The sequence below is a fragment of the Elephas maximus genome, chromosome X, assembly GCF_024166365.1.
Source record: "Elephas maximus indicus isolate mEleMax1 chromosome X, mEleMax1 primary haplotype, whole genome shotgun sequence".
Taxonomy (NCBI): domain Eukaryota; kingdom Metazoa; phylum Chordata; class Mammalia; order Proboscidea; family Elephantidae; genus Elephas; species Elephas maximus.
The window spans coordinates 175,846,652-175,990,830 of record NC_064846.1 but is presented as its reverse complement, the minus strand read 5'-3'; positions in this window follow the sequence as shown (position 1 = coordinate 175,990,830).

Genomic DNA, 144,179 nt, shown 5'->3' with positions numbered 1-144,179 from the left:
AGAGAGGTGACAGTCGCAGGTATAGGGGTTAGGATTCCAACACATATTTTGGGAGAGAACACAATTCAGTCCATGACAGAAACTAATCAAACCTTCCATACTGGAAAAAAAAAAAAAAAAAAAGATTAGGCAGGATATTCGGGGCGGGGGAGGAAGAAATGCAGTTTAAGAGAAAAAACAACCAAGTCAGTTTCATGCTAAACTCTAGCCTCAGAAGAAAACCTCAGGGAATCCACCCAAGATATAAAAAACCAATAACCCATTGCTGTGTCGAGTTGATTCTGACTCATGGCAACCCTATAGGACACAGTAGAACTGCCCCACAGGGTTTCCAAGGAGCTCCTGGTAGATTGGAACTGCCAAACCTGCGGTTAGCAGCTTAGCTCTTGACCACTGTGCCACCAGCCAACATATATCAGGGATAAATACCACCACGCGTCTGTCAGTTTGTCCTACTGTGGTCGCTTGTGTGTTGTGATACTGGAAACTTCATCACCAATATTTCAAATGCCAGCAGGGTCACCCTTGGTGAACAGGCTTCAGCGGAGCTTCTAGACTAAAGAACTTCTACCATTTGACATCAAATATTTTCTTTCTTCTAAGTCCCCCGGATATAAGTTTTCAGCAGCACAATATGCTTGGAGACAACAAGACCAGTGATAAATTCCTATCCATTTCACACCTGTTCAAAAAGCCTTTTTTTGTCCTAAATTTTATGTTCTGAAGGACAGGTGGTTAATGCTGGCACCAATTTCTCTGAGCTGGTTTCTCCACAGTGTGGTTATCTGCAACTACAATCTGTCACAGCTCAAGAATTGTAAATGTCTTGTGGTGTGTTAATTTAGCCTGCACAGTCAGAAAAAATGGTCCTCTGTGGTTTTGTTAACAGATGTGATCCAGCTTTGGGAAGCGTCTACTGATCTATGAAGCTCAGTGTTTTGGACATCGATCCTCAGAAGCTGGATAACCTCGGTGCTCACAAGTCCTTCTTCATGTTGACATCAAGTCTTCCGCCAGCAAACAGGAGAAATTAGCTCTGCTTTCTGGCTATGTCCTCTTTCAATTTACAGCTGCTCGCCCATAAATTCAGCAATCCAGTCTTTGCCAATTATGCGTCTCTCTTTTTGCCTCCTATACTTTACAATAAGCTAGGAGTCTGAGATTACAATCTGTACTGCACTTTCTTAAAGCCTGCTATCTTACTTGTGTCCATTTTGTCTCCCAAATATCTCTCACAAACTCTTCATCATTGATGTACTCATCACAATGGTCTTCACCCATCATCTCCTTGTCTTCTAGTTAGATAGCTAGGTAGACAGATGGATAGATGATGGGTGGATGGATAGAAGGGTGGGTGGGTGAATGGGTGGGTGGGTAGGTGGATGGATGGATAGATAGAGAAAGAGAGACAGACAGACAGATAGACTGACATGTAGATGGATAGATGGATGAATACATGGGTGGGAGGATGGGTGGGTAGGTGGGTGGATGGATGAATGGATACATGGATGGATGAATGGATACATGGATGGATGGATGGATAGATGGATGGATGGATGGATGGATGGATGGATGGATGGATGGATGGATGGATGGATGGATGGATGGATGGATGGATGGATGGATGGATGGATGGATGGGTGGGTGGAATCATTTGGCATCATTTTGAAAACCGTCAGATGCTGAGGCAAGAGCGTGACCTCTCATTTCTAACAGTGGCTGTTGACGCCTGTACGGCTTGAAACCAGAGAAGAGAAAACGGTGGTAGAAGTGGTGAGTTTGACATTTGCAGTTAATCGTGATTAAATTCAGAGCCACTGAATATGGCTTTTTCAGTTGAGAGGGCAGATGGATGGATGGATGGATGAATGAAGAGATGATAGACAGACAGATAGACAGGCAGATAAATAGATAGAAAGACAGATGCTGTCCAGTAGACAGGAGGGTGAGAATGGCTGCACAACTCAAAGAATGTAATCAATGTCACTGAATTGTACATGTAGGAACTTGAATGGGTGTACATTTTGCTGTGTATGTTCTTGATAACAACAAAATAAGTAAAATAAAAGAAAAATTACCAGTAGGCATATTAAAACAAGTAAAACGAAAATGGGTGAAAATAACTTTAACATCTTTTATTTAACATGTTGTTAGGTGCTGTCCAGGCAGCTCTGATTCATAGCAACCCTATATGTAACAGGACGAAAGGATGCCCGGTCCTGCGCCATTCTCATAATTGTTGCTTTGGTTGAGCCCATTGTTGCAGCCACTGGGTCAATCCATCTCATTGAGGGTCTTCCTCTTTTTTGATGACCTTCTATTTACCAAGCATGATGTCCTTCTTCAGGGACTAATCCCTCCTGATTACATGTCCAAAATATGTGAGATGAAGTCTTGCCATCCTTGCTTCTAAGGAGCATTCTGGTTGTATTTCTTCCAAGGCAGATTTGTTCATTCTTCTGGCAGCCCATGGGATATTAAATATTCTTTGCCAATGCCATAATTCAAAAGCATCAATTCTTCTTCAGTCTTCCTTGTTCATTGTCCAGCTTTTGCATGCATATGAGGCGATTGAAAATACCATGGCTTGGGTCAGGTGCACCTTAGTCATTAAAGTGACATCTTTGCTATTTTACTAGGATAATAATTCAAATACGTCAATTCTTATTCGGTCACAGCCAGAAAAAAAAAAAAAAGGCTCATAAAAATCTATACCAAAACAATCCCTTGGATCGCTAAACAAATGTATTACCTTTGATCTCCAGAGAGTCATAAACTTAATGCAAAATGCCTCTTATAGATCAGAAAACCACTTAGAAGTCTCTCTCTTGAGAAAAAGTAACCCTTCTTATAAAGGAAGTCAGGTTTCAGCTCATCAGAACCCTTTGGCATCATTTTGAAAACTGTCAGACGCTGAGGCAAGAGCGTGACCTGTCATTTCTAACAGTGGCTGTTGATGCCTGTAGAGCTTGAAACCAGAGAAGAGAAAACGGTGGTAGAAGTGGTGAGTTTGACATTTGCAGTTAATTGTGATTAAATTCAGAGGCACTGAATATGGCTTTTTCAGTTGTGTTGTGTTGTGTTGTTGTTGTTGTTGTTAGGTGCCATCGAATTGGTTCCGGCTCATAGCAAGCTGACATACAACAGAACGAAACACTGCCCGGTCCTGTGCCATCCTCACGATGTTTTCAGTTGTGAAATGTCATAAATTACACTCATGTTTGCTTTTTAAGTCCCACGGATTAGTCTACATAATTTAGATAATTACACACTAAAATATGAGCAAGTTTAATGCATACGATGGTATCACAGGACAACTGCTATTAAACGTGTTGGGGAAATTTGTAAATATCTACTCCTATACTCGAGGGCAACAGTGGTTCAGAAGTGAAATTCTTGCTTTCCATGAGGGAGACCAGGGTTCCGTTCTCGGCCAGCGCATCTCATGGGCGGCCACCACCCATCTGCCAGTGGAAGCTTGTGTGTTGCTATGATGCTGAACAGGTTTTAATGACGCCTCCAGACTAAGATGGACTAGGAAGAAAGAGACCTGGTGACCTAGCTTCAAACGTTAGCCATTGGAAAACCCTACAGAGCACAGTTCTCCTCTGACACACATGGGGTCACCATGAGTAGGAAGAAAGTCCTAGTAATTAGCTTCTAAAAAATCCATGAAAACCCTATGGATCACAACAGAACATTGTCTGATTTAGTGCTGGAAGATGAGCCCCTTAGGTGGGAAGGCACTCAAAATACACAGTGACCACAACCATGGACTTGAGAATACCGGTGATTGTGAACATGGCTCAGGACCAGGCAGTGTTTCGTTCAGTGGTAGAATCTTGCCTTCCATGTGGGAGACCTGGGTTCAATTCCTGGCCAACGCTCTTCATACACGGCCACCACCAAACTGTCAATGAAGGCTTGCCTGTTGCTCTGATGCTGAATAGCTTTCTGCAGAGCTTCTGGACTAAGACAGACTAGGAAGAAAGGCCTGGAGGTCTACTTCCAAAAATCAGCCAATGAAAACCCTGTGGATCACAGCAGAACGTTGTCCTACATACTTGCTTTGGATGTGTCATCAGGAGGGACCAGTCCACAGAGGGGGACATCATGTCCGGTGAAAGAGGCCCAGCGAGGGCAAGGGAGACCCTTCGTGAGATGGATCACATAGTCACCACAACAATGGAGTCGAACATGCCAGCAATTGTGAGGATGACGCAGGGCCGGGCAACGTTTCCTTCTGTTTTACAAGGGGTTTGCCTGAGTAGGGGTCCATCCCAGGGCAGCCAACAGCAACAACAAAGTGGGGTCAAAGAGAAAGCAGTGGACAAGACAGGGGTGATACCTTAGTCATTCAAATCCTGGAACGTGAGAAAACACCTCTGAGTCTCAGTAGAATCACATGTGAAATGAGAAACAAGTGTCCATCTGCTCGGATGACTAAAGCAACAGACAACTATCACGTGTTTAGAACAGAGCTTGCACACGATAAAAACTCGGTGAAAGTGATGATGATGACCAGGATTACTCTGCCAGCCTCTGTTTAGTACGGTGAATACTAAAACCAGAGAACAAACTCTTTAATGAATATAGTTCCAAAAAATAAATCAATAAATGAGCAAGCTATTAGCACATAAAATCCCAAAGTGAATCAAACAAATAACGCTGTGTGACCAAGCCCATTTTACTTTTGGAACTCAAAAGAAGGTCATTGGTTGGCCAACCCGATAAAGAAGAAAATCCTATGGTTCCCAAAACAGATAGTAAAAAATAATTTAATGAAATTTAGCAGCTAATTTGCATGAGAATTCTGGGAAAAAACAGGAAAAGGGGGAAAAAAAGCCTTAATGGAATAAAGATAACTTTTTTTAAAAAAAAAGAATAAAAAGTACCGTTCTCAATAGGTAATTATTTCAGCTAAAATCAAGAAGTCGACAGAGACAGACTCTCTTCTTTTCTGGAGATGATAACAAACACAATAATATAAGACGATGAAGAGATTGTTATGGGAAATTTAAACCTTAATAAAATTATTTGATTTCCTGTTGAGAAGAGTTTAAATCTAAAAAACTTAAACCTTCGTATTTTTATTATTAATTCCTTTGTCAAGGTGTGATTGGATTAAAAAAACAAATGCAAATTTATAGTGTTTCCCTATAGAAAGACAGATATTTAGAAATGAAAATGGAAAAAAATACATTGTAACTATGAGGAAAATAAAATAGGCATAATTTAACAAGGAGCTACTTAGAAGAAATTGATAAAATCTTACTGAAGTTTACAAAATATCATACATATGACTACATATGTATAAGTATACATGTATGTTGTTGTTAGGTGCCCTTGTGTCAGTTCCCACTCATAGTGACCCCACGTACAACAGAACAAACCAATGCCCGGTCCTTCGCCATTCTCTCCATTGTTGCCACGTTTGAGCCCATTGTTGCAGTCACTGTGTCAATCCATCTCATGGAGGGTCTTCCTGTTTTTTGCTGACCTTCTACTTTACCAAGCATGATGTCCTTCTCCAGGGGCTGGTCCCTCCTGATAACATGTCTAAAGTATGGGAGACGAAGTCTTGCCATCCTTACTTCTAAGGAGCATTCTGACTGTACTTCTTCCAAGACAGATTTGTTTGTACTACTGGCAGTCCATGGTATATTCAATATTCTTCACCCACACCACAATTCAAAGGCATCAATTCTTCTTCAGTCTTCCTTATTCAATGTCCAGCTTTCCCACGCATATGGAGCATTTGAACAGACCATGGCTGGGGTTAGACTCACCTTAGTCCTTAAAGTGACATCTATGCTTGGAAGTGTAGGTATGTAAAAAAAAAGTGTAGGTATGTAAGTATGTATAAACATAAACTCACTTTTCAATATCAAAAAAATATAATGGTCATCAAAATCCCAAGTTACTCTTCATGGCATAGAATTAACTCGAAGTTTATTGTGAAAGCTAAACACCTAAAAATAGCAAGGAAAAGTATCAAGAAGACTAAACTGAGGAAAAAATGCATACAGCCATTCATTTGAAAAAAGACATTTAAATTCACTATTAATAATTGTAATGTGCATCAAAATAATAAAAATGTCACCTTGTTGTGATCTTTTAAAATAACAGCAATGTGGATCTAGAGGAAATGACAATATTCTTACATTATTTTGGAAATGTATGCTTTTGGACCTAGCAGAAAAGAATTTGGCAACATCCCTTAAAAACTTAAAATACAGATAAATGTCTTGTCAGCAGTTTCGAGCCTGGAATTTACACTCAGATCGATAACTGCGTCCTTCCACATGTGAAATGCTGATCACATCCGTGGTGAGACAGGGCACGCCACTAAGACAAAAACACTAAACCAGCTGCCTTTGAGTTCATTCCTACTCATGGAGCCCCCCATGTGTATCAGGGTAGAACTGTGCTCCACAGAGATTTCAAAGGCTGGCTTTTCAGGAGCAGGTTGCCAGACCTTTCTTCTGAGTGCCTCTGGGTGGACTCAGACCTCCAACCTTTGGGTTAGCAGTGGAGGACGTTAACAGTTTAGATCACTCAGGGACTCCAAAAACCAGTTACCATTGAGTCAACTCTGACTCAGGGTGACCCCACGTGTGTCAGAGCAGAACGGTGCCTCAAAGGGATGGCTGATTTTTTGGAAGTAGATTGCCAGGCCTTTCTTCCGAGGTACCCTTTGATGAACTGAAACCTCCAAACTTTGAGTTAACAACAAAGAATCATGCCACAGAGTAAAAAAATATTTTTATTTATGAAAGAGGAGTGCTCACCCCAAATTCACCCAGGCATCTTTTTCCTGAGCCGACTGAAATGGAAATGGAAATAACATCAGCATTTTCATGCCTGGGATTGATGGCCAGGAAAATAAATATGTCCTTCTATATATGACACGTGTATCCTACATTATGGCAAGATTATGTACAACACCCAAACAAAATAAGCAAAAAAGAGTTGCTAAATTTTTTTTTTTTTTTTATAGATTCGGACTCATGGCCCCCTCCATGTGTGTCAGAGTAAAACTCTGCTCCATAGGGTTTTCAATGGCTGGTTTTTCAGAAGTAGATCTCCAGGCCTTTCTTCCGAGGTGCCAAGTTCACCCAGAAATCCTTTCCTTGGGCCCAATGAACCGGTATGTTTGTTGGCAGTGTTTTAGTAGGAATTAGACGTTGATCCTTGTTTACAGTCTGCATTTTGTGTCCACGTCGTCTCTCTGTGTGTTTGTATTCCATTCTTTTCCTTGGTGGTATTTATGTTCACATATCTTTTTGTACTAACTTATCCTGGTAAAGTTAGTAATATTCCTTGCACATATGTTTCATAGATTTTCCTTTTATTTTGTTTTCATTTGTAGTAACTGCTTCTAAATGGTACTTTGATCATTTCTTGGTTTTGGCAGGGATGTTGATATTGATGGTGCAATAATTTTTAGAAATTCTATGTGGGATACAATGACAGCAAGTCTGTATTTTCTAAGACAGTAGGGACTTATCCCAACAATGTATCATTAAATAATTTTCTCTTCTTCACTGGTTTCTACAAAATTTTGTCATAAAAAGATTTATTTATAATGGCAATCTTTTTCTGGATGGCTTATTCTATTCTACTGATCGATATGATTTAATAATGATAGATTTGTAGTGTATTTTGTTATGAGGTGGAAATAACTACTTAATCATATTTTTTCCCAGGGTTTGTTTTTTTTTTAATTGATCTTCACCTCTTGTGTTAGGAAACTTAGACACATTGTTACGTTATGTTAAAACAGAACCGTGCACATTTTGTGTGGAAATGGCTAAAACTCATATTTCCTGTTGGTAAGCATAGATTTTTATCTAACTTTAACCTTTCTTTCTTGGAACAACAACATTATTTCCTCATGAGAGGAAACGTCTGTGATTTTTAAATAAAAAGATTTTTCTCTGAAGTCTTATTAAATTCTCACTTTTTTTCACTTTTTCTTAATTAAGTGATATCAGTGTTCTGTTTTCTACTGACTTTCATTGATATATAGGCATTTTTATGACGTTTGCATATTTATCTTTTTCCCAGTGGTGTTGTAAGCCCCGGCGGCGCAAAGGTTAAGAACTCAGCTGCTAACTGGAAGGTCAGTGGTTCAAACCCACCCAGCAGCTCTGAGGTAGAAAGACCCGGAGATCTGCTTCTATAAAGATTTCAGCCAAGAAAATCTAGTCCACCTTTCAGCCAAATATTAAACAGATCTATGGAAACCCTGGTGGCCTAGTGGCTAAGAGTTCGGGCACTAACCAAAAGGTCAGCAGCTCAAATCACCAGGTACTCCTTGGAAACCCTATGGGGCATTCTACTCTGTCCGATAGCGTCGCTGTGAGTAGGAATTGACTGGACGTCAACATGTAATGTGTAATGTGTAATAAAATGAACAATAATGCCCATAGAAGCAGTGCAAGAAGTTTAAAGACTCATTGCATTAGGCAAATCTGCTGCAAAAGACCTCTTTAAAGTGTTAAAAAGCAAAGACGTCAATTTAAGGACTAAGGTGCACCTGAGCCAAGCCATGGTGTTTTCAAGCACCCATATGCATGTGAAAGCTGGATGATGAATAAGGTGACCAAAGAAGAATTGATGCCTTTGAATTATGGTGTTGGTGAAGAATATTGACTATACCATGGACTGCCAAAAGAAAGAACAAATCTGTCTTGGAAGAAGTACAACCAGAACGCTCCTTAGAAGCAAGGACGGTGAGACTGCACCTTACATACTTTGGACATGTTGTCAGGAGGGATCAGTCCCTGGAGAAGGGCATCATGTTTGGTAAAGTACAGGGTCACCATATAAGAGGAAGAACCTCAACCAGATGGACTGACGCAGTGGTTGTAACAATGGGCTTAAACAAAGCAATGATTGTGAGAATGGCACAGGACCAGGCAGTGTTTCGTTCTGGTAGGGTTGCTATGAATTGAAACCAACTCGATGGCACCTAACAACAACAACAACAATGTATACTGTTCAGTAAAGCTGATGGAACTGAAACTCTTGAGTTTTCACTGATTGATTGTGTACAAGTGCATCATTTATCCTTCTGGCATTTGGATTCATAATTTCTAAAATTGAATTGACTTATTATTTTGAGGCCATTCCAAGGATTGTTTTCAAGGCAGTCATTGATACACACAGGGACATATGTTCCCCCCCCCCACCTCCACCCAGGGAAAGGACCACAGGCTTTTTTTTTTTTTTTTCAGAGTCTCAAAGTCACATATGGCTTAGAAAAATAAAAATAAATAAATAAAGACAAAGAAGCATTGGTCTACCGGGTGATTCAACCGCAGCTCTCAGCTCTAACATTTTCTGATTCTGGTAAAATATGAAGGCTGTCATTTTGAATTTCATAAGTGAGACACTTAGATTTGAATTTTTCTTTATATATTTGGCTTCCAAAATGCGCAACTCTATTAAATTATTTTCATTCAGGAAGTTTTCTAAGTTGAAAAAAATTTTTTTTCTTAGTCCTTTGGAAAATAGAGCCCTGGTGGAGAAGTGGTTAAGAACTTGGCTGCTAACCAAATGGTGGGCGGTTTGAATCCACCAGCCAATCCTTGGAAATTCTATGGTGCAGTTCTACTCTGTCCTCTAAGGTCTCCATGAGTTGGAATCGACTCAACGGCAATGGGTTTTCTTTGGAAAATACTCCAAGGACATGCTCCCTTTCTATTCAAAAAGGGAAGCATACATGTAATTGCCTTTAGCCTACATAAATTCCCTTCTCTGGTTCATTTGTGGTTTGTTCATACTAATTGTTTATTCCTGAAAAAAAATAAATGTATCAGTCTTAAGCTACAAAGCATGACACGTCAATTCCTGATAACCTTAGACGCTGACTTGGAACAAACGGAAAGAGAATGATAACTTTCTTATTTAGTAATTGTGCATTTTCCCATATTTATCATAATGGAGTTCCCATTGCCCATTTGCCTTTCTATTCTATTTCCTTAATATTTTCACTCCAAAGGCAGAAGGGAACTGAAATGTAACCAGGGAGACGCCATCCATCTGCATAATGAAATAGTAGCTCAAAGCTATAACCAACGAATATGATTTCAAAAACCTATTTTACCCTCATAATAGAACCCAATAACAATGCTACATGCTTTTAGCTTGGGGAATGCTTATGGGTCTTTCTATGATGATGACTCATTTCTCTAAGCAGTGCTTTAGCAGTAAAAATCAAGCCTACTATTCTCACCAACAAGAGAATAGAGACAGCAGTCTCCACCGCAGTCTTTGAAATGCTACGATATTACCCATTTCTGCTCCAATAAGTTTAATTGGAGGATCCTCCTAGAATATACCAGAGAGTCAATAAATTCACCTTTTCTGAGAAAGAAGGGCCGGTTTTTGATGTCAACTTCAGTAAGACTTTGATTTCCCCCACAGTTCATGATGCCTTTATTACTAAATCTATATAGTTCAAAAGAGGCCTGGTGGCACAGTGGTTAAAAGCTTATCTGCTAACCGAAAAGTTAGAGGTTCAAACCCCCCAGCTGCTCTGCTAGAGAAAGACCTGGCCATCTGCTTTGGAAACTCTGTGGGGTAGTTCTACTCTGTTCTAGGTGCCCTGGTGGTGCAGTCGTTTAAGTGTTTGGCTGCTAGCCAGAAGATGGGCAATTTGAACCCACCAGCAGCTCTGTCCTATAGGGTCGCCATGGGTTGCAATCTACTCAACGGCAATGGATTTGCTTCCGTTTTTGGTTACATAGCTCAAGGTGGGATTGGATGGCTAACTATCTCATTTACTCCCACTTCTTCTACTTAATTGTTAACTAAGTGTATGCTAATCTGCCAATTAGGAAAGTCTTAATTACTTATACAAAAGAAAAAGGGGGGCTTATAACTTGTACTCAAACGTAAAATGTTGTCTCTTCGCTAAAACTCACTGAAAATTTTAATGTGAGCCATGCCATAATATCAAGACATGAATTATTATGGCAAATTTTACAGCCAAATACATTTTAAAGGATTCAAGAAAATTCTCCTTAAATGCTATTGTTTTTCTCCAGCAGGAATAGTACGGCAGTCAATGTTCAAAATTGCTTTCCTTTTTTTTTCCATAGAGTGAGACATTCTAATTTTACAATTATGAACAATCACTTTCCTAAGAGGCATTTTAGAAATTCCTCCAGGATGACTGTAGCTATGGCTTGTGGATGAAACATGCCCCATTTCACATGAAACATTAGCACAAAGTCATCCAGGTCTTTGGAGAATGTTACTTTTCCATGCAGTAGAGACCATGCATCCTCATCTTTGGGAAATACAAACACTAATGGGTTGAACATGTTGGCAGTGGTGGCTTAGTGGTAGAATCCTGGCCTTCCATGTGGGAGACCTGGGTTTGATTCCCGGCCAATACACCTCATGTGTAGCCACCACCCATCTGTCAGTGGAGGCTTGCATGTTACTGTGATGCTGGACAGGTTTCAGCAGAGCTTCCAGACTAAGATAGAGTAGGAAGAAAGGCCTGGCAGTCTCCTTCCAAAAATCAGCCAATGAAAACCTTGTAGATTGCAAGAGAACATTGTCTGATATGGTGCTGGAAGGTGAGACCCCTAGGTTGGAAGGGACTCGGAACACACAGTGGTCACAGCAATGGACTTCAGGGTACAAATAGTTGTGAAGATGGTGCAGGGCTGGGCACTGTTTTGTTCTGTTCTGCATAAATTTCAGCGGAGCTTCCTGACTAAGACTAACCCTAGAGATCTGCTTCATAAAATCAGCCAATGAGAACCCTCTGGATCACAACAGTCCAATCCAGGGCGGCCATGACTTGGGGACCAACACAACGGCAATAATAGATAGACTTCAACAGCAATTAGAATGAGCAGACTGACCCTACCTGGCTGAAATTTAGCATATTTCTGAGACAAAATGAACCTTTTCATCCGCTTCAAAGGAAAAGTTTCGATTCCTCACCCAGTTCATACGAATAAAATTAAAACAAATCCTCCTGAGTGAGGAATAAACTTTAAAATTTGAATTCTGAAATCAACAGTAAGCAAGCTACATGCATTTTTGTGCCGGAAACCATTACTGAACGCGTTATGCCTCAGCCTGGGCCAATAAATGCGAGAACCATCACCAGCTCTGACATGTAGCACGAGAGTTCTTCACATACTGTAATGGAATGAATCTCAGTGGGAAGGCAATTGCACTCTCGAAAGCACAGATCCAATTGATTTTCTCTGCATCTCGGCCCTGTCACGCCCTGAACAAATGCTGGGAGTCTCTGGTTGTGCTTGTTTTTGCCGTGGTATCTGAACTTTGTGGTATAAGCTTCATCGCTGCTTTGTTTAACATCGTTGAGAAGATATTGGCTTCTGGGGTATGGTAAATATAATTGCAATTGCTTGAGTTTCACTAATGACAGTAATTGAATGTCTGGTCCCTGGATGGCGAAAACAGTTAAATGATCAAGTACTAGCTGAAAGGTTGGCAGTTAGAACACACCCGGAGGTGCCTCAGAAGACAGGCTTGGCAATCTGCTTTCAAAAGGTCACAGCCTGGAAAATGCTATGGGACACAATTCTAGTCTGCACATCTGGGGTTGCCATGAGTCAGAACTGACATGAAGGCAGCTAACAACAGCAGGTGTTGCATAGGAAGAAATGTCTGGCCACCTCATTCCATAGATTGTTGCAGCTAGGTGCTAGTGAGTGGATTCAGACTCACAGAGACCTTATGCACAACAGAACAAAACATAGTCCAGTCCTGCACCGTCCTCATAACTGTTGTTATACTTGAGCCCATTGTTGCTGCCACTGTGTCAATCTGTCTTGTTGAGTCTTCCTCTTTTTTGCTGACCCTGTATTTTATCAAGCACGATGTCTTTCTCCAGGGGACAGTCCCTCCTGATAACGTGTCCAAAATACGCGAGATGAAGTCTTGCCATCCTCACTTCTAAGGAGCGTTCTGATTGTACTTCTTCCAAGACAGATTTGTTGGTTCTTCTGGCTGTCCCTGGTATATTCAATATTCTTCTCCAACACCGTAATTTAAAGGCATCAGTTTCAAAAATCAGCCAGCGAAAACCCTTTGGATCACAGCAGAACTTTGTCTGATGCAGTGCTGGAAATTGAGTCCCCTAGGTTGGAAGGCACTCAAAGTACACAGTAGCCGCAACAATGAGCTCGAGCAGAACAACAATTGTGAAGACAGAGCAGGACAGGGCAATGTTCTCTTCTATTGTAGATAAGGTAGCCGTGATCCAGAGCCATTTGGATGGCAACGAACAACAACAGGCATTGCTTCCAGACAGCTTTCACTCGCTTAGTTAAAAATTGAGTAAGAAAAATGTTATTACTATGTCCTTTACCAACTACCAATGTGGGGATAAAAATAGATCATGTCCCCCAGAGTAAGGCAATGAGTGAAGTTAAAAAACTAATCCTGAAATCATTCAATTTTTCATCAAATATGCACTGGATACTGACTACCAACCACAGTTCTTTTTACTAAAGATACAACCATAAAGAGGATAAAGATTCTTCTTTGTTGGAAATTTGGAGTCCCTGGGTGGTGCAAACCACTAAGGAGTTCAGCTGTTGACATGCAGCACAGTTCTACTCTGACACACATGGGGTCACCCACCAACAGTCGGAACTGATTTGACTAGCAACTTTTTAAATTTCTTTACACCCAGATACAGCCAAAGAGAATACTATGTGTCGTTATCATTCTTTCCCTTACTGCAAATTTCCAGAGCTAGACGGTTTCAGAACTTTAACAAAGCGCCCTGCCTCGTTCTGCGTGTTTGTTGGCTGAGAGAAGAGATTGCCTTCGTGTTCACTAGCTTGGCATGTTGTTTGTCCAGGAATAGGTTGTGAATGGTTACAATCACTCAATTTTCCTTCCCGCCTAAGTGAAAGTGATCCTTCCCCAAGAGCAATTTAGTCTTCAGAAACAGGTAATTAAACTTTCTGTGAGTTTTAGCTCCTTCAAAAGGAAATTCTAAACTAGAGTTTGAGGAGGGATTTATTAATGGCTAGTAGGCAATACTTGTTCATTTATTCTGGTAGATTAAGAAATTTCAGTGGCTTTTCCAATCTTAGCCCCAAGTTTACCTTGAGAAAAATCATGGAATTATAAGAAGTAATTTTTATGACCCATTTTTATGTTTTTGACTGAGTAAATATTAAAAAAAAAAAAAAAAACTTCAGAGGCCAGGTTAATTCTTGCCAACAGGTTTTAAAGTCTTTCAAATAAATGCTACATGCCTTTAATGTAGTTATCAAGTAGAAACACTGTTATACAAAATATCCACAAAATTAAATTCCATTTCATTTGCTGAGGGATTTGTACAGTTTCTTGGATCATATTCACAGATGCTTTCATAGACTTAGATTGTCTACATTTCTGCCAAAAACAAACACCCTTGAACTTAACACTTGATTAGTTTACTACCAAAGTAGAGAGGATTAGAATTTTAAGAGAAAAGTAAATACTAAAGTTGTGGCAAAGTATACAGTCAGTTCCCATCTGAATATCCCCTTGACAACAAATCTCTAGGTTGTGTATATATAATTTCCAATCCTCCCTGCAGCCCACCCGATCTGTTTTTTCTTGGAATGATAATTGCACATGCATTTAGATGTATGCATAAAGCGAAGAGTCAAATGTTGCCACAAAGTTGAAATGTAAACAATTTTTATACATGACAGAGTCACCACTGGGTAGACTTGAACTAATAACCCTTCGGTTAGCACCCGAGTGTGTTCGCAATTTGCACCACCCAGGGACTCTTGTAGCGTGTGTGGGCATGCCTACAGCTGTTGGAGACAGACAGACAGACAGACAGACAGATAGACAGACAAGGAGCAAAGAGAGGCAAACTTCAAGCCACTCAAAAATTCATAGGCACCTTATTCACGTGGAAGGAACTTCTGAATATGCAGAGAGGTTAAAATTAAAGATTTTAATTGAATTTAGCTTTGAAGACTTAAAAAAATTACACTTGTAGTCCGTGATTTTATTTTTAAAAATTAAGACATAACTGGATTGTGACTTCTATTGTATTATAAAATATCATCTATCTGCCTGCCTTCCTCCCTCCCTCCGTACCTACCTGTCATCTATAATCTATCTGTGATCTATAATCTACCTATCATCTATCTATTATATATCTATCTGTCATCTATAATCTATCTATCCCTCTATCTGTTATCTATAATCTGTCATGTATAAACTATCTGTCTGTCTATCATCTGTCTATCTATCTATCTGTCTGTCTATCTATTATCTATCTACTTACCTACCTATCTACCCATTCATCCATCCATCCTCCCACCTATCCACCTATCCATCTGTCTATCTGTCTGTCTGTCTGTCTGTCTATCCTTCCTAGTAACTAATTAAGCTTTGACAGAACCTCAGGCAACAGGTCTTAGAATCCCATCTTTCATAATGGGTGCAATGTGGCAAAGAGAAGTTAAACAACTTACCACAGATCACACAGCAAGGAAAAGCTAGGAAAGGTCAAAGCAGCAGCCATACTCTTAGCTCCTTCAACTAGGAAGGTCCATTTTAAATTTTCTTACATAACAAATGTGAATGTAGGGCAAATAGGGTTATCTCCTCATGATCCTCAAACTCCATGGTCCTCTCCAGCTTATGGTCCTCTCCATAATACATATCTATTATGTATCTATCTGTCATCTCTCTCTCTCTCTTTCTATCTACCCAACCACCCACCCACCCATCCATCCATCCATCCATCCATCCATCCATCCATCCATCCATCCATCCATCCATCCATCCATCCATCCATCCATTATCTATCACTCTATTTTCATTTATATATTATAGTTAAACATCAGTGTGCACCAGGGAAGAATTATACACTTTTAAACACAGCATGATTATATGTTTGGGAGTAATGTCTAATTTCCGACAGTTTGTGCCCAGAGAAAAAAGACAAAATGCTCACCCCTTTGTTAAATCTACAAAGTAAGAAGACTTCAGGGCCCAGAAGAGATTCAACCACAGTGCTGAGTAAGAAGAATGCCGACTCCTACGGAAAAGCTCGATTAAATAGACGTATTCATGCAGTGTCTCAGTTTGGAGCTGACATTTGATGGGGTCCAGGCTGGTATCCTGGAAACCCTGGTGGCACAGTGGTTAAGTGCTATGGCTGCTAACTGAAAGGTCGGCAGTTCAAATCCACCAGCCACTCCTTGGAAACTCTATGGGGTAGTTCTGCTCTGTACTAAAGGGTCGCTATGAGTCAGAATCAACTTGATGGCAACAGTTTAGGCCAGTATCCTAGAAAAGCTTGTTTAAGTTGCAGCAATCTTCCAAGTGGAGACTAAACATGCCAATCTCCTCATCCCTAAACTCTCTCCCAAGCTTCCTGTTCTGCTTTCAGAGCATCCTAAAGTTGAGGGAATGCTCTTTCTGCTGCACTCAAAGGCAGCGGTTTAATTTTATTTGCATTCGCTTAATCCTCACCTAATTGTCTATTTTAAGCTTCCATTACAACTCAGGCTTCATGTAAATTAAAAATTGATTTTAACCTCAATTTCACACCAGGTACTCTACTTCCTCGCTCTGGGACTATGCTGAATACTGCCAAAGTGGACTAGAATGGATTTTCTGTCATTTGTCATATTTTACTTTAATTCTTCATAACACTCTCACCAACACCAAATCCAGAAAGATGCTTATGCCTCCGTCTATCATTTTGCCTGGCAGTAATGACACCTAAGAAACATTCCCTTATCATTACAGTACCTTGACATCATACTTCTGGCAGGTTAATATTACTAAGCCAGTACCGTATTTCATATAAATAACGTGCACCTTCTACATTGACTTTCCAACCTCACCTTCCCCCCACCAGGTATTTTTGTAAGGGTGCTATGCTAAATTTTTAAGCACTTTTGTGAAAGTACCTCCAGGGGTGGGGTACTGTTGGCAAACCAACATAGAAGGCAGGCATTATTTGCACAAAATATAGTAATTTTGACTCCAGGAATCTTGTGGATTTTTTCTTATTTCTTTTCTAATTTCCCTATTTGTCCCTGGGCAACCATTAATCTGTTCTCTATCCCTATAGTTTTCTCATTTCAAGAATATTTTATAACTGATATTATACAGTATATGACATTTTGAAATTGAGATTTTTCACTCAGCTTTGTTGTTAACTGCTGTTGCGTTGGCTCCAACTCATGGTGACCCCATCTACAACAGAACAAAACGTTGCCTGGTCCTGCACCATCTTCATGGTCATTGACGTGTTTGAGCCCATTGTTGTGGCTACCGTGCCAATCCATCTCATGGAGGGTTTCCGTTGTTTTTGCTGACTCTCTATCTTACCAAAGACTATGTCCTTTTCTAGCGATTGGTCTTTCCTGATGCTGTGTCCAAGGTAAACGAGCTGAAGTCTCACCATCCTCACTTCTAAGGAGCATCCTGGTTGTGTTTCTTCTGAGGCTGATTTGTTTGTCCTTCCAGCAGTTCATCAACTCACCATGATCTCCCTGAAATCCTTCCAGGTTGTGATGTCTATCCTCCCAACCAGGGGTGCACTAACGTTTTCTATAGTGGGCCAGAGAGTAATATTTTACAAATAGTTGTTGTTGTGTGCTGTCGAGTCGATTTTGACTCACAGAGACCCTATAGGACAGAGTAGAGCTGCTGCATAGGGTTTCCAAGGAGCAGCTGGTGGATTTGAACTGCCAGCCTTTCAGTCAGCAGCTGTAGCTCTTAACCACTACACTACCAGGGCTCCATACAGACGGTAAGCAAAAACCAAACCCACTGCCGTTGAGTGGATTCCGACTCATAGCGACCCTATGGGACAGAGAAGAACTGCCCCATAGAGTTTCCAGGGAGCACCTGGCAGATTTGAACTGCCAACCTCTTGGTTATCAGCCATAGCACTTAACCACTACGCCACCAGGGTTTCCCATATCTGTAAAAGGAGCCCTGGGGGCTTAATGGGTAAGTGCTCAGCTGCTAACCAAAGGGCTGGAGGTTTTAACTCACCAGTGGCTCTGAGGGAAAAAAGACCTGGCGATCTGCTCAGGTAAAAATTACAGTTCAGGAAACCCAATGGGGAAGTTCTACTCTGTCATAGGGTGTTGCTGTGAGTTGGAATGGACTCAATGATACCTGCAAATGGCCAGATAGTGGGTACTTAGTGGGTCAGGTAGTTTCTGGACACAAGTGCTCAACTCTGCCATTGTACTACAAAAACTCCCGCAAGTAACGCACAAGTGAATGAAAGTGGCTGTGTGCCAATAAAACTTTATTTAAAACAAACAAAAGAAGTGGTGGTTTGCTGATTCTTCTGTTAGACTCATGCGTGTTTTATTTTATATTTCATTGAATAGGATTTTTTGGCATCCCATCATATGTGTTTATTTGTTTATTGCTTATCTTCCCCACTAGACCATTAGTTCCACGAGGGCAAGACTTTGTCTGCTGCCCCACCCAGTTCCGTGCTCATTACTGACACACAGTGGACATTGAATAACAATTTGTTACATGCGTAATTGAATTCAAAATTGAACAAATGAAACCCAAAAGCATGAGAAAGAACCAGGAATCACGGCAACACTCTGAGAGTTTGATTCAACATTCACGGTACCAGGATGCTGAAGAGAAACCACACCATTACAACAAAATGAGATTTTTGTTCCTCAGTCTATCTATAATTTTTTACAAAACCAATAAACCAAACTCATTGCCGTTGAGTTGATTCTGACTCATAGGCACCCTATAAGACAGAGTAGACTGCCCCATAGGGTTTCCAAGGCTGTAATCTCTAGGGAAGCAGATTGCCACATCTTTCTCCTTCAGCGTGGCTGGTGGATTCAAACTGTTGACCTTTCACTTAGCAGCCAAGGGCTTAATCACTGCACCACTAGGGCTTCTCTACTTTTTACAAAGATGTGGAATTATTCAATAAACCCTACCTTATTAAATAATTTTCTCTCTTCAATTATAATTTTCAAATTATAATTTTTCATAGTCCATAATTACTCTGAAAATATTCTGGACAATAAATAAAGAACACTGAAGAAGAATGGACGCATTTGAATGATGCCATTGGGAAGAGCATTGGATATACCATGGACTGCCAAAAGAATGAACAAGTCTGTCTTGGAAGAAGTACTACCAGAATGCTCCTTAGAAGCAAGGGTGGCAAGACTTCTCACATAGTTTAGACATGTTGTCAGGAGGGATCAGTCCCTGGAGAAGGACGTCCTGTTCATTAAAGTAGAGGGTCAGCGAAAAAGACAGAGACCCTCAATGAGATGGATTGACACAGTGGCTGCAACAATGGGCTCAAGCATAACAATGACCGTGAGCATGGCGCAGGACCAGGCAGTGTTTCATCCTGTTGTACATAGGATTGCTGTGAGTCAGACCAAACTCGACTGCACCTAACAGCAACAACCACAATCTTTAAGGACGCAGACTGCCAAATCTTTCTCTGGAGAAAAGGCTTGTAAGTTTGTATTGCCAACCTTTTGGTTAGCAGTCAAGTGCTCAACCACTGCGCCACCAAGGCTCCTTGTAGTAAATACACTGACATTAAATACCTGCTTACTCACAAGACAAAACAGTTACTTTTTTTTTTTTAATATGTCAAATGTCAGATGGGAAAATCCTCTCAGAATGACACCCGTTAACAAAGTGGCAATGCTCTTGCCATTGTGAGTAATATTCAAAAACTCAGCTCAGACCATAAAATGACTGAGTCGCTGCTAAGATAAATGCAATAAGACGGAATTAAATTAATCTTAAAATTTTACTCTGAAGGGAAAATAAGGCTGCATTAGAATAAATAGAAGTTGCACAGTTGGCAATCCCTGGTAAACAGGTGTAATTTATAATCTGTATCAAATGGTTTTTCTGGCATTTTTTAAAGTTCAAGGTTACAAGTGAGCCTCGACATAAGTATGACTAAATTTCCATTCTTTACAATCCGTGCTGTGATACAGCTGGCTCACTGCAATAGTCACCAACAGCAGGACAGGGCATTTCTACATAAGCAGGAAAGACAAAGTATTTTCTGTTTGTATATTAGGAGTCCCAGGGTTGCTATAAATCAGAATCAACTCCATGGCAACGAGTTTGTTTTTGGTTTGGGGTAGAACCAACTATTAAGTGCTCAGCTTCTAATTAAAAGGTTGGAAGTTCAAGTCCACCTGGAGGTGTGTCTGAAGATCAACTGGTAATCTACTTCCAAAATATCAGCCAGTGAAAACCCCACAAAGCACAGTAAGTTAGTCCAACTTTGAAACACAAGGGGGCTCCACCAGTTGTCATCAGCTTGACAGCCATTTTTATTTTTTAATTTGTATTTTATCTCAGAGTTTTCAATGACATATTCCAATGGAAACCCTGGTGGTGGAGTGGTTAAGTACTATGGCTGCTAACCAGAACGTTGGCGGTTGGAATCCACCAGGCGCCCCTTGGAAACTCTATGGGGCAGTTCTACTCTGTCCTATAGGGTCACTATGAGTTGGAATCGACTTGACGGTATCTGATTGAATCTTCAGAGCAGGTAGAAGATTTTATTAATTGTACTATTAGTAATACTACTGATAGTATTAGTAACAGTAGTATTAGAAACACTATTCATCACTGGTCTGCTAGTTTGTAGCACTGTGGTGCTTATGGGCTGTGATGCTAGAAGCTATGCCGCTATACATTCAAATGCCATCAGGGACACCCAGGATGGACAGGTTTCAGCAGAGTTTCCTGATTAAGACAGACTAGGAAGAAAGGCCTGGTGATTTAATTCTGAAAACGAGCAAGTGAAAACCCTGTGGATCACAACAGAACATTGTCCGATATAGTGCTGGAAGATGAGGCCCCTAGGTTGGAAGTCACTCAAAATACACAGCGGCCGCAATAATGGACTTGAGCGTACCAACGATCATGAAGATGGCCCAGGACTGGGTAGTGTTTCATTCTGTTGTACGTGGGGTTTCCATGAGTCAGAGCAGATTGGGTGGCAACTAACAGCAAAGACAATTACTACTATTTTATTGTAATTATTTCTAGATTCATGGACTGGACATTGAGAGTCTTGTTTGATGGTGCAGGGCATTCCCTTTGTTTAAGAGACACTGCGTCTGTGGCCACCTGAATAATGGCCCCCAAAGATATCCACTGACTACTTCCTGGAACCTATGAATGTACTACCTTACACAGCAAAGCGGTCTTTGCAAATCTGAGTAACTTAAGGGGCTTATGACAGGGAAATCACCCTGGATTATCTGGGTCCCTAAATGTAATCACAAGCCCAAGCCAAGTTTGGTGCCGTGGCGTCGATTCTGATTCATAGCAACCGTGTAGGACAGAGTAGAACTGACCCATTGGGTTTCCAAGGAGTGGCTGGTGGGTTTGAACTGCCGACCTTTTGTTTAGCAGCTGAATTCTTAACCACTGTGCCACTAATGTAATCATAGGGGTCGTTAAAAGTGGAAGAGGGAGCTGGAAAAGGAAGTCAGAGGGTGATATGAGAAGGACTCTGTTCACTATTGATGGCTTTCAAGAGGAAGATGAGGGTCACTTGCCAAGCAAAGCAGATGCTTCTAGAAGCTGGGAAGTGCCCTCTGCTTACAGTCAGCAAGGAAAAGGGGACGTCAATCCTACAAGAGCCAGGAACCAAATTTGGCAGCAGCCTGGATGAGCACGGAACCGGGCTCTCCCCCTGGAGTCTCCAGAGAGGAAACATTGATGTTAGCCTGTGCTCACCTGTGTTGGATTCCCAATGTATAGAATTATAAGATCATAAACGTCTGGTATGTTAAGCAATTAATGTGTCAGTTTGTCAAAAATTAACATCCAACCATTTCTTATGTTGGCAAAATTGTGGGGCTTTGGGAATCCTCACTGATTTATGATGGGAGTGTATATTTTGACTACTTTAATAAAAGCAAGTTTTCAATGTCTGTGAGGTTGATAGTGTGACAATCCTTAACCCTCTATTTCTACTTATACTCTATGCTCTGAGACAATCTAGTCTGTGCTCTTAACGAGAAGTGGGCAGGAATTTTTTTTTTGCAGCACTGCACATAAAACACAAAGAAATAAAGCCAGACCAAAACAGACAGGAGAGGGTTAAATTGTAGGATGTATTAAAACCTGTTGCCTTCAAGTTGATTCCAACTCGCAGAGTAGAGCTGCCCCATAGGGAAACCTTGGTGGCATAGTGGTTAAGAGCTACAGCTGCTAACCTAAAGGTCCCCAGTTGGAATCCACCGGGTGCTCCATGGAAACTCTATGGGGCAGTTCTACTCTGTCCTATAGGGTCACTAGGAGTCAGAATTGACTTGACGGAAATGGGTTTGGTTTTTTTTGGGGGGGGGTTAATCTTTACTGGAGCAGATTGCCAAGTCTTTCTCCTGGGGAGTGGCTGGTAAGTTGGACACACCAACCTTTTGGTTAGCAGCCAGTCACTTAACCACTGTACTGCCAGGGCTCCTTGTATGATGTATTAAAACCTAAACCTGTTGCCGTCGAGTCAATGTATTACCATCAGACAATACTGAATAAATTTTTTAAAAGATATAAGCTATACTTATATCTTTTTTATATATGAATCTACATGAATATATCTCAAAAAATAATTGAGTTGGAGAATTATATATTTCTTGTTGTTGTCACTTGCCATTGAGTTGACTCCTACTCAGTGCAACCCCATGTATATCAGAGTTGAACTGCTCCATAGGGTTTTCAATGGCTGTGGCTTTCAGAGGACATTGCCAGGCCTTTCTTCCAAGGCACCTCTGGGTAGGTTTGAACCACAGCTCTTTCAGATAGTAGTAAAATGCTTAACCATTATGCCACCCAGGGACGCCGTTCTATTCCTAACCACAAACAAATAAAAAATGCTGTCGAGTCGATTCTGACTCGCAGCGACCCTATAGGACAGAGTAGAACTGTCCCATAGGGTTTCCAAGAAGTGCCTGGTGGATTTGAACCCCCAACCTTTTGCTTAAGAGCCGTAGCTCTTAATCACTACACCAGCAGGGTTTCCATATGCATAATATATATTATTTATAAATTTAAAAATAATAGTCTACTTTTTTTTTAATGGATACGTAGGCATTTAGTAAAATCAGAAAAGTACTGGATCATGTAACTTTGTTAGTGACTGTTTCCATGAGGGATGAGATAAAAGCAGTTCTTGGGAAAATTCAAAGGAAATATTGTTTTATTGTAAAAACTTAGACAAAATAAGCAGCCTCAACATAGTAAAATGTCAAATATTCTTGTTAAAGACATTCTGTTTCTGTTAAGGATTGAAATGTGCCCAACCAAAAAACATACATTGAAATCCTAACCCCTGTACCTGTGACTAAGGGCCCTGGTGGCATAGCGGTTAAGTGCTTGGCTGCTAACCAAAAGGTCAGCAGTTCGAACCCACCAGCTGCACTGTGGGAGAAAGATGTGGCAGTGTGCTTCTATAAAGATGACAGCCTTGGAAACCCTATGGGGTAGTTCTACTCTGTCTTCTAGGATTTCTATGAGTTGGAATTAGCTCAATGGTAAATGGGTTTGGTAATGGGTACCTGTGAATAAGATGCTGTTTGGAAAGAAGGGTTTTTCTTTTGCGGTGTTAAGGGGATCATGCTGGAGTAAGGTGGGTTCTAAACCTAATCCCTTCTGAGTGGTGTCTTGTATAAAGGGAAAACAGACAGGGGGACACACATAGGAAAAGACAGACTTCATCTGAAAGGCAAGTACACACCAAGGAATACCAATGAGCATCCCTCGTCTAGATTTGCTGCCTTGATTTGTGACTTCTAGCCTCCAAAACCGTGAGACAATAGACTCCTGTTTTTTAAACCTAGTTATTTGTGCTATTTTCGATATGGCTCTCTAGGAAATTAAGAGAATTTCTCTGATAACTTTGTTAGATGTTAGAGATACACATAATGTATAAGGCCATGAAAAGATGCTGAAAATCACCAGTCATCAAGAACACGAATTAAAGAAATCGAGTCAGGAATAGGAGGAAGAGATGGAATGTGAGGCTAATTGCCTCCATGAACAACTGCCTACTTTGCCATGAGACTAGAGGAGCTGGACGGTGCCCAGCTACCATGACTGAGCATTTTCATCAAAGGTTCTGTAGAAGGATCCTGATCAAAAGTGGGGGAAAATGCAGAACAAAATTTCAAGTTCTCATGCAATCCAGACCTCCTGGAGCCAGGGAGGTTGGATGAACCCCTGAAACTATTGCCCTGAGATAATCTCTAAACTTTAAACCAAATATATCCCCTAAAGTCTTCTAAAAACCCAACAATAGTTTAAAATAATAAAAAAAATAAAGTAAGAACCTTAGGGGGCAGTGACTTTATACTAATGGGGGAGGAAAAACTCAGAAAGAGGGTGAGAATGGTTGTACGATTTGAAGGATATAATCAATGTCACTGAATTGTACTTGCAGAAACTATTGAATTGATGCCTGTTTTGCTGTGTATATCTTCAGCAACAGCAAAATAAATAAAATTTTTAAAAAGAATGCAAATTAAATCCACATTAGAATACAAATACTATCTGTGTGCACCATTTTCTAAAAATCTCCCAGCCAGTTGGGCATAGTTGTAGAGAGAAGACCATTTAACATTGCTTTCGAGGTTTCTCCTTCAAGAGAACCCAAACCCTTCAGGACTTGAGCTTCCTAAACAAAAAACTTGCCCTCTTCCCTTCTAACCAAGAATAATCTTTATTTCTATATATTTGCTTATTTCATATAAGCGAGATCATACAGTATTCTTCCTTTTGTGACTGACTTGTTTCATTTAGTGTCATGTTTTCAAGGTTCCCCCATGCTGTGGCATGCACCTGAACTTCATTTCTCTTTATGACTAATATTCCATTTTATGGATGGACCACATTTTGTTTATCCACTTGTCTATTGATGGACATTTCCAGTGCTTTCATCGTTTGACTATTTTTAACAGTGCTGCTAAAGAGTATCGGTGTATAGGTTTCTGTTGGGGTTCCTGCCTTCACTTCTGGGTATGTGCCCAGAGTTTTATTGCCAGCCCCTGAATGCGTTAGCTTTTGATCATCTATTTTCTGGATCCTTCTAAGGAGGGGCTGAACCTGAGGCACTGGTCACATCACCTTTACTTGTAAGTGAACCTTGGAAGGTATGCACCCAGGATGCCAAGGTCTCTCTTCTTCATGTTCCCTGTTTCCTGCCATCTTCCCAATAGGTGTACCAGAGTGGACTGGCCTCAGTATTTCCGTTAAAGCCCAGAAGAAAAGCCCTGTTAGTCAAGTCCTGCGTAACTGACTGTCCTTTAATTTATAGCATGTTCTTCTTCTTCTTTTTTTTTCTTATATATACATAGAGAGAGGGAGAGAGAGAGAGAGAGAGGTTTGTATCAAGGAAATGGCTCACCTAGTTGTAGAGGTTGGGAAATCCCAAGTCTGTGGGTCAGGCTGGAGGCTTCCCCTGGCACACGTAGCCACAGGGGCTGGCAAATCCAAGATAGGCATGTCAGATAGCAGGGCTCTTGCTCACAGGCTGTGAAGACCAATGAATCCCAAGATTGACAGGCAAGACGGTAGGCAAGCTGCTAGCTCAAGTCGCAAGAACTGGAGGTCAGACAAACAGGAAACAGCTATAGGATCCAGAACAAGCAAAAGCCCGTGAGTCTTACCAGAAAGTCCACTTGTATATTTAATGCAGGCCACATGCCCAAGGAAACTCCCTTTTGACTAACTGGATCCCCTCATGGAGGTGATCACATTAAATCAGATCTCACCACGGAAGTGATCACATCATAACTGCCAAACCACTGAGAGTCAGGGCCCAACCAAGTTGACACACAACCGTAAATAACCATCACACTCCCTAATTTTAGCCTTATGCCTTTATTGTCGTTGTTAGTTTCCATCAAGTCAGCACAGGCATGGCTATGTAGACAGAATGAAACACTAGCAACTAAAATAATAAACTCAGTAAGTATTTGATAAAAGAGTAAATGGAAGCCAATTCTGTAAGAAAGATCCTACATTTTTAACACCCTGGATTTGGAGGTTCAAGTCCAGGCAGAAATGCCTCAGAAGAAAAGCCTGGAGATCTACTTATGAAAAAAATCACCCACTGAAAACCCTCTGGAGTACAATTCTACTCTGATACACATGGGAGCGCCATGAGTTGGGGTCAACTTGGTGGCAACTTGTTTTTATATAGTAAATGCCCAAGATATTCACAATGAAAATGCCAAACATTGAACAAAAATCTTTTATTCAGAATTGAAGACAAATTGTTTCAGGAATAACCATGCTAATGATCCTTTTATAAGTATAGGAAATGAAAAGTTGTCTACAGAAAATTTTTAGAATACTGAGTGACAATGATGGAGCCCTGATGGTACAATAGTTAAACATTCAGCTGCTAACCAAAAAGACAGTGGTTCAAACCCACCAGCTGCTCTGGGGGAGAAAGACCTGACAGCCTGCTTCCATAAAGGCTACATACGGCCTTGGAAACCCTATGGCGCAGCTCTACTCTGTCTTATAGGACCGCTATGAGTCAGAATTGACTCGATGGCACCAAACAACAACAAATGCGAAGGAGATATGGGAAAAAGTTGCATTTCACTTTGAATTTTAACAAGGAATATTCTTACGAGATCCGTATGTGGGAGAGCAATGCATAAGGACACATTTTTACTACTTGCTGTTCCTATCACAGCAGTCCTTGGGTGGTGAAAACAGTTAACTTGCTCAGTTGTAACCAAAAGATTGGAGGTTCAAGTCTACCTGGAGGCACCTTGGAAGAAAGTCCCAGAGATCTACTTCTGAAAAATCAGCCACTGAAAATCCTGTGGAGCACTGCTCTATTCCAACACTCACTGGGCCACCATGAGTCAGCGTCAACTCAATGGCAACTGGATGATTGTGTTGCCCCAAATTTTCCACTTTTCACTATCGGGAGCTCCTTGGGTTTAGCTGATGTGTCTTTTCGACATGGAAAACAGCAGACAAACTCAAATTGAGAGATATTCTGCAAAATAGTTGACCATTACTCTTGGTAAATGCCTGGGTCATCAATGACCAGGTAAGACTGAGAATCTGCCGCAGAGTGGACTAAGGAGACATGAGAAGTCAGTGCTTTGTGGGATCCTGGATTCCATCCTGGAACTGAGAAAAGAAAAAAAAGTTAAAAAAGAAAACGTTGGTGAAATTTGAATTAGGTCCATAATCTAGTTAAAAGCATGGTACCAATTTTCTCTTAGTTTTGATAAATGATCCGTGGTTACAAACATGTTAATGTTGGGGGGAGCTAGGTGAAGAGCCGACTGAAGCCCTCTGTATTAGTTTTATACTTTTTCTGTAAATTTGAAATTATTTCAGAATATTGTTTTAAGTTCCAATAACAGTTCTACTCTGTCACACGGGGTTGCTATAGGTTGTAATACTCGACGGCACCTGACAACATCAACCCCACATTGTCATCAAAAATCAATGTGGGCTAGATTTCTTACCAGTCTTCTAGGTCTGATTCCTGAGGCTGGTTTATCTGCCCAGTGATCTTCTTCTACCTTTGCGCCAATATTGGGCTGATGTTCTAAATTAAATCATGTGGGTATTACCATAAAGCGTTGGGAATGAAAATCTATTTTAAAGGGCTTATCTTTCTTACCCATTAAGATTCCGTCACCGAGTATTTTTTTCTGAAGCTTCAGGAAATAGCAAACATTTTCTCTAATGAAGTGACCTAAACAAAAATCCCATTAAACCCATTGCTGTTAAGTCGATTCTGACTCAGAGAGACCCCATAGGACAGAGTAGAATGGCCCCAGAGAGTTCCTAGGCTGTACTCTTTATGGGAGCAGACTGCCAGGTCTTTCTCCCAAGGATCAGCTAGTGGGGTTGAACCGCCAACATTTTGGATATCAGCTGAGTGCTTAACCAATGTGTCACCAGGGCTTCTTAAGCAAAAATTTTAAATGTTTTCAATTAGGGAAAAAATTAAGAAATTTTAAGTTCTCACTCCATCAACAAAATTCTTAATTATTTTACTATGCCAAGTGTAGCTAATTAGAAAAAGTGACTCCTTTGTTTTCACCAAGCATAATGAAGCTTTTAAAATTCAGATTTATGGTATCATGTGGCAAATGTCTTCACGCCTTCATTTTGTTTTATAGAAATCACCATTCTTCACGGTAAAAATTGTTGTGACTGTCTCAATTCATGCAGAGATGACAGGAATTTATTAATTCTCTTGCTACTTACAAAAATATTAACCCTAATGAGACAGAACACCATTAATAAATTTTCTCAAAAAATTTACAAGTATGACTTCAACACATGCATGAATTATAATGTGATACATTGTGATCTGGGCATTCCTAAGGCTAATAAGAAATATTGAGATGCCAGCTGTCTTTCACAAATGGGAATTTGAGAGAGGTACCCTGGTGCTAAACAGCAGGTTGATGCTTCAAAAAATAACTGTGGCTCCAAAGCAAAAGAGAAAGAAGGAAACCAACAAGTCGAAGAAGAAACTAGTCTACAGGACACGAAACATGGCCTCATCTGCCCTGAGACCAGAAGAACTAGATGGTGCCCCGCAACTGTTCTAATCAGGATCAAAATAATTGGACCCTGAAAGAATGGGAGAAAGAAGTGGAACAGAACAAAAAATTCCTTTAAAAAACCCCAGACCAACTGGACTAGTTAAGACTGGAGGACTCCCTGAGACTACCATATTTTTATGCAAATAATGTGCATCTTCCGTGTTTGTTTACCAGTTATACCCTCCCCCCAGTGAGGTATTTTTGTAAGCACTGCTATGCCAGTTTTCTTTTAGATATTGCTGGAAAAAAAAAAAAAAATTAGCATAGTGTGCTTACAAAAATACCTGGCTGTGTAAAACCTTCATTGCAAATACAATAAAATATTAAAAAAAAAATACCTATGGCAGTTGCGGGTGGATTAAAAACTGAAGACAGAGACAAGAATGGTGAAAGGCTGTGAATTCCTCTTTCATCTCCGTGGCCATTCCCTCAAAAGAGATGTGGAAGTCCTGAAGTCCTAACCCTTGCGTCTGTAACTATGACTTTGTTTTGAAATAGGGAGTTTCCTTTGCTATGTCACTGAGGTCATCCCAAAGTAGTGTGGGTTCTACACCTAATCGCTTCTGAATGGTGTCTTATAAAAACAGCAGAATAGACACGGAGAAACACACACACACACACAGAAGGGAAGAAAGAAGTCATGTAAGGGTTGTCTACAAGCCCGGAACACCAAGGATTTCTGGCAGACACCAGAAAGTAGCAGAGAAGCCACAGAAGGAATCAACAGAGCCAAGACCCTGAATTGGATGTCCAGCCTCCAGAGCTCTGAGAAAATACATTTCATTCTTTAGAATCATCAACTTGGGACATTTTTTGTTAGGGAGGCCCTAGAAAACTATGATAATATCTATTTAAACTCACCCTTTCCTATTTTCTACTCCTATTTAATGGAGTAGATGGTGGATCTTCTAAAACTATGCTTTATCACCTGAGGGTTAGTTTCAAAGCCTATTGCTGTTGAGTCGATTCCAACTCATAGCAACCCTACAGGACAGAGTAGAACTGCCCCATAGGGTTTCCAAGGAGCAGCTGGTAGATTCGAACTGCCGACCATATTGGTTGGCAGCTGAGCTCTTAACCGCTGTGTCACCAGGGCTCAGATGTCTGATATTTTAAGACCATGTAAAATTAAATTGGTGATGCAGCATGGTAGCAATGATTTTGTAAGGCTTGTGAACCATGTAATCATTGTGTTTCACAATTCCACATGTCTCTCTAATACTCATGACTTGAAAGCATTGTAGAGAAGAGAGAATTGGAGATCCAGGAAATAATCAAATCCTGTTGCCTCCTATTCATAGATAACAATCAATGTCCATGGAAGCAGCAGTCAAGAAATCAAATGAAAAAAAAATTGCATTGGTCAAATCTGCTGCAAAAGACCTCTTCAAAATTTAAAAAATCAAAGATGTCACTTTGATGACAAAGGTGCACCTGACCCAAGCCGTGGTCTTTTCAATCCTCTCATATGTGTGCGAAATCTGGACAATGGATAGGGAAGGCTGAAGAAGAATTGATGCTTTCTAACAGTGGCTCTGACAAAGAATATTGACTATTCCACAGACTGCCAGAAGAATGAACAAATCAATCTTAGAAGAAATACAACTAGAATGCTCCTCAGAAACGAGGATTTCGAGAATTCGGCATGCTTACTGTGGACATGCCATCAGCAAAGACCAATCTCTAGAAAGAACATCATTTTTGGTAAAGTAGAGGGTCAGAGAAAATGAGGGAAATTCTGTATGAGATGAATTGATACAATAGCCGCAATAATGAAGATGGTGCAGGACCAGGCAATGTTTTGCTCGGTTACACATAAGGTCACCATGAGTTGGAGCCGACTTGAAGGCAACTTAACAAAAACAAGAACAAATAACAAAGACTCAAGAGCTTATTCAACTTGTCCAACATCTCATGACTGCTTAGAGGCAGAGCCTGCTCCCAAACCAAATATTTGCCCCCTAAATCTAAAACCAGGTGGACATTATATTCCTGCTTGTGTTTCTTCTCATTGTGAGCTCTGCTTCCTATCAATCGAGTAGTTTTCGTTGGTGTCTTTTGTATACGTTTGTATCGTCGATCTGAGTCCAGCAGGAGTCTGTGACAATCCTGAAACAGGGACCCTGGTTTACTCATTTGTCTTAACTCAGTGCAATGCAAGGATGCTTCTCAGTGGTATGAAATTCACAGCTGTTTGAACTAGCAATTGTTAACAATTACTTTCTTCAAATACATCATGCTCCGGAGACTTCTTTGTCGTAAGCAAAACGTGGTCCACTTAGCAATTGGTGACGGAATTGCACCATTCTAAGAAAACCCACCTCCTGGGCACTGCCAACCCTGTTGCTTTTGGTAGATACTCATTTCAGTAGCAAGCCCCTGCCTTTTGTTCCTTGTATTTAAAGTTATGTCAGCTTGGATATTATTCTGTTGTTTTCTGGGCTATAAAAAATTATTGCAGGATTAAAAGGAACAAAATTTCTAAGCCAGGTGATATTGCTATATGCACTTTAGAAAAAAAAAAAGAGACGTATGTATGCAGGCATATGTGCACACAAACACATATGTATGTGTGCATATATATACACATACATGTACATCTGGGTGCATATATTTATATTCCTATAGGAACCACTGGATCAATTGTTTTTTTAGATAATATTTTATTGCATTTTTGGTGAAAGTTTACACAGCAAATTAGATTCCCATTTGAAAATTTCTACACAAGTTATTCTGTGACTTTAGCTACATTTTCACAATATGTCAACATTCACATTATTTGTATTCTGGTTTTTCTATTTCTAGTGCCCGAGTTTCCCTGCTCCCCACCTCCCAAACACTGGATCAATTTTTTTTAATATAAAAATGAATTGCTCTTGTGAAATTCACATTTCAGAATCTCTTACCTCAATATCAAACAATGACATACACCAAGTTCTCTTCCCTTGCGTGAGGGGGATATATTCATTAATTAATTTCTCTCATTTATTAGGCACATATTCTTTCTTTGCAGCAAGGTTCTGTGAAACATTTTCCAGAACAATTAACTTCCAATTGTGAGAAATCAGCCTACAGCGAAGCTAATTTTTTAACAAGGTATTTGTTTTTTGAGACACTTTCCAGAGACAGGTCACGTGAACACATTCAATCAATTTCCTCAAGTTTCCTAGAAATTCTTGCCTTCTTATTTATCAATTGTGTTAAAAATTCTTTTCACAGGAGTGACACACAAGAACTTTAATGAGAATCAAATGTCAAAATGGCCGCATTTAAAAGAGTGAGGTAATAAATGGCACGCTAGCGACAGCACTCAGGTTTGGGAAATGAACAAACAGCTATAACTAGATTTCATTTCTCCTTTTTGTAACAGATACACATTTTAATTAGAAATGAAAACATTTTACGTTTTGAGGGTGAGAAGTAATACTTTGTAAATTAAAAGGACTGACGGGAGACTGAATCGGCAAATGAGCAAATAACTTACGGGTGGTTCGAAAGCTTTATCTTTCTATGCAACTGCTTCCTGCAAACTAAATTTAATTTCCCCGGATCAATAAATGATGGATTTGCATTTTCAGGGACACAGCTGACGACGAACCCTTCTGTCTGTTTAGCCGCAGGCTTTAACAAACATTTAGCCAATTCGAGTTTCCATTACCACCTTTCTCAGCAGCCAGATTTCAGATGAAAACAAACCTAACGCTCCCTGAATTCCAAATGAGGCCATGAAAAACATCCATCACAGTTCAATTTGGGGGAGATGACGTGCCACCTCCAAACCGTCCATCATTCCTGCCAGGCATCTGTCTATCCCTTGTGTATCCAGAGCAGCACCAACTTGAGTCAAACATAGAGTACTCCAGTGTAAGAAGGAGATAGAAGAAATGTACCACCTCATCTCTAAATGAATTTTTTTTTTTTTTTTTTTTAAAGTCATGGGAGGGAGATGCTCATCCCAGGGTATTTGGACATTTCTTTACCTGGTTTTTCTATTTTTGACATTGTGCTTTCTGACATGACCTAGAATCCTTAGCAGAATTTCTACTCGTATCCCTTCAAGATAAAGCAGTGTTGACAATTGCTTTCTAAGGATTAGTTGGCTTGAAGATCTTCCTGTGATTCAGCTTTCCTGTAGGGAGGGCTTCCAACCGGTTTGAACCGGTTCAGTCATGGCCCATGAAGAGAAACCAGAACAGACTCAAATTTTTACAACTTGGGTGCTGTGGAACGGTAACCAGGAAGGGAAAAATTATGGGTGAAAGCCCTGAAATGGAAGACTAGGAAGAGGCATAGTGAGCCCTTTCAGGTACCTGATGAGTGATATTGGATTATTGGCAGGACTGTGGAGACTGACACACATTCAAAGCTGCATAGTCAGCCGCCATCTTTGAGCAGGGCACTGCTGTTTCTGACTCTGCTCAAAATCCCATGGGCAAGAGATTTGGTTGCTATGCAACGAATATGCTGCCCTTGTTTTCTAAGAGGGGTATTAGCTGTTTAGCAGCCCTTTGACCTGTAATTTTTCCTGTTCCGGTTTACCCAAATTTTAAAAAGTCATGCCTGTTCTGGTTTCGCTTCCTTGGCCACAACTGAACTGGGAAGAACTGGTTAGAAACCCTGCCCATAGCATATCCAAAAAAGGCACACCTTTGTATTAACTTGTTGACATTGTTTTTTGTTTCTTCAGTGAGAGGCAAGACATCAAAAAGAATAAAGTGCAAAGGAGCAGTGAAGCTGACTTGGTTTCAGCAAGTCCCACCAAGTTCAATATCTAAAGTTATGAAAAGTCTAGAGGATACCTGGAGTAATAGTGAATGTGAGTATGTAGAGGGTGGACACACACAGAGGTGAGTTCTGAGCATGGGTTTTAAGAATCCATTTCTCCATGTTTGCTTGGGGAAATTACAGTTGCTGTTGAGTTTGACTCTGACTCATGGTGACCCATAGAAGTCAGAGTAGAACTGTGCTCCATAGGGTTTTGAGTGGCTAATTTCTCAGAAGTAGGTCACTACAGGGTAGTATTTGAATAGAAGGTTCAGCTATGGACCCACACATACACAACCTATATATTTTCCACCACTGCACCAAGCCATGTGAATGGAGAAACACAATCTTTTAAACAAATGATGATGGGATATATTGATATACTTACAAAGAGATGTCTATCTAAGCAATATGGGGGTGAAAATAGGGAAAAACAATCATTAAAAAATTTTGAGGTGATTTCTAAATGTAGAAAATGTTCTATTGTTGAATGTTTTGGTGTGTATATTTGTACCAAAATAAAACTTTTTTTTTCAGACATTCTGAAATCAAACAATTGCCTTTTGCATAGGAAAAGCTGAGAATTTGGCTGCCAGCAGGAAAAGTTGCAATGATTAAGACATAAAATTGTATATCAGTATCTCATACAATGTGAAGTAGTTATCTATATTAAATCACTGTGCCAATTCCATATTTATAAAGAAAAATGCCTTCATTAAGAAGTCCTCACCAGCATGACTTAATGGACTGTATTTTTATCTCCATTTGAATTACCCAATGCACATGAAAATTACGCATTTTCTCTGAGTCAGTGTGTGTATAAATCATGGTGAATATAATGTTGTATCAGAAAGTACAGAGCATTTTCCAACATAAACACAGATTAATTCTGCTCTCTGCTAAATTTTAAGCTCCATTTGGGTGTAGGAACTTTTGTCTTGTTGATCTCAGTATCCTGGCTTCTAGAAAAATGAGTGATGATTCTTAAACACATGGTATGATTTTTTTCGCTCTCTTTTTATAAATTACTTTGTTTTTTGTTCGTTTGTTTTTGTTGAGAATATACAGAAAGAAGCATATGCCGATTCAACCATTTCTACAAGTACAATTCAATGACGTAGATTACATTCATCAAGTTGTGCAAACATTCCCATCCTTCTGTTCGTAACCGTTCTTCGCCTTTAACATAAACTCACTACCCCCTTAAGCTTCCTGTCTAACCTTTCGAGTTGGTGTTGTCAATGTGACTCCACCTAGACAGATCTTGAAAGAGCGTAATGCTCAAGGCAGATGTTCTTTACTAGTTAAGCTAAACTATGATTTGGTTTTAAGAAGACTTCAGGGGATATCTTTGGTTTAAGGTTTGAAGATTATCTCAGGGCAATATTTTAGGGGTTCATTCAGCCTCCAAGCCTCCATAATGTCTGGATCCTAAGAATTTTAAATTCTGTTCAGCATTTTCCCCTTTTTGATCAAGGTTCTGCTATAAAATTTTGGCTGCATGAACAAATGCATTAATGTTTCATCACATGGTTTTCCCTCAAGTTTATACTGAACCAAAAAAAGCTCTATTTTCCCTCATGTTTATATTGAACCAAAGAACCTCCAATGGGTAAAAGCATTTAGACAAACTATATCTCACGGCTGTGCATGTTAGATATATCTTAAGAAATTTTTTTATTACCTTCCAGTGCTTGTCCTTAACAAAGAAGATTCAGAGACCTGATCTTGTAAATTCATGTGAAGTGGATCCATCTTTCAGAGCCAGAAAATTCAAAATTACAAATGTACAAGACTGATAAACAATGCTAGAAGGCCAAATTATTTAATTTACAATGTATGCCTCTGGTTGAAACTGTAATTTTTTTTTTTTAATTTATTAAACCAGTATAGTCTCCATATGTAGGCAGACCTACATGGTAAGCAAAATAATCATTTGATTTTTTTCCATGAGCATAGAATTAATTATACCAGTTGCTATCAAGTCGGCTGAGTCCCAGTGATCCCATGTGTGTCAGAGTAGAACAGTGCTTCATAGGATTTGCAATGACTGATTTTTTAAAAGTGAATCAGACCTTTCTTCTGGGGCACTTCTAGGTGGACTCAAACCTCCAACCCTTTGTTTAGCAGGTGAATGCGTTAACAGTTTGCCACCACCCTGGAGCTCTACATATAGCTAGTCAGATGAGCCATATTGTCTTAATGGGTCAGTGTTAGATCACTGAACCCATTATCTGCTGCAATGGCAATGGTTTAGCAAATTGGATTGTGATACTCAATGTCTATGAATGGATAAGGAGCCCTGGTGGTACAGGGGTTAAGCGTTTGGCTGCTATCCAAAAGGTCACCAGTTTGAACCCACGAGCTGCTCCACGGTAGAAAGATGGAAAGCTTTGGAAACCCTATAGGGCAGTTCTACTCTGTCACATGGGGTCACTATGAGTCAGAATCGACTGGATGACAATGGGCTTATGGTTTTGGCTGTCTCATAGATATTGCTGAAATGATTACTATGAATTGGCTGTCAGCTTTCTATTTCAATTTAGCTGATCAGCCCTGATTTTCCTTCTAAGATACTATGTATTTAGATATGTTAATGCATCCAATCGAGTTATAGCTTCCACCACCCATCTGTTGTGCTGTGGTGGCCTGCGTGTTGCTGTGATGCTGAAAGCTACGCCACCGGTATTTCCAATACCAGCAGGGTCTCCCATGGTGGACAGGTTTCAGTGGAGCTTCCAGACTAAGACAGAAAAGGGTGAAAAGACTGGTGATCTACTTCTGAAAATCAGCCAATGAAAACCCTATGGGTCTCAATAGAACTTTGCATGATATAGTCCTGGAAGATGAGTCCCCTGGGATGGAAGGCACTCAAAGTACATGGTGGCCACAACAATGAACTCCAACACATCCGATGATCATGAAGATGGCACAGGACCAACTAACGATTGTTTCTATTGTACAGTGGGTTGCTATGAGTAAGAGCCAACTCCAGGGCAACTAAATGAAAACAAGAGCTACAGATTCAAAGGGGACCACCCAACAGTTTTGAGATGACTTTGCTTCTTCATGTTCTCCGTTGATTTGCAAATCTCATTCATGGGCCAACATTTTTTTATCTCTTTCCTCAGTACTCATGGGGAGGGAACCTTATTCTAACCCGTAAGTCCATGGACCAATTCCAGATGTATAATTACCCCTGCTTATCTTAGTCACGGAAACCCTATTCACGGAAACCCTGGTGGCGTAGTGGTTAAGCGCTGTGGCTGCTCACCAAAAGGTTGGCAGTTCAAATCCACCAGGCACTCCTTGGAAACTCTATGGGGCAGTTCTACTCTGTCCTTTAGGGTTGCTATGAATCGGAATTGACTCGACGGCAACGAGTTTTTTTCTTTTCATTTTAGTCATCGTTGCAATCAGCTGTTTTTGCTCAGTTGCTACACTAAATTGGTGAGTAATTTTGCTTTGTGCTGTTAAACAACTGGCGGTTAAACGTTTTAGTTGCACATGAAATGATTCTCATATCTATTTATAGTTGCAGAGCTGGTAAGCACTTTATGACCCTCCTGGTTGTAAGATACAACAAACTCAATGGTCATTATCACTGTGAACACCATTCTGCCTTTACTGAATGGCTCCCAGCAATCCTTCTCAACGTCTCTTCTATGCAAAGTCAACTGTCCAGTCTAGCATCTAAATCCACTTATCATTAGGAGAAAATTCCTCTGATATTTAACGCGATGAGCAGAACAGAGAGCTTGCAGGAACCACTGAAACCACACGGCTCCACATATTTAATCAGGTGCAGTGATGAATTGGGTTCACAGCGGAGAAAGGTTAAATTTTGCTCTCAACTTCTCTAGGGTCCGGGGGAGAAGAAGACAAAAGGACCCAAATTTCTGTAGAAGAATCCTGGTTGAAAGAAGGGGAAATGTAGAACAGGATTTCAAATTCTCATGGAATTCAGATTTTCTGGAGCCATTGAGGTTGAATGAACCCCCAAACTTCTGCCCGGGGACAACCTTTAAACATTAAACCAAAAATATCACCTGAAATCTTCTTTAAACCAAGCAGTAGTTTAGCTTAACTAATAAAGAATGTCTGCCTTAAGCACTGAGAACTATCTATATGGGATCAAATTGACAACAGCAACCCAAAAAGTTAGGGAGGAAACTTAGGGGGCAGTGAGTTTATGTTGATGGGGGAGAAAAAACTCAGAAAAGGAGGGAGTGAATGGTTGCACAACTCAAAAAATGTAATTACTGTCAGTGAATTGCACATGTAGAAATTGTTGAATTGGTGTTTGTTTTGCTGTGTACATTTTCAACAAAAAAAAAATTAAAATAATTTATTTTTTAAAAACGAGTCCAAATGAGGAGTCGTCTTGATTTATGCTTGAATGATCCCTCTCAGTTATAAGAACATAAGGAGAGCAACAGAAATTATAGAACAACATCATTAATACCACAGGCAAGCAAAATTCTGCTGAAGATCATTCAAAAACGGCTGCAGCAGTATATCGACAGGAAACTGCCAGAAATTCAGGCTGGTTTCAGAAGAGGACATGGAACTTGGGATATCATTGCTGATGTCAGATGGATCCTGGCTGAAAGCAGAGAATACCAGAAGGATGTTTACCTGTGTTTTATTGATTATGCAAAGGCATTTGACTGTGTGGATCGTAACAAACTATGGACAACACTGCGAAGAATGGGAATTCCAGAACACTTAATTGTGCTCATGAGGAACCTTTACATAGATCAAGAGGCAGTTGTTCGGACAGAACAAGGGGATACTGATTGGTTTAAAGTCAGGAAAGGTGTGCATCAGGGTTGTATTCTTTCACCATACCTATTTAATCTGTATGCTGAACAAATAATCTGAGAAGCTGGACTATATGAAGAAGAACAGGGCATCAGGATTGGAGGAAGACTCGTTAACAACCTGCGTTATGCAGATGACACAACCTTGCTTGCTGAAAGTGAAGAGAACTTGAAGCACTTACTAATGAAGATCAAAGACCACAGCCTTCAGTATGGATTACACCTCAACATAAAGAAAACAAAAACCCTCACAACTGGACCAATGAGCAACATCGTGATAAACAGAGGAAAGATTGAAGTTGTCAAGGATTTCATTTTACTTGAATGCCCAAACAACAGCCATGGAAACAGCAATCAAGAAATCAAAAGACGCATTGCATTGGGCAAATCTGCTGCAAAGAACCTCTTCAAAGTGTTGAAGAACAAAGATGTCACCCTGAAGGCTAAGGTGCGCCTGACCCAAGCCATGGTATTTTCAATCACATCATATGCATGTGAAAGCTGGACAATGAATAAGGAAGACTGAAGAAGAGTTGATGCCTTTGAACTGTGGTGTTGGCAAAGAATATTGAATATACCATGGACTGCCAAAAGAACGAACAAATCTGTCTTAGAAGAAGTACAACCAGAATGCTCCTTAGAAGCAAGGATGGCAAGACTGCGTCTTACATACTTTGGACGTGTTGTCAGGAGGGATCGGTCCCTGGAGAAGGACATCATGCTTGGCCGAGTACAGGGTCAGTGGAGAAGAGGAAGACCCTCAACGAGGTGGATTGACACACTGGCTGAAACAATGAGCTCAAGCATAACAACGATTGTAAAGACGGGGCAGGACCGGGCAAAGTTTCATTCTGTTGTGCATAGGGTCACTATGAGTCGGAACCGACTCAACGGCACCTAACAACAACAACAACAGGAGAGTAACACTGATTGTCTGAGAGAGGAGATAAAGAGAATATATAAGCCCTTTGCCTTCAGGAGCCCCAATGGCATAGTGGTTATGAGCTTGGCTGCTAATCAAGAGGTTGGAGGTTCAAACCCACCAGCTGTGCTGCAGGAGAGAGACATGGCAGTCTGCTTCCATGAAGATCACAGCCTTGGAAACCCTACGGGAAAGTTCTACTCTGGCCTCTAGAGTTGCTATGACTTGGAATCAGCTTCACAGCGATGGGTTTGGTTTTGGTTTTTGTGAGCTAGTCGACTGAGATGATCACTGAGATGGAACAGATAAGCTTTGCATGAAAGACTACATCCTTTTGTATGAACAAGGACTGAAAAACTCAGAGAGTTTTGTCCTTGATGAAGACCTGCTGTAGGGCAGTGAATAGGACCTCCCTAAACACAGTAGCAGAGTCTTAGCTGCTGTCATGGATTGAATTGTGTCACCCAAAAATATGTGTATCAATTTGGCTACTCCATGATTCCCAGTATTGTGTGATTGTCCACCATTTTGTCATCTGATATGATTTTCCTATGAGTTGGAAATCCTGTATCTATGATGTCGGTGAGATGAGATTAGCAACAGTTATGTTAATGAGTCAGGACTCAGTCTATAAGATAAGGTTGTGTTTTAAGCCAATCTCTTTTGAAATATAGAAAGAGAGAACCGAACAGAGAGACAGGAGGATCTCATACCACCAAGAAACAAGAGCCAGGAGCAGAGTGTGTCCTTTGGACACGGGTCCCTGCACTGAGAAGCTCCTAGACCAGGGAAAGACTGAGGACAAGGACCTTCCTCCAGAGCCAACAGAGAGAGAAAGCCTTCCCCTGGAGCTGGCACCCTGAATTTGGGCTTGTTGCCTCCTAGACTGTGAGAGAATAAATTTCTGTTTGTTAGAGCCATCCACTTGTGGTATTTCTGTTACAGCAGCACTAGATGACCAAGATTGCTGGTGAGCCAGGCACAAACCCAAGATGCTCAGGTTTGGGGGGTGCTCTTTTCAGAGACACCCGTGGCTGATGCAGAAGGTAGTTCATTTTCAGGTCTTGGTGTCTAGACACCCTGGTTGGTGTTTGTGCTTCTTAGAATAGTGACTGAGCCATGATGTATTGATCAACCAGACCTAGTATTAATAGATGTCACATAGCATCATCAAAGCAATACTTCTAATGGCTGGACCCAAATCCACTTTTCTCTGCCCTTAGTCATTTGGAAGTAACATGGACCTCCCTTTCTTTAGGAGCAACTGAGTGTTTTTATAGAGAAGCCATAAGACAAAGACAGGACAGTCACCTAATTGTCATTCTGTGGTGGGTTGTGTGTGGCTGTGATCCTGGAAGGTATACCACAGGTATTTCTAATCCCAGCAGGGTCACCCATGGTGGACAGGTTTTAACAGAGCTGCCAGTCTAAGACGCACTAGGAAGAAAGGGCTGGCAATCTAATTTTGAAGATTAGACAATGAAAACCCTATAGATCAAAACAGAACATTGTGTGACAGAGTGCTGGAAGATGAGCCCTCTAGGCTGGAAGGCACTCAAAATACACAGTGGCTACAACCATGGACGTAAGCATACCAACGACTGTGAAGATGGCACAGGACTGGGCAACGTTCAGCTATGTTGTACATGGGGTCACCACGAACTGGAGCCGACTCAGTGGCAACTCACAACAACAAGAGTGTCTTGTCATAGTTATCTATAGTTTTCCAGTTTTTTATTGAAGTTTCTGGCTTCTGAGTCTGTGATTTACCTCTGCATAGAATGTTTGCCTCGCCAAGTGAATTTATCAATCACTTAACATCGTTACTAAAAGAGGTTAATAAAGTTAACAGTCCAAAATTTATTTATTTGCACATATGTATGTATATATGTATTTTTAAAATCTAAAGCCAAACACAGTGTTTCATTAAAGATTACATAAACACAATAAACAAAGCTTTAACGTTTTTCCATTCCCCATTTTAGTACATTTGAGCATTTTCTTTCCCTTAACGACTTATTGACTCTCAGATAAATGCTCTAAATACTCACGGATTGAGACTCTGTTCAAAGCCGCTCCTGTCATATCACTATTTATTTATTTTCCGTTTCCATCTACAAAGGCTTGCTTGGGTTTATTAATTTTGATGTTGCTGCAGCAAGAGGAAGGTAATTTTGCCACAAGTAACAACTATTGAAACAGCCGATGGATTTCATACCAACAACCATCTCCTAATCTGAGTAGGTTATTAACGAAATTTTGATGGCTGTCTTTTCAAGATCTTTTAGAAACAAATTTTATTTTGAGAGGCCAATTCCCAACGGTCTTCAATGTAAACTTTGTAGAAAACCCACTGAATTGGAAAACAAATAAAAATAACATCAAAACATTCTAGCTGTAGAGAAGGGGTATGAAACAGAAAGGAAAATACCACGCAACCTTCTCAGAGAAGCATTTGCTTTAGACCCCAATCTTCCTCCAAAGCCGTAAGTCCAAATTCAGGCAAAAAGTATTTATTTGAAAAAGGAATGGGCAAAGCATGCTTGATTAAAATCTTTGAAGTTATTTTTCAAAAAGCCTTTATCATTTGCTGCGCGACAATTATTTCCCTCTTTACAAGGGCGCAAAGCGAAAAGTAAGAAAGATTGACCAAACAGAGGCTCCCTCCCCCTTTCCTGCAGTCCCTGAGTGATACAAACCATTAATGCACTCCGCTGCTAACCAAGTGATTGGAGGTTGGAGTCCAGGGGCACCTCAGAAAAAAGTCCTGCTGATCTACTTCTAAAACATCAGCCAGTGAAAACCCTACAGAGCACAGTTGTATTCTGACATACACGGCGTCATCATGAGTAGAAGTTGAGTGGCAACTGATTTTTTTTTTTCCCCCTCTTTTTTTTTTTCTCTTATTGAGACAGAACATTGGAAGTTAATTGCAAAACCAAAATAAAGAACTTTCAAGTCAATTTCTTCAATGAAGAAGATGTATTATATGATAAAAGCCATGCCTATATGATAAAAACAATCCTCCAGGTGCTCCTTGGAAACTCTGTGGGGCAGTTCTACCCTATCCTATAGGGTCGCTATGAGTCGGAATCGACTCGACGGCACTGGGTTTTTTTGGTTTTTATATGATAAAAGTTTTTCACACTGTAATTATTGTTGCAAGGAGCCCTGGTTGCTCAGTGGTTAAGCACTAAGCTGCTAACAGAAAGGTCAGTGGTAAGAACCCACTAGCCACTCTGCTAGGAGAAAGATGTAGCAGTCCGCTTCCCTAAGGCTTGCCAATCCTTCTACTCCGTCCTGTAGAGCTGCTATGAGTTGGAATTGACGTAACAGCAATGGGTTTGGTTTTTCATTTTGTTTTTTTGTATGTTTTAGATAAGGAGCCATGGTGGCTCAGTGGTTAAGCGCTCAACTGCTAATCAAGGGGGCGGAGGTTCGAACACACTGGCAGCTCCATGGGAGAAAAGACTTGCCAACCTGCTCCTGTAAAGAATGTAGCTTAAGAAACTCTATGGGGCAGTTCTACTATGTTATACACGGTCCCTATGAATCAGAATTGACTTGACGGCACACAACACTGTTTGTTAACAGCAAGTAGCTGGATATTTTGGTCTGTATTTTTATTCAAACTTTTCATTCTGTTCCACTTTTAAAAATCAACACTTACACTGTAGCCATGGGTACTTTGTGATCTACTGTATTGGGCAAATCTGCTGCAAAAGACCTCTTTAAAATGTTAAAAAGCAAAGATGTCACCTTGGGGCCTAAGGTGCACCTGACCTAAAAAAAAAAAGCCATGGTATTTTCAATCGTGTCATATGCATATGAAAGCTGGACAATGAATAAGGAAGAACAAAGAAAGAATGACACCTTTCAATTGTGGTGTTGGCGAGAATATTGACTACACCATGGACTGCCAGAAGAAAGAACAATTTGTTTTGGAAGAAGTGCAGCCAGAGTGCTCGCTCATTAGAAGCGAGGGTGGTGAGACTCTGTCTCACGTATTTTGGGCATGTTTTCAGGGGGGATCAGTCCCTGGAGAAGGACATCATGCTTGATAAAGTAGAAGGTCAGTGAAAAAGAGGAAGACCCTCAGTGAGATGAGTGGACACAGTGTCTGCAACAACGAGCTCAAGCTTAAGAAGATTGTGTGTATGGCACAGAGCTGGGCAGAGTTTTCGTCTGTTATACATAGGATCGCTAGGAGTCAGAACCACCTCAACAGTACCTAACAAACACAACGAGTACTAACGTAATAAAATGTTTATACACCTATGAAACATTAATTCCGAAATCACAGTGTATTATTTATAAGTTTTTGTGGACTTGAACATAGTACAGTGTTTAAGGTGTTTCATTAGTTAAGAAAAAACATTGTTTCACTAACTTTTGAAAAATTAACAATGGAAGAAATTCCTTCCCTTTCACGTCTGATTTTGAGCTTCATATTTCCCAGTGGGGTAATTCAGTTTTCAGTGTAAGGCTACAGACAAAAAATAAAATGCTTCAGGGAAAAATTAGATTTGTAGAACCTACCAATAGAACAAGAATATAAACAGAGTAACAGTATTATTGAAGGAAAACAAGAATACAAATGGAACAGCATTTTCATGGTAAGAAAGAGGTCTTAACTCAAGTAGGAGAAAAATGTACTAAATAACCTGTTAATAAAGGTAAGTCCACTAAAAATGGTACTGGGGCTATTCATTAAACAAAATTAAGCTGTTATACTTGCTCTCCAAAGTATACAAAGATGGCTAGCTTTTTTTTTTTTTTAATAATTTTTATTGTGCTTTAAGTGAAAGTTTAAAAATCAAGTCAGTCTTTCTCACAAAAACCCATACACAACTTGCTACATACTCCCAATTACTTTCCCCTCTGTGAGACAGCCCGCTCCCTCCTTCCATTCTCTCTTCTCGTGACTGTTTTGCCAGCTTCTAAGCCCCTCGACCCTCGCATCTCCCCTCCAGGCAGGAGATACCAACATTGTCTCAAGTGTCCACCCAAACCAAGTAGCTCACGCCTCACCAGCATCCCTCTCCAACCCACTGTCTGGTCTAATCCATATCTGACAAGCTGGCTTCTGGGATGGTTCCTGTAGTGGGCCAACAGAAGGCCTGGGGGCCATGACCACTGGGGTCCTTCTAGTCTCAGTCAGACCATTAAGTCTGGCCTTTTTATGAGAATTTGGGGTCTGCATCCCACAGTTCTCCTGCTCCCTCAGGGGTTCTCTGTTGTGTTCCCTGTCAGGGCAGTCATTGGTTGTGGCTGGGCACCATCTAGTTCTTCTGGTCTCAGGATGATGTAGTTTGTGGTTCATGTAGCTCTTTCTGTCTCTTGGGCTCGTTATTATCTTGTGTTCTTGGTGTTCTTCATTCTCCTTTGATCCAGGTGGGTTGAGACTCATTGATGCATCTTAGATGGCTGCTTGCTAGACGCCGCTCTTCAAAGTGAGATGCAGAATGTCTTCTTAATAGATTTTATTATGCCAATTGGCTTAGATGTCCCCTGAAACCATGGTCCCCAAACCCCTGCCTCTGCTTTGCTGACCTTTGAAGCTTTCAGTTAATTCAGGCAACTTCTTTTCTTTGGTTTAGTCCAGTTGTGCTGAGCTCCCCTGTGTTAAGTGTTGTCCTTCCCTTCACCTAAAGCTGTACTTGTCTACTATCCGTTTAGTAAATACTCCCCTCCTACCCTCCGTCACTCCCCCCTCGTGTAACCACAAAAGAGTGTGTTCTTCTCAGTTTAAACTGTTTCTCAAGATCTATAATAGTGGTCTTATACAATATTTGTCCTTTTGCAACTGACTGATTTCACTCAGCATAATGCCTCCCAGGTTCCTCCATGTTATGAAATGTCTCACAGATTCCTCACTGTTCTTTATCAATGCGTAGTATCCCATTGCGTGAATATACCATAATTTATCCATTCATCCGTTGATGGGCAACTTGGTTGTTTCCAGCTTTTTAAAAAAGTGCTGCAGTGAACATGGGTGCACATATATTTGTTCATGTAAAGGCTCTTATTTCTCTAGGATATATTCCGAGGAATGGGATTGCTGGGTCGTATGGTAGTTCTATTTCTAGCTTTTTAAGGAAGTGCCAAATTGATTTCCAAAGTGGTTGTACCATTTTACATTCTCACCAGCAGTGTATAAGTGTTCCAATCTCTCCGCAGCCTCTCCAACATTTATTATTTTGTGTTTTTTGCATTTTTTTTTTTTTGTTAGAGTGAGATGGAATCTCATTGTAGTTTTGATTTAATGGCTAATGTTTGTTTTTTTAATGGCTAATGATAGAGAGCATTTCCTCATGTATCTGTTAGCCGCCTGAAGGTCTTCTTTAGTGAAGTGCCTGTTCATATCCGTTGCCCATTTTTTAATTGGGTTGTGTGTCTTTTTGTGGATAAGTTTTAGCAAAGTCATGTAGATTTTAGAGATTAGGCGCTGGTCGGAGATGTCGTAGCTGAAAAATTTTTCCCAGTCCAGGTGGTTTAAACATGGCTAGCTTTTAATGGAAGTCTTGTTGTTCTTAGTTGTCTTTGAGGAACTCCAACTCCTGGCAACCCCATGTACATTAGAAATTGCCCCATCCTGTGTCACCTTCACAATCGTTGGTATGCTTGGGTCCATTGTTGCAACCACTTGTATTTTGAGTGTCTTCCAGCCTAGATGCTCAACTTCTAGCATGGTATCAGACAATATGCTTTTGGGGTCCATATGGTTTTTCACCAGTTAATTTTCAGAAGTACATGGCCATCCCTTTCTTCTTAGTCTGTCTTTGTCTGGAAGTTCCAAAGAAACCTGTCCACCATGGGTGACCCTGATGATATTTGAAATACTGGTGGCATAGTTTCCAGCATCACAGAAACACTCGAGCCACCACAGTACAACAGACTGACAGATGGGTGATGGATAGAAATTTGAGGTCTAGCTTCAATCAACATTGATTGACTTGTTATTATTTTATGTTTGTCTGAATTTTTTTTAATAGCAGAGAGTGATGAATTCTACACCAACAAAATGATAGGGAAGAATGTCATCATGTTTGTCACCTAAGTAAGCTAGACTTAGGTATTTGATTTGATAATGGGTCTCACTGGATGAAAAGTGTTATGCTTGAAAAATTACTTTGCACCCTCACTATTGCTCTTGTACTTGTTACCATATTGGATGACCCAGAGTGATTTTTAATGAGCAATGTATTACTCTCTATGAACTTCTAAGTCATGAGTGAGCATCTGTTGACATATTTACTAGACTACTAGACCATGGTGTTGTTTTTCTCCAAATATTCGAATGCATTATAGTCAAAACTTCTGACAGGTTTGAAGAAAGTATATTAACTAATTTTTTTAAAAATGATAGCCAACATTAGCCTCTTGTAGACATCTATTTGGAAGAAAGGCCTGGTGATCTACTTTCCAAAAATCAGCCACTGAAAACCCTATGGAGCACAGCTCTCATCTGATACACATGGGGCTGCCATACGTTGGAGTCCACTCAAAGGGAACCAGTACATGTCACTTGAAATGCTCTGTAGGACAGCAATATTTTTCATCTGATACGTGTTTGTCTATCAACTTTCCTCAAAATGCAAATCAAAACCTTCATCAGGCAAAATGAATCTTCCTATAATGGGTAGAGGAGCCTTGGTGGTGCAGTGGTTAAGTGTTATGGCTACTAACCAAAAGGTCAGCAGTTTGAATGCACTATCCCCTCCTTGGAAACCCTATGTGGGCAGTCCTACTCTGTCTCTATGAGTTGGAATCTATTTGATGGCAACAGGTTTTTTTTTTTTTTTTTTTAAATAATTGGTAGAGGAGTCTCTGGATGCTGCAGGTGGTTAACATGCTCGGCCGCTAACAGAAATGTTCGAGGTTTGAGTCCATCTAGAGGCACCTAGCAAGAGAGGCCTGGTGATCTACTTCCAAAAAATCAGTCACTGAAACCCTGTGGAGCACAGTTCTACTCTGACACACATGGGTTCGCCATGAATTGGAGTCAGCTTGACATCAACTGTTGTTCTTGTTGTTCGGTGCGGTCGAGTTGATTTTGACTCATAGCCACGCTATGTACAATAGAACGAAACACTGCCTGGTCCTGCGCCATCCTTACAATCGTTGTTATGCTTGAGCCCATTGTTGCAGCCACTGTGTTAATCCATCTCATTGAGGGTCTTCCTCTTTTCCGCTGGCCCTCTACTTTACCAAGCATGATGTCTTTCTCCAGGGACTGATCCCTCCTGACAACGTGTCCAAAGTCAGTGAGACAAGGTCTCACCGTCTAAGGAGCATTCTGGTTGTACTTCTTCCAAGACAGATTTGTTTGCTCTTCTGGCAGTCCATGGTATATTCAATATTCTTCGCCAACTCCACAATTCAAGGCGTCAATTCTTCTTTGGTCTTCCTTATTCATTGTCCAGCTTTCGCATGTATATGAAGTGATTGAAAATACCATGGCTTGGGTCAGGCACACCTTAGTATTCAAGGTGACAGCTTGTATATATATATCAAATTTTATGTATATGTCTAGATACATTTGCTAGATAGCTAATATATATAGTAAATATATCTATATAGTAAAATATAGTAAGATATCAAAAAAACCCAAACCCTTTGCCATCTGGTCAAATCTGACTCATATATAGTAAATACATATACATAACAAATATATAAAGTAAATATATATAATTTATAGGAAATACATATATACAGTAAATATATATATATATATATATATAAAAATAAAACCAAACCCACTGCCCTCTAGTTGATTCTGACTCATAGGCTGTAACCTTTATGGAAGTAGATTGCCACGTCTTTCTCCTGTGAAGTTGCTGGTAGGTTCAAATCTCCAACCTCTGGGTTAGCAGGAGAACACTTATACCATTAAGGCTCCATATAGATATACGTATTTATATATGTATTTATATTTATATAAATATATTGTACAATATATAAATATATTATATATTGTATTTATATATTGTATTATATACATATTTATATATGTATTTTATATATGTATCTGGAGCCCCGGTGATGCTAACCAAAAGGTCGGCAGTTCGAATAGATCAGCTACTTCTTGGAAACCCTATGGGGCAGTTCTATTCTATGCTATACGGTTTTATACATGTATTTATATATACATGCATAAGCAAGGATGGCGAGACTGTGTCTTACATACTTTGGACATGTTGTCAGGAGAGACCAGTCCCTGGAGAAGGACATTATGCTTGGTAAAGTAGAGGATCAGCGAAAAAGAGGAAGACCCTCAACAAGATGGATTGACACAGAGGCTGGAACAATGGGTTCAAATATACCAACGATTGTGAGGATGGTGCAGGACCTGGAAGTGTTTTGTTCTGTTGTGCACAGGGTCTCTATGGGTTAGAACTGACTCGATGGCACCTAACAACAGCAACAACAACAAATATATATTTATATATTTTAAAAAGTGCATATTCCATGTGATAACATAATGAAACGGTGAACATATATTACTAATATGATTTTGTGAAACTCAGATTTTCTATCCCAAGGGAGCCCAGTTTAGAATGTAAAATAAGGGCAAGGCAGCATCATCCCCTTCGATTTTGTTGTGTAGCTTCCCTAGTTGGTTCATCATCCTTGCAAATACATTTGACAGATTCTTTGGCATGCACCCATATTCATACAGGTGAGGGGTGTTTCTAAATCAGACCAATATTTTAATTTTAAAATATCAAAGCTTGACAAGTCTTAGTGAGTTTATAAAAGTTGGGTTAATTGTTGACTATCATTAAATTTTTGTGGCTGTTTTTCTCATGATGTGGCATATGGCATTTTATATCAAGTCGTAGGAGTTTTCTTCCTTTTTTTCTCTTTAATGTTTCTAACAAAATATGATGTGTGCTCTGGTTTGCTTTTTACTCTCAAAACAGATCTGCTATATACCTTTCCTTTTGTCTCTCTGCATTCTTCCTGGGCTAGGTTTTAGTCTCAGTTCTCACCCGGCATTTAATTATTCCTCTGATAAACTTTATGGTCCCAGCCTTGCGGAGGTGAGTTCATATATCAGGTGTGAAGGAGGAGGTTGGAAATGAGCTTAGATTCTGTTACAATAACTTGACCTGTATGCCAAAGCTGGACAAAGAAAAAAGGAAGATTAAGAGAATTAATGCATTTAAATTACTGTGTTGGTGAAGAATATTGAATATAGCATGGACTGCCAGAAGAACAAACAAAGCTGTCTTGGAAGAAGTACAGCCAGGTAAACATCTTCCTGATATTCTCTGCTTTCTGCCAGGATCCAGCTACATCAGCAATGATATCCCTTATTCCACGTCCTCTTCTGAATCCGGCTTGAATTTCTGGCAGTCCCCTGTTAATGTACTGCTGTAGCCGCTTTTGGGGGGGGGTGGGACCAGGCAAATAAGGTCTATGGAGCCCTAATGGAGGGACTGGTCAGTTTTGCCATCCCAGTAGTCTTAAAATGAGCTATCCCAGAGGAGAGAAGAGAGGATCTCACTACTACCAAGGAAGAAGAGCTAAAAGTGGATCGTGTCCTTTGGACTCAAGATTCCTTTGCTGAGAAGCTCCTGGAACCAGGAGACTGAGAGAAAGAGAAAGAGAGAGAGCTGTAACACTGAAGATGACAAGAAGTGGTGGCAGAGAAATGGCAGCAGAGGAGAGCATAATGGGCTTCCTGGCCCATGGAATGAGAAAGCTGGGTGCCTTTGAGCAGGAGGTTGCTGGCAGAGTGGGGTGCCTCTGGGCACTTGATGGAGCTAGGTTTGCTGACCCATGGAGCTAGAGCTGAGCACCTTTGGGTCAAGGCTTACTGGCAGAGTGTGGTGCCTCGGGGGACTTATCAGCAGAGCTGAAAGAGGCTTGTAACCCTTTGACCAAGCAGGGCAGAAGCGGAGGGGTCAGAGAAATGTATGCCTGTGGGCACAGCTGAGAAGATGCTGTCCCGATGGAAGAACTCTGTCCTGAGTGTTCCTGAGCCTGAATTGTAGCCTGTTACTTCCAAAATAAACCCCATAATCGTGAGTATGGTCTGCGAGTTCTGTGTGGCCATTACAGTGAATTATTGAACCCAGCAGAGAAGTGTAGAGTGCTGTGGAAGGGACGGTTGGTATCAGAATCGGTAAAGATGGTGGAGAGAGGCACGTCTGACCTCCACCTCATGAGAATCAGCCTTGGGCTCTTGATCTTGGTTCTCCTTCCCACTCGGGAAGTTAGAGGAGGTTAGACACCACCCCCACACCATCTTTACAGCTGGGTTTTGGACCTGCCTGGTGCTTGAAGTCCCTTCTTTCCCTCCAATTTCTCCCATTTGTAATGGAAATACCTGCCTTGTGCCTGTTCTACCATTGTAGTTTAGAAGCCGATAACTTCTATTCTAGATTTCACAGGTTTACAGGTGAAGAGGAATTTTGCCCAAGGATGGGATACACCTAAATTCTCACTCATATTTGATTTAAATAATTCAGAAGATTCAGAGATTTTGAACTTATTGATAATTTAAGACTTTTGGGATGATGTGATGGGGTAAATGTGTTTTGCATGTGTTAAGGGCACGCATTTTGGGGGCCTAAATGGTGGAAGAAAGAATGGAAATTCTAGAACACTTAATTATGCTCATGAGGAACCTGTGCATAGATCAAGAGGAAGATGTTCTGAGAAAACAAGGGGACACTGTTTAAAGTCAGGAAAGGTGTTCGTCAGGGTTGTATATTTTACCATACCTATTAAATCTGTATGCTGAGCAAATAGTCCCAGAAGCTGGACTATATGAAGAAGAATGGGGCATCAGGATTGGCGGAAGATTCATTAACAACTTGCATTATGCAGATGACACAACATTTCTTGCTGAAAGTGAAGAGGACTTGAAACACTTACTGATGAAGATCAAGAACTACAGCCTTCAGTGTGGATTCCACCTCAACATAAAGAAAACAAAAATCCTCACAGCTGGACCAAAGAGCAACATCATGATAAACAGAGAAAAGATCGAAGTTGCCACGGATTTCATTTTACTTGGCTCCACAATCAACAGTCATGGAAGCAGCAGTCAAGAAATCAAAAGATGCATTGCATTGGGCAAATCTGCTGCACAAGACCTCTTTAAAGTGTAGAAAAGCAAAGATAGCACTTTAAGGACTAAGATACTCCTGACCCAAGCCATGGTATTTTCAGTCACATTGTATGCATGTGAAAGCTGGACAATGAATAAGGAAGACTGAAGAAGAACTGACACCTTCGAAGTGCGGTGTTGGTGAAGAATATTGAATATACCATGGACTGCCAAAAGAATGAACAAATCTGTTTTGGAAGAAGTACAACCAGAGTGCTCCTTAGAAGCAAGGGTGGTGAGACTGCATCTAATATTGTTTGGACATGTTGTCAGGAGGGGTCAGTCCCTGGAGAAGGACATCATGCTTGGCAAAGTACAGGGTCAGTGGAAAACAGGAAGACCCTCAATGAGATGGATTGACACAGTGGCTACAACAAAGTGCTCAAGCATAACAACGGTCATGGGCACGGTGCAGGGCTGGTCAGTGTTTCGTTCTCTTGTGTATGAGGTCGCTATGGATTGGAACTGACTTGACGGCACCTAACGACAACAACAACAAAGGGTGGAATGCTCTGGATTGAGTTATGTCCCCCCAAAATATGTGGTTATAATGCTTGTGGTCATAATCCCATTTGGAAAATGGTTGACTTTGCTATGTTAATGAGGCAGGATTTGTACAGGATGCAGCTTGAGTCAACCTCTTTTGAGATACAAAAGAGATGAAAGAAGTGAGCAGAACAGACATGGGCAAAGAGAGATGCCAAACCACATGAAGATCACCCAGGAGCAGAAGTTAAAGAGAAAAGGACCTTTCTCCAGAGCCAACAGAGAGAGACAGCCTTCCTATAGAGCTGGCACCCTAAATTCAGGCTTCTAGCCTCCTAAACGCTGAGAAAATAAATTTCTGTTCATTTACGCCACCCATTAGTAGTATAAAAAATTTTTTTTATTTTTATTAGTAGCATTTCTGTTATAACAGCACCAGATAATTAAGATATGTGGACAGGCACAGCTCTCTGGGTGACGCAAACAGTTAAGCACTCCGCTACTAGCTGAAATGTTGGTGGTTCAAACACACTAAGAGGCACCTTGGAAGAAAGCCCTGGTGATCTGCTTCTGAAAGAAGTCTTGAAAACCTTATGGAGCACAGTTCTACTCTAACACACATGAGGTCGCCATGAGTCAGAGTCAACTTGATGACAAATAACAACAAGAACACCACAGCCAGGCACACACCTTTCCTAGGAGAAAAAGGATAGTGGAAATGGAAAAAAAGAAATTGCTCTCCAAAGCAGAGTTTGGGTCAGTAAAATCCCTTCATCTGTTGGTCTTCTCTTTTATCTGAGGGTCACGCAAAGGAGGGTTATTCATGTCTATATGTACATTTCAGCATTTTAAAAATTTAAATGTATATTTGTGTGTGCCCTATTTTATGCAAATAATGCATGCTATACTGTTTTTTCCCCCACACATCTGTCAGTTTGTCGTACTGTGGGGGCTTGTGTGTTGCTGTGATGCTGGAAGCTCTGCCACTGGTATTCAGATACCAGCAGGGTCACCCATGGAGGACAGGTTTCAGCTGAGCTTCCAGACTAAGACAGACTAGGAGGAAGGACCTGGCAGTCTACTTCTGAAAAGCATTAGCCAGTGAAAACCTTATGGATAGCAGTGGAACATTGTCTGATATAGTGCTGGAAGATGAGCCCCCCAGGTTGGAAAGCACTCAAAAGATGACTGGGGAAGAGCTGCCTCCTCAAAGTAGAGTCGACCTTAATGATGTGGATGGAGTAAAGCTTCCGGGACCTTCATTTGCTGATGTGGCACGACTCAAAAAGAAAAAACAGCTTCAAAGATCCATTAATAATCGGAACCTGGAATGTACTAAGTATGAATCTAGGAAAATTGGAAATTGTCAAAAATGAAGTGGAACACATAAACATCGATATCCTAGGCATTAGTGAGCTGAAATGGACTGGTATTGGCCATTTTGAATAGGCCAATCATATAGTCTACTAAGCTGGGAATGACAACTCGAAGAGGAATGGTGTTGCATTCATTGTCAAAAAGAACGTTTCAAAATCTATCCTGAAGTACAACGCTGTGAATAATAGGATAATATCCATATACCTACAAGGAAGACCAATTAATATGACTATTATTCAAATTTACGCACCAACCACTAGAGCCAAAGATGAAGAAATAGAAGATTTTTATCAGCTGTTGCAGTCTGAAATTGATCGAGCATGCAATCAAGATGCATTGATAATTACTGGTGATTGGAATGTGAAAGTTGGAAACAAAGAAGAAAGATCAGTAGTTGGAAAATATGGCCTTGGTGATAGAAACAATGCTGGAGATCAAATGATAGAATTTTGCAAGACCAAAGACTTCTTCATTGCAAATACCTTCTTTCACCAACATAAATGGCGACTATACACATGGACCTTGCCAGATGGAACACACAGAAATCAAATAGACTACATCTGTGTAAAGGGACGATGGAAAAGCTCAATATCATCAGTCAAAACAAGGTCAGGGGCCAACTGTGGAACAAGACCATCAATTGCTCATATGCAAGTTCAAGCTGAAACTGAAGAAAATAGGAGTAAGTCCACAAGAGCCAAAATATGACCTTGAGTATATCCCACCTGAATTTAGAGATCATCTCAAAAATAGATTTGATGCATGGAACACTAGTGACCACAGACCAGATGAGCTGTGGAATGACATCAAGGACATCAGCCATGAAGAAAGCAAGAGGTCACTGAAAAGACAGGGAAGAAAGAAAAGACCAAGATGGATGTCAGAGGAGACTCTGAAACTTGCTCTTGAGCGTCGAGCAACTAAAGCAAAAAGAAGAACTGATGAAGTAAAAGAACTGAACAGAAGATTTCAAAGGGCCTCACGAGAGGACAAAGTGAAGTATTATAATGACATGTGCAAGCAGCTGGAGACAGAAAACCAAAAGAGAAGAACACGCTCGGCATTTCCCAAGCTGAAAGAACTGAAGAAAAAATTCAAGCCTAGAGTTGCAATAGTGAAGGATTCCATGGGGAAAATATTAAATGATGCAGGAAGCATCAAAAGAAGATGGAAGGAATACACAGAATCATTATACCAAAAAGAATTAGTCGATATTCAACCATTTCAAGAGGTGGCATATGATCAGGAACCGATGGTACTAAAGGAAGTCCAAGCTGCTCTGAAGGCATTGGTGAAAAACAAAGCTCCAGGAATTGATGGAATATCAATTGAGATGTTTCAAAAAACAGATGCAGCGCTGGAGGTGCTCACTCGTCTATGCTGAGAAATATGGAAGACAGCTTCCTGGCCAACTGATTGGAAGAGATCCATATTTATGCCTATTCCCAAGAAAGGTGATCCAACCGAATGTGGAAATTATAGAACAATATCGTTAATATCACACACAAGCAAAATTTTGCTGAAGATCATTCAAAAATGGCTGCAGCAGTATATCGACAGGGAACGGCCAGAAATTCAGACTGGTTTCAGAAGAGAACGTGGAACCAGGGATATCATTGCTGATGTCAGATGGATCCTGGCTGAAAGAGAATAAAGAAGGATGTTTACCTGTGTTTTATTAACTATACAAAGACATTCGACTGTGTGGATCATAACAAACTATGGATAACACTGAGAAGAATGGGAATTCCAAAACACTTAATTGTGCTCATGAGGAACCTTTACATAGATCGAGGCAGTTGTTCTGACAGAACAAGGGGATACCGATAGGTTTATAGTCAGGAAGAGTGAGCATCAGGGTTGTATTCTTTCACCATACCTATTTAATCTGTATGCTGAACAAATAATCCGAGAAGCTGGACTATATGAAGAAGAACGGGGCATCAGGATTGGAGAAAGACTCATTAACAATCTGCGTTATGCAGATGACACAACCTTGCTTGCCGAAAGTGAAGAGGACTTGAAGCACTTACTAAAGAAGATCAAAGACCACAGCCTTCAGCATGGATTACTCCTCAAAATTAAAAAAAAAAAAATTTTTTTTTTTCATAAAGAAAACAAAAATCCTCACAACTGGACCAATGTGTCAAGGATTTCATTTTACTTGGGTCCACAATCAACAGCCATGGAAGCAGCAGTCAAGAAATCAAAAGACAGATTGCATTGGGCAAATCTGCTGCAAAGGACCTCTTCAAAGTATTGAAAAGCAAAGACGTCACCCTGAAAACTAAGGTGCACCTGAACCAAGCCATGGTATTTTCAGTCACCTCATATGCATGTGAAAGCTGGATAATGAATAAAGAAGACCGAAGACGAGTTGACGTCTTTGAGTTGTGGTGTTGACAAAGAATATTGAATATACCATGGACTGCCAAAAGAACGAACAAATCTGTCTTGGAAGAAGTGCGGCCAGAATGCTCCTTAGAGGCAAGGATGACGAGACTGCGTCTTACGTACTTTGGACACGTTGTCAGGAGGGATGAATCCCTGGAGAAGGACATCATGCTTGGTAGAGTACAGGGTCAGTGGAAAAGAGGAAGACCCTCAACAAGATGGACTGACACAGTGGGCGCAACAATGAGCTCAAGCATAACAAGGATTGTAAGGATGGCGCAGGACCGGGCAGTGTTTTGTTCTGTTGTGCATAGGGTCGATATGAGTCGTAACCGACTTGAGGGCACCTAACAACAACATACTGTTTTTCGAACTGTGCAACTCCCTTGTGCATTATTTTTCTAGGCGCATTGTGTGTATTATGTGTGTGGTGGTGTTATTTTTTGAAAAAACATGGTACTTATTTCAGTATATAAATTTCCTGGGCTAATTATTTTGGGAGAACAGACAGGGTATAAGGCAGCAGCAGAAATCACAGCTGTCTAAGCTTTATAAATTTTTAGGGCAGATATATCTCTGTGTTTACAGCCTGTGTCTATGTCTCTTGCAATTGTGAAGTCCAGAATAAGCTACAACAATATATGTGTAGCACAGAGAGCCATTATGCATTTCTTTATCACTCTAAGCTGTTTTGATTGCTGTGTTTTTTTCTAGCTGCCCTCTAACCATATCAATGCATAATGTAACTTCAGTGTTCTCATTGTCAACAACACTGTCATTAATAAAACCAAACTACAAACCTGTTGCTGTCCAGTTGATTCCGACTCACAGCGACCCCTTGTGTTACAGAATAGAACTGCTTCAACATGGTTTTCTTGCCTGTAATCTTAACGGTGAAGAATATAGAATATACCCTGGATTGCCAGAAGAACGAGCAAGTCTGTCTTGGAGGAAGTACAGCCAGAGTGTTCCCTAGAAGCGAGAATGGTGAGACTTTGTCTCAGATACTTTGGACATGTTATCAGGAGGGACCATTCTCTGGAAAAGGACATCATGCTTGGTAAAGTAGACTATCAGTGAAAGAGAGGAAGACCCTCAACAAGATGGATTGACACAGTGGCTGCAACAATGGGCTCAAACACAGCAATGAACGTGAGGATGGTGCAGGACTGGGCAGTGTTTCCTTCTGTTGTCCATAGGGTCACTATGAATCAGAACCGAAGTGATGGTGCCTAACAACGACAACAACAATCTTATTGGAAGCATATCGCCAGGGTTTTCTTCCATGGTACCACTGGGTGGATTTGAACTGTCAAGCTTTCGGTAAGCATTTGAGAGCAAAATGCTTGCACCACCCAGGGTCCTAGCTCACATCGATAGAGAAGCCAAAACCTGAGGCTGAGATACTGCATGTAGGCTTTTTTTTTTTTAGCTTAACTTATAATTTTTAATGAAGTAAAACATATGCATCTCAGTCATATGTCGGCTTTTCAAAATAAATAGATATGAACAAATGAAAAAAGTCTTCCATTTACAATATTTGAATTCACTATTTTTTAATGTTCAAATATTTTTTCTGCATAAAGAATATTGAAAACTCATTGTTTTTGCAAATCTCTGGTCACTTTCCTATAAGCAATAGTATTTCAATATACAATGAATATTCAGTAGAAAAGCAATCCTGATAAGACTATACAACTGTCAAGTTCATAGGATTTGAAAAGTGGCTCTCAGCAGAGATCAGAAACAGGAAGTTAATTGGTTAATTCAATTTAGATTGCCATGTGAGTCCCAGGGCTGTTGGATGTCCAGTACTCAGCAGTTAATTAATCAAATCCAGCTTTATCTCTCTAAGTAAACTTCCTAGGCAGAATTATTTATTGATTGTCTATAATAAAGACAAAAATCAAGCAATACAGAGACATCATCGTTAAAACCATTGGTGCCTAACTAAAGGAAGGTTATCTGATAATTACCTTTTTTATTAAATATGTTGGCCTTTGAGATGAAGGGTAGGTAAAGTACCTGCTAAATTTGCATTGGTTTAAACCCACTTGGAAGTACTTCAATGCTTAATACTATATTGTCTATATAGTATGTATATTCTAGTTTATCATATAATTATTATATTTAATGATTAATTATATTTAGCAACACTTTATAGGTTAATTATCTTTATTAATCACCTTGTTAGGCACCGTTGAGTCGGTTCGGACTCATAATGACTATGTACAACATTGAAACATTCTATTGAAACACTAATTATATTTTAACTTGGAATGTAGTCAATACGTATCATGCTACTAATTGCATTGTAATACTCCTTTCTGTAAAATCAAGAAATATACTATTTTCAGCATTTTGGATCATATAAAGTGATTTTTGTATTTCATAATTTTAAAGCCATATTAAGGTTTCCATTTACTCTTTATAATGGAAAAGCTTTTGAACTATCATGGATATTAAATTTATTTTTAGAGCTGCTTTAAGGATTTCAGGTAAAGCTCTGTCTACATAATCCAGATAATTATGCCAGAAAAGATGGAGATATAAAACGGTAGCCAAATTTCAATAGGATGGTATATTATATTGACAAAATATGCTAGAACAGAGCAAAAATGATCAGTCCCAGTTTTGCTTTATCTTTATCTGATTTCTCATAGCAATTTATTGTGAAACAAAGTTACAGTGTAAATTGCATAGTGCTTTGAAGGACATTATAACCAGGTCTTTAAAATTCTGTATTACATGCCCTTTTAAAAGTGTAAAAGTTCATTTACTATCTTTGGCTAGATTTTAATTTAGAGCATGTTGGTATAAATCAAAATAACTACTGTTTCTTAACTTGTTTTATCTGAACCGAATTCTTAGTTATGAGATTTGTAGGCTTCATCTGCTGAGTGTAGCCTAAAAAAAGACCAAAATAATAAAACTTATGACTGTGAGTCACTTGATATTCCTCACAACTGGACCAATGAGCAACACTGTGATAAACGGAGAAAATATAGAAGTTGTCAAGGGTTTCACTTGATCATGGATCCACAATCAATGCCTGCGGAAGCAGCAGCCAAGAAATCAAAGGATGTATTGCATTGGGAAAATCTGCTGCAAATGACTTATTGAAAGTGTTGGAAAGCAAGGATGTCACTGTGAGGACCAAGGCGCACCTGACCCCAGCCATGGTGTTTTCAATTACCTCACACGCAAATATGCACAATGAATGAGAAAGACAAAAGGAGAACTGACACCTTTGAATTATAGTCTTGGCAAAGAATACTGAATATATCATGGACTATCAAAAGAATGAACAAATCTGTCCTGGAAGAAGTAAAGCCAGAATGCTCCTTAGAGGCCAAGATGGGCAGACTCTGTCTCACATTCTCACATAACATGGCGGGTCAGTGAAAAAGAGGAAGACCCTCTACAAGATGGATTGACAAAGTGGCTGTAGCAATGGGCTCGAGCATAGCAATGATTGTGAGGATGGCACAGGACTGGGCAGTGTTTTGCTCTGTGGTACATGGGGTCTCTGTGAGTCAGAACCGACTTAATGGCACTTAAAACAACAGTACAACAAACTGACACACATACACACCCACATATACACACGTATGTAGTTTATTTAGATAGATAAGTAGGTGATGGATGGATAGATGATACAGATAGGCAGATAGATGACGGATGATACATAAATAGATGGTTACATAGGTAGATACATAGATAGATGATACATGGATGGATGTATAGATAAATAGATGACAGACAGATGATAAATGGATGGATATATAGATACATTGATAGGTGATAAATAGACAGATAGATGATAGATGAATGGATGGATGGATAGGTGATAGATGATATACAGACAGATATAGATAGATGATAGATGAATAAATAGATTATATATAGATAAATAATAGATGCTACAGCAGATAACCAAGAGATCAGCAGTTCAAATCCACCAGGCGCTCCTTGGAAACTCTATGGGACAGTTCTACTCTGTCCTATAGGGTCGCTATGAGTCAGAACCGACTCGGCGGCACTGGATTGGTGGTGCGTAGATAGATAGATACATACATACATGTATGGATTGGTAGATAGATAGATGATAGAAAGATGATAGATAGATACCTAGATAGGTATATAGATAGATAGATGGATAGATGGATGGATAGATAGATGGATAGGTAAATGGATAGATAGATGATAGATACACAGTAAGGTAGGTAGGTAGATAGGTACAATGACAGATACATGGATACATAAATGGGTAGAGTTTAGGCTCAAATGCTGTTTTCAATAATTGTGCATGTCAACATTAAAGTATAAAAGAAAAAATACATAATTTAGTATTTGCTCTTCTAGACTACCCTTTTAACACACTTTGATAAAATATTGGCCAAAGTGTCATGCAAGTTTCCACAATTAAACTTAGTCGCTCACCGCTACCTGGCTAAACTCTGCTTTAGTGTGTTTTGGCCGGCTCAGTTATCTAGAAGTAATTTGCAAACATCACTTCATTTGACCCCGGCGGAGTAAGCTCATTTTTAAAATCAAGCGTCACAGAGAGAGAGAAATGATTGAAAAGGCATCTTGGTGACTTGCTTTAGGCATAATGTGACCTGATTTCTAGTTGTAAATCTCGATACTTCACAGCTATTTTCCCTAGAGGTTTGTAAGAAAACTGCAAAGTTATGTAAATTTTATCTGATTCTGGCTTCCCTCTGTCAAGTATTTTCAGGATCCAACGCTTTATGCTGTTTGTTTAAAACAAACAAATACCTACAACAGAACATAACGTTTCGATAAGTTGTCATCAGAAATGTTCATGGTATGCTTTTATTTTCTATATTTTAAGGGAAAATGTCCTGGTTAATTATTGTTGGTGTCATGGATGGAGAACTGGGGGTATGTGATTGTCAAAGAAGTTTTGAAAGGCATCTTTGCCTTGAACAAATGCCTTCTCCTCTCTTGCTTCTCAAAAATTGGGAACTTTCAGCATCGAATCACCTGCAAGTCCCTACCCCAGACCTACTGAATCAGAGCCTTCTTTTTCCAGAGATCCCCCACGTGATTCATAAACCAGCCGTCATTGAGTTGACTCTGACTCATGGCAACCCCATGTGTGTCAGAGTAGAACTCCGCTCCACAAGGTTTTCAGCAGGTGACTTTTCAGAAGTGGATCGCCAGCCCTTTCTTCCAAGGCACCCCTGGGTGGACTCGAACCTCCAACCTTTCAGTTAGCAGCCAAGCGCATTAACTGTTTATACCACCCAGGGGCTCCAAGATCAAACTAAATATTCATTTATAACATCTGGCCCTTCTCCATATCTTTTTTCTTTTTTAATCCCCCCACCATTTTTATCATAATACAGTACAAATAGCATAAAATGTATCGCTGATGCTATCTAGTACATTCACAGTGTTGTGCTACCATCACCGCTATACACTTCCAGAACACTTTCATCACCCAAGAGAGAACTCAGTTACCCATTAAACACTCACTCTTCGGTACTTTCTCCCAATAATTCAGAGTTTACTGTCCAAGAGGCGGTGGCTACGGGTGTGGGTGTGTCTGACACAACCAAGTCAACTTTCCAGTATCACTTGTAGGACTTACTTGGGCTTTGTTTTGGGAGTCCCTGGGTGTCAAAAAGGGTTAAGTTGTTGAGTACTCACCGAAAGATTGGCGGATCAAATCCACCCAGAGGCACCTTGGCAAAAAGGCCTGGTGATCTGCTTCTGAAAGTTTGCAGCCTTGAGCTCGGTTCTACTGTGACGTGTGGGGTCGCCGTGAGTCAGAGTCAACTCCACGGCAGCTGTTTTATTTGGTGGGGTCTTGGGTTTAGAAATGTATTTAAATTCCATACAAATACATCTCTTGACGTGCCAATCAATCAAAAATATAGTTACCTGTATTATTTATCAGTTAAGACAAACACTTTTGAAGGAACATAAGCCCACATTTTATTTCCGCTACAGTAAGACAGACGAACCACAGGACGAGCCTAAACAAGTCTCTGAGGACTAGAATGCTCTACCAGAATTATTTTCTTTCTTCTCCAAGTATTGCTTTACGTATTCATTTAAATTTATTTGTGTAGTGGTAAGCGTTCCTCAGAACTTATAGAACATGAAAGGTACCGTGTATTCATGGGTACAAGCACAGTCCAACCTTAGATTAAGACTTTTCTTGGATCTCGCTAGAACAAAAGGTCTCCGGAGGTTTTCCAGCGATGAAAATGACATGTCAACATTGAGCAGATCTCCTTAGAGACGAGCTATATGAATGTTTTGTGAAAGCAGGAAAAAAAAAAAAATACAGTTCCCCAATATATTTTAGAATCTGAATTCATTTTGTATGCAGGAGAACATGAAAATGATTGAAAGTCATCTGCGAACAATTTTTGGATACCTGACAAGATTAGCCAATGGGTTTTAGAGTGTCAGGTATTTGTGTTTGTGGTTTGGTTGGCAGAGGTCTGTGGAATAGGATAATAACATATAAAGAAAACATCTGAGCAAGAATAGCAAGGTTCAGGACCCAGCTCAGCCCGCCAGATGATATAAGAAGCTGCAAGGCTGGAGAGAAGGGAGTTAGCTTTCTGGCAAGAAAGACCAGAACTAAAGAGGCGGAAAAATAAAAAGAAGAAGCTGAAAATCTGAGGAAAGAAAAGTCCAAAAAATAGAAAATAATGTAGAGGGAGAATGAGGGTTATAAACACCCAGCATCTGAAATGATAGTTGTGTTTGGTTTTCAGCTTCACAGAGTAGTTTTTTGGGATGCAAACAAAAAAGAAAGAAAGAAAAGAAAAGAAAAAAAGGGATATTCTTCACTATAATAGTCAGGGGTCCCTGGTGATGCAAAATTTGTGTGGTTGGCTGCTAACTGTGCGGTGTCTTGGAAGACAGCTCTGGCGATCTGCTTCCCTGAAAGCAGCCACTGAAAACCCTATGCAGCACCGCTCTCCCCTGACACACATGCAGGCGCCATGAGTCGGGATCGACTTGAGGGCAACTAACTTGGAGACCCTGGGAAGTACGATGGGTAACAAACTGGGCTGCTAACCAGAAGGTTGGAGGTTCGAGTCCATCCAGAGGACCTCGGAAGAAAGGCCTGGTGATCTACTTCCAGAAAATCAGCTCTTGAGAATTCTCTGGAGCACAGTTCTACTCTGAGGCACCGTGAGTTGGTGCCATGAGTCAGGACTGACCGCACAGCAGCTGGTCAGGGTTTTGTTAATATTGTTTATCAGAGTAAGAGTGATTGAGAAGGACCATCCCTTGTATTTAAAATGCTACCATTTCAGTGCTTGTAAAATAAAGCTGCAATCTCAGGAACGCAAATCTGTATTTGAAATTTAAATTTCCTTTATTTGAAAATGATGCTACTTTGAAAACTCTTCTATTTAAATATCTAATGCTTGCAAATTGATAGCCATTCTTCTAAGTATAAAACTATGTCCAGTAATACATTTGGTATACTGTGTTTGCTCCAAAAACAAAACTATCTCCAGAAGCTTATTCAAAATTCACCTTTTTTTTTTTTTTTTTTTTAAAGCAGGATTACTATGATTAACTGTAGAGGTTTCTAAGTAAATCATAGATGTCTGATTCAAACCTGGGCAGTCTGACTCCAGAGTCTATCATGGATTCTTTGTTATTGGTGTTACCTGCTGGCGAATCAGCTTCAACTTACGGCAACACTACACACAACAAAAGGAAACACTGTGCAGCCGTGCTCCATCTTCAAGATGGTTGGTGTGTGTCTTAGTCATCTAGTGCTGCTATAACAAAGATACCACAAGCGGATGGCTTTAACAAAGAGAAGTCCATTCTCCCATAGTTCAGTAGGCTAGAAGTCCGAATTCAGGGCGCCGGCTCCAGGGGAAGGCCTTCTCTCTCTGTTGGCTGTGGAGTAAGGTCCTTGTCTTCAGTCTTCCCTTGGTCTGGGAGCATCTCAGTGCAGGAGCCTCAGGTCCAAAGGACACGCTCTGCTCCTGGTACTGCTCTCTTGGTGGTACGAGGTTCCCCGTGTCTCTCTGTTCACTGCTCTCTTTTATGTCTCAAAGAGATTGGCTTAAGACATCATCTAATCTTATATATCTCAACAATATAACTGCCACTAATCCATCTTGTGGAAACGCTGGTGGAGTACTGGTTAAGTGCTACAGCTGCTAACCAAAAGGTCAGCAGTTCAAATCCGCCAGGTGCTCCTCGGAAACTTTGTGAGGCAGTTCTACTTTGTCTTATAGGGTTGCTATGAGTCGGAACCAACTAGACGGCAACTTGAATCCATCTTATTACATCATAGTGATAGGATTTATAACATTTAGGGAAATCACATAAAATGGTGGACAATCACACAATACTGAGACTCATGGCCCAGCTAAGCTGAGAGGTATTTTGGGGGGACACAATTCAATCCATGACAGTATACTTGAGTCCATTGTTGCAGCCACTGGGTAATTTGGGTGCCTTCCTACCTCAGGGGCTCACCTTCCAGCAGTATACTGGACAATGTTCTGTTGTGATCCATCGGGTTTTCACTGGCTGATTTTCAGAAGTAGATTGCCAAGGACTTTATTCCTAGTCTGTCTGAGTCTGGAAGCTCCACTAGAAAGTGTCCACCATGGGTGACACTGCTGATATTTGAAATACCGGTGGCATAGCTTCCAGCATCACAGCAACACGCAAGCCACCACGGTAACCCATGATTATTTGAACTATCTGAGAGAATAAAGTCTATCTTGAAAAGTGTACTGGCATTTTAAATTTTCTCAGCTCTCCTTGAGAAAAGACACCAATAAATTTGGGAGAAGCCTTTGAATAATTGAAGTGGTATGGGGAGCTCTGCAGAAATTAGAACATTAAAATCAAGGAATGTGCTTTCAAAGAAAATTATCTGAGATTAATTTGATATCATCGTGGAATTAATGTCAAGACCAAAGATTAATAATAAGTATTACCACATATTGAACATGTACGTGTTCCTACCATTGTACTAAATGATTCCCAATACATTACCAGGAATACTCAAAGCAAAGTGTATACAAGGTAGAGGATACCCTTTGGGTCATTTTTTAATGATGAAAGACCTTACGCCTTGGTTATTAATCATGCCTGGTACCTCGTAGTTTCTTGAAAAATCGTAGCTCTTATGATAGTTTAAGGGGAAATTTTTAATATCTCAGAGTTACTTCTGCATTCTATAGAACCAAGCCAATCCGAAAAAAATCAAACCTGTTGCTGTCAAGTCGATTCCAACTCATAGCGACTCTATAGGACAGAGTAGAACTGCCCCATAGGGTTTCCAAGGAGCAGCTGGTGGATTGGGACTGCCGACCTTTGGGTTAGCACCTGAGCTCTTAACCACTGCACCACCAGGGCTCCTCTATAGAACCATAACTTCTATTTTTATATCCTTTTCTCTGTCCTTTAAAAAAAAAAGAGATGTTCAACTTGAAGATTTATACCAATGAATTAATTATTCACTTTGTGGGTTTGTTCCCTATTTTTCTAATGAATCTTATTAAATTAATATGATTTATAGTATTCTGACATTCTTTCTCATGGCTTTAATGATGGCGTTGATTTTCCCTTTTTTTTTTTTTAGTCTGTTCTAAATCTTAGGCAAATGGCTTAGTATTTCATTAAAAAAAATCTCTTTAAATGCAAATTAAAACTACGATGAGATTCCATCTCACCCCAACAAGGCTGGCATTAATCCAAAAAACACAAAAAATAATAAATGTTGGAGAGGCTGTGGAGAGATTGGAACTCTTATACACTGCTGGTGGGAATGTAAAATGGTACAACCACTTTGGAAATCTATCTGGCGTTATCTTAAACAGTTAGAAATAGAACTACCATACAACCCAGAAATCCCACTCCTCAGAATATACCCTAGAGAAATAAGAGCCTTCACACAAACAGATATATGCACACCCATGTTTATTGCAGCTCTGTTTACAATAGCAAAAAGCTGGAAGCAACCAAGGTGTCTATCAACAGATGAATGGGTAAATAAATTGTGGTATATTCACACAATGGAATACTACGCATCGATAAAGAACAATGACGAATCTCTGAAACATTTCATAACATGGAGGAACCTGGAAGGCATTATGCTGAGCGAAATTAGTCAGAGGTAAAAGGACAAATATTGTATAAGACCACTATTATAAGATCTTGAGAAATAGTATAAACTGAGAAGAACACATACTTTTGTGGTTACGGGAGGGGGGAGGGAGGGAGGGTGGGAGAGGGTTTTTTACTGATTAATTAGTAGATAAGAACTGCTTTAGGTGAAGGGAAGGACAATACTCAACACATGGAAGGTCAGCTCCACTGGACTGGACCAAAAGCAAAGAAGTTTCCGGGATAAACTGAATGCTTCAAAGGTCAGCAGAGCAAGGGCGGAGCTTTGGGGACCATGGTTTAAGGGGACTTCTAAGTCAATTGGCAAAATAATTCTATTATGAAAACATTCTGCATCCCACTTTGAAATGTGGCGTCTGGGGTCCTAAATGCTAACAAGCGGCCATCTAAGATGCAGCAATTGGTCTCAACCCACCTGGAGCAAAGGAGCATGAAGAACACCAAGGTCACACGGTAACTAAGAGCCCAAGAGACAGAAAGGGCCACAAGAACCAGAGACCGACATCATCCTGAGACGAGAAGAACTAGTTGGTGCCCGGCCACAATCGATGACTGCCCTGACAGGGAGCGCAATAGAGAACCCCTGAGGGAGCAGGAGATCAGTGGGATGCAGACCCCAAATTCTCATAGTCTGACTGTGACTAGAGGAATCCCGGTGGGCATGGTCCCCAAACCTTCTGTTGGCACAGGACAGGAACCATCCCCGAAGACAACTCATCAGACATGAAAGGGACTGGACAGTGGGTGGGAGAGAGATGCTGATGAAGAGTGAGCTAATTATATCAGGTGGACACTTGAGACTGTGTTGGCATCTCCTGTCTGGAGGGGGGATGGGAGGATAGAGAGAGTTGGAAGCTGGCATAATTGTCATGAAAGGAGAGACTGAAAGGGCTGACTCATTAAGGGGAGAGCAAGTGGGAGTACAGAGTAAGGTGTATATAAACTTATATGGGACAGTCTGACTTGATTTGTAAACGTTCACTTGAACCTCAACAAAAGTTAATAAAAAAAATATTTCTTTAAAAATGTTCTACATCCTACTTTGGTGAGTAGAGTCTGGGGTCTTGAAAGCTTGTGAGCAACTATCTAAGATACATCTATTGCTCCCATCCTGTCTGGAGCAAAGAAGAATGATGAAAATCAAAGACACATGGAAAATATCAATCCAAAGGACTAAAGGACTACTACTACCGCAGCCTCCACCAGACTGAGACCAGAAAAACTAGATGGTGCCCAGCCACCACCAACAACCGCCCTGACAAGGATCAAAATAGAAGGCCGCAGGCAGAGCAGGAGAAAAATGTAGAACAGAACTCAAACTCACACACACACACACACACACACACAAAGACCAGGCTTACTGGTCTGACAGAGACTGGAAGAATCCCTGTCTGTCTATTCTCCTCTTTTTATGAAGACACCACTCAGATTGGATGCGAACCCACCCTACTCCAGTGTGAACTCATGTTAACTGATAACGTCTGCAAAGATCCTATTTTCAAACAAGGTCATGTTCATAGGTACCTGAGCACAAATGGTTCACTCTCCACTACTAACCAAAAGGTTGGCAGGTCAAACCCACCTGGCAGTTCCATGGAAGAAAGGCCTGGCAATCTGCTTCCATAAAGATTACAGCCAAGAAAACCCTATAGATCTTTTTTCTACCCTGTAACACACGGGGGCTCCATGAGTCAGAATTGATTCTATAGCAATGCATTTTATTTTGTTAAAACTAGATCCATTCTACAGTCCAGTCTAACTTTTGAATCAGATACACGAGACCAAATGGGAGGCTCCTGCCCGGAGGCAGGATGAGAAGGCAGGAAGGGACAGGGATTGGTTGAATGGACACAAGAAACTTGGGGTAGAAAGGGACAGCGTGCTGTCACACTGTAGAGATTGCAACTAATTTCACATAACCATATATGTATAAATTTTTGTATGAGAAATTAACTTGACCTGTAAAATTTTCACCTAAAGCACAATTAAAAAAAAAAACCTGACCTGTTGCGGTCGAGTAGATTCTAACTCCTAGTGACCCTATAGGACGGAGTAGAACTGCCCTATAGGGTTTCCAAGTCTGTAATCTTTACAGAAGCAGACTGCCACACCTTTCCCCCACAGAGTGGCTGGTGGGTTCAAACTGACTACCTTTTGGATAGCAGCCAAGCACTTAACCACTGCGCCACCAGGACTCTTTTTGGTTTTGTTGCAGGGTGGGGGGGATACAATTTAACCCCTAACATCATCTTTCTTGCAACTTTTAAACTGAAGGGCCAGTTAATTCAAGTTTATCTCTCCCTTCACCCATCAGGAGTCGAGTGAGACACTTGGGTCATTTCCTCACTAAAGTTTCATTTCTGTATTTGACAATGCCCTGTGCCAAGAACCCATTGTCATCTAGTCGATTCTGACTCATAGAGACCCTGTAGGTCAGACACAGTAGAACTGCCACATACTGTTTCCAAGGAGTAGCTGGTAGATTCGAACTTCTGACCTTTTGGTTAGCAGCCCGCCTCTTAGCCACTACACCGCCAGAGCTCCACTGCGTCAAGAGTGAGTTTATACTGTAAGATATCGTTCACTCCAAGTGTGCTGTGTGGACACATTCCCTTCTAGCTTTGTGTTTCTCCATCGTGTTAGGGCTGAGTCCTGTGAGAAGATAGAGAAGAAGCGCCTGGGTCTGCGGTTCGCCACAGTCTTCCAAATGCAATCGTGTTGACGATCTGAAGAGCACATTTCATTGACGCATGTTTGTGTACCTCATGCAAATTGAGCACAGAAGAAAGCAAAGACCAGTGAAGATGCGGTATATTTGCATGCGCCATTAACCCTTGGATATGATGTGGAAGAATGGTGGAGGAAAATGTCCAGACTTACTATTTGTCAAATTAAACAGGACAATGCAAGAACAGAGAAATAATCTTGAAAGAGAGTCCTACGCAAACAGATAGATTGTTGTTGCCATCAAGTTGGCTCTGAGTCATGTAAACAGAACCAAACTTTGCTGGCCCTGCGCCATCTTCACAACTGTTGGTATGTTCCAGTCCATGTTTGCAGCCCCTGTGTAGTATTTGAACGCCTTGCAACCCAGGGGGCTCATTTTCCAGCACTGTATCAGACAATGTTCAATAGTGACCCACAGGGTTTTCATTGGCTAATGTTCAGAAGTAGATCTCCAGGCCTTTGTTCCTGGTCTTCCTTAGTCTGGAAGCCCCACTGAAACCTGTCCACTGTGGGTGACGCTGCTGGTATTTGAAATACTGGTGGCAAAGCTTTTAGCACTACACTGGACAATCTTCTGTTGTGCTCCACATGGTTTTCATTGGATGATTTTTGGAAGTAGATTGCCAGGCCTTTTTTCCTAGTCTGACAGTCTTAGAGCTCTGCTGAAACCTGTCCACTTTCAGTGACCTTGTTGGTATTTGAAGTACCGGTGGCAGAGGTTCCAGTATCACAGCAACACGCAAGCCACTCCGGTATGACAGACAGACAGACAGGGTGGAAGAGAGCTCGATCTCAAATTGAATAGGAATCATTCAGGTTTCTGAGAAACAAAAGGGTTAATACTATTCAAAATAAATTCCCCAGAAAACTTCCTGAAAAATAAAAGATTTTTTTTTTTTTTTTTAAATGAGGTTGTCAAAGAGCAAGAAAACATTGCCATATTTAAAACATAGGATTATGGTTGTTTTGAAACCCTGCTGGCTCAGAGGTTAAGAGCTCAGGCTGCTAACCAAAAGGTCAGCAGTTTGAATCCACCAGCTGCTCCTTGGAAATGCTATGGCACAGTTCTGCTCTGTCCTAGAGGGTCATGATGAGTTGGAATCAACTTGATATCAACGTGTTTGTTTGTTTGTTTTGAATACCATTATAAATCATGAACATGGAAAGTAATGAAGAAGAAGTGTGTGGGTGGGCAGCATTTTTACAGTAGCTCCCAAGGAGAATGGTGAATAATCTCCCACACAATTCCATTTTAAGGAATGCCTATAATCTCATCCCCAGATGCAACCTAGAACATCGTGGGGTCTCCCCGAGAAAGGCAACCCAAACCAAAGTTTAAATCCTCAACAAGGCAGCTAATGTCACGCATGATATACCATTCAATTAGAAAAGCACCAGGGGAGTTGAGGGGGAAGTCTCACTAAACATCACATGCAGAACTCCAGGAAGGAATATTTTTGGTGAGCACTTTACGGTTGGCAGAGAGAGCCCTGGTGGTGCAGTGCTTAAGCGCTCAGCTGGTAACCGAAAGGTAGACAAGTTCAAACCCACCAGCCTGGTGATCTGCTTCCGTAAAGATGACAGCTTTGGAAACCCTATGGGGCAGCTGTACTCTGCTCTATAGGGTCCCTATGACTTGGAATCAACAGCAACAGGTGTTCATTATTGTTTTTATTTTTTTAATAGGCATTAAGAAATGCTGCAAAAGGCTGCACCACTATCGGAAGGTTTGGAGGTTCCAGTTCACCCAGGGGCACCAGGGAAGAAAGGTCTGGCAATCTACTTGAGAAAAATCAATCATTGAAAATCCTATGGAGTACAGCTCCACTCTGTCACACATGGAGTTGGAATCCACTTCAAGGCAGCTATTTTTTGCTTCATTTTTAGGTAAGTCTAGACAAAAGGCACCACCTGTCAACTGATTGACACAGCAGCTGCAATAGTGGGCTCTAGCGTAACGAGGACTGTGAGGATGGCGCAGGACTGGGCAGTGCTTCACTCTGTTGTGCATGGGATTGCTGTGAGCTAGAGCCAACTCAACGGCATGTAACAACAACAAGACAAAATGCAAGAAAGAAGAGAAAGCAAGAGGCCAAAGATTGACCAAATTCATGTCTACAAGATGTAAGCTAAGTGCAAAAATAGGAAGCCAGCATGGCTGGGCTCTGCTCCAAGTGGTCACTCACCCTCCAGTGGGCTAGTCTGGACAGTGCTGGCTTGCAGGAGACAAAGCTGAAACTCAGAAGTGACTTTTCCAGTCGGCTGACACTCTGTTGTTCAAAGAGCATCACGCAGCAAGCCCATGTCCAAAAAATAGAAAAATAGACTCCATCTGTTGTTGCAAAAAAGTGTGAAGTCTTATGGAAAAAAGCAGGAATAAAAGGAGGAGTGGAAAAGAGGTCATTTGTGAAATCTACACACCAAGACAGTTTTGTAAAATGCGTGCAACACCTAGCATGAAATAAGTTATCTAAGATGTTAGTAATGTTTGTGTCTGGCGGTTAGGTTGATGTTGTTAGCTGCTGTCGAGTTGGCCCCTGACTCACGAAGCCCCCATGCATAAGAGGATGAAACACTGCCTGGTCTTGTGCCATCCCTATGATTGGTAGCTGATTGGATGGTTGTGATCCATAGGTTTTTCGCTGAATGATTTTTGGAAGTGGATTGCCAGGACTTTCTTCCAAGTCCATCTTAGTCTGGAAGCCCCACTGAAACCTGTCCACCGCACGTGACCCTGCTGTTATTTCAAATACCGATGGCATAGTTTCTACCACTGTATCGGGCAATTTTCTGTTGTGATACATAATGGTTTTTATTGGCAGTAGATCTCCAGGTCTTTCTTCCTGGTCTGTCTTAGCCTGGAAGCTTTGCCGAAATCTGCTAGGCATCATAACAACATGCAAGTCTCCACTGACTGATGGGTGGTGGCTGGTGGTTGGCTTACAGGTGAATTTTTCATCTTTCTCCTCACCTGAAATTTTATAGCGTATATTTACTTTAGCAATTAGAAACATCTTTTCAGAGTATGCAGGGGAAATCCATTCATGCCTTTGTTTTTTGAGTTATAGGGTGCCCTACACAATAAAACCAAAAACCAAACTCACTGCCATCGAGTTGGTTCTGATGCATAGTGACCCTATAGGACAGAGTAGAACTGCCCCCTAGAGTTCCCAAAGAGCGCCTGGTGGATTCGAACTGCCGACCTCTCGGTTAGCAGCCTTAACACTTAACCACTACACCACCAGGGTTTCCCTACACAATATCTGATATAAACTAAGTACTTAAATCCTTGGTGGTTGAATGAGCACAGAACATCACATGAAAAGAAGCGCAAAACTGTCCACATACTTTGTTTTTAAAAAAGTAGATAAATATGCCAGTGGCTGTTGAGTTGACTCTGACTCATGGTGACCCCATGCATGTCAGAGTAGAACTGTGCTCCGTAGTATTTTCAATGTCTGATGTTTTGAAGGTCGATCACCAGGCTTTTCTTACAAGGCACCTCTGTGTGGATTTGAACCTCCAAATTTACAGTTCGCAACCGAGTACATTAACTGCTTATACCACTCAGGGGCTCCAGATAAATACAAAAGACATAAAATCAAACATTGCTGCACTTTGAAGAGCTGGTGTCCGCTGCTGAGTAGAAAGCAGGCATGTCTCCTCGGGGGGCTTTTGAGGACATTTTCATTGAGATTATGCCTTAAGGATCCTTGCTTGGGGTAGAGACTGCAATTAACCTCACAGCAGTGATTATCCCTGGCATCCAAAAACCTCTACCATTTGTAGAAGCCAGGAAATAGACGTGGCAAAGTAATTAGATTAACACAATGTTGCCAATGACAAAAAAAAAAAAAAAAAAAAATTTCAAGTAGATCTTTACTTTGTTCTGTTATGTTAAACAAGTCTTGCCTACTTTGATAATAGTTATCCTTGTACTTATTGTAACTGAAAATGACCTTAATCGGTGTGCGTTTTTAAGATAAAACTAATTCTAAAGAAAAATTATACTTTATAATATTGCAATTCACTGACTAGGCAGTATCCTTCATTTCATGGTGTGTGATCTTTCTTTAAAGTCAATCACAAAAGGACAGATATTGTATGATCTCACTTATAAGGTGAAATGATAAGAGTAGACAAAAGTATAGAGACCAACGTTTATTACTGGTTACTTTTTACTCGGGGCAGGAGGAAGGCGGAAAGGGGAAGTCATTTTGGGGAAGCATTAAGTTTCTGTTTATGGCGATGGGAAATTTGGAAGGGTGGCACAGTCATTAAGAGCTCGGTTGTTAACGAAAAAGGTTGACAGTTCGAATCCACTGTCTGTTCCTTGGAAACCCTATGGGGCAGTTCTTCTCTGTCCTATAGGGTAGCTATGAGTTGGAATCGACTCGAAGGCAACGGGTTTGGTTTTGGTTTTGTTTGGTTACGTTAAACAATTCATGTAATCAATATCACTAATTTGTACACCTGAAAAGTATTAAATTGGTAAACGTTGTGTTATATTTTTTTTACAACAATAAAAAAATTGGGAATTTTTTTTTTTTTTGAGAAAGCCACACATTTTATACAAATGATAATTAAATTAAAGTATTCTTTAAAAGCATGCACTTTGCAGTTTTATTTAGAAATTATACATGGTTTTCTTCTAGGGTTGTGAAAAAGTAGAGGATAAAAGTGAACCAACATGTACCCAAATATACGTCATACATTAAAAAAAAAAAAAGGAGAAAGAGAGAAACTGATTGCTGTCAAGTGGATTCTGACTCATAGCGACCCTACAAGGCAGAGTAGAACTGGCCCCAGAGGGTTTCCAAGGCTGTAATCTTTAGAGAAGCAGACTGCCACATCTTTCTCGCATGGAGCAGGTGGTGGGTTTGAACTGCAGACCTTTGGGTTAGCCATGGAATGCTTTATCAATGAGCCAGCAGGACTGCTACATTCTATGCAGGTATTTGGACCACTTATATGGAAGACATGGGATGGAAGACATATAAAGAGATAGAGAAACATGACTTCTTTTAAAATCTCATGCTATGATTTCCTCTTACAAACTGTACCCTCACCTACTGGTACCTTCGGGGAGGGTACACGTACTGTTTTTGTATACATGAAATCTTAAAGGATACCACGGATAAAAAGGATAGAATTGATGAATTCATATCAGTTAAAAATCTTTCTTAATCTCCAGTCTGACAGCTATGAGAAGCAGTTGGCATGGAATTCCCCCACTGTCCCGCACTGCCTGTCCACGATTCCACATCCTTATGTCTCTAGAAAATACTTGATTTGCTATGGGAAAAAAGTAATCACCATGTAGGGCAGTGAATACGGTGCATTTTATATCCTCCACTAACCAAATTTCGGGACAAATTTCTGGCTTTTAATAACAAAAATGTAGGAGAATTTTGAAATGATGACACAAGGTTGTCTTAGTAGGGGCTAATAACTTACTACTGACAACCAATTTGTGCTCCAGACATTACAGGGAATGTGGGAGGGAGGGGTACCGGAAGAACACATTTAAAAGCATGGTTTTTAGAGGTGGGAACTGCTTGGCTCAGGACCTCCTTCTGTTTTTGGCTGTTTTTGGCAAGCCAGGTCACCTCTCTAGGTCAGGGGTCTTCCAACTTCTTCTGTAAAGGGCCAGAGAGTAAATATGGTGGGCTTTGCAGTTGTCTGTGTGTATAGTGATGACTCAAGTCAGCTGTCATAGCATGAAAGCCGTCACAGAAAATATGTAATCAAATAGGTGAGGTTGCATGCCAATAACACTTTATTTATAAAACAACTAGTGGGCCTGATTGTTTACGCATTGCTGATCCCCACTCCAGGCATTGGTGTTAAATATGTAAAACACTCCTCATATGTACATAGTAAGAATAAAGAGGATATTGGTTTCCTAGGTCCACCATAGCAAATTGCCGCAAACTTGTTCTTCTTGCTGTTAGGTACCGTCGAGTCATTTCTGACTCGTAGTGATTCTGTGTACAACAGAAAGAAACACTGCCCAGTCCTGCGCCATCCTTACAATCATGGTTATACCTGCGCCCATTGCTGCAGCCACTGTGTCAATCCATCTCTTTGAGGGTCTTCTTCTTTTTCACTAACGCTCTACTTGACCAAGCATGATGTCCCTCTTCAGGGACTGGCCCCTCCTGATAATATGTCCAAAGAAAATGAGATGAAGTCTGGCCCTCCTCGTTTGTAAGGAGCACTTTGTCTGCACTTCTTCCAAGACAGTTTTGTTCTTTCTTCTGCCAGTCCATGGTATATTCAATATTCTTCACCAATACTATAAGTCAAAGGTTGCTTGTGAGGAAATTCAAGCCCTGGTGGCCCAGTGGCTAAGAGCTCAGCTGCAAACCAAAAGATCAGCAGTTCAAATCCACCAGCGGCTCCTTGGAAATCCTGTGGGGCGGTTCTACACTGTTCTGTCGGGTCGCTATGAGTCAGAATTGAGTTGATGGCAATGGGTTTGGTTTTGGTTTTTATAACGAAACTGTGGAGAACACTATCAGTAAGCTCCCACTTAAAAGTGCATAAGTACAGTTGTTTTCTCCTGTAAATGTTATACAATGTAGCATATTTTTTCAGTGTCGAATAAACTGTATCGGAATGTGTAGGCTGCGGTTGCTAGCTGCCCTGGAGGCAATTTCAACTCACGCTGGACCCCATGTGTATAGAGAACAAAAGCTTTTAAAGCATTATTTTATGAATCTGACACAACTGAATACCCAAAACTATAGATTAAAATCATTATGATTAATGATGCAGAGTTTCTACATCAATAGCATATAGATCCCATCAGGCAATGCAAAATGATTTGTAATCCTAACGCTAGTGGTGCTAATTCCAGCCAGGCAAGGACGTTTTCACAGGAGAAATAGTAACAATGTACCGCATACTTTCAATCACTTAAAGGGAAGACAGCCTACCATGCAAAATCCCACTTCCAGTTCTTAAATAATGTAAATAGTAACAAAAACATTTTGCTTCCTTGCCAAGAAAATGGAGTGATACAGTAAAATGTAACCATTTGGCATGATTCCAGAGACAAGAAAATAGACTAAACAAAGGGATTATGCAAGAGAAAGAAATAACAGGTATTAAAATTGATAATGAGAATTTAAAATCCTATTCTTAATCATAAAGTCTCAGAAAATTAATTGTGAAGTTACTAGAAACTAAAACGTGTGAATATGACATTTTAAAATTAATACATAAAATTAATAGCTTACTTACACACAAAATACATAATTCAGTATAATTACGTATCAAATATAATTATGTAAGAGATTCAATTCTACTCAAACATTAAATGGTCAGTGGTGAGCTTGTTAAGAAATTTGTATACCTGACTTTTGGAAGATGTTACATAAGCTATGAATTCTTGGAAAAACCCACCTTTTTATCCACTAAAAAACAAACCAAACCCATTGCCATCGAGTTGATTTTGACTCATAGTGACCCTATAGGGCAGACAGAGTAGAACTGCCCCACAGGGTTTCCAAGGAGGGCCTGGTGAGCTCTTAACCACTATGCCACCAGGGTTTCCTTTTATCCACTAGAAGTCATTTTCCCACAAATAGTAACTCATTCTAATTCAGGTGTTGTGTGGTCTTGGTAAACAGATCTGTAGAATGCGAGGGTAGGGAGAATGGAAGAAGATGCTTAACAAACTAATCTTTTTAAAATTAGAAAAAAAATTATATGAGAATCAGTTTGAAAACTCTAAAAAAGCAAGACTATTAGAGAGAGGGAGATGTATATTAGCCCTACCTATTATCGAAAGGTATCCTGGGCACTACATAGCTACAATAATTAAAAAAACAATAGTGCAGACATTCATCAACAGAATAGTCTAGAAATAGACTCAAAGACTTGCAAGAATGTGATATATGATAGGGTAGAATTTCAACCCATGGGGGAAACGAATTATGCAATAAATGGTATTGGTAAAGACTTATAAGCCAGATATAACAAAAATTTAATTGTATCTATGCTGCAGTCCTTACAACAAAGTTCCAGAGGAATCCAGCATCCATGTGATTACAGTCTTTACAGAGACAGAACCAAGACCAGAGTGAGGCTCACGGCTTTATACCAGAGGCTTCTCCAAAACTGTGAAATTGTAAAAGAAAACATGAGTTTTATGATGTTCTTCATCCTTAACGGAAACACCAGAAGCTATAGGGAAACCCGTGAGAGCCGGAACTCCACGGGGCTGCCTTGTTTTTCCGAGTCTTGCAATTTTTCCACCTTTGACAGGGTGCAGTCTTAGCACTTTTCTATCACTTGTTTTAGTGGAAAATATTTGAATTTTCCTTCTCTGACAAAGTTTCTGCCTTACACAGGTTCTAGCTTTTGCAGGTTTTACTGTATAAGAAGATAAGTTCTTTAATGTGATAGCCTAAAACAGTAAAATTTTGTGTGATTAAAAACAAGGATAAAATCCAAGAAGAAATGACAACCTGAGAAAACATATGCAGAACATAGAGTAGACAAAAATATGGTTGTCTTAAGATGAAAATATTCAGTGGCACCAAAGAAAACGTTAGGCTTGGGTAAAAATGAACAGATCGTAGACTGAGACATTCATAAATGTCTGAGAGAATGCTCAACCTCACAATTCCATAAACACAAATAAAATAATTTTAATACCAGCTTAGAAACTAAAATATTTCATATTATGGGGTGGGGGCAATGGTGAGAAGAACCCAAAACGTAGATGTATGCTCAATGTGAGTATACTTTGAAAAATCACCTTTGACATTGACGGGTGGCACAAAAGGTTAAGTGCTCTGCTGTTAATCACAAAGTTGGTGGTTTGAACCCACCCAGAGGTGGCTCAGAAGACAAGCCTGGCAATCTGCTTCTGAAAGGTCACAGTGTTGAAAACCCTATGAGGCAGTTATACGCTGCACACATAGGGTCACCATGAGTTGGAATTGACTTGATGGCAACTAACAACAACACCCACCCAGTGTTATAGACTGAAATGTGTTCCCCCAAATATGTATTGGAATCCTAACCTCTATACCTGTAATTGTGCCCTTGTTTGGGGATAGAGGCTGTCATGGATTGAATTGTGTCCCCCCAAAATAGCTGTCCACTTGGCTAGGTCATGATTCCCAGTATTGTATGATTGTCTACCATATTGACACCTGTTGTGATTTCCCTCTGGGTTGTAAATCCTATCACTACGATGTAATGAGATGGATTAGCGGCAGTTACATTTATGAGATCTACAAGATTAGATAGTGTCTTAAGCCAATCTCTTTTGAGATATAAAAGAGAGAAGCGAGCAGAGAGACATGGGGACCTCATACCATGGAGTGCAGCACCAGGAGTGGAGTGTGTCCTTTAGAGTTGGGGTTCCTGCGCTGAGATGCCCCCGGACCAGGGGAGGACTGTTGGCAGGGACCTTCTTCCAGAGCCCATGGAGAGAGAAAGCCTTCCCCTGGAGCAGGTGCCCTGAGTTCGGACTTCTAGCCTAGTAGAGAATAAACTTCTCTTTGTTGGAGCCATCCGCTTGTGGTGTTTTCATTGTGGCAGCACTAGGTGACTAAGACAGTTTCCTCTGTTATGTTAATGAGGTCATACTGGTGTAGGGTGGGTCGTAAACCTGATTACTTCTGAGTTATAAAACGAGAGAATAGATATCTAATTTCTCCTGGTAATTCCTCCTCGTCAGCTAGGTCTACTTTGCTGCCTCATCCACCGTTTGTAACTGAGATGCTTTTAAAACCAGTTGTCATCATCTCCCCCCCCCCACACACACACAGACAAAATGCCCACAACCCTTCCAGGGACACCCAACATGAAAGGAAATTCAAATGGTGGTGAGAAGTTTGAGTGGAAAGAAATAGCAATATCAACCAATTATAATTAAATTCTAGATACTTATCCAACACTTAGATTGTTTTCAACAATTGAATGCCAATAGTTATTTCAGCAGTAATTCACTCCAAAGACAATTTGATAAATGAAATGAAATGGAAAAAAATTCAAAGAAAATAAGGAACAACGTAAAATTCCTGACTACCAACGGCAATTTTTTTCATGTATTTCAAATGGATAATGGTCCTATCAAATCTACATGATATTTAAATTATCTTTTGTAACTTAAAAAAAAGTTGTCATCGAGTCGACTCTGACGCACGGACACCCTATATGTGTCAGAGTACAACTGTGCTCCACTGGGTTTTCAATGGCTGACTTTTTGGAAGTAGCTTGCCAGGCCTTTCTTCTGAGGCACCTTCTGAGTGAATTTGAACCTCCAATGTTTTGGTCAGCAGTAGGGTGTGTTAGCTGTTTGCACCACCCGGGGACTCCATAGTCATCATTAACCAAAAACTCAAAGCCAAACCTGTCGCTGTTACAAAGTAGAACTGTGCTCCATAGGATATTCAGTGGCTGATTTTTCCAAAGTAGCTCTTCAGGCCTTTCTTCTGAGGTGCCTGTGGGTGGGCTCAAAACTTCAGACTTACGGCTAGCAACCCAGCGCATTAATTTGCACCATCCGGGCTGTCCTATATGGCTATACCATGTCTCTATGTAGAACTGCACCAGCCGAATAGGTTTGATTTCTCAGTAGATCCGTTGGTCTCATGAGCAATGCCCCCAGTTACACTTCAGGTGTTTAAAGCCCTCATGATGTTAGTTTCGGTGTTTTGATAAAGAATAAAGATCCTCGTTAATTGTCTCTCTCTTTTTTTTTTTTTTTTTTAATTTCGACACATGTACACGAAGTAAACATTACCTGTCTGTCATCCACGGTTATCCCAAAGAGGCAAGACAGAAAAACCCTAGAACGTTTTCTCCTTTGAGCACATTGAAACTCAGAAGTTTTTTTTCATGAAAACACTGCACTGAATAAACCTATCCATATAAATAGTTAGAAATAATGTTTAAAAGACAAAACACTCAAGTCAGGTGAAGGACTTTTGACAGATAAAAATAGATGGTTCAGGGGCATCTTGGGAGGATAGCTGTCTCCTGGGATCCCAGTGGAATAAAGGAGGTATAACTGGGAATTGATGTTCTCAAATCAGTACAAAAACCCTGGCATTTTCAGAAAGTTATTGCTGTGGGGTTCCTGGGCTTCGCACATTTTCTGAGTATCGGGGGGGGGGGGGGTCAGAACAAATGGGGGGAAAGAATGCATTTGAGGATCTTAGAAAAATCAAAACAAAACAAAAAACTTAGCATTCATCTTTTAAAAAACAACTTTATTGAGAAGTAATTTACCTGCCATAAAATTTACCCATATAAAGTGCACAATTCCAGTGGTTCTTAGGGTCATGCAGCCAGCCATCAGCACAATCAATTTTAGAACATTTTCAGTAGAGGTCGTTGGTTGGTGCAAGCAGTTTGCAGTAGACTGCTAACCTACAGTTTATGGTTTGAACCCACCCAGCAGCACTGTGGAAGAAAGGCCTGGCAATCTTCTTCTTTAAGGATCACAGCCAAGAGAATCTTACGGGGCAGTTCTATTCTGTAATACATTCGGTTGCTATGAGTCGATCAACTCAATGGCAATTTGTTTTTATTCTGGGGGGGGGAAGAAATCCCTTACCCATTACCCATTCAGTTCTCATTCTCCCCCTCCTCCGTTCTTGGTGACTATGAATCTGCTTTCTGTCTCTATAGATTTGCTTATTCTGGGTATTTCAGATCAGTGGACTCTACAACACATGGTCTTTTGTGTCTGCTTTCTTTCACTTAGTACAAGGTTTTCAAGGTTCATCCACTTGGTAGCATCTATCAGAACTTCCCTCCTTTTTATGACTGAATATTAGTCTGTCATATGGATACTACCGCATTTTGCTCATTCATCAACTGGCCATCACCTGGGCTGCCTCGCTGTGTTGCAAAGAACCTGTGTTCCACAAGCCGATGGCACTCAACTAGTAATTCAAAAGTTGGTGGTTCAAAACTTCCCAGTGGCTCCACAGGGAGAAAGACCTGGCAATCTGCCCCCATAAAGATTAAAAAAAAAAATTTACAGCCTAGAAAATCTCATAGGGCAGTTTGACTCTGTCACATGGGGTCTCCATGGGGAGGTGGGGTCGACTGGGCAGCAGCTAACAAAAATCCCTATGGGACACAGTTCTACTCTGACACACACGGGTCACCACGAGTCAGAGTTGACTCGTTGGAAACTGGTTTATGTGTCTGCATGTGTTTCTTTTAAACTTGAATTATTTCTTTTGCAGAAAAGCACTTTAACGCCCTTGACTCGCTTCCAGCTCCAGAAGATTTACCTATTTTTTATACTTCCATCATGGATTTTAATTTTCTTTATAATTCTTCTCACTCTAGGATCTCAAATGTGCATGGGAAAAAGGGCCAGGACCAGAGCAACTGCCCTAAAACTCTGCCTTTGTCTGTCTCCCATCACGACCTGAAATCGCTTATTAGCTTCTGTTTCAACTATTTTCAGAACCACCCACTGTAAATCCTGAGAAACTTGTAAGCGGCATTTTGCTCAGTCTGCCAGTTTTTTGCAGTTCATGAAAATTTTACAGTGCAAAGAATTAAAAAGCAAATTGATTTTTATAGGCTTCTAATTGAAGTTTACAGTTGGTGGGAGAAAAAAATAGGTAAATTAAGAATATAGGCACGGTCGGATTAGGATCCCAAATGCCTGAAACTTCCTAAGGTTTAGCTACCCCCTTCCCTTCCCCCAGAGCAGAGCCCTGGTGGCACCGTGGTTAAGCACTTGGCTGCTAACCAAGAGGCCAGCAGTTTGAATCCACCAGCTGCTCCTTGGAAATCCTATGGGGCAGTTCTGTTCTACCTTATAGTGTCACTATGAGTTGGAATTGACTCAATGGCAATGTTTTTTTCTTTTCTTTTCTTTTCTTTCTTTCTTATGGTAGTTCTGGAGCGCTGGTAGCACAGTGGTAAGACCCTGGATGCTAACCAAAAGGTCGGTGGTTTGAATCCAACAGCTGCTCCTTGGAAACCCTATGGGGCAGTTCTACTCTGTCGTATAGTGTTGCTATGAGTTGAAATTGGCTTGATGGCAACAGGTTTTGTTTTTATTGGTATGGTAGTTCTATTTTCAGTTTTTTGAGGAACCGTCATGCTGTCTCCCACAGCAGTTATACCATTTTGCATTCCCACCAGCAATGGATGAAGATCCGTTTCTCCACATCCTCCTCCTCCTGTTGTTGTTGTTGTTGTTGTCAAGTGCCGCCGAGTTGGTTCCTACTCACAGCGACCCTGTGCACAACAGAATGAAACACTGACCGGTCCTACACAATCCTTACAATCGCTGTTAGGCTCGAGCCCATTGTTGCAGGCACTGTGTCAATCCACCTCGTTGAGGGTCTTCCTCTTTTCCGCTGACCCTGTACTCTGCCAAGCATGATGTCCTTCTCCAGGGACTGATCCCTCCTGACAACATGTCCAAAGTATGTAAGACCCAGTCTCGCCATCCTTGCCTCTAAGGAGCATTCTGGCCCCACTTCTTCCAAGACAGATTTGTTCCCTCTTTTGGCAGTCCATGGTATAGTCAACATTCTTCTCCAACACCACCATTCAAAGGCGTCAACTCTTCTTCGGTCTTCCTCAGTCATTGTCCAGCTTTCACATGCATATGATGCAATTGGAAATACCATGGCTTGGGTCAGGTGCACCTTAGTCTTCAGGGTGACATCTTTGCCCTTCAACGCTTTGAAGAGGTCCTTTGCAGCAGATTTACCCAATGCAATGATTCTTTTGATTTCTTGATATCCTCCTAGCCTTCCTTAAGACCCGAGTTAACATATCCTTGAAGCAAAACTGTAAATGAAAAGCCTTCTCCAATTCACACACAAAGGAATTGTTTCTGATCCTGTGTTCTGATTAGAAGAGAAAACAATGCACTTGTTAAACCAATGCCCGCATAAGCCTTACGGATCTGCTTTATCAAAGAGACACAACCTGAATGCAGAAGGGTACCGACATTCTGGAAAACGACACAGCAGTATCTTATACTGTTAAACACAGGCTGAGCGTATGATTCAGGAATCCTACTCCTAGGTACTTACCCTGTATCTTAGTCCCTTAGTGCTACTATAACAGAAATACCACAAGTGGATGGCTTTAGCAAAGAGAATTTTATTTTCTCACAGCCCGGTAGGCTATAAGTCCAAACTCATGGTGCCAGCTCCAGAGGAAGGCTTTCTCTCTGTCATTTCTGGGGGAAGGTCCCCGTCATCAATTTTCCCCAGTCAAGGAGCTTCTCAGCACAGGAATCATTGTTCCAAAGGAAATGCTCTGCACCCAGTGCTGCTTTCTTCATAGTATGCGGTCCCCCATTTCTCTGCTCACGCCTCTCTTTTATATCTCAAAAGAGATTGATTTAAGACACAACATAATCTTGTAGATTGAGTCCTGCCTCCTTAACAAAAGTGCCTCTAATCCTGCCTCATTAACATCATAGAGGTAGGGTTTACAACACCTAGGATAATCACATCAGATGACAAAATGACAACAACTACACAATACTGGGCATCGTGACCTAGCCAAGTTGACACACATTTTTGGGGGACACAACTCAATCCATCACACCCTAGAATAGTGAAAACTAATGTTGTTGTTGTGTGCTGTCGAGTGGATTCCCACTCCTAGTGTCCCCATGTGACAGAGTAGAACTACCCCAGAGGCTTTTCTAGGCTGTTAAAAAAAAAAAAAAAATTTTTTTTTTTTTTTTTTTAATCCTTAAGGGAGTAGATTATCGGACTTTTTCTCCTGTGGACCAACTAGATGGGTTCATAGCACTAACCTTTGGGTTAGCAGCCTAGCACTTAACCTTTGTGTTACCAGGGCTCCTTTGGAAACTAATAGGTGTACAAAAACCTGTCCAAAAAAGAAAGAAAGAAACAACAAGCCATTTGCCATCAAATCCACTCTGACTCATGGAGATCCTATGTGTGTCAGAGTAGAGCTGTGCTCCACAGTTCCCAGTGGATGATTTCTGAGGAGTAGATGGTCAGGCCTTTCTTCCAAGGAGCTTCTGAGTAGACTCGAACCTCCAAACTTTCTGTTAGCAGCTGAGCATACTAACTGTTTGAGCCGCCCAGGGACTCCTGTTTATGTCAGCTCTGTTTTTAGTCACCACCAACTAGAAACAGTGCAGATGGTCTTCGGTGGGTGAGCAGATAAACAAACTATGATACAGTCATATAGTGGAGCACTATTTAGTCATAAAAACGAACACTCTGAGGACACACAAATAATTTGGATGAAGCACAAAGACATTGCAGTGGTTGAAAGAAGGCAGGTTCAAATGCTAACAAACTCTACGATTCCACTTGTAAGACATTCTCACAAACACAAAACTATAACAAGGTAGACAAGGTCAGGGGTTGCTGGAGGTTAGAGAAGGGAGTAGGGTGTAACTCTAAGGGAGCATCAAAAGGAAGATTTGGGGGCTAAGGGAAGTGTGTGGTCCTTTTAATGGTAGTGGTTGCATGAGTAAAATAAATTAATAAAAACATTGCTTTTTTTTGTCTGCTTCTCTAAAGATTAACTTGTTGCTGTCAAGTTGAATCTGACTCCTAGTAATCCTATAACAAGAGGTAGAACAGGCCCGTGGGGTTTCCAAGAATGTAGCCCTGGTTGCACAGGGGTTAAGAGCTTGGCTGCTAACCAAAATGTTGGCAGTTTGAACCTACCAGGTGCTCCTTGGAAACCCTGTGGGGCAGTTCTACTCTGTCCTGTAGGGTTGCTATGAGTCAGAATGGACCTGATGGCAACGGGTTAATCTTTACATAAGCAAGTGGCTAGGTCTTCATCCCAAGGACGGAGTAGGGGGTGTAGCGGGTGCTGACTACATCAGGTGACACTGTCAGAGGGGGCAACCCCAAAATGACTGTCTATAAAATTTTCATGCAGTGTTTCAGCAGAAACTTATTATTTTTTTAATAAAAATATCCCTGTACTTAGTTATAACCACATAAACATTTTTCGCAAACCCAGCTTACGTGTATCAGTGTACCTACAAGGCTAAAACTGTATGCTAATTTACTTTTCAAACTTTCTAATGTCCTCCCATCACAGCTGTCATTATTACTCGATCACAGTGACACTTTGAATGTCGCTGGTGTTTTGGTTGTTGCCCATGTTTTTCTAGTCACTGATCTTGTCAAACTTTCTGGTGTCTTAGCAACAATATTGTGGTAATTAGTATTTGTGAACCTATATCAATAACTTTTTTGGGAATGAAGTAGAAATTAAGAGAAAGGAAGGAGTGATATATGAGAATAATGATTTATGAATATAATGAGTGCAAAAAACATGACTAAGGATTCTGTATGGCCTGGTACAGGAGGAGCTCCATGGAGGAGGGGTGACACCATGAGTTACTGCACTGGGTGCCACCAACCCTACCGACGACACTAGTTCGAACCACTGACCTTTGGTTAAGTGCACCTAAGCAGTGCTTTAACCACTGTACCACCAGGGCTCCTTGCATGAGTCCATGTTGTTGTTAGGTGCCTTCGAGTCGGTTCCAACTCATAGTAACCCTATGTACTGCAGAACAAAACGCTGCCTGGTCCTTCACTGTGCTCACCATCAAATGACTATGCTTGAGCCCATTGTTGCAGCCACTGTGTCAATCCACCTCACTGAGGGTCTTCCTCTTTTCCACTGACCCTGTACTCTGCCAAGCATGATGTCCTTCTCCAGGGACTGATCCCTCCTGACAACGTGTCCAAGATATATAAGATGCAGTCTCACCGTCCTTGCTTCTAAGGAGCATCCTGGTTGTATTTCTTCATTTCTATGAGTTTTAATATATGCTCAAGTCCATACATATATTAAAATTCATAGAAATGAAGGAAAAAAAATTGCCCATTGTACCCAGCAGATATTGTGGTTATATCATGCAGTACAGATTGCAGTTGTCCACATCATTTTGTAGAATATACTCATTTTCTTCAGGAGACAGACTGAGTTATTTTATATCTATAGGACAGGGGGAAGGAGCCCTGGGAGCAGAACAGTTAAGAACTCATCTGCTAACCGAAAAGTGGATGGTTCAAACCCACCCAGTAGCCTTGCAGGAGTGAGTCCTTGAGATCTGCTCCGGTAAAGATTCAGCCTAGAAAATCCCATGGGACAGTCGTACCCTGTCATACAGAATTGCTGTGAGTCGGAATGGACTCAGTGGCACACAACGACGGCAACAGAAGAACATGCGGCATGAATAGCAACAATGTAGCTAGAGTCGTATTGCATGATACAATGAGGAAAATGACAGAGATGAATACGGTTTTAACATGCAAAGCCCTTTCTATATGTAACTCCACAGGCAGAGCCCATAAGGGGTTGTGAGTTTTTTTTTTTTTTTTTTACCATAATAGATCAGAAAGAATCACTGGACCTCAGAGAGCACTCTGCCCCCTAGCATAGCGCCTCAACATGAAACATCTCCTTGTTTAACCACTAAATTTTACATTACTAATATTATAATCATCCAAATAGCCAGCTTCGCCATCTGCAAGCCTAACTTGTATTGAATTATGCACTACAAATGAAATTGATGTCTTTATTACTTGCAATTCCTCTGTGAGAAATTTATTGGGAAAAAAATAGATTGCAAGATTCATGGTATAAACTAATAATTTTTGAAACAGAATGGTATAACTTTCCTGAAGGGATATGAGTGACAAGCCTTGTAATCACCAGTAAAGTATATTTTCTTGTATTTAAATTATGAAAGATCTGACAAATTTGACAGTGCCAATGATATATAAGTATAATCAAGATTTATGTTTCCAAGAGACAGCATATATCACTGGAACTGTATGAAGTCACAGAAGCAGAACCATCAATGACAATATAAAACAAAAAGGAAAGCAAAAATTACAGGAAGATATTGTTAAAAAATAGTCAGATTCTTACACAAAAGGGTGTATTTGTGCATTCTACATTCTTATTAGAGAAGAAAAACATAATTTTAAAATACTGTGATTAATAAAATATGCTGATAAATACTTAAAATGTCCATCACTTGAAACCATGTTAAAATTGGCTAATAATTTGGCAAATGCTTGCAATCTTATTATTGATGGAATACTACTATTATTGAATTGCATAGTTTTGTGAACGGCACTCATCAGCCAAGAATTATGTGGTTTTTCCATTGGGGCAGACTTAGCTTGTTGCCTACCCAATGCCCTCCTCACCCCACCCCATTTGTTCTGGCCAACAGAAACCCTAAATCTGATTGTGATGGGTAATGTTAGTGAAATTGGTAATAAATCAATATTAATTCAAGGCCGACAAAAAAAAGAAACTCAAGAATCAGAGAAGCAGCTGGACTACAGGAATCATTGTCAACATGAACCACTCCCTTCTTGCCTTGAGACCAGAAGAGCTAAATCGTGCCCGGCTACCACTACTGAATGTTCTGATCAGGAATGTTGTTGTTGTTAGGTGCCATTGAGTCGGTTCTGACTCATAGTGACCCTATGCACAACAGAATGAAACACTGCCCGGTCCTGAGCCATCATTACAATCGTTGTGTTTGAGCCCATTGTTGCAGCCACTGTGTCAATCCACCTTGTTGACGGACTTCCTCTTTTCCACTGACCCTGTACTCTGCCAAGCATGATGTCCTTCTCCAGGGACTGATCCCTCCTGACAATATGTCCAAAGTATGTAAGACACAGTCCCACCGTCCTTGCTTCTAAGGAGCATTCTGGCCCCACTTCTTCCAAGACAGATTTGTTTGTTCTTTTAGCAGTCCACGGTATATTCAATATTCTTCGCCAACACCACAATTCAAAGGCGTCAATACTTCTTTGGTCTTCCTTATTCATTGTTCAGCTTTCACATGCATATGATGGGATTGAAAATACCATGGCTTGGGTCAGGTGCACCTTAGTCTTCAGGGTGACTTCTTTGCTCTTCAACACTTTAAAGAGGTCCTTTGCAGCAGATTTACCCAACACAATGATCAGGAATACAGTAGATCAATCCTGTTAAAAAGGAAGAAAATGGTGGAACGGAGCTTCTAAGTCTAAGAGAATTCAGACTTACCAGACCTATTGAGGCTGGCGGTATTCCCAAGACAATGGCCTTGAGCCGCTCTTCAAATCTGGAGTTGAAAACTATCCCTTTCAGTCACCTTTAAACTCAGTAACAGTTTAGCTCAAAGAATAAAGATTGTTCCCTTGAGTATTGTGTTTCTTAAAATAAAAATAATCTATGTAAGACCAAAGGGTCAACAACTATTTTAAAGCATAGACAAGAAGGTTGAAAGGCAAGGAGATGAGGTCAATGGAAGCGAATCAACTGGAACAGAAATAGTGAGAACGTAGACACAATGTGAAGAATGTAATCAACATCACTCATCATTATGTCTTGAAACTGGGTCTTAGTCACCCAGTGCTGCTGTAGCAGAAATACCAAAAGTGGGTGGCTTTAATAAACAGAAATTTACTTTCTCACAGTTTAGGAGGCCAGACGTCTGGATTCAGGGTGCCAGCTCTAGGGGAAGGTCTTCTCTCTCTGTAGGCTCTGGGGGAAGTCCTTGGTTCTGTTCCTGGGTTCCTTGGTGACCTTAATGTGGTGTGGCATCTCTCTTCCCCCATCTCTGCTTGCTTGTTCTGTGCCTGATTTTCTCTTTTTATATCTCAAAAACGGATGGGTCTAAGACAGCCTATGCGGATACGATCTCATTAACATAACAAAGAAAACCCGTTCCCCAATGGGATTATACCACAGGTGGAGGGGTTAGGATGTACAACATGTATTTTGGGGGGAAACAAATCGATCCCTAAAACTGTGGAATGGGAGCGTTGTTTTGCTGTGCACATTTTCACCCAAAGTAAAACTAAATATTAAAAGATGTATATTAACCCAGAATATCACTACAATTCTCTCCTTGCTTCATAAGCCCCTCTTGTACCATGCAAAATAGGTTTGAAAGGGAAATCTCATTGAGCCACAGGTTCTGGGAAATGTTATACTTTCCTGAAAAATGGAAATCCCGCCTTCCTGAACTGTAGATGAAAACCCTGGTGGCATGCTGACTAAGCGCTACGGCTGCTAACCAAACAGTTGGCAGTTCACATCCACCAGGTGCTCATTGGAAACTCTATGGGGCATTTCTACTCTGTCCTACTAAAAGGCAGTGGGTTTTTTTTTTTTTTTTTTTTTTAATATAGATACAAAACAGAGGTATACCAGATTGCTTGTGCTCATGACAGAACAGGCCAAGAAAATTCCAGAAACATGGATCTAGGCACCATGGGGCCCCTTATTGATCACCGGTAACATTCACCTCCAGGTTCTTGTCATGGGAGAAAATCAGTCCCCTCTAAGGTATAAGCCGAAGGAGCCCTGGTGGCACAACGATTAAGTGCTGGGCTGCTAATGTAAAGGTCAGCAGTTTGAATCCGCCCACCTACTCTGCGGAAGACCTGGTGATCTGCTCTAGTAAAGATTCCAAATACTAAACCCATTGCCATGGAGTCAATTCTGACTCATAGAGACCCTACAGGACAGAGTAGAACTGCTCCATAGGGTTTCCAGTTCTGTCACCTTCAGGGAAGCAGCCTCATCGTTCTCTCTCAGAGAGGCTGGTGGGTTCAAACCGCTGACTTTTCAGTTACCAACTGAGAGCTTAACCACTGTTCCACAGCCTAGGAAACCGTGTGGGTCAGTTCTACTCTGTCACATGAGGCTGCTATGGGTTGAAATCGACTTGATAGCACCTAAAAACAATATATAAAAATAATATATATATGTGTATTACAGTAACTTAGAAACAATGAAAGATACATAACATTTTAAGAAGATATAACGTACATATCCCATGCTTGACTATGCTTTTGATTATCATTTATGAGTGTAGGCTCACTTGAACAGTTGGATTGCCTAAATATTAGGGTACACACTGGTTTCCGAAGTCTGACACTATCTGTGAGTTCATGTAATCACTGAGTATTTATTTGGTGTACACATTCTGATTGGCCCTGTGCTATAGATCTTACAATGGTCAACAGATGGGTTTGCAGTCTTCACAGAGGGTGTAGGTAGGGCAGGAGACAAAGAGGCAAAAAACATGTAGGAAGTATAAATGCAACTTGATGAAGGCAGCCATCTGAGTCTCAGTCTCTAGAACTTTTAAAGGTACAGATTGTAACACTTTGTTTTAAGAAAAATGAACGATGTATCTACATATCGAGAATATATAAACACACTGAAGGTAAGACTGAAAATTCTTGCAGCATAAGAAGTGAAATACTCTTAATGGAAAAACCCTTGAATAGTAACTCAAACTAGACACACACACACACACACACACACTCACACATTCAGATGCCTGCTACATAAAATAGTAACTATTTAACACCAGTAAACTCCTAGCTAGATTGGCAAGCAACATAGTAACATACATTTTTAATATGGTCTGAAGGATGGGTTTTAAAACTTTGTAGGCAGAGAGTAACCTGAAACCAAGATGCTATTTGTCAAGGTTCAGCCTGAAGGGGATTTTTTACTGCAAAGTGCTGAGCGCCCTGGAAACAGGGATAGTGATTGAGAGGCTGACAACCACAGCACCGTCTCTTACATAAAATTCCATAAGCAGTGGATGTTTGCAGTTCCTGTTGAGGTTTATCACGGGCTGATGATTAGATGGAGGTGGCCGAATCACTGCCCAGCCTTTCCCGGTCACGAACATGAATATCTGGGGGAAGTCAGCTCTTTGGAATTCGTCATGGAAAAGTACATGATGACCAAGTCCCGAAGCTTTCGGGCTTCACTGGATTTAATTACAAAACCTGCTACAGTACGCTTTAGGTAAAAGCCAGCTGGCAACGCTTCTACTGCAGGCAGCTAGTGTGGCCGGGGTTGAAAACAAGTCAAAATTAAAATTGAATCATATGATATGTGAAGAAGAACTTTATGATTTTGCTGGTGGCACATTTTTCTATCAATTTAGTTTTTCTTTTTTTTTTTTTTAATATCTCAGTAGGAGTTTGAGCTTAGGATAAAAACTATTTAACTATCAGCGCTGAGAAATATTTGACAGCCTACACTTCTGCATATTTTAAAACAATGGCCCAATCATGAAGGAGCTGGTGTTAACTATTTCCTTTGATATTCTTCTATTTATTTGTAGTTTGATGGGGATATAAATAAAAACTAGCTGCCATTGAGTCGCCTCTGACTCATGATGACCCCGTGTGTGTCAGAGTACTACTGCACTCCATAGGGTTTTCAAAGGCTGATTTTTTGGAAGTAGATTGCCAGGACTTTCTTCCAAGTCACCTCTAGGTGGACTCAAATCTACAACCTTTTGATTAGCAGCCTAGCACTTAGCAATTTGCATCACCCAGTGGTTTTTCTTTTTTTTCTGTTTGTTGTTAGGTGTCCTCGAATCCATTCCGACTCATGACGACCCCGTGTGACAGAGCAGAAGTGCCCCATGGGGTTTTCTGGGCTCTAATCTTTATGGGAACAAATTGCCAGGTCTTTTTCCTGCAGAGCTGCTGGGTGGGTCCAAATTGCTGACCTTTGGTTTAGCAGTTGAGCACTTAACCCTTGGGCCACCAGGGCTCCTTTTTTTCTCCTTAGAGTCTGCATATTACCATAATCTGAGAGTAGCCATCTTGGTTTGGGTTTTGTATCTTCATTAATTAGGCTTTTTCTTTGGCAGTTTCAAAGGCTGCCAGTAATGAGCTCTTAAGAGAATAAATCTCAGACAGAAAATCAGAAAGACTCCCTGTAACTCTGAATAAAATATTCTAACATTGATCATAAATTGGGGAGAACGTTACCCAGCTCCAGAGATCTCAGAACAGACTCAAGCATTAATTATCTAGTTGGACCATGTGAAACTGTTATATTTGACCTACAGAGGTGGCAATTTCATGATTCCAGCTGTTATAATCTTAATAAATATGAACAACACAGTCTACCAAAGAAAATGTGTAACTAATCATAGCTTTATTAAACCAAATCATGGTTCCTGAGTACAACAAAATGTTCTTTTTAACATTTTCTCCAGTACAGGCTTTAAAGTTGGGTCTGCTTTACTTAATCCAGTAGTTAATGAATAGGAAGTATATTGCAACACACTTCTTTTTCCTACACTTCTTTTTTTTTTTTTAAAAAGGACGTGCCACTAGCAAGTATGTTTTAACACCCCCTAGCTTTTTTTTTTTTTTTTTTTTAGCTCTAGTGCTGCTATAACAGAAATACCACAAGTAGATGGCTCTAACAAACAGAAGTTTTTTCTCTCACACTTTAGGAGGCTAGAAGTCCAAATTCAGGGTGCCAGCTCCAGGGGAAGGCTTTCTCTCTCTGATGGCTCTGGGGGAAGGTCCTTGTCATCAATCTTCCCCTGGTCTAGGAGCTTCTCAGTGCAGGGACCCTGGGTCCAAAAGATGTGCTCTGCTCCTGGCACTGTTTTCTTGGTGGTATGAGGTCCCCCTGTCTCTGCTTACTTCTCTTTTTTGTATCTCAAAAGAGATTGACTCAAGACACAACCTAATCTTGTAGATTGAGTCCCACCTCATTAATATAACTGCCACTAATCCCACCTCATTAACATCACAGAGGTAGGATTTACAAGACATAGGAAAATCACATCAGATGACAAAATGGTGGACAATCACACAATACTGGGAATCGTGAACTAGCCAAGTTGATAAACATTTTTGAGGGACACAATTCAATCCAAAACAGTTGCTAAACAAAAGGTCAGCTGTTCAAATCCACAAGGCGCTCCTTGGAAACCCCGTGGGGCAGTTCTACTCTGTCCTCTAGGGGCGCTATGAGTAGGAACCGACCAGAGGACAATAGGTTTGTTTTTTTGGTTTTATAAGCTCTTGCATAAGCACTTTTACAAGCATTTTTTCTTTCGGCGGTATGTATAAAATCCACTTGATAGCTTGCAAGTTAAATATTTAAACCCTGAGCAGGTACAAGTAAGCACCGGTACATTTGCCTTTTGTAATTTGCTCTCGTGCAGAAAAAGAGTGCTTTAGTTGTTTGAGAATGAATAGCCCCGAACCACCCTGCAAAATAGCAAACCGGTGATATTGACAATGGGTGGATGATTTAATTTACAGTGTTTGCTCCGATTATTGAAGATTATTCACGGACATAAATTGTTATTCAAAGTATGTCTGTGCCCATTCATCTCTCCGCCACCAAAGTGAGACTGTATCCTTACGAGGTCTCGTAACAACTGTTTTAATGCCTCATATTTGGGATATTTAATTAGTCTCTGTCAATAAGAGTTTCAATGGCGAGTATGATAGATGCATATTTTGACCAAAAGCAATTTGATTATATTCTAATGTAAATAAATGATGTCATTTACATCAATGAGGAAAAAAAATCCTTCTTACTACACTGGCTTATAATAACCCGCTGCCGTAGAGTGGATTCCCACTCACAGTGACCCTATAGGACAGAATAGACCTGCCTCATAGAGTTTCCAAAGAGCCCCTGGTGGATTTGAACTGCTGACTTTTTGGTTAGCAGTAATAGCAGGTAACCTCTAGCCACCAGGGTTTCTGACCCTGTGATAATGTCACAGTAATGGGGGTGACTTGGACAGTCAAGGGTTACATGCTTATGTTGTGGGTTTGTGGTCATTCTTACCCCAGAGATCTAAATCATAAATACCCTTGTATAAGGTAGAATAGGATTTTCTTGCAATGGGGATTGTAATAAAGCTGGAGGAGTCTCTTAGTGGTGCAAACATATAAGCTCTGGGCTAGTAACCAAAGAGTTGACGGTTCAAACCCACCCAGAGGTACCTCAAAAGAAAAACCAGGTGATTTGCTTTCAAAAAATCCTGGTTAGGTACCATCCAGTTAGTTCCAACTCATAGCTACCCTGTGTATAACAGAACAAAACCTTGCCCGGTCCTGCACCACACTTACAATCATTGCTGTGTCTGAGCCCATTGTTACAGCCACTGTGTCAGCCCATCTCCTTGAGGGTCTTCCTCTTTTTCGCTGACCCTCTACTTTATCAAGCATGATGTTCTTCTCCAGGGACTGGCCCCTCCTGATAATGTGTCCAAAGTATGTGAGACGTAGTCTCACCACCCTTGCTTCTACAGTGCATTCTGGCTGTACTTCTTCCAAGACAGATCGTAGCCTTGAAAACCTTGTGGGGTACAGTTTGACTCTGCACGAGTGGGGTAGCCAACAGTTGAAATTGATTCGATGGCAACTAAGCAACTATTTTAATGCTCCATATCCAGGGTATTTAATTAGTCTGTGTCAAGAAGAGATTCAATAGCAAGAATGATGTATGCATATTTTGATAGATGCATATTTTAATGACATTCTAATGAAGAGAAATGATGTTATTTGCATCAAAAAATAACCTTCTCACTACACTGCCTAGTAACTGTGTCACAATAGAGCGACTTGGACATTCAAGGATTACATGCTTATGTTGTAGGTCTGTGGTCATTCTTTACCCCTAGATCTAAACCATAAACACCCTTGTAAAGGTATAATAAAATCTGTCAATGAGCTAAAAATTAGCCCACCTCCAAAAACCAAAGCAAACCAAACATCCTTGCTGTTGAGTCAATTCTGACCCAAAGGGTTTTTCTTAGCTGCAATCTTTACAGAAGCAACCTTGGTGGCTGCTAACAGAGAGACTGGCGATTTGAACCTGCCCAGTGGGTTCACAGAAGAAAGACCTGGCCGTCTGCTCCTGTGAAGATTACAGCATAGAAAACCCTCTGGGGCAGCTTTACTCTGTCATGTGGAGTTGCTGTGGATCAGAATCACCTCAATGGCACAGAGCAACAACTACAACACTAATCTTTGCAGAAGCAGATTGCCAGGCCTTTCTTCTGAGGTGCTGCTGGGTGGTTTGAACTGCCAACCTCTACGTCCGTATCGAGTGCAAACTGTTTGTGCCACCCACAGACCCTTCTGTGTGCTATATTGTTGTACAACCTCTCAGGATGCTAAAGTGGTGCCCAATCTCTCTTCTTTTCTAACTACAAAATATCAGCTGCTTTGACAGGATCAGACAGCTTTCTCCTCACAGGAGATTACAGAATAGAAAGAAAAATGGGTTTGTCCTTTCAGTTTCAAGGGTTATAAATGAAGCAGTGTTGCTTGAGACAAATGAACACCCTTGATATTTGTCTTTTAATAAAATAACTTCAGATTTTCTTTCCCCTTTGTTTTATTAAATCAGGTTCCCAAAGGAATAGAATCCTGCCCATATTTAATTAAGCCATTTGTTTATTTTATCCCTGTCTTTGGGAATATGTAGGGATTGTAGTGGACTGAGACACTGGGGAGTTTGATACTTAGATCTACTCGTCAAAGAAATGAGCGTAAATCATTTTTTAAAGGGCTCTTATTCTTCAATTTTGTTTTACTTTTATTTATTTCATAGGATTGGGAAATATGCCTAATATGAAACCAATTGCCTTTTGTGCCCTTTCATTTCAGGAACATGTAATTTTTTTTTTTTCTACAAAAGGCAGCTCTTTGGTTGATTTTGCTTTTATGCCTCTTAGTATTTCCAACTGTTATTGATTATTCTCTGATGCTGGTTTATAATTTCATTCCACTCTTACGACAGCCAATATTTTAAAGACCATGTTAATCTATAAATGGTCTATTTATAACCGTGTGGCAATAATTAGGTTACAACAGATAACAGCTCTGTTACATTCTTTTTTTTTGGTAATGGTAGATTCTCATTTGAATTGAAGGCCTCAACCTCTGATAAAGTTAAAAAGAAAATATGATTATTTATATACATCACACACACATATAAACCTGTTGCCTTCAAGTCATTTCTGACTCAAGAAGACCCTATAGCATAAAGCAGAACTGCCCCGTAGAGTTTCCAAGGCTGTAAATCTTTACAGAAGCAGATTGCTTGGTCTTTTCTCCTGCTGAACAGCTGATGGGTTCCAACCACCGACCTTTTCATTAGCAGCCAAACACTTAACCACTGCGCCACCAGGGCTCCTTATCTTATACGTGTGGGAAAGCTGGATAGTGAATAAGGAAGACTGAAGAAGAATTGACTCTTTTGAATTAGTGCATTTGCAGAGATACTGAGTATACCATGGACTGCCAGAAGAACGAATAAGTCTGTCTTGGAAGAAATACAACCAGAATGCTCATTAGAAGCGAGGATGGTGAGACTTCATCTCACGTACTTTGGACATATTATCAAGAGGGATCAGTCCCTGGAGAATGACATCATGCTTGGTAAAGGGGAGGGTCAGTGAAAAAGAGGAAGACCCTCAATGAGATGGATTGACACAAGTGGCTGCAACCATGGGCGCAAGCATAACAACTATTGTGAGGATGGCACAGGACTGGGCAGTGTTTCGTTCTGTTCCGCATGGGGTTGCTATGAGTTGGAACCGACTCGATGACACCTAACAGCAATAACATTAATGATACGAGGGTGGAAATGGAATATTTTCATCTGTGTGTATATTAAACCAAAATCCAAACCAATTCTACTGAATTGACCCCAACACATGGCAGGTGGCCCCATGTGTGTCAGAGTCTAACTGTGCTCCATAGGGTTTTTGATGGCTGATTTTTTAGATGTAGATCACCAGGTCTTTCTTCCAAGGTACCTTTGGGTGGACTTGAAGTTCCAACCTTTCAGTTAGCAGCTGAGCTAACCCTTTGGGCCATGCAGGGATGGGAACGCAACATCCGTTATGGTAATTGGTCCAACTCTTTCTTCTATTGCTCTGTGTTGCCTATTGGCAATATTGTGCCATAGAGATAGACTGTTTATAAATTATTGCAATTTATACTATACCGAAAGAGGGAAGCATGAAACGAGAAGTTACACAACTGTCTTAATTTTAGGTGGATTTTAATGATTTTTGCATAATTCACCAGTCTTCCCTTTTCCATATGAACTGACTTCTCAATCCAGACAACCTGGATTCAATTTTCAATTGGCATAGAGAAAAAAAAAAAAAAAAAAAAGCCTACAAAAGGAAGATGATAAGGAAATTATATTCAATCTTCAGGTTTTACCTATAGCACCTAATTCAAGTACAAAAGAGGTGATAGGTGGTGTCAGGGTTCTTTTGTGTGTTACAAAGTCCGTTTATGTTTTTAAAGTGAATTTACTCATTGAAATGTATAGTAGATAGGAAAGGAATTAGTTCTAGCTTCAGGTAAAAACATAATAATCTTTGAAATTATTGAACAAAAAGTTATACTGTCTCCGTGAGCAATTCTCTTCTTTTTCTGTTTAATGATAATTGTGTAATTCAGATGCAATTATAAGGGCTCATTTGCTTTCTAATACTCTCTGTTTTCATTTATGTAAGTAGAGTTCAGCGATGTGAGCATTTTAGAAAACATGGTCAAGAAAATGAAACTACTTTGAGCCAGAATACAGATACTCTTGCCTAATTACCACATAACACGATAACACAATGTGACATAATTTTATGTGTATCCTATAATATTTTATGGTGTATTATTTTATGAAAATATTAAAACAAAACAGAGGCTGCAGCAATGGGCTCAAACGTAGCAATGATTGTGAGGATGGAGCAGGACCGAACAGTGTTTCATTCCATTGTACACAGGGTCGCTGTGAATTGGAGCTGACTCAAGGTCACGTAACAATGACAATAATTAATGATTACCAATGACTGCTGACATCAATAATGAAAGACATGCAAACAATGTGTGCCTCCCGATGAAGTTTTCCTGCCAAAACAATCAGATTTTAACCTGGCCAAGAAACCAAATGACCAGTGGATAGGAGAAGGGCATCACAGACATACAGTTGGACTGTGGGAAGCCCAATCTATTGGGGAAAGACCCTATTTTCTACAATAAATAATAGTAAGGGTGGCTGGAGAAAGACATGAAGGGAAAGACTCCAATTATAAGAAAGTTAAGAGAGAGACCAGCAAACTGAAAAGCATGGAATTGATTTGGATCCTGGTGGTACAATGGTTAAGCGCTTGCCTGCCAACCAAAAAACTTGGTTTCCACAGGAGACGTGGCGATCTGCTGCTGTAAAGATCACAGCCAAGGAAACCCTGTGGGGCAGTTCTACCCCGTCGCACGGGTTCGCCATGAGTTGAAAATAGACTTGATGGCACTAGATCACTAAAACGTTGCCTCTTAAAATTCTTATTTGTGCTTGAGATTAACTGTTGTCAGATTAAGCTCACAGAGGTAATTCTTTATAAGAGCACTATGCTCAAGAAAAACATTTTTTATTAATTAGTCAAAACGCTTGTTTACTTTGATGATGGTTTCATGGAATAGTTTTGGTGCAAGGTTTAAAAATTATCTCTGGGCATTGAATTTGGGGTTCCCCTAGTCTTAATGGATCCAGTAAGCCTGGTTTCCATATGAGTTTGAAAATTTTGTTCCACAGTTTTCCTCCTTTTGATCAGGACCCATCTTTGGAGCCCTTGACATTCGGTAATGATAGCCAGACACCATCCATTTCTCCTGGTCTCATAGTAATGGATATAGTAGTTTACGGAGGCAATTAAACCTGCCATCCTTTCCTGGGTTTCCTTCAACCTCTCTTGCTCCAGGAGAACAGAGAACACTTTTTGTATCATGGGAGTCAGCTCACAAGGTTTTAACACCCCAGGAGCTACTGGGTAACCACTTTTTCTGATTTAGCCTGTAATGCATAGGTATCCATTCTTACTGTATATTACTAACTAGGGAGTTTTAAAAAATGCTTGTACCCCAGAAAGCTCCACCCTAGACTAATCAACTCCGAATACCCAAGATTTTCATACTTTGTAAAGGACCCCCAAGTGATTCTCATGTAAAGAGTTGAGAATAACTAATTAGGGGTTTGGGAAGATAACAGGTAAAACCAAGTCTAGCTCTGAAGTTCTCTGAGGTCCATCTGAAACATAGAGGGAAAGAATTTTCATTCTTTACATACAAATTAAATTCCCTAGCTCAAGGAAAACTGTAAGGCGATGACAAAACAAGACAAAACATATCTCCAGAATTGGAAAATAAAATTTGCACACACTTAAAGATGTTTGTCATGGTGAATTTTGAAACTTTAGAATTATGGAAGTGTCAGGAGGCACAGGAGGAGAGAAATATGCTCGACATATGCCCAGCCCTATAAGGGAAAAAATTGTGACATTTCCCATGTTTGGGCCATTAAAGATGTCTTTGTGAGAGAAGACTTCTGGAGTAGAGGCCAGATGGTGTGGTGGTTGGTGGATCTGCTGAAGTGACAGAGAGATTTTTCTAACATCGTTAAGTTTCATAGAGTTGTCAGTGCTCAGTAAGACGAAAAAGTGTCCTGACGGTTCCTTGCACTCTTAATGGTTAAGTTTTTAGCGACCGTAATTAAATGGCAACATAACTCTCATGGTTGATCTAAAGGGGTGAGGGAGGACAGCAGTTAGAAATAGTTTAAGTTGACGAACTGAATTCTCCTGGAAGGCTCTAAAGCACGCAGCTAGCAATCGGGCTTTCATTAAATTAGCAAGTATTGAGCACCTACTGTTTGTGAAAAGCCTTCACATGTATTATTTCATGTCAAAATTGGCCAACGCCTGATAAAATTAGTTTGATTATTTTGAGCTTCCAAAAAAAGCTAAAGATAAGCATGTTAATTTTTTTTTTTTTTTTGGTCAGGGTTATAATATTAGTCATATCCAGAATGGATACATAAGGTTAACAATGACAGTTGTCAAAATTATTTTTGGAAGTTCTCTTTTGTCATGCATAAATGAATACATACATGTCGATAGCTAGCTAGCTAGATACATAGATAAATAGGTAGGTAGGTAGGCAGATAGACAGACAGACAGGTAGATAGATATAGTTAAGCTTTAGTTGTGGTGGTCATTAGTTGTCGTAGAATCAACTACATGGCAACCCTGTGCACAACAGAACAGAACTTCACTCAGTCTCTCCCGTTTTCACCATCATTGGCATGCTTGTGTCCACTGGTGTGACCATGGTGTATATCTTCGAGCACTATATCAGACAATGTTCTGTTGTGATCCATAGAGTTTTCATTGGCTAGTTCAGCAGTAGATTGCCAGGGCTTCCTCCCTTGGAAAACCTATGGGGCAGTTGTATTCTGTCACAGGGGGTCGCTATGAGTAAAAAGTGACTTGACAGCACCTAATAACAACAACATAGAGTCCTGGTGGTGCAGTGCTTAGCTGATTGGCTGCAAACCAAAAGGTCAGTGGTTTGAACCCATAAAAAAACCTGTCTTGGAAGAAGTATAGCCAGAATGCTCTTTAGAAGTGCGGATGGTGAGACACCATCTCACTTACTTTGGACATGTTATCAGGAAGCATCAGTCCCTGGAGAAGGACATCATGCTTGGTAAAATAGAGGGTCAGCAAAAAAGAGGAAGACCCTCAACAGATGGATTGACACAGTGGCTGCAACAATGGGCTCCAACATAGCAATGGTTGTGAGGATGGCACAGGACTGGACTGGGCAGTGTTTTGTTCAGTTCTACGTAGGGTGTCCATGAGTGGGAACCTACTCAGCCACACCTAACAATAACAAGAACAACAAATTTAGGACACTCCTTTCATTTTTACTCCTTCAAGGCTTAGAAGGCAGAGGTGTGATTAAGTCCCTCTCCACAAATAAAATTCTACTACAGTATAGTTAATGCCCTGGGGGTACAGCGGTTAAGAGCTCAGCTGCTAACCAAAAAGTCAAATCCACCAGCCACTCCTTGGAAACCCTACGGGGCAGTTCCACTTTACCCTACAGGTTCACTTTGAGTCGGAATCAACTCCGGAGCAATAATTGTTTTTTTGTTTGTTTGTTTTGGTTTACTGAAAGCATAGTTGAGATGCATATAAGGGAAAATGTATTCAGATATTGTTAAATTTGAAAATTTGTTAATTTTTTAGAATTAAATCACAGGATGATGTAAAATGCTTACTTTCTCACTCATGTGTGGCAGATACTCAAAACTGATTTTCTTATATAACCTCCCCTCTCTTTTTGAAACATAATAACAGTTAAAATTAGCTACTTAAATTTGAGTCTAGGTAAAGACTCCCCAGCTATTCTGGAATAATGTGAGTTTATTATGATGGTAATACGTACTCATCTCTAAGTATTTTTAAAACTATGTTTCATCTTCATGAACTTAGTTGTTACTCTCTTTGCATTCTTGACTTGAAAACCTCAACCAATTCTAGTGAGTCATAAAGGCCAAATATTTTTGAACCAAGATGGTCCAAATACCACAGAAAATGTTTGTTTCTTGTTTTCCTTCACTGAAGATTTCCACCCAAAACAGGAGAAGGTAGCTCTGTGAAAAGATTGCCTGTTTTCTTGGAGCTGTAAACCAGGAGGGATCTGCTCCTTAAGCAAAGATAAATACTTGGATGATGCAATTGGCTGCATCCAGCTGGCTTTCTGAGGAGTCCCTCTCTCTCCTGCTGTGTGACCAGGCTCCAGTTGCTGCTTCAATATTTGAGCTGTCCTTGCCAGTCTGCTGGTCGACCACACTGAAAGCTAAATGAAGAATTAAGAAACAGGAGGCGGCTGAGTTCTGGCATTCTTGCAGGGTCCTGGAACCATCCATAGCTTTGGGAAAGACTGCTGCAAATTATTGTGGCCTGTCCCAACTGCTTCTCAGTGGCCCCTTCACCATCCAACGGGACCTGGTGACGCAGTGGTTAAGGGTTTGACTGCTAACCAAAAGGTCACCAGTTCAAATCCACCAGCTGCTCCTTGGAAAACCTATGGGGCAGTTCTACTCTGCCCTATAAGGTCTCTATGAGTTGGGATGGACTTGACAGCAACAGTTTTTTTTTTGGGGGGGGGTTTTGCCATCCAAAGGAGAACTGGTGGTGCACTGGTTAAAGCACTCAGCTGCTAACCATAAAGGTAGGCGGTTCAAACCCACCGGCCTCTCCTTGGGAGAAAGATGTGGCAGCCTGCCTTATATAAAGATGTATAGCCTTGGAAATCATACAGGGAAGTTGTACTCTGTCCTATAAGGTCAGTGTGAGTTGGAATCGACTCAACAGCAGTGAGTTTTACCATCCAAGTCAAGAAAGAGGGATATTACAAGAGACATACTGAAATGTCCTTGGCAAATATCTCCAAAGAGAACCTGGAAATTATTTACAGAGCTTGCCTTCAGGGGATAATTTGGCAATACAGGTACAGTGCAGCTTGGTGCATGGAACACAGAAATTAGTAATAGTGTCTTAAATATTAACCAGCCCTAAAAATAACTTCAGGTAGAAGAAAGAGCAACCTCTGAGGCAGATTTTACACTTGAGCGGAGGACTGGTAAGTGGAGTGGAATTCTGGTTTTATAACAAAAGACATCTTATTAAATTACACAAGGGCAAGCGTGAGGCTGGCTCCAGGTGTGTGCCTGGATGGGCTTCCGGAACCTTCTAGAGATGCAAATGTTGTCTTCGAAAGCCAGCCAACATTTTAGGACAAGTGGAGCAGATGTATGATGTCCTGGAGGTCAGCAAGTTTTCTCAATCACAAACCTCCGTCTCACAACTTTAAATAACAGCTATAAAGAAATATTTGGAAATCAGTGGTGTGCATGAATAGTGAGAAGGGGAAAATCAAGATATTTAAGGCTAAATGCCTATTGGAAGTGTTGGGAGTGCCTGGGTGTTGTAAATGGTTAAGTGCTCGGCTGCTAACCAGAAGGTTGGAGGTTCCAACCCATCCACAGGCTCTTGGGGAGAAAGCTGTGGGAGCCTGCTTCTGTAAAGATTACAGCCTTCCTGGGGACCTTGGTCTCAGGGGACATCTAGGCCAATTGGCGTAACATAGTTCATAAGGAAAATGTTTTACACCTCACTTGGATGAGTAGCGTCTGGGGTCTTGAAAGCTTGCCAGCTGCCATCTAAGTTACATCTATTGGTCCCATCACCTTCAGAGCAAAAGTGAATGAAGGAAATCAGACAGAAGGGCAATATTAGCCCAAAGGACTAAAGGACCACATGAACTACAGCCTCCACCAGCTGGAGCCCAGAAGAACTAGATGGTGCCCAGCTACCACCACCAACAGCTCTGACAGGGATTACAATACAGGGTCCTGGGCAGAGCAGGAGAAAAATGTAGAAAAAAATTCAAATTCACACACACACACAAAAGACCAGACTTACTGGGTAACAAAGACTGGAGGAACCCCCGAGAGTATGGTCCCAGATACCCTGCTAACTCAAAACTGAAGCTACTCTCAAAGTCCACCTTTCAGCCAAAGATTAGACAGGCCTATAAATTTTTTTATAAAACAAACCATAACACATGTGAGGAGAACGCCGCTTAGTTCCATCAAGTATATGAGACCAAGTGGGCAACAGCTGCCCAAAAGCAAAGACAAGAAGGCAGGAAGGGACAGGAAAACTGGACAAATGGACACAGGGAACCCAAGGTGGAAAGGGAGAGACAGAGAGTACTGACACATTGCAGGGATTGCAATCAATGTCACAAAACAATTTGTGTATAAAATTTTTTGAATAAAAAATTAATTTGTGCTGTCAACTTTCACCTACAACAAAAAACAAACAAAAGATCACAGCCTTGGAAACTCTATGGGGCAGTTCTACTCTATCACATGGGGTCTCTATGAGTCAGAATCAACTCGATGGTACCCAACAACAATACAATTGTTAATTAAGCTCTTAGAGTCTCCACAAAAACACACAAAAGAGATGTATCATTGTAAATTTGGGCCTTGTGAAATTCAACTGAGTCGAGGATAACAGAGCCATAAGACAGCTAGCCTTCATAAAATGTCAGGGCCTTGCAAAATGGCGGGCACTTGCCCACTCTGTCCTTCATTCTTTCAAGTTAAAATTCAGGCATTAACAAGTCCAAGATAAAAATCTATTTCTCCTTACATATAAATCAGGCATGATGATTCTTAAATAGGAACAGCCAGGATCTCTGCATAATCATTTAAATTGAGAGCTGAAAAATGGGTCTTGATTACCAATGCATTGAACCGAACATGGGAGAGAAAAATCAGAGTTCTCTGTTCGTTTTGTGCCTAGAATACTCGAGATTCAGTTAGACGGCTTATTTGTACAAATGAACGCAGTAAGTACCGCATTTGACTCAGGATTCTTTTTTTACCAAAGTGCCCTTTTACAGCTCAGAAATTTGGAGTAGTCGTATTAGCTGGTCTGTAGGGAGAAAGAGGATGGGATACTGAATTTTTAATGCGGTACAGTATTCCACCAGCATTTTCCAATATTCTATCCTCATGTCATTTTCAAAGGCTTGGTAAGGTCTTAACTTACCAACCTGTCCTTTGTTTAAATTGATTGCTGACTGAGCAACATGAATGAATAGTTGGAAAAGAAAAGTGTGTGTTGTGATATTACTTTGTGTTTGTCCATTTCAAACCAACCAGCAATGAATTCATTCTAATAAAAAAAATTTTTTTTAATCAGATTTTTCAAATTTAACAATATCTGAATGCATTTTCCCTTGTATGCATCTTAACTATACTTTCAAAAAATCAAGGAAAAAAAAAAAAAACATTGCTGCCCAGTGGATTCTGACTCATAGTAAATCTGTAGGATAGAGTAGAACTGCCCCGTAGGGTTTCCAAGTGATGGTTGGTGGATTTGAACTACTGACCTTTTGGTTAGCAGCTGAGCTCTTAACCACTGTGCCACTAGGGCCTTAACTATACTGTAGTAGAATTTTATTTGTAGAGAGGAGCTTAATCACACCTCTGCCTTCTAAGCCTTGAAGCAGTAAAAATGAAAGAAGTGCCCATTTTTAACCCAGAATCATAGCTTGGAAGAGTGCAAACATATGTAAGCCTAGCTTTCTAGCATCTAAAAGAGTGTGTTATTGTTGTTAGGTGCCGTCCAGTTGGCTTGGACTCATAGTGACCCTATGCACAATGGAATGAAACACTGCCTGGTCCTGTGCCATCCTTACAATAGTTGCTATGCTTGAGCCCATTGTTACAGCCACTGTGTCAGTCCATCTTGTTGAGGCTCTTCCTCTTTTTTGCTGACCCTCTACTTTACCAAGGATGATGTCCTTCTCCAGGGACTGATCCCTCCTGAAAACATGTCTAAAGTATGTGGGATGAAGTCTCACCATCCTTGCTTCTAAGGAGCATTCTGGCTGTACTTCTTCCAAGACAGATTTGTTCATTCTTCTGGCAGTCCATGGTGTATTCAATACTCTTCACCAACACCACAGTTCAAAAACATCAATTCTTCTTCAGTCTTCCTTATTCATTGCCCAGCTTTCACATGCGTAGGAGGCAACTGCAAACATCATGGCTTGGGTCAGGCACAATGTAGTTCTCAAAGTGACATCTTCGTTTTTCAACACTTTAAAGAGGTCTTTGGCAGCAGATTTGCCCAATGCAATACAATCTACTTCATGTAAAATAGAGAAAGCAATATTCATACACGGGCACACACACACACAAACACACACGCACACATGCATTCAACAAACAAGAAGGAAAACATGGATATCAGCAATAGTCTTAACATTGGACATGGTTTTCTTCCACTAGGCATTGCATGTCTGTCTTGTCCTCCGTGTGTCCCCAGGGTCTTCCCCTGGTCAGGTGACCCAGAGCTGCCTTTCTCAGGGATCAGAACCTTTGCTGGCTCTGCCATTATTGAGTTGCCTTAATGTTCCACCTGCGTTTTCTTTTTTTTTTTTTACTAATATTTTATTGTGTTTTTACTGAAAGTTTATACAGCAGTTAAGTTTCTCATTCAACGATTTCTACACAAGTTGTCCAGAGACATTGGTTAGCTTCTTCAAAACGCGAACATTCTCACTGTTTCCTTTCTGGCGTTTTGTTCCGATTAATCTAGTTTCCCTGCTCCCTCACATTCTTATCTGAGTTTTAAAATAATTGTTGACCATTTGGTCTCATACAGGTGATTTTTTAAAGGATCACAGAACTTATGGGTGACAGTCATTATGGTATTTTATGCAAATAACGCGTGCCTTGTACGTTTCTTTGCCAACCACATCCTCCCCGCGAAAGGTATTTTCGTAAGTGTGCTATGCTGATTTTTTTACAACATGTAAAAAAAAAAAAATTGGCATAGCAGAGCTTATGAAAATATCTAGCCAGGGAAACAAACAGAAGGTATGTGTCACTTGCATAGAAATACAGTATTTTTTAAGCCCATCTGTTATTTAGCTGGAAACCCTGGTGGCATAGTGGTTAAGAGCTATGGCTGCTAACCAACTGTTGGCAGTTCAAATCCATCTGCACTCCTTGGAAACTCTTTAGGGCAGTTCTACTCTGTCCTGTAGGGTAGCTAAGAGTCAGAATTGACTTGACAGCAATGGGTTTTTGTTGTTGTTGTTATTTAGCTAAAAAGTGACCTCAGGGGCTAGTTTTGGTTCATAGTTTAGAGAGTATCTCAGGACAATAGTTTCAGGGATTCTTCCAAACTCAACTAGTCCAGGTCTGCTTTTTTTTTTTTTTTTTTTAAAGGAATTTGAGGTCAACGTTTTTCTCTCATCTATCAAAATCCATCTATTGTGGCCCCGATCAGAACAGCTGGTAGTCATAGCTGGGCACCATCTAGGTTCTTCTGATCTCAGGGTACATGAGACCATGGTTTGTGTAGACTATTAGTCCTGTAGACTATTTTCCACCTGTGTTTACCACTCAGGGCATCAACATTAACAGGTACTGCTAAAGATAGCGTGCATTCCCATTTGTAACAGCTGCTTTGTTTCATCTGGATAGTCAGGACAGGTAGTTCCCACTCATTGCAGAAATCCTTCCCCCTTTTTTCCTTTCTGGTCAACAGTCTGAAATAATTAAAGCCACTAGGTGGCAGTATCGACTGCTTTTTTTGTGCCCCTAGTAGAAAAATTTCTTTTTTTTGTCTACATTCTTGTGTTTGTTTTCATCTATGCGATATAGCCACCATATAGAGTTGCTGTGAGTTGGAATCGACTCGATGGCACTGGGTTTTTGGTTGGATAGGGTTCCTGGAAACCCTGGTGATGTAGTGGTTAAGAGCTACAGCTGCTAACCAAAAGGTTGGCAGTTCAAATTCACCAGGCACTCCTTGGAGACTCTATGAGGCAGCTCTACTCTGTCGTATAGGGTTGCTGTGAGTCGGAATTGACTCGATGACAATGGGTTTTCTTTTTTTTTTCTGGTTTATGCTTTTATTTATTTCATTTTATAAAACCAGCAGGTAGATAGATATTTTAAATAGAATTTTTTGCTAAAGCAAAGTAAGGTTGAATAACTATTTTGTTCATATACAAATAACTTGATACAAAAAGGGCCAATTGCTCATTAAAAACAACTTCCCTAATTTTCCACCTCTTTGAATAGGGATATTCTAAATACAGGCATACCTCAGAGATATTGTGGGTTTGGTTCCAGACCACCGCAATAAATTGAATATCACAGTGAAGCAAGCCAGAAGAATTTTTTTCTTTCTTGGTGCTTATAAAAGTTATGTTTACACTATGTTGTAGTCTATTAAGTGTGCAATAGTATTATGTCTAAAAAATGTACATACCTTAATTAAAAAATACTTTATTACTAAAAAATGCCAACCATCTGAGCCTTCGGGGACTTCTAATGTTTTTGGTGGTGGAAGGTCTTGACTTGATGGTGATGACTGTTGGCTGGTGGTTGCTGAAGGTTGGGGTGGTTGTGGCAATTTCTGAAAATAAGACCACGAGGAAGCTGGCTGCATCAGTTGACTCTTCCTTTCATGATGGTTTTCTCTGTACCATGTGATGCTGTTTGATAACATTTACCCACAGTAGAACTTCCTTCATATTTGAAGTCAATCTTCTCAAACCTGCCTCTGCTTTATCAAGCAAGTTTATGTAATATTCAAAATCCTTTGTTGTCTTTTCAACAATGTTCACAACATCTTCACCATTAAATTTGTGGCTGCCCCCAGGAATTACAAAAGCAATATCAAAGGTCACTGATTAGAGATTATCATAACAGATATAATGATAATGAAAAAAGTTTGAAATATTGTGAGAATTACCAAAATGTGACACGGAGGCACGAAGTGAGCACTTGCTGTTGGAAAAATGGTGCTAATAGACTTTCTTGACTTGGGCTTGCCACAAACCTTCAACTTCTGAAAAAAAGCGACGTATCTGCAAAATGCAATAAAGTGAAGCACAATAAAACAAGATATGCCCGTAACTGACGTCTATGAAAGATTCACTCCAAAAATAAGTAAATACATTAGGGGTTTGTACAGCTACTAACTGATGTTTATTGATGTCTTAGCTTCCTGGTAGTGCAGTGGTTTAGAGCTCAGCTGCTAACCAAAAGGCAGGCTGTTTGAATCCACCAGCCACTCCCTGGAAACCGTATAGGGAAGTTCTACTCTGTCCTATAGGTTCGCTATGAGTCGGGATTGACTTGATGGTATTGGTTTGGTTTGGTTTTAGTGTAGCTTCCTCAGGTTGCCCTAAGAAATTACCACAAAGTGGGCAGCTTTAAAGAAGAGAAATCTATTTTTTCACAGTTCTAGAGGCTGGAAGTCCAAAGAAGGCTGTTAGGTATATTGATCCTTTCTGAGGGCTTTGAGGGAGGAACTGTTTCATGCCTCTGTCCTAGTTTCTGGTGGCTTCTGGTAATCCCTGGTGTTCTTTTGCTGCTTATAGAAGGATCTGTCTCTATTGTCACATGATGCCAAAGTTTCCCCCTTGAGACCCTGTTTGTGTTTCTTTTCCAGGGCTTCGAATCAGTTTGAAAGGTTTCAGTCATGACCGTTGTAAACAAGGGCAGCACACATGCTGCATAGCAACCAAGTCTGTTGACCATAGGAGTTTGGCCCTAGTAGGAAACAAACCGTGGTGCCCTGCTCAAAGATGGCAGCCGACCACGCTTCTTTGAATGAGTGTTGCTCTCCACAGTCCTGCCAATAATCCAATCTTCCACATCAGGCTCCTGAAACTTTCAAAGAGGTGCAGTCAGCTGCCATTTTTGAGTGGGGCACCGAAGTCTCTTTCCTACTTAGGTCAAAATCCAACAGGCAAGAGATTTGGTTGTTATGTAATGTGTAATTTGTGTGTCTTTATTTACAATGGCAGTGACTGAACTGTTTTGAACCTGTTCAAAGCCGTGGTCTGTCTACCCTTTTATAAGATATCACTAAGAAGGGATCAGGACCAGGACCAACTCTACCTCATTTAATGACCTCATTTAATTCATTTCATAACAAAAGAAAGACCCTATTTCCAAACAAGGTCACATTCACAGGTACTTGAGTAAAGACTTCAACATATCTTTTTGGAGGACATAATTCAATCCACAACAGCTGATGTAACACAAGCATCAATACTTGTAAAAAAAAATATACACCCACTCCTCACTTATCGACATGGTTATGTTCCAAAGACCAGGTCATTATATGAAAATTGGTGTTATGTGAGAATGGAGGATGACCACATCAGATCACAAAATGGAGGGTGACTACATCATTACGTAACTGCCAAATTATGTCATTATGTAACTGCCAAACCACCGAGAATCATGGTCCAGTCAAGCTGACACATAATCTTAACCATCCAAACCAGTATTACTCTTGCCTGGCAACTCAGCGTTCATTAATGCCAGATGTAGGTCGATAATGAGCAAAAGAGTTGGACAGTAGATTTTTTACTATTGTCATAAATGTAAGTGAGGAGTAGGGGTATTTATTTTCAGGTTCCATTTCTTAGAGAGTAAAAGTGATGATATTCTACAAAATTCTTCCAGGTAAAGAAATCCCACAATACTAAACATATTGTGTACTTTTTAAATTTTTCCCCAAGAAATAGTCAGAAATTTTCAATTTGGTGCTTTTTGAAATAGAAGTCATCATTTCTTTCAATCAAACCAATTCTTTCCATTTTTTCTAATAAAAACCGGCTTGAAAAATTGTTAAAGGAAAAGATCCCTCTTGCTGAATTTGGAGGAACATATTATTGCACTGAAAACATAATATAACCTGTGCTGAGAAATAGCAGTAGGGGAAAATGCCATCCATTTGAACTATTACAAGTCCAGGTAAGTGGGAAATAAGAAAGCTTCAGTTGAATTTCATGAAATAGGTGTAAAGATATATGTCTAAACTGGAACACCATCCAGGTACTGAAGGAAGTAAATCAAAACATCACCAAACAATAACAAAAATGATGAAGCTAAAATGGATTATCTGAAGGCAAGACGTATACAAAATCAGGAAACAGGTTGTGCTTGACTGGTGACAATTATACAACCACACTAAGGAAAGAAATGATACAAATTGCAGAAGAGTTAAATCATGTTTTTGCAATATTTTCAACCTAAGTCAATAAAATTTAAAGTTCTGCTTTTGGTTACTGGGCTGTTATCTATATTGTTTTTATCTAGGTAGTCAAAAAACAAAACAAAACACTTTGCATTATTTTTTTTACAATCAGCTACCATTTTTTAGAATCCAAAATAATTAAATAGGTGAAAAATCAGCACAATTCCAAAAATATAATGTGCCTTTTTTGAATTAAAGAAACAAACACACATGTACGTATTGCTTGGAGTTGTGAAAAAAAAAATTTATTCATTGATTCTCAGTCTGGTCAATTTTTACTTAGCAATATGTGTTTCTGTAGATGTTACAATTCTGTTTCGATTTTACCTACATAATATGTTTAGAGCCAACTCCTCCTATCTAAAAACATTTTCCAACCTGTATCTTTGATTCGAATGCATTTTTTTCCTCAACCTAAAGTTAATTTTATTCCCCTGTGGGCTTAAAATGTTGTTATAACAATAGACGGAACAGATAGAAGTGTTCAGCAATGTTTTTGGAGAAAATTAGCATACTTCTGCATATCTGCATCTAGGACCCATGGTGGTGCAGTGGTTAAGCACTCAGCTACTAACCAAAATTTGGCAGTTTGAACCCATCAGTCCTCCAGGGGAGAAAAATGTGGCAGTCTGCTTCCTTAAAGATTACAGCACTGGAAACTTTCGCTGCTGCAAAATGTCTCTTTAAAGTCTCTGTAGTCTTTAAGGACTAAGGTGCATCTGACCCAAGCCATCGTATTTTCGATCACCTCATATGCATGGGAAAGCTGCACAATGGATACAAAGGACCGAAGGAGAATCGATGCATTTGAATTATGGTGTTGGCAAAGAATATTGAATATACCATGGACTGCCAGAAGAACAAACAAATCTGTCTTGGAAGAAGTACAGCCAGAATGCTCCTTAGAAGTGAGGATGGTGAGACTTCATCTCACTTACTTTGGACATGTTATCAGGAGGGGCCAGTCCCTGGAGAAGGACATCATGCTTGGTAAAGTAGAGGGTCAGTGAAAAAGAGGAAGACCCTCAACAAGGTGGACTGACACAGTGGCTGCAACAGTGGGCTCAAGCATAATGATTGTGAGGATGGTGCAGGACCCCGGGCAGTGTTTCATTCTGTTGTACACAGGGTCGCTATGAGTCCTAAGTGACTTGGTGGCACCTAACAACAAGAGATCTTTACGGGAGCAGATCGCCTGGTCTGTTCTGCACAGCCACTGAATGGGTTCAAACCAATGACCTTTCAGTTAGCAGCTGAGTGTTTAACGATTACTGTATCAGGTCTCCAGTAATACGTAGAAAAAAGACAATAGAAAAATAAACGCCAAGATGCTAACATTGTCATTATAATGGGCGGAGGGATGGCCATTACTGTGGGGTGGGGAAGGGAATAGTTGCTGTCTCATAAAAGAAGGAAATTCTGTAAGTTCCTCCTCAAAGGAGAGGATTGGGAACACCAGTTAGAGAAATTTGATCACCGACTCAACTTCTTTTCATTCTTCTAATTTGTTGTACTAATGACAAGGCAAGTCATAGAAAAAATATAATCAATTATAAACATGGACCTATCATATACGAATGTTGTGTGCATTATAAGAAATTTTATCAACATTCTCAAAATAGCGATTGTCTTAGTGTACTTTAATTGAAAAAGTTTTAATGAGGAGGAAATCTTAACTCTTTTTTTTAATTTTCTTTTTTAATTATGTCTTTGAAGGTAATAACCAAAACAGCTCATAAGGAAAAAAAAAAAAAAATGCTGCAACAGAGGCTTGGAGAAAGTTCTCGGAAAATAAGTGCTTTGTAAAATGGTGAGTCTGAAAAATACAAAAACAAAACAAAACAAAAAAACCCAAACCTGTTGCCATCAAATAGATTCTGACTTGTGCTGTTAATTTCTGGAGATCAGTATTTTATCTAACAATAAATTAAAAAAAGGATTTACTACATTCTGACCACGGATAAGTGTTATATTTAACACTATCAATCAACTACTGTTGCTGTTAGGTGCTGTCGAGTTGGTTCTGACTCATGGTGGCCACCCGTGACAGAGCAGAAATGCCCCCATGGGATTTTCTAAGCTGTGATCTTTATGTGAGCATATTACCAGGTTTTTCTCCTGTGGAGAAGCTGGGTGGGTTGAAACCAACAACCTTCCAGGGAGCAGCTGAGTGCTTAACAATTGCACAACCAGGGCTCCTTAGGTTGGGATTAACCTGCTGCCCTCGAGCCAATTCTGAGTCCAAGCGGCCCTATAGGACAGAGTAGAACTTCCGCCAGAGGGTTTCCACGGTGGGGCTGGTGGATTTGAACTGCTGACCTTTTGGTTAACAGCTGAGCTCTTAACCACTGCAGCACCAGGGCTCCTTTGGTTGAGATTAGTGGAAAATAATTACCTAAAACAGTGCCTAGTGTGTACTAGGTTTTCATTAAATATTTATGTATTGACTGACTTTAATAGATGATTCAATGGATGAATGGACGAATGAATGATTAAAAAAATCGCATCATGTAAAGAACTCACAGCATGTAGAGTTCTTCTAATAATCTAAGGAACGTAACCTTTATTTAAGATGTAGGGTCGCTATGAGTCAGAATTCGACTCTCTATGGCAGTGGATTTATGGAGAGCCAGAAGGAGCCCTGTTGATGGAACAGTTAAGCACTTGGTTGCTAATTGAAAGGCCAGTGGTTCAAACCCAGAGCCACTCCTTGGGAAAAAGACCTGGCAGTCTGCTTCTGTAAAGATTACAGCCTTGGAAACCCTATGGGGCAGCTCTACTCTATCTTATAGACTCACTGTGAGTTGGAATCCACTCCACTGCGACAGATTCTTCTTTTGTTTGTTTGTTTGGAGAGCCAAGTCCCCGTGTGGAACAAATGGCTAAGCTCTGGAACACTAGCCAGAAGTTTGGAGGTTTGAGTCTACTCACAGTTCGCTCAGAAGAAAATCCTGGGAATCTACTTTTGAAAAATTTGCCATCGAAGGTACCAAGGAGCACAGTTCTACTCTGATCCTCACGGAGTGGCTAAGAGCCTGAATCTACTAACAGCGACAGGTTTTGTTTTTTGTTACGGAGAGCCAAGACCAATGGTGGACTTCAGGTAGATTAACTTGACTGTACTGCGTTGGGTGATTGGGGAGGAGAGAGGAGGAAGTCAGGTCAAATCATGATTGCATTTCCTTAGTTAAGTCACTTAAATTTTCTACGTCTCTTTTTCGTTATTCATAAAGTGGAGAAAATGACTGCTCTTGAAACCTATCTAGAGTTAGGTAGTTCCAAAAGAGACACAGGAAGCCTAAAATATCTACCGCCTGGACCTTTACGGAGACAGTTTGCTAACCATGGACATAATCTATCATCACAGTGACCCCATATGTATCAGGGGAGGACTGCCCTCCATGGAGTTTTCAATGGCTAGTCTTTTGGAAGTAGATTGCCAGGCCTTTCTTCCCAGGCACCTCTGGGTGGATTTGAACCTCCAACTTTTGGTTAGTAGCCGAGGGTGTTAACAATTTGCACCCCCCAAAGACTCCTATTATCTCCCAGCTTTGTTTAAATAAAATGCATTCTGTTCATTTCTTTGTCCATCCCAAGCTCCTTTCAGTGAGGCTAGAGCTGAACATGACTCATTTGTAATCCTAGTAAACAGACCACATCAATTTTAAAGGGGAGCCTCTTCCACTCTAAAGCGCGTGCTAAGGAGCCCTGGTGGCACAGACAGTTAAGCACTTGCCTGCTAACCAAAAGGTTGGTGGTGTTTTGAACCTACCTACTGGCTCTGCAGAAGAGAGACCTGGCGATCTGCTCCGGTAAAGATTGCAGGCTAGAAAACCTGATAGTGCAGTCCTACTCTGTCCCATGGGATCACCGTGAGTTGTAATCAACTGAATGGCACGCAACAGCAACGACATATATGTTCTATAGTCCCCATTTAATACCTTCTCTTAACACTCACAGTCATTGGACGTTCTGTTCCTGTGGAAATTTGCAGCATTTGACCTCTGACCACAATGTACACACTACACTTACTTAGGAGCCCTGGAGGCACAACAGTTAAGCACTTGGCTGCTAACCAAAAGGTTGGTGGTTCAAACCCACCCTGTGGCTCTAGGGAAGGAAGACCTGGCTATCTCCTCCTGTAAAGATTAATCAAACCAAAACCTTTGCCTTTGAGTTGATTCCAACTCATAGCGATCCTATAGGACAAAGTAGAACTGCCCCCACAGGGTTTCCAACGCTGTAATCTTTTTTCCTTTTTTTAATTGTACTTTGGATGAAGGTTTACAGAACAAACTAGCTTCTCACTAAACGGTTAGTACACATATCGTTCTTTTTTCCTTTATAATTTTTATTGTGCTTTAAGTGAAAGTTTACAAATCAAGTCAGTCTCTCACACAAAAACCCATATACACCTTGCTACATGCTCCCAATTACTCTCCCCCTAACGAGACAGCACGCTCTCTCCCTCCACTCTCTCTTTTTGTGTCCGTTCTGCCAGCTACATATTGTTTTATGACATTGGTTAACAACCCCACAACATGTCAACACTCTCTCTTCTCAACCTTGGTTTCCCTACTACCCAAGGCTGTAATCTTTACGGAAGCTGACAGCCACAACTTTCTCCTGTTGAGCAGCTGGGGGGTTTGAACTGCCACCTTTCGATTAGCAAGCAAGTGCTTAACCACTGCACCACCAGGCCTGTCCCGTAAAGACTGCAGCCTGTAGAACCCCACGGGGCAGTTCCACTCTGTCACATGGGGTCATTATGAGCCAAAATCGACTCCACGGTACCCAAGAAAAACAAGACTTACTAAAGGAGTCGCTCTCTAAAAAGTAGGTGAACACACATTTTACAACAAATTTTGATTAAAAAAAAAAAAGAACTCTGAGGCATTTGGTGTGTGTTCCTTATGATGAGTTTCAATTAGTAGTATTTTATTAGTGCTAATAAAAAATTTTTTTTTTTTTATTAAAAGAGAAAAAGAAAATGTGCATCTACTTTGGTACAAAAAATGCAACACCTGTAGGTTGTGGTTATACATCAAACATGACCCAAGGGGAGAAACAAATCATCTCTTCTTTTTGAAAGCTCTAGAACCAGTATGATTGAAGTTGCAAAACTCTGGAAATAGCTCTTTTGTGTTGATTTCATCTCTTTCTTTAACATAAACCTTTGACTATCAAGAAAGGGCTAAACATATCGACACGTAGTTTATGAAGAAGGCGAGTCTATAGCCCATAATGAGTTTTTCCAAGTTGCTTGATTCAAAGCAAACAAACAAAAAGATGACTTTCCTTAACAAGAATCAAATAAGTCAGACTGATATTGAATGTTTAAATTATGGTGCATATCTTCATGAGAAATAACCTTGGGAAAAAAATAAGAGCTTTAGTCCAAATAGGAGTTTATACCACTAACGTGCAGCTTTCTCTCCTCTTTATATAGTGAAATTAGACCTGCTATTTTTTTATATAGGAAACCCTGGTAGCATAGTAGTTAAGAGCTACGGCTGCTAACCAAAAGGTCGTCAGTTCAGATCCAGCAGATGCTCTTGGAAACTGCATGGGGCAGTTCCACTCTGTCCTATAGGGTTGCAATGAGTCAGAATCCACTTGATGGCAACAGGATTTTTTTTTTTAATATATATATATTGCCTATATTAACATACTTCCAAATTTAAGTTCAACTGAAATTTTTTTAGGAAGGAAAAAGAAAAGGCTTGTGTTGTTGGAATTACATTCTAATAACATTATTGACTTACAGGTTGGGTTTGCTCTATTTCATGGGATAAACGGAATAAAAAGGAATGATTTTCTGTGCAGAAATTGAATATATTGATCAAGTTGTTCAATAATTGAAGACAAAGATATGGAAAAATTATCAAATTTAACTTGAGTAATACCTCTCTCTTATACGAATACTTTGAGTGAGATGTAGTTTAAGAAAAAAAAATGCTGGTCTTAAGCTACATGTTTTAGAATGCTTTTTAAGATTTCCATGTGAGATGTGATCTTGATTTTTTTTTTTTAAAGTGTGTTGCTTACAATCTCATACCCATCTGTCAGCGGAGGCTTGTGTGTTGCTATGTTGAACAAGTTTCAGTGGCACTTCCAGATTAAGACAGACTAGGAAGAGAGGCCTGGCAATCTGCTTCCAAAATCAGTCGATGAAAACATGATGGATCACAATAGTCTGATCTCCGTTGTGCATGGACTCAATCATGAGTTTGAACCGATGCAAAGACAGCTAACAAAAAATGAGTAATTATTAACAAATTGTTGTATTTCCTATCAATTTTTACAAATGCATGTCAGAACTAATTTCAGTCTCCATCTCCATCTCTCTCTCTAAAAAAAAAAAAGAAAACAAACAAGCCAAACACCTTTCTGTTGAGTCAATTCTGACTCATAGTGCCCCTATAGGACAGAGTAGAACTGCCCCATAGGGTTTCCAAGGAGCGGCTGCTGGATTCGAATTGTTCAGCAGTTGAGCTCTTAACCACTGCACCACCAGGGCTCCTATTTCTATCTGTATCTATGCCCATATCCGTACCTATAGTCATATCTGTATCTATATCCATGTCATCTCTATCTCTATAGCTTGCCCAGACACACGTGGTCCTTAAAAATGGTGTACCACTTCTTCAGGACAGTCTTGTCCCAATGATGCCAGTTTGGGCTGTCGTCCATTTCTTAGTGTCCCGGATGGCATCATTCATGTTGCACTTAACAGACAGCTGCTTCCCCAGATGATTGTTGCAAACCACCTCGATGGTCCTGGCTGGAACTCCATTTCCCTCCAACCTACTGACACCACAAGCTCCTAGCTTGAACTCTGAGCCCAACTGCAGTCAGATACAATCTTTACTGATGACTCTATCATCTCTTCATCCTTCTCATATCTTTGGCCATGATCAAAAAAATCTAAAAAGCGTGCCAGAAAGCGTCTCATACTTACAAGCAGAGGTTATAAGAACCCATTTTTAAAACACAGCATATGGACCCAGCATCTGCCAGTTACACCCTGGAGTAAGGAGATATGCTACGGAAGAAAATGACCATTAGAAAAACGGTTAATTGGTGCAAAGTTGATCCAAATTACACATATGTCCACGGGTATTGCAAATGAACTTATCAAAAAGAATGTGTACTCTTTCTATTTTTTTTCTTTTCAACATCTCTTCTCCTTCCAGTTTTTTGTTTCTGTTTATTTTTTGGTGGCAAATATAGAGGTAACCCAACATTTGCCATTTCCACAATCTTTTTTTTTTAAATTAGTTTCATTAATTTTGTTGTTGAGAATATACACAGCAAAAAAACAGACACCAATTCAACAATTTCTACATGTTCAATTCAGTGACACTGATTACATTCTTTGAATTGTACAACCATCCTCACCCTCCTTTTCTGAGTTGTTCCTCCCCCATGAACATAACCTCACTGCCCCCTAAGGTTCCTATCTAATCTTTCGAGTTGCTGTTGTCAATTTGATCCCATATAGATAGATCTTGAAAGAGCATGATGCTTAAGGCAGACATTTTTCACTAGTTATGCTAATTATGCTAAACTATTTGGTTTTTAAGAAGACTTCGGGGGTACTTTTGGTTTAAGGTTCATCTCTGCAATCTTCACACGTACGATTCAATGACATTAATGGCAATCATCATCTTATGCAAGAATCACCAGTAACCATCCCCAATTTTTTCCATCACCCGTAACAGAAGCTCAGTGTTCTTTATGTATTTTTCTTCCTTTTCCCCTGCCTCTCACAATCCTTGGTAACCACTAGTAAACTTTGATCTTTATACACTTGCTTATTTCAAATATTTTGTATAAGTGGGATCACACAATAGTTGCATCTTTGTAACTGACAGATTTCACTGAGGAAAGAATTTTCAAAGTTCATTCATGTCATAGCATGTATCAGGACTTCATTTCTCTTGATAGCCAAGAGAAAAAAAAAATCTACTCAATTTAATTCAACTGTTTTTTTAATCACATGAGAGGATTAAGTGTGTGAGAAGAATAACAGAAAACAGAAAATTATGAATTGAATATACACTCACTCCTCACTTATCGACATGGTTATGTTCCAAAGACCAGGTCTTTACACAAAAATGGAGGATGACCACATCAGATCACAAAATGGAGGATGACTACATCATTACATAAACTTCTGAACCACAGAATCATGGCTCAGCCAAGTTGATACACAACCTTAACCATCTCAACCAGCATTAGTCTCTCCTCACACCTTGGCATTTGTTACTGCCAGACATATATCGTTAATGCTCAAATTTGATAGTAGACTTTTACAATTGTCGTAAATGCAGAACGTCGGATGGTGAGACAGTCAATAAGTGAGGAGTAGGTATATATAATTCTTAGGGTAAATGGACTTAAAGTTAATTCAGACTCCTGAATATTAAAACGCTAAGAGTCTACATGTCTGTCCATTAGCAGAAAGAAACGGTAATTCTAAGGCTAGGTATCATAATCCTAGAGCAATAGGAATGGTTACAGAGGCCTTTCATGTTTATGGGATAAAACAAGCCATAGAGACGAGATTATAGAAGACTACAACTGCCTGCCAAATCAACAGGGCAGCTACCACCAATGACTGTCAACAACAGCCAAGACTACGCACCCTCACAAAGGCATATTCTCTTTTCCTCCTGTATTTTGATCCTTCTGCCTCTTAGACGGAACCTACCAGGAAGATAACTGCAGGGAATCAGGAAATGTAGTCTGCAGACTGCCCGTCCCGGCATTACAGAAAAAAACCAGTTGGCACGAGTGTGTCAGGGTAGAGCTCTGTCGAGTTTTCAATGGCTGCTTTTTCAGAAGTAGATGGTCAGGTCTTTCTTCTGAGGTGCCTCTGGGTGGATTTGAACCTCCTACCTTTCAGTTAGCAGTTGAGCAGGTTAGCCTTTTGCACCACCCAGGGTCTTCCAGGACATGATTAGGAGAGTGAATAACCCTCATTAATGAAAAGCCCTGGTGATGCGGTGGTTAAGAGCTTGGCTGCTAACCAAAAAGGTTGGCAGTTGGAATCCACTAGCTAGTCCTTGGAAACCCTACAGGGAATTTCTACTCTGTCCTATAGGGTGGCTATGAGTCAGAATCAACTCGATAGCAACAGGTTTGAGTTTTTTTTTTTTTTTGGTTAATCAAGAGCCAATAGTCAGGTATAGACACAATTGTGATGAACTTAGATATTTTAGAAAGTTGACTCTATTACCGGCGGCAGTTGTCCAGGAGTCGACTACAACTCTGACTCATGGCAGCCCCATATGCCTCAGAATAGAGTGGTGCTCCAGGGGGTTGTCAATGGCTGATTTTTTAGGAAGCAGATCACCAGGTCTTTGTTCTGAAGTGCCTCTGGTTGGACTCGAACCTCCAACCTTTTGGTTAGTCTCCGAGCACATTAGCTGTTTGCACCACCCAGGGGCTCTGGCATTACCAAAGGGAGTGTAAAAGGCTGGTAAAGAGTTGGGAGGCAAAAAGAACGAATAACTGGAACCGGTATAGCACTCCGAGTCACAGCATTAAGTCTGTATATGTATTCAAAGAAAAACACACATCTTAACAGATCACCCTAATCCTGTAGTTGGATAACTCTTTGCCCTTATGCAGAGAGCAAACTGTCACTATTTCCTAATCTCAGTTGACTCAGGTACGTCACCACTTTTGAATACATTGTTGTGAAGTCTTCCCTTGTATTATCATGTTACCATTACACTATCTCCCCTTAATCTTTGCTAATCTACTTGGTATAACGCAGTAGCAAGGACTTTGTGTGAAAAAAGTAGCCATTTCCAAGAAAGCTATTGGTCCAGAGTTCAGTGAAATTCTTGGCAAAAAAAAAAAAAAAAAATACACGCAATATACTATTTTATTTGTATCTGTCACTGCATATCCTCTTTGGTCTATAATTTGCCAGATTTCTGCAAGGTGGGCAGGGTTAGGATGAGGGGTAAAATTTAAAGGCGCAGCAAAGCAAGATAATTTTTCACTTTACCCCTGGGTGCTGAAATAACATAATTACTGTATGCTGACAGAAGAGAAATCATATCATGCCTCTGGCTGTAGCTATTTTTGACTTGTATTTATTCATTTGAGCTTAAGGAGCAGTAATCTCTGATTTTAAAAGGTAATTCTGTTAAAATATGCTCTGCCGTAATTTAAAACTTTCAGTAACACGACCTGAAATTTTTGTTTTATCTTCATATTAACAAGTTCAAAATTTATATTCTGAATTAAAAAAAAAAGAACAGAAGAAAAATTTATATTCTTGATTGGAAAGGTCATTGTGTATTTTAACACAGAATGATAATCGTTTTTGAAATTACTGTAACAACTATATTGGTTATAACAACTAATTTTCTTTTCAAAAGTCTACCTTTTTATCTAAAATAGCCTATTAGAGCCATTGCCACTCTGTTTACATATTTCCCTGTTAGTGATAATTTAGACTCATTTCTAATTAGTTTGGAAGGCTGGGAAACTTTCTGATAAGTGTCTATGTTACATGTCTGCAAACTTCCTTTTTGTTTCCAACGCATCCAATTGTCTTAGCATCTTATCATTTTCTATGCACTGCACAGCTTGCCTGTGAAAATCATAATGTTGAATTGTGCACACCACAATGAGAAAATTAAGAGAAAATGCTGGAAAGAAAACGGAGGGGCAAGGCTGTGGGAGCTAGTTTTTAACAATGCATTCTCGCATGTGCCAACAAAAGCACAAGAATAAAGGGACAAAATCAACAAATGGGACCTCATAAAAATTAATAGTTTTGTTTATCTAAGGACTTATCAGGAAAAATTTTTGGGAACCATAAATGCGATAAGGGTGTCATATCCAAAATATATATATAAGACTTTTACAACTTAACAACAATAAGACAAAAAAATCCAACAAAAATTGGGCAGAGGATTTGAACAGAGGTGTCACGAAAGAGGATATTCAACTGACCAACAAGCACATGAAAAGATTCTCAAGGTCAAAAGTCTCAGGGAACATCTAGCTCAGTTGGCATAACATAGTTTTTAAAGAAAATGTTCTACATTCAACTTTGGTGAGTAGTGCCTGGGATCTTAAAAGCCTTTGAGTGGCCATCTAAGATACTCCACTGGCCTCACCCCTTTGGGAGGAAGGAATAACGAAGAAGAAAACTAAAGATAGAAGGGGAATATTAGTCCAAAGGACTCATGGACCACATCTACCATGGCCTCCGCCAGACTGAGTCCAGTACAGCTAGATGGTGCCCGGCTACCATCACTGACTGTTCTGACAGGGGTCACAATAGAGGGTCCCAGACAGAGCTGGCAGGGGTCACAATAGAGGGTCAGAGACAGAGCTGGAGAAAAATGTAGAACAAAGTTCTAACTCAAAAACAAAGATCAGGTTTGCTGGCCTGACAGGGACTGGAGAAACCCTGAGAGTATGGCCCCTGGACACACTTTCAGCTATTTGAATAGCAATGAAAAAGCCAAAAACATTGGTGAGGTTGTGGAGACACTGGCATCCTCATCCATTGTTGATGGGAATGAAAGTGGTGAAGCCACTATGAAAAACAGTTTGGTGGTTCCTCAAAAAGTGGAGCATAGAACTACCATATGACCCAGCAATCCCAATCTTAGGTATATACCCAGAAGATGTGGAGGCAGGAATGCAAACAGAAACCTGTACACCTGTGTTCATTGCAAGACTATTCACAATTGCCAAAAGGTGGAAACAACCCGAGTGTCCATCAGCAGATGAATGGATAAACAAAATACGGTCCATTCATACAATGGAATATTACTCAGCCATAAAGAGAAATGAAGTCCTGATGCATGACACAACATGGATGAACCTTGAAAACATCATGCTGAGTGAAATAAGACAGTCTCCAAAGGACAAATAGTGTATCTCACTTATATGAAATAAGCAAATATGTGGAAACCAAAGATTACTAGTGGTTACCAGAAGTGAGGGGAAAAGCGGAAGTTTTTGCTTGTGGGACATTGAGGTTATGTGATGGTGGTGGGATGATTCAGGAAAAAGTTATCAAGAATGGTTGTTTGACACAAAGAGTGTCATCAATGTCACTGAATTATCCATGCAGAAATTGTTGAGACGGTATATGTTTGTTACGTATATTTTCACCACCATAGAATTAAAACAAACAAAGTACTAGAAGAAACTTGGATCTACATGAAAAGAAAAAAGAGAAGAAAGAAACTAAACGATCATTCACCCCTTTCTGCCCTATTCATATACTTCTGTTATTAAAAAAGTAAATTTAAAATTTTTCTATGTGGCAAAATCTTGGCCATTTTTCTCTTGATGGAGTGGCTGGCATGGGAATTCTACTAAATGACCTTCAGCATGATTTTACGAAGTTGTATCCAGGACAATGCCCCTACGTGGAATGATTCTATGGAATCCGGTGGATCAGGGTATCAACTAGACAGCACAGATGTTTCAGCTACAGTATTCTAATTCCCTGGCCCAGGCACTATGCACTTTCTTTTTCACTTGTTTGGTAATCTTTGGTTGGATGCTAGACATTGTGAATTTTACCTTGCCGGGTGCTTGATATTTTTGTACTCCTGTAAGTAGTGTCCGGGGTCTTAAATGCTTACAAGAGACTATGAAAGGAACAACAATTGCTCTGTACTCACGTGGAGCAACAGAGGAAGAAGCAGAGGCAAGAAGAGGAGGAGGAAATGGAATGTATGGCTAATTGACTCAGTGAACAATTGCCTCCTTTGCCTTGAGACCAGAAGAACTGAATGTTGCCCGGCTATGATTACTGAACATTTTGATAAAAGATTCTATAGAAGAATCATGATCTAAAGGGGGGAAATGCAGAACACAATGCCAAATTCTCATGGAATCCAGACTTTCTGGAGCCCTGGAGCCTGGATGAACCCTAAAATTATTGCCCTGAGATTATTTTTAAAACCTAAACCAAAAATATCCCCTGAGGTCTTCTTAAACACAAACAATAATTTAACTTTAAAGAGTAAAGAGTGTTCCTCTTGAGCATGTTGTTCTTTTAAGAACTATCTATGGGATCCAACTGACAATAGCAACTTGAAAAATTAGATAGGAAGCTTAGGGGGACAGTGAGCTTATGTTAATGGAGAGGAACAGTTCAGAAAATGAGGGTGAGAATGGTTGCACAACTTGAAGGAGGTAATCAATGTCATTGAATTGTACACGTAGAAATGGCTGAATTGGCGTACATTCAACAACAACAAAAATAAATAAATAAATAAAGGATTCCTGAACTTTCTTTTGGGATTCAGTTATGTTACATGGAAACACTTTGACCTTTTTGAGTATTGTTTTTTAACATTGGTTAGGCAGTGCCAGAGCATGGCTTAATTGAGGGAAAATCCTGAGGCTAGAGCCCTTTGTGTATGCTACCCAACCCCATTGAACTGTGAGCTTTTAAACCCGTCAGGTTAAACCAGGTGCTGTTCTCAGACTTGTGCAAGCGACCAGCACTGTTTTGCCTAGTCCTGGGTGGTTCATTCCCAGCCTCAAGTCATATCCTTTTATGCAAACACAGCTGAGCAGCACTGCACTGGGTACTTGAGGGGACCCCTCTGAGATCTCTGGATTTTCCTCTTTTCTCTAAGGCTCTGTCCTGCAGATTCTCAGCTTCTTGGTCTTCCTAGATTCTCAGCTCCGTCTCCTCAATTTGTGGAGCTCTGCTGGGCCATGCCTGGAAATGCATTTGCTGCGCTGAGCTCTGCCATCTTTCTCCTCCAGAAGGTCATCTGGGGCAATCGTAGGGTTCACCTCCGTGGCTTCCCGTCTCTCAGGGATCATACTCCTGCTTTGCCTGATGTCCGGTGTCTTGAAAAGTGTTATCTTACGTATCGTATCTGGTTTCTTTTACTTTTAGGTGTGGCTAACAACTAAATTCTGGTGCCTGTTACTCCGTCTTGTTTGGTAAGCCCAAGGCCGTACAGTCAAATTTGAGTCACTGGGTGGTGCAAATAGTTAAGTGCTTGACTGCTAGCTGAAAGGCCGGAGGTTCAAATTCACTCAGAGGCACCTCAGAAGAAAGACCTGCAGTCTGCTTCCAAAAATTTATAGCCTTGAAAACCCTATAGAGCAGTTCTACTCTGCACACATGGGGCTGCCATGAGCCCGAATTGACCTGACAGCAATAACGACAAAAAATAAAGGGCAGTGAATTGAAGTTAATTGCATTGGAATTGACGATCTGAAAGATTTTTGATTCTTACAATTTCTTCCCTTTCTAGAGAGAAACCTTGCCCTACCATTAGTGAGCAATTCCAATCTCACCGCGTATATGTCTCTGTTTCCCCAGGATCTATCCCTGTTAGAATTCTGTCCCTGTTTCTGTTAGAGCAAATGTGATTAAATAATTATCACTGAGTTCAAGATGTTATGGGCTTATTAAGAGTAAGGACTCTTTGTTCTTCTGTGCCTTTCCAAAATTTGCACAGTGAGTAGGATAAATACTCAATATCTACTCCATAAAATCAGACAGTGAAAACCCTATGGATCACAATGGTCCCATCTGCAACCAATCATGAAGATGGCACAGGATGGGGCAACATTTCCTTCCATTGTGCCTGGGGCAGCCATGAGTCTGGGGCTGACTCAACAGCAGGTAACCACGACAACAATATATTGTATGAATTAAGAAACAAAAAACACAGTGAAGCCTGTGAGAACTGGAACCTGGTAAGGTGGAAACCTGTCAGAGAAGGAAAGCTCAAATATTTTCCACTATAAGGAGCAATAGAAAAGTGGTAAGACTACACCCTGTCAAAGTTGGAAAACTTGTGAGACCTGGTGTCTTGGTTACCTAGTGCTGCTGTAACAGAAATACCAAAAGGGGATGGCTTCAACACACAGAAGTTTATTTTCTCATTGTCTAGTAGGCTAGAAATTCGAATTCTGGGCACGAGCTCCAGAGGAAGGCTTTCTTTCTCTGCCAGCTCTTCAGGAAGGTCCTTGTCATTAACCTTCCCCTAGTCAAGAAGTTCCTCCGTGCAGGAACCCTGGGTCCAAAGGGCAGGCTTTGCTCCCGGCACTGCTTTCTTGGTGGTATGAGGTCCCCGTGTCTCTCTGCTCGCTTCTCTCTTTTACATCTCAAAAGAGATTGGTTTAAGGCAAAATCTAATCTTATAGTTTAAGTCCTGCCTCATTAGCATAACTGCCTCTAATCCTGCCTCACTAACATCTTGGAGATAGGATTTACAACACATAGGAAAATCATATTAGATGACAAAATGGTGGACAACCACACAACACCGGGAATCATGGCCTAGCCAAGTTGGCAGATATTTTTTTGGAGCACTATTCAATCCATGACACCTGGAAAAACAAGGAAGTTCCACTGAGTTCCAGCTCTCCAAGGTTTCTCTGTATATGAATGTTTTTATGAATTTAGGTTTAATGTTATGAATATCTTCTAAATGTTATGGATTTATGGATATATGTTGTATGAGTAGAGAAACAATAGCTTAACAACATGAAGGAATTTTTATTATAATTCTATAAAAATAGGATAGACATAAATAAAGTTGAAGGAGCCCTGGTGGTACAGTGGTTAAGCTCTTGGCTGCTAACTGAAAAGTCAGCGGTTTGAACTACCTAGTGGCTCTTCGGGAGAAAAGACTTAGCAATCTGCTCCTTTTGTGCCTGGTGGTACATATAGGGACCACGAGGTTTTTCAGCCTCTGGGGTTTATTGGGGAGCTGCTGTACCACTGACAGTGTGTGCTGCCACAAGGTAGGGGCCTTTATGACTGTTTCAAATGGAAGAAATAGGCGTGTGTTGCAAATTACTGTTTTTACAGGGTTTTGTATGAAGTGTCCAAATTTTTGGTATGAAAAATATAAATTTTGAAAATTTTTATTTGTTACACATATGTACCAATAGACCCCCGTGGTCACTCTGTGGTATAATTAGTGTACTCCCTAAGTACCACTAAACACTTAGGGTAGGTTTGTGGGAGGGGCAAGAAAAAAAAATCCATACTACTTTTTTTTTTTACTACCTACCAAAAATTCAGACACACTCACTGGTTCAGCGTGCTTGCATTGATGAAAACACATGGCATCAACAAAAAATCCAAAGCAGAAAACCACTGGGTCACCAAACAGCTAAAGATTAAAAAAAAAGCCTTGGAAACCCTATGGGGCAGTTTTACTCTGGCTTATAGGGTCACTGTGAGTTGGAATGGACTCCTCGGTGGCAATGGGTAATTACCATGGATTAAATTATATCCCCCCCCCCGCAAATGTGTGTATCAGTTTGGCTGGGCCGTGAATCCTGGTATTGTGTGATTTTCCTGATGCTGTAAATCCTGCCCCCATGATGTTAATGAGGGAGGATGGGCGGCAGTTGTGTTAGTAAGACAGGACTCAACCTACAGGATTGGATCATGTCTTGAGGCCATCTCTTGAGGTATAAAAGAGAGAAGCGAGCAGAGAGACGGGGGACCTCATGCTACTAAGAAAGCAGTGCCAGGAGCAGAGCATGTCCTTTGGACCTGGGGTCCCTGAGCAAAGAAGCTCCTAGTTTGGGGAAAGAATGATGAGAAGGCCGACAGAGAGAGAAATCCTTCCCCTGGAGCTGACACCCTGAATTTGGACTTGCAAATATCTCTGTTTGTTAAAGCCATCTGCTTGTGATATTTCTGTTATAGCAGCCCAAGATAACTAAGACCGTAACCAAGAGTCAGTGTGAGCCCACACATAGGCACGCAAACACACAGAGACACAGTCACAGAGGACATTTAGGTACTATGAAAATTTTAAATGGTAATGAACCCTATAAATTATGCAATTTTATTTCAGTGCCTAAAATTGTCATCCTACTTGTGGAATCCTCTTGAGATAAATATAGCTGAGCTCTGAGAAGATGGAGAGAATTGTTCCTATTATTTTAATTAGAAATACTATGATCACATGTGATGAGTTACTAAGAAAAGCATGTGGAAATTCTGTTTCACGCATCTTAAATGTAACCGTTATTTAAAAAAAAAAAAAAAGAGTTGTTTATAATTCTGGTAAACCCATTCTACTTTACCTTATCAGGATATGGTAGCCAAGTTCTCATGAATAATTCCAGATATAGTCAATCAAAATTCAAATTATTTCATCAATGTACATAAGCATTCCACTGATACAGTAATCTGCATTCATGATTGCTAAACAGCCTCACCATTGATTAAGAAGAAGCCATTGCTGTATTGATTTATATGGAGAAAAACAAGACTAATCCATACCCAACTCTGAAACTGATATTTGGAGCAGCTGTCTATTTAGCTCCAAGTTTCCTTTCCTTTTCAAAGCCATAGCGATATAACTGATGAAACTGATCATACTAGCTATGGGCTAGCGAGCTCCCAAATACTACTTCTGATTGTTAAATTTAGACCAGCATTTCAATAATTGCTGATTTTCCTGGTAGTAATAAATATCTCTTCTGTTGGCCTTTTTCTAAATGATTTTGAGAATTTAGTATTCAAGTATACCTTGTGCCCTGTAAGGAAAAAAATTATCAGGAGATTGGGATAAATGTGTTATTTGCTAGTGTTAAATAGATCCCTGATGTATCCTTGATACAATTATGAATGAAACACGTTACATTATTTCGCTAGATGACGCCTTTAAGACAAAGGAGAACTTCGAATCCATGAGTTTGATGCAGAGGCTGTATTAACCATGAAACTAGCTGTCACGGCATTGACTCAGAGTCACAGTGACCCTACCTGTGTCAAAGCAGAGCTGTGCTCCACAGGGTTTTCAATGGCTGTCTTTTTGGAAGTGGGTTGCCAGTCCTTTCTTCTGAGGTGCCTTTGGGTTGACTAGAAGTTCCAACCTTTCGGTTAGCAGCTGTGTTCGTGAACTGTTTGCACCACCCAGGGTCTCCTGAGGCTGTATTACTTTATATATTACCTCGGGAATTGTACGATCTGCAAGTACTACCCAGCTGCTACAGCTTGTACGCGAGAAAAGGTGAGAAGATCCACAAATCGCGACATCCTCAAGAGAGATTACATGTTAGAAAACTGCAAATTATGGTCCATTCAGCTTTTAGTAAAGGAATGCCATTAACTAATGGAAGGGAATATATTCTTTAGCAGTTATCTCGGAAGGAGTGGCAAATCTCTCCTGGTAGCGCTCAATTTTCGGGAAATTTGCAGCTATTTCTTTGGCAGTCTCTGCAGTTTGTTAAACTCAGGATATGTGGTTTATCTCATTCTGGTATCTCAGCTATTAGAATTCTACTGGGAAGAAATATAACACTGTGTTAAAAAAAAAAAATCTGAAAACATATTCATTGCTATCTGAATCCCGGCTTATCATTTTCTTCATCCCTTTCCTTAAAAGTGAACAGCAATATTATTTGCGGATCTTCTGTAAGCTCTGATGGAAACCCTGCTGGGTAGTGGTTAAGGTCTATGGCTGCTAACCAAAAGGCCAGCAGTTTGAATCCACGAGGTGCTCCCTGGAAACCCTATGGGGCAGTTCTACTCTGTCCTATAGGGTCGCTATGAGTCAGAATCAACTCCATGGCAATGGTTTTTTTTTTTTTTTAAATAAGCTCTGATAGCCACCCACTTACTGTCGAAAGCCACAGGCCTGAGATCCTATAAATAGTGAGATTTTGCTGTAAATTAAAAGTATAGACCGACAAAGCGCTACCTTTTGAAATAAGTTTTAAGATGAAATATAAAATGGTTAAATAATTTACAGTTTACATAAAAAAATCTCTCAGTGTAGTACTCTGAATTATGATTCTTAAAATATTCATGCTGCCGGAACAAGTAAAAACTCTATTTACAATGAAAAGGTGCATTTTGAGCACAAACTCCAGCACTGTATTTGGTTCTTTCACTGCCTCTGAAGAGAAGCCAATTTTAAGATAACAAATTAGTGGTTACACTTAGGGGAGCCCTGGTGGCACAGTGGTTAAGAGTTAGGGCTGCCAACCAAAAACTCGGCAGTTCAAATCCACCAGGTGCTCCTTGGAAATGCTATGGGGGCAGTTCTACTCTGTCCTATAGCATAGCTATGACTTGGAAGGGACTCGACGGCAACGGATTTCAGTCATGGCATGACCCAGCTACATGTACTAAGCAAATGTGGCAAATGTTTGGGATTAAAAGGAATAAACTGTCTCAAACCTATGATTTAAGAAGAGGATTTTGGAAAGAAGTAAGTTAGAATGTGTAGGACTCTAGGAAGGAGAAAAAAAGTGCACAGAAAGAGGGACTTGCTAGCAGAGGGAAGGAGAATTTTCTATTATTTAAATATTAATAGAAAAATTCAGATGGGATAATGAATTTGGAGAAAGGGGCAGTGCCACACCAAAAAAGAAAGAAGAAAAGAAAAAGGAAAATTTGAAATGCAAATTACAAACTAAGCAATTAGAGGAAAAGAATAAATAACAATGGGACCAGGTCAGGTAACATAAAAGCTAAAGAAAAAAGCCAAATAAATTTTAAAAAAGAAATAACATAAATACTTGTGAAACAGCATTTCTAAGAAACATACCTAAAGCTAAGTGATTAATAATAATAATAATAAGACATGCTGAAAACAGAGTATGTACAATGACTTTTTAAATACGCATACACGAAAGTGTAATCGGTTAAATATTTTGAGCAAAATAAAAGATTTTAATAAAGTACACTCACGGATTCACTTCTAATGTTTAGATCTCAGAATTTTAAAACTGGAAAAGGTAAGAAAGTGTGTGAGTAATAAAACCAACAAGACGATGTGTAACTAGAGAGAAAAACGTTCTAAAAATTCTTGTTTTATATCCATAGGATATTTATGAAAAAGGATACACATGTGATCACAATACTTCATAAAATGCAAGTCTGATGTATTTTGCTTATATTTACTAGACTCAAATTATGAAACTAGGACATGATAATAAAAGATGGCTCCATTGCTTACAAGAAACATCTATCGAAATGATCTTTTGATCAAAGTGCTTATGTTAAATTCATCTCAAAGTTAGAAAACAGATACATCTATGTCATACCAAATGCTAAAAAATGGGGCGAAGTCTGTCAGAAGAGAGGAGATCATACAGCTGTAAATTAATTTATTTAAGAAAATGTTGAACAAAAAGAGAAATGTATGCTTTTAGGAAATTAGAACACGAACAATATAATAAACTTTTGGGGAAGGGTATTCATGAAAAAATTGGAAAACGTAGAAAATGACAGATAGTAGCAATAACATGCAAATACAAAAGTAGGTACTTTCAAAAACTATGTCCCCGTTATACGGATTTTGAACGAACAAGGAGAGGAGAAGGGGTGTTTTCACCCAAGCAGGAACGTTGTTAGGTGTCATCAACTCTATTCCGACTCATGGCGAGTGACCGCATATGACGTAGTAGAACTGACCCCTAGGGATTTTTTGTCACTGTTCTTTATAGAGGCAAATAGACAAGCAGTGGTGTCACTATAGGAGTGGTGGGAGTTTGGACCGAACCAGGTGACACTATCAGAAGGGGTGACATCAAAATGACTGTCCATAAAAATTTTCTGTTGTGTTTCAGCAGAAATTTATTATTTTTAGTAAAATATATCCCTGTAGTTAGTTATAACAACAAAATTTTTCTTAAGCCCAACTTGCACGAATCAACATATCTACAAGGCAAAAACCCGATGCTAATTTACTTTTTGAACGTTCTAACGCGCCCTGGTGAGAGCTGTCATTATCACCCAATACGGTGATGCTTGGAATCACGTGGTTTCATCTCGACGAGCTACAAGCACACACTGTTGTCTTCGTTGCTGCTGGTGTTTTTAGATCTGCTGATTTTGTCACATTTCCTGGTGTTTTAGCTTGGCTGCTAATCAAAAGGTTGGCAGTTCGAATCCACCAGCTACTCCTTGGAAACGCTATGGGGCAGTTCTACTCTGTCTGTAGGGTCTCTGGGAGTCGGAATCGACAGCACTGGGTTTGGTCTTTTTGGCATGTGATACTCTAAGACAAGAAGAATGACAATGGATGTTGGGGATAAAGGGGCAAAATTAATTCCATCTATAAACGGACATGTAGGGAGATTTTATATATAAAGGAGATTATGCATAAACATATGAGTGTATGTGTATGTGTAATATAGGAGCCCTGGTGGCACAATTGTTAAGCACTTGACTTAAGGTCAGTGGCTCCAGGGAGAAAGATGTGGCAGTCTGCTCCCATAAAGATTACAGCCTAAAAAAACTCTGTGGGACGGTTCTACTCGGTTCTATAGGGTTGCAATGAGTTGGAATTGAATAGATATCAATAGGTTTTTGGTATGTATACATATAAGGTTCCTGTGTGGTGCAAGTGGTTTGCACTCAATGACTAACCCAAAGGTTGGAGGTTCAAACCCACCCAGCAGTGACTAACCCAAAGGTTGGAGGTTCAAACCCACCCAGCAGTGACTAACCCAAAGGTTGGAGGTTCAAACCCACCCAGCAGTGCCACGGAAGAAAGACCTTGTGATCTGCTCCTGTAAAGATTACAGCCAAGAAAATCCTGTGGAGCAGTTCTACTCTGTAACACTAGGGGTCACTATGAGTCAGAGTCGACTGTGTGGCACCTAACCACGGCTCCCTCAGTCTTTCAAACACCAGTTGTGGCTGCTGCAAAGAGTGGTTTTCTTTTACAATATTTAAATTTGATTAATGAATATAAACATTTAACGTTTCTGTGCACACACATGCATTAATACCCATCTAAAATTTTGATGTTATGAAATCAAAAGAGATAGATTCATTAACCAAAAGCAGATGTTGCATTGATTTTTAATCTGTACCTTCTAAAGAAGGCATTGTAGGTAATCAGAATTCAGTTTTTACACGTGTCATTCATGCAATGGATTAAATACACATGTTCACTCTCTTCTCTTTCACTGAGGTTATTGTCTGCACCAAGGGGAGTAACTTATTCGCATTTTAAGCGCAAGTATGTGTGGGTGGCGGTTGTTATTGTCAGTTGCCGTCTGCTCTATTCTGACTCATGGCAACCCTGTGTGTGTCAGGGTAGAGCCACGCTGCATAGAGTTTTCAAGGCTGTGACCTCTCAGAAGCAGATCACCAGGCCTGCCTTCCAAAGTGCTTCTGGGCGGGTTCCAACTGCCAACCTGTCAGTTAGTATTCCAGTGCAAACTGTGTGCGTCACCTGGAGTCGTTTGCACCATCCACTGCTGTCCGGTGGAATCCAACTCACAGCGACCCTATAGGGCAGAGTAGGATTGTCCCATAAGGTTTCCAGGGAGTGGCTGGTGGATTTGAACTGCCAACTTTTCGGTTAGAAGCCGTAGCTCTTAACTACTGTGCCACCAGGGCTCCATAGACCAGGCAGCAAGCCGTTAATTTGTCATCTTTCAGATAAGAAATCATGCAAACCACCCTAGACTAGTGAAACCACATCACTTATTTAATGTTTTTTTTTTTTTTTTTTTGACATATCCCCTTGTGGTTTTCTTTAGAAATAGAATCCAGTATTCAATTAACTGCCACCTTAAGTAAACGCCCTAGCTTTGAAATTTAAAAAAAGGCACAGAAAGTTGTACAAATATGAACCGGGGAAGATTTGGGATATTTTTAACTTTGTTTGCATTTACTGGAATTGTTATTAATATTATCATTTATCTGAGACATAATATGAGTAATGATTTTAAGACTCTATACACATGCTTGTAGAGAAAACAAGATCAAAAGATACATACATTTTTCTTATTTTTAAAATATTTTTTTGTTTTCAAACTTAAGCAGGAGTATCTGTACTAAAACAATGAATCAGTAAAGAAAAATAACGTAAATCCTATGTCAAGGTTTTATTGCAGTTGATAGTCTCTGTGGTCTCAGGGACTTAAAACCCTTTCATAATTTTAATTATTCACATTCTCGAGAGAGAAAAACCTTTCTTGAATAGTGACAGAATAGTCTGAGCTGATTGCATTCTGGTTTACAGTAGCCAGTTAAAGAAACCAATTACAGTTCCAAACTGTGTCAACATAGATTGACCTAATTTCATCCCAGTTAATCAGCTCAACAAACAAACCCTATCTCCAGAGCAAATTGAAACTGGACAAAAGAATATGGAATGGGCCTGCCCAGCTATGTTTAACCAATGTGAAGAGGAAAGCCAGCAGTAGGGATTACACAAAATTTGCTGATGGGGTAGTAAAGGAGAACAGAACCCATCAGTCGATAACTGACATGGCTTCCAATCTTTGCTTCTGTGACCATGCTCCTTGGGTAGACAAACATCTGCTTTGGGATGCTTTATTTATCTAAAACACTTAATTACTGCGTGTTCCAAAGGAATTAATGTTATTGCATTAATAAATCTAGATTCCAATGATATTTTAAGTAGGGTACGTATGACCAAGGGAAGGGAACTGAAAAGATGAACAAAAAGACCGATATGTAATAAGGGGACAATAACCACTTACATATCAACAACAGATGTCTTTTTGTTTTGTTTTGTTTAATTTTGGTGAAAATATACACAGCAAAATATACTCCCATTAATTGGTGTCTAAAGATATAATTCAATAAAATTTGTTGCGTTCTTCACATTACCTTTGCCTGTATTGTTCACCACCATTAGTTTAGACTCACTACCCCCTAAGCTTCTCATCTATGCTTTAGAGTTTCTGTTGGCAATTTGATCTCATATAGATAATTCTTTAAAAGACTGCAGTGCTTATGTGGAGCGTTCTTTACTAATTTAGCTAAAGAGTTGTTTAATTTAAAGATGACTTCATGGGATAATTTTGATTCATGGTTTGACGATTTTCTCAGGGAGATAGATTTGAGGGTTCCTTCAGTCTTAATAGGTTCAGTAAGTCTGAATTCTTTGAGAATTTTACATTCCGTTTCACATTTTTCCCCCTTTGATCAAGATCCATCAATTGTGTCCTTTATCAAAACGTTCAATAATGGTAGCTGGGCACCATCCAGTTGTTCTGGTCTCATGGCAAAGGAGGTAATAGTTCATGGAGGAAGTTAGACCGGTAGCCCATTTTCTTTTCTGATTCCTGGGTTCCTGCCTTACTTTGCAGCTCCATTGTTGCATCTCTGATGGCTGCTATCAAGCTTTTAAGACCCCAGGCATTACTCATCCAAACTAGGGAGTGAAAGGTAATTATAATAAACAGTTTTAGGCCAACCGACTGGACAGTCCCACCAAGCCATAACCCTGTCCTTTGCACCAACAAGACTAATCCCACAAGGTATTTGGATGTGTTGAAGTAGTATTAAAATCAACAGCAAATATCTTCAGCGGCAAAAGTTAAATCTATTTTAAGGAAAAGAGCAAATAGAAGAAGATGTCTGCCTTCACAGCTATTATTTAACACGGGCTTTGAGATTTGAGTAAATACGGTAAAACGAGAACAACAACTTAGTGATATGGACATTGAAAATGAAGGGATAAAATTAGTTTTTTTTTTAGGGGAAGAAAGGGATATAATCATACAATGGAAAATCCTAACTCCAAAAAAAAAAAAAAAAAGAAGAAGCGAAAAAACTGGAAATTACCATTAGGTAAACTAGTTGTGTATGAATAATTCTCTTTTAAAAGATGGTATTTTTCTAGGATTGCAATAAAAGAATCAATGTGAAGGTGGATAATTGTGATGATAACATTTAACAAAATAAGGTTATAATCTATAGCATGAAAGCTGTATGCTTTGTTAATAATCATGACTCCTATCTAAATATGTGAAAAAGTAACTTTGGGTGGCACAATTAAAAGTTAAAATACCACTTTGTATGTTCATATATGCATGTATGTATTCATATATATGAGTATGTACGTGTGCATGATTCCATTCAATTATAATGCATTGAGTTTCCTTTGTAAATTGGATATAAAATGATCATAAAATTCACTGGAAAAACAAACAAATAGCCAGGAGTCCCCAGATGTACAGATAGATAATGCGCTCAGCTGCTAAGAGAAAGGTTGGAAGTTTGAGCCCACCGTCGTGGATTAAATTACAGCCCCCCAAGATGTGTGATTAACTTTGTTAGGCCATGATTCCCAGTATTCTGTGGTTGTCCTCCATTTTGTGATTGTAATTTTATGTTAAAGAGGATTAGGGTGGGATTGTAACACCGCTCTTAGTCAGGTCACCTCCCTGATCCAAGGTCCTGGGGTGTGGCCTGCACCACCTTTGATCTCTCAAGAGATGAAAGGAAAGGGAAGCAAGCAGAGAGTTGGGGACCTCATACCACCAAGAAAGCAGCACTAGGAGCAGACTGTGTCCTTTGGACCTGGGGTCCCTGTGCCTGAGAAGCTCTTTGACTAGGGCAAGATTGATGACAAGGACCTTGCTCCAGAGCTGACAGAGAGAGAAAGCCTTCCCCTAGAGTTGGCACCCTGAGTTTGGACTTCTAGCCTACTAGAGTGTGAGAGAATAAACTTCTGTTTGCTAAAGCCATGCACTTGGGGTATTTCTGTTATAGCAGCACTAGCTGACTAAGACACCCGGTATCTATTGTTCTTGCTCCTCAGTGGCTGGGAGACTGATGCAATGCAAACTGGGAAATTTATACAGTGGCTTAACGTATGTGTCTCGATGTGCTCCAGGTACCCACTGTACCATTCCTTCAGATTAATTTCCACTTTTCTCAGCCTGACCATTCATTGTCTATTCCAAAAATAATACATTATTAAATGAGCTCCATAGTTGCCCTGCTAATGAACGTGTAAATCAGCAATACGAGGTGCATTTAAAATATGTTACCTATGGCTCCAGTAAGGAGCCCTGGTGGCATAGTGGTTGGCAGTTTGAACCCACCAGCGACTCCATCAGAGAAATATATGGCACTCTGCTCCCGTAAAGATGTACAGCCTCGGAAATCCTATGAGGCAGTTCTGTCCTGTCCTATAAGGTCACTACGAGTTGGAATCCACCCGATGGCAGTGACTGTGGTTTTGGTTTTGGTATGGCTCCAGTGAAGCAGCCCTGGTGATGCAACAGTTAAGTTGCTAACCAGAAGTTCGGGGTTTGAACCCATCAGCGACTCCGCAAGAGAAAGACCTGGTGATCTGCTCCCATAAAGATTACAGCCTAGGAAGCCCTGTGGGGTAGTTTTACTCTGTCACACGGGATCGTTATGAGTTGGAATCGACTCAATGACACACAACAACAGCAATGAGCTATAGGGTGACAGACAGACACATAGATAAATAGTCAGATACTGATATCACCAGGGCTTCTTGGTTACCTATGGATTAGGTTCTATCTCTCTGTGCTTTCCTCCCAAATTTTGAATGGTTGGCACAGGAGAGGTGATGTGATGTCTTAATTTCAGAGACTCCCCCAACTCTTTGCACTTTGTCAATTTTCATCCAAAATCAAACATTTTATTGAGTGAAACTGGTCTATCAGTTCTTTGAAGTCATATACATTCATCTTCTTCTTTGTGGTGATCGTTAGCCTGGTGTTTGCCCTCCCCCACAAAAAACAATTGTATGTTAATCAGTTTTTTCCCTAGGACTACCATATTTTGCAAAAACACTGAATTTTTTTTTAATGAGGCTTAACAGTTGATATGCCATATTAGGCTTTTCGGAACGCTGGTGGCAGTGGTTAAACGCTATGGCTGCTAACCAAACGGTCGGCAGTTCGAATCCGCCAGGCCCTCCTTGGAAACTCTATGGGGCATTTCTACTCTGTCCTATAGGGTCACTATGAGTCGGAATTGACTCTACAGCACCGGGTTTGGTTCTGGGTTTTGGTATAAGGCTTTTCTGCATTGTCTTTTTCCTTTGATAATGTTGATATTGTCATTCACTGTCCCGTCAATTCCACAGGGTTTTCAGGGCTGTGACTTTTTTGCAGCAGATCACCAGGCCTTTCTTCCTACTTTCCTCTGGATGGATTTGAACCACCACCCTTTCAGCGAGCTGTTGAGTCTTAACCATCTGCACCACTCCTTCCTTTGTTAACAGTCTTCTAAAAGTAAAAGAGAGAACCGACTATAATTTTGGCTATCGCTACTGTGATTTTCGCAATCGGCATTTCACACACGTTGTAAAACGTATCCATATGAAGGCCTCTCTGGTTTATAACTTCCTCTTGGTGAAAGAGAGAATTGAACATTTCTTCAATGGTAAAGGGACATCTAATGACTTTGTTTAGGGTGTGCCCTTGGTTCTTCCTCAACCATCAACACGGACATGCTGCAAAATGAATTGTTTTGGTATTTCAGAGAAAAATTTTCGAAGGAGCCTGCTGAAGGCTGCCGAATGGATCAAGCACTGTGATTTTCAGTCCCCAGTTTTGTTAATTTTTTTTTTTTAATTTTTATTGTGCTTTAAGTGACAGTTTACAAATCAAGTCAGTCTGTCACACAAAAACCCATATACACCTTGCTACACACTCCCAATTACTCTCCCTCTAATGAGACAAAAAAAAAAAAAAAATTTTTTTTTTTAATGAGACAGCCCGTTCCCTCCTTCCACTCTCTCTTTTCGTGTCCATTTCGCCAGCTTCTACCCCCCTCCACCCTCTCATCTCCCCTTCAGGCAGGGGATGCCAACATAGTCTCAAGTGTCTGCCTGATCCAAGAAGCTCACTCCTCACCAGCATCCCTCTCCAACCCATTGTCCAGTCCAATCCATGTCTGAAGAGTTGGCTTTGGGAATGGTTCCTGTCCTGGGCCAACAGAAGGTCTGGGGGCCATGACCACTGGGCTCCTTCCAGTCTCAGTCAGACCATTAAGTCTGGTCTTTTTAGGAGAATTTGGGGTCTGCATCCCACAGTTCTTCTGCTCCCTCAGGGGTTCTCTGTTGTGTTCCCTGTCAGGGCAGTCATCGGTTGTAGCCAGGCACCACCTAGTTCTTCTGGTCTCAGGATGATGTAGTCTCTGGTTCATGTGGCCCTTTCTGTCTCTTGGGCTCGTAATCACCTTGTGTCCTTGGTGTTCTTCATTCTTCTTTGATCCAGGTGGGTTGAGACCAATTGATGCATCTTAGATGACTGCTTGCTAGCGTTTAAGACCCCAGACACCACTCTTCAAAGTGGGATGCAGAATGTTTTCTTAATAGGTTTTATTATGCCAATTGACTTAGATGTCCCCTGAAACCATGGTCCCCAGACCCCTGCCCCTGCTATGCTGGCCTTAGAAGCATTCAGTTTATTCAGGAAACTTCTTTGCTTTTGGTTTAGTCCAACTGTCCTGACCTCCCCTGTATTGTGTGCTGTCTTTCCCTTCACCTAAAGTAGTTCTTATCTACTATCTAATTAGTGAAAACCCCTCTCCCACCCTCCCTTCCTCCCCCCTCTCGTAACCACAAAAGAATATTTTCTTCACAGTTTAAACTATTTCTCAAGTTCTTGTAATAGTGGTCTTATATAATATTTGTCCTTTTGCAACTGACTCATTTCACTCAGCATAATTCCTTCCAAGTTCCTCCATGTTATGAAATGTTTCACAGATTCCTCACTGTTCTTTATCAATGCGTAGTGTTCCATTGTGTGAATATACCATAATTTACTTATCCATTCATCTGTTGATGGGCACCTTGGTTGCTTCCATCTTTTTGCTATTGTAAACAGTGCTGCAATAAACATGGGTGTGCATATATCTGTTCATGTAAAGGCTCTTATTTCTCTAGGATATATTCCAAGGGGATTGGTGGATCGTATGGTAGTTCTATCTCTAGCTTTTTAAGGAAGCACCAAATCGATTTCCAAAATGGTTGTACCATTTGACATTCCCACCAGCAGTGTATAAGTGTTCCAATCTCTCCGCAGCCTCTCCAACATTTATTATTTTGTGTTTTTTGGATTAATGCCAGCCTTGTTGAAGTGAGATGAAATCTCATTGTAGTTTTGATCTGCATTTCTCTAATGGCTAATGATGGTGAACATTTCCTCATATATCTTCAGTCCCCACTTTTGAAGAGAGGAGCTTTGCAATGAATAGCTCAACGGCTTTTGAAATCGTTCATCTGTCTGCCATCTTTCAAGAAGGACAAGATGTATGAGCTGTTGCCATGGTATCGTGGGGTTTCTGCTCTCCACACTGCCCCCAGCTCTGTAGCCTCCCAAGTTGAGTTGACACTGCACGACTCATCATTACTCACTGTCAGATTCTCCCCGAGAAACCCTCCGTAGCTGCTTGTCCAAAAACAACATCCTATAAAAAAGGGAGAAGGAAGCAGGTGGGTATGTTAGTTATCTAGTACTGCTATAACAGAAATACCACAAGGGGGTGGGTTTGATGAACAGAAATTTATTTTCGTACCGTTCAGGAGGCTAGAAGTCTGAATTCAGGGCATCAGCTCTAGGGGAAAACTCTCTCTCTGTCAGCTCTGGGGGAAGGCCCTTGTCTCTTTTCAGCTTCCGTTCCTGGGTTCCTTAGTGATCTTCACATGACTTGTATCCTCCCCTCCATCTGGGCTTTCTTGTCTCTATGTCTGTGCTGCTGCTTAAAATTCAGATAAAGAACCCTGGTGGTGCAGTGGTTAACTGCTCGACTGCTAACTGAAACATCTGTGGATTGAATCCACCAGCTGCTTGGTCGGAGAAAGAAGTGGCAGTCTGCTTCCATAAAGATTTGCAGCCTTGGAAACCTTACGGGCAGTTCTACTCTGTCTTATGAGACCTCCATGAGTTGGAATCGAATTCAACGGCAATGTGTGTTTTTTTTTTTAAAAAATTTTGTCAATATTCTTGGGGATTTTCTCCTTTCAGTTGTTTGGCTGTTGTAGAACAGAACCAAGGATGGTGAATGTATCCATTATCTAGTGCTCCTACAACATAAATACCACAAGTGGATAGCTTTAACAAATAGAAATTTATTTTCTCACTGTTTAGAGGCTGGAAATCTGAATTCAGGACATGGGCCAAATTGTTACACAATAATGCACTCTTTCTACATTTGTTTGCCAAATGGGCCTTCTCCAAGCAAGGTATTTTCATAAACACCACTACGCTAATTTTTTTACACGGTGCTGTAAAAAAACTTAGCATAGCACACTTACAAAAATACCTCACAGAGGGAGGTCATGGTCAGCAAACAAACATAGAAGGTGCACGTTATTTGCGTAAAAATATGGTAATCTTTAAGGGAGCAGGTTGCCAGATCTTTCTCCCATGGAGCCACTGGGTGGATTTGATCTACCAATCTCTCGGTTAGCAGATGAGTGCTTACACAAACATAAACCAAAAAACCAAACCCAGTGCCGTTGAGTCAATTCCGACTCATAGCGACCCTATAGGACAGAGTAGAACTGCCCCATAGAGTTTCCAAGGAGGGCCTGGCGGATTTGAACTGCCGACCCTTTGGTTAGCAACCGTAGCACTTAACCACTACGCCACCAGGGTTTCCTACACAAACATAAGTATGTGTATTTATATGTATGTTATGTGTATATTTGTCTGCATAGTATATAAATAGTACAAAGAGTATTGGTGGTGCAATTGTTAAGCACTTGACTGATAACCAAAAGATTGGTGATATGAACCCACCCAGTGGCTCTGTGGGACAAAAACCTGATGGTCTGTTCCAGTAAAGGTTCCAACCTAGGAAACCCTATGAGGCAGTTCTATTCCATAATGAGGGGTCTCCATGAGTTGAAAATTGACTCAATGGTACCTAACAACAACAAAGATAGTATAATATAAATAATAAATGTAGTATTATACATACAATATAAATGATCCATATATTTGCAAATGTATTATTTAAAAGCGTGCAAATTCGCTAAATTTAGGAGATGTAAACTAGATTTTACGTGTAACAGTATTCCAAAATAATGGTTTGAAATGATTAACTATCCATGATTATGAATTATATGGATGTTGTCATGTAAAAGAAAGTTGAGAGTCTTTGTGTGCAAGGATGGGATCAATGTGTGGAAGTTCCAGTGAAGCCATTTTGATTTTCACTATAAAGAACATTTTAACTAAGGAGTCAGACATGCTGCAGCCAGATTGAACCAATGCATTCCTTTTCACATACTGCAGGTTTGTTTAAGTATGGGGTTACCAGTCATGCCTGGAAAAGTCTCCAGACATCCAATGCGTCACAGTGCTGGGGCTCTCTTGGGTTTCTCCACTTCAGGTAGTTGGTGATAATAAGATGGGCATGTCTAGTTTCAGAAGCCTTCCTTACACTCAGTGCCAACCCATCTCCTGGAGAAAAGGTCTTGGTTGTTGGATTGCACTGAAAAAGCCTTTGCCTTCTGTGGCACAACAAAATTCTAAATATTTTAGGAAATAAGAAGAGAAGAAAATGGGTGAGTCCTCCTTAATCTAATGGTTTTTGTCTTTCAACAAATTCGGAGACCTCTTAGCTATGATTTTCCAGCCAGTTGCCTCTTTCCCTTTCCCTGTGTTATCTACCAGGGTGCCGATTAAGTATATGTTAGACCTTCTCATGTTTTCCCTCATGACTTCCAAACTCTACTTCATAGTTTCTCTTTTGGACACACTGCTACTGAGATGTAGAAAGATTCATGACATCTAACTTCCCATTGTCCGATACATTCTATTGCTTTAAACATAGTGAGCATTGTTGTTTGACGTAATCCTACGGATTGTTACAGGATCTGAAATATTGGCAAGCTTGTTGGTGTTCATGTATGCTATGTTAAGCTTCAGTTTCTGGCTAGTTTGGTTTGTGTTCCATGGATTTTGTGCTTCGACAGTGATCTCTGGTTCTTTGAAGCTTGCTCTGGGGAAATAACTTTGAGTCTTGGAATAAAATTAGAACTCCCAGAGAAAATATGTCTTTGCTTCTTTCAGTTGCCTGGAGGGACATGGAACTGTTGTAAATTAAACTCTCTCACTTGAGGATGTTCAGACAACACATACACCATGAGTTTGGTCTGCACATACTGGTGAGGACCCATGTTTGGTTTTGACACCTAAGGAGATAATGGTCTTCTCTAAAAAAAAAAATCAAGATTAAAGCAGGGACAGTTACTTTTTCTCCCCTTCTGCAAGGCAAGCTTATCTCTCTTTCTTCTCTACATTAAGAGAGTATCCTTTGGGGATTCTATTGGACGTGGCAGTCACTTATTAGATTCTCCATCCTGGAAAGGCTCTATATCTAATCTACTCTCACCCTCACCAGACATTGGCATTAAAATGAAATTCATTCCACTGTTTTTTTTTTTTTGGTAGATATTCTCTCAGAAAAAGCTGAATTAAGTATTTACTTACCTCCTGGGATTTCCACTTTATTTTCTTTCTTTCTTTTTTTTTTTTCCTCCTAGAATGCCTTACTTTCTGATTTCACGTGTGTTATGGATTGAATAGTGTCCTCCCAAAATAAGTGTTTCAATCCTGATCCTTATGTCTGTGGATGTAATCTAATGGAATATAATATAACGACCTCACATCTAATGTAATGTAATCACCTTTTATAATGTAATGTAATGTAATGTAGTGTAATGTAATGTAATATAATCACTCTCCCCAAAGCAATTTAATGTAATATAATGAATCAATAAGTTGAAATCATACCAGTGTAGGGCAGATCCTAAACCTAATCACTCCTGTGTTATATAAACAGCAGGATGGACACACACACACACAAGGGAGAAGCGAGACATCACATGAGGATCATCTATAGCTCAAGGAACTAAAGAATGCTCAGGGCTACCGACAAAAAGGAATTGACATGGCTGAGACCCTGATTTGGACTAGTAGCCACCAGAGCTGTGAGAAAATAAATTTCTGGGCTTGAAAGCCACCCACTTGTGGTGTTTCTATTATAGTAGCACTAAGAGCTGAGAGAAGAATGAACAAATCTGTCTTGGAAGAAGCACAGCCAGAATGCTCCTTAGAAAAAAAAGATATAGACATTAGACAGAGATATAGACTTAGTTATAGATATAGAAGTACATACTGTCGTTGTTGTTGGGTGTGGTCTGGTTGATTCCAACTCACGGTGACGTCGTGTGTTAAAGATCTGCTCCATAGTGTTTCCCAGGCTGTAATCTTTACAGAAGCAGGTTGCCAGGACTTTCTTCTGCAAAGCTGCTGGATGGGTTCAAACCTTCAACCCTTCAGTTAGCAGCTGAGTGCTTAACCACTGTGCCACCAGGGCTCCTTTTATAGAAGTAGATATACAAATAGATATAGCTAAAAAAAAAAAAAAAAAAAGCTATATCTAAAACCAAAAAACCAAAGCCATTGCTGTCAAATTGATTCCGACTTTTAAGATAGGACAGAGTAGAACTGCCCCACAGGGTTCCAAGGAGCAGCTGGTGGATTCGAACTGCCAATCTTTTGGTTAGTAGCCAAACTCTTAACAACTGTACCACCAGGGCTCCTGCTATACCTCTGGATATATAGAAATAGATACAGATGTAGAAATAGATACAGAAATAGTTATAGAGAAGCAGCCCTGGTGGTGCAGTGGTTAAGCGCCTGTCTGTTAACTAAAAGGTTCAGTTGGAACACACCAGATGCCGTGAGGAAGAAAGATCTGGAGATTTGCTTCTGTAAAGATTTCAGCCTCAGAAACCCTATAGGACAGTTCTGCTCTGGTACACGAGGTTACTATGAGTAAGTATCAACTCAAAGGCAACAGGTTATAGCTATAGATATATAGGTATAGAAATAGATACATAGAAATAGATATGGATATAGAACTAGATACAGATTTAAGAAATTGAGTCAATAATTAACAGTCATTCAAAAACGGAAGTACCAGTCCGAGGCGGTTCTACTGGTGAATGCTACCAATAATTCAAAGGGAAAAAGTATCAATTATCCACGCTATCTTCCAGGAAATAGAAGCAGAGGAAACAACTTCTAATTCATTCCATGAGGCCAGCATCATTCGAATTCCCAAATCAGATAAAGGTACTACAAAAAGGGAAAACTACAAATATTTTTCATGAGCACAGAATTGAAATTCCCCAAAAATGTGTTAGCAAGCACATCAAATCCAACAATGGTGTAAAAGGAGCTATGCACCACAAACGAGTGGAGTTAATTCCATGTATGCTTGAAGCTGGGTGAACATTAAAAAAGAATCAGTTGGTTTAATTTGGCACATCAACAGGCTAAAAGTGAAAAATCATACGATCCTGCGGATTGATGCAAAAACGTCATCTGACAAAATCCAACATCCATTCATCATTAAAAAAAGAAAAAACCCAGCAAACTAATACTAGAGGGGGACTCCCTGAACTTGACAATAAGCATGTACAAAAACCCCTTCATATGTGTATCACACCAAACAAAAACCCATTGTCACCAAGTCAATTCTGACTAATAGAGACCCTATAGGACAGAGTAGAACTGCCCCATAGAGTTTCCAAGGAGCACCTGGTGGATTTGAACTGCTGACCTTTTGGTTAGCAACCATAGCTCTTAACCACTACACCACTAGGCTTCATAGTGAGAGACTGAACGTTTTCCCACTAAGATCAGGAAAAGGGTAACCCTGTCACCTCTTACCACTCCCATTCAATACCAGTGC